A 144,179-nucleotide genomic window follows, 5' to 3' on the forward strand; every position below is an offset into this window, starting at 1 on the left:
GGCTGGAAATCATTTTGCTTCTGATATTTTTGAGGACATTTCTCTACTTTCTTTTAGTTTCCAGTTTTGCTGTTGAAAAATCCAGAACTATTCTGATTCATGACTCTCTTTTGCATAGGCTGTTTTCTTTCCCCTCTAGAAACTTGTAAGATCTTATCCGTGTCCTCTGTGCTGTGAAATGTCTTGAGACTATGCATTGACTTGAGTCTATTTTCATCTATGTTGATGGCCACTCAGTCAGCTATATTTCCTTTAGTTCTAGGAAATTTTGTTGAACCATTTCCTTGATGATTTCTTTGCCTCCACTTTTTCCAGTTCCACCTGATGAATCTTTTTTTAATTGTCAATGTAATGAGCAAAAAAAAGATAAATTTTAAAAGGCTCAATTTTCATTTCTGTGGTTCCTAGTGATGTAGCCTATCTTTTCATACTACCTTTACTATCTTTATTTCCTAGGTTAATTATCTCTTGTATCCTTTGTCCATTACATTCCCTTCCTTTCTAGCAGGTCTATATTTAAAACTGAGGGGAAAAAACCTAGCCTATGTTTAAGTAAAATATTCTTCAACCATTATAAAAGTAAAACCAGAAGAAACAAAGGAAGAAAAGAGCTTAGGTAGTCCCACCCCAAAGACAGCCAGCCACAGTGGATATTTTGGTGTTTTCTTCCATCCTCCTTTTCTTTTCTTTCTATGCATATGATTTTGGACTGTGTTGTTATCTGACAAAGTTGTGATCACCTTGTGTGTACAATTGTGTGCTCTACAATCCTATCTTTACTTTGAAACCTCTAAAGAAGGCACTTTGGAAGGTGTGAGTCACTCAGTCCTTTAAAAATTTTTTTATCAAGGCGTTTTTTCTTATAAAATCCTAATTTTCACTCTGCCCACATAGCACTTTATCTGAAATCAAGGCAGGGAAAAGGCTGCACCTCTGGGGACATGTGTAACTGGAAAATCTTAAAATAGTTCTGTGAGGAAAGGGAGTGAGTTTAAGATAAAAGTTGTGAATCTCTATGTTTCCAAGCTCAGGAATTCCCCACTCTTGGGACAGCTTCCTGATTGTTCTTTCTTTCCCGCACGAACTGTGCCCAGACCCTCTCACTCTCCCCATCTAAGACCCAGGTCCTTGCCTCACCTCTCCTCCCTCACTGCCCGTTCTAGATCCCGGTGGTCCAGGTATCTTCCTGACTCACTCCCTCACTTCCTTGAAGTCTCACTGCCCAGCCACACATCCTCACCCACTCTTGGTCCACACTCCCAATTCCCTCCACCCTGCACAATCATTTCTTTTGTTCCTCATTACACACATTATTGTGATTATTCCTTATGCTGTGTCCCCTCCCCACCCCACTCTCACATTTAGGGATCTTAGTTATTGTTCACTGATGTATCCAAAAATAACTAGGACAGTGCCTGGTACACAGTATGTGTCAAAAAGTATACGTTTTGCTGAGAGAATAAATGATTGCTCAAACCAGCACCCTAGATGCTTTTACCACCCTGGTTTTCTCCCACCTTCATTGTGTCGATTTCCAAACTTGAATTTACCCAACACCCATTTTCTCAGCCTCTGATGCTGTGGCTTCTGCTATTTTCAGGCTGCTGAGAGTTGCTGGAGAAAATCACAGATGTCTGCCAAGCGGATCCACCACAAAAATCATATTGCTGAAGCTCATATGTGCCTTTAATCGTGCCTAACAATCTTTGTATGTATCTCACGTTGCCTCCCTAGCAAATTCCACACTGTGATGTTCTAAAACATCTTTGCTTTTTGAATTCGCAGAGTCAAACTTGTGGCCCAACCATAGCCAGTGTTCAGACTTGAGCAATTGTTTTCGTTTTTGTAATAGGTTCTTTCCAGCTCTTATGTTTTCTCTATTCTTGTTGGCCTCTTCCCCTCACCTACTTCTAACCTAGGCAATCTTGCTGAACTTTAAATCTACTCACAAGCTGCCTTAGATCATTTTGTTTTAACAGAGAGGTTTATAAATTTGTTGTTGTTGATTTTTTTAATGTTCTTAGATGATTTTAAAGCTCTTTGTAGCTTAATTTTGATGGCCATGTCATATTCTAATATATGATAATGTACTTGCCTTTACTAGTGTTGGACATACACATATTATTCCATTTATTTTATCATAAAAACCTAGGCACATAAATCTTTATTTTGCATTTCTGCAAATTCCTTATGGTAGATTCCTAGATTTATTGGAGTCAAAAGGTATAAGCATTTTAAGACTCATGATAAATGTTGCCAAATTTCTTTTCAGAAAAATGGTACTGATTTATGTTCCTACCAGTCACGGTGATCATTTCATTATACCCTCACCAGTACTAGCATTCTTGTTTTATCATTTTTTCCCAAATGGATAGACAAAGAATGTTTCATTTTAACTGCATCTCTTTGGACATTTGTGAATATGACATTTTTCACATATTCAGTAACTATATGTACTTTTCTTTTTGTGAATTGTCTATTAAATATTTTTCCCCATTCATCTGTTGAGGTATTCATGTTCTTGGTCATTTTATCTGTTTACTTGAGAAATTTATGGCAGTAAGTTTGTGTAATGTTTACTAGAAATAATTTTCCAGCTTGATAATTGTCATTTTATTCTTTTTGGTTTTTTCTTTTGCTTCTTTATATGTACACACTGTTTTTAAATCTTGTTAGAGCTATGTATCTTTGCCTTTGGGATCTTTGCATTTGTTTTTAACCTTGGAGAGTCTTCTCTGATCCAGAAATTTGATATTGTCTTCCAGTTTTTATTTTTAATAGTTTGACATTTATAAAAGTTATTCTTCATATACTGGCATGCATTATGATATAAATTTTTTCCCCAACTAGCCAACCACTTGGTCCAGTTTTGGAGTTTTTAACTGGACCAACAAATAATATCCTTTCCCCTTCATGAGTTAGAAACCAATTAAGAGATAAAGGCAATGCAGGCCGATGTTGTCTCCTTTATTTCTGGGTAAAGCTGATTAGAATATGTAATTTAAGATTAAACAGCCAAAATAGTCTGTTATTACACCTCACCCCTGGATTAAGCTGCCTGGGCCACCCGAACCCAGGCCCTGCTAGACCACAGTGAATCCCCAAAGGGCAGGAGCAGGAACTTCCTCAATAAGGGGCCACAGAGCAGAGGACAGAACAGCACTCAGCTTCTCTGCAGCCCAGCAGATCCAAGAGAGGAGGGGTCTGAGCCACTCACACTCTATTTCTTCTTCTAAACTCATCAGTGAGGTGTTTCCCTCCTCCTACCCTAGGGAATAGAAAGTGAGGGCTTGGGAGAGAAGTGGGATGTGGAACTCTAGTTGAAGACCCGTGCACAGAAACACACACTTAGCAACACTTTCCCTCCAACCCTTCCTCCCACCCCCCCCAATAAATATCTAGGACCATTCATCGGAGAATCCCCCACTTCCGTCCTGTGCTGTGTACCATCTTTATCATCATCATATATATTCTATGGGCTATTTCTGGCCTATCTATTCTGTTTCCCTAAACTATACTAGCAGTAGAAACAAACTGAAAACATTATTGTTCCTTTCTGTTGTCTTTTACTTTCTGGGAAAACTAATCCCTCTCCGCCATCCACATTTTTTTTTTCTCAAAATGTATTAGTTGCCCACGCGCCATAATTACTGAGCCTGCGCACCTAGAGCCCGTGCTCCCCAACAAAAGAAGCCACCACAACAAGAAGCACGTGCATTGCAACGAAGAGTAGTCCCTGCTCGCCTCAACTAGAGAAAAGCCCACACACAGCAACAAAGACCCAACGTAGCCAAACATAAATAAATAAAATAAATAAATTTATTTTTAAAAAATGTATTAGTTACTTTTGCTGGCTGTCCTCTAGCTGCACTTTAGAATGATTTTGTTATATTCCAAAAATAACTCTATTGGGATTTTGATTGGAGTTATAGTGTAACTATAAATTAATTTGGTAGGAAATTGACATCTTTATAATATCCAGTTCTCCCATCCAAGAACACAGTATGGTTCTATTTACTAAAGTCTTCTTTTATACTTTGTAGTAAAATCTTGTCATTTATTCATATAAATCTCTCATATTTCTTGTTAAGTTATTCCTAGGTATTTCATCTCTTTTTTGCTATTGGGAGTGCAATCATTTTTTCTGTTATGTTTCCTTACTCATTATAGTTAGTAAATAGAAAATCCGGTAATTTTCAGATATTTATCTTAACGTATATGCATGTATCTTTCATATATTAAGTCTTTCTTCTCACTCTTTTATTCATGTCAATACTTTCTTCCTTGGCTTTCCAGACCGGAGCTTTCCAGTTGGTGCGCTGCGTGCGGTCCACTGCTGTGCCGAGAGGGGGACTCGGGTGCTCTGTAAGACACTGACTGTGCCCAGCAGTCAGGGAGGGTCTGGTGCAGCCACTTGTAACTAGTCACCTACATTCAAGAAGCTCCTTGGAGGCTCGAGAGAGCCCTAAGCAGAGGAGCTCTGATTGTGTGAGATCACTATTAGCAATGAGAAGAACCGGCCACATCCCACACACCTCGCTTTGCAGCAACCTGTTAAACAAGCTCAAGGGTGCCCTCCAGCCAGGAGGCCCCCTCTGTGCCAGCTGCAGAGCACAGCTCTGCCTTGTGGCCCTAGGATCATGGAGCTGCTGGAGGGGTTTGGGTACCAGGTGCCCATGGTGCCCAGATCACAGCCCAAGGGGGCTCAGGGCAGGCACTTCACAGGTGGCAGCTTGGAATCTTGGTCGTGACACAGGAGGTGCTGCCACGTATTTGTGCTGATGGATTCTTTTAGTGACATTTAAGCTACTTGCAAGGTGACTGCTCTAATAACACCTGTCTTTTCCTCACACTAGAGCTTCATCATTACTTTGAAGTACATGATATGAAAAAGCTATATTGTTTTGAAAAATCTATTTGCATCATCACAACAAATTTCAATATCACATTTGTCTATAAAGCAGAAACTAACACACCATTGTAAAGCAACTATGCTCCAATAAAGATGTTAAAAAAAAAGAAAAAAGAATGAAAAACTTAGATTTTCCTGGCAACTATTATAAATTTTTTAAATTAAATTAAATATTTTAAATTAGCAATTTATATGAACAAAGTTTCTCATTCGTGTTGACTAGCAAGAGATGATCATTAAAAAGTCAAAACCAAGAAATGCTGATGACCCCTTATATAATCTTATATTAATCTCATATTAAAGATTTAGGCATATAATCCTATATTAAAGTTACATCCAGAGAAGTAAGCCTAAGTATCTAGGTAAATAATCTGAGAATATTTTACATGGAAGTTTTATATAAATTCAATATTGAATATCTTTTGTAATACATTACACTTTATTTTTATTATCATAATTATATAATATAAAAACACAGTAAAATTTTTTCACCAAGCCACAGAAAATTGCCTCCAAATCCCCTATGGCTTACTCCAATATATCTTATAGATACTATCATTTTCTTCAAGGCCATGTGTGGAAAAGGGCTGAGAATCTCTGTTTTAGAACAGTAAACATATCATCTGCAAACCATGATCATCATGCACTTTCGTTTGTGGTAGACTTGTTATCTCTGCTTTAAGTCATTGCAACAGCAAACACGTCCACACAAAAAAGAAAAAACACACAAAAAGACCAACTGTGGGTTTGATCCAATCACTTCCTGTGCCATCAGGCATCCCAGTTTTCTCCTGAACCATTAATCTCTTCCTCTCCTGGGCACCTTCCCTTCAGCTTAAAAAAACAGGATCAAATTCTCCATCTGAAAAAGGAAGGAATATTCCGTCAGCTTTGCATTCTCAAGCAAGTATTTTAGCTCTCAGCTTCTGTTCATCAACAAACTTTGTCAAAAAATGTTTATGCTGACTTCTCCTCCTTCCTCTGCCCTCATTTACTCCTCAGTTCACAATAGTCTGGCTTCTGCTCTGCCCACCAAAATCATCTCAGATGATCATCTTCTTTGTGCAAAATGCTATGGTCTCTTTTCAGTCCTCATCATCCTTGGCTTCTTTGCTGACCCCCCTCTTTCCCTGTTTTTAAAAGCTATCATTTATTCAGCACTTCTTGTGATTCAGGAATTGTGCTAAGTGCTTTATTTAGATTACTGAATTCAATCTTCACGATAGCCTTATTTTAGATAGGCCTCACTCTACCCATTTTACAGATGAGGAAACTGAGACTCAGAAACATAAGCAAAATTCCCCTAGGTCTCACAGTAAGTAAGGGGCAGTATTGGGCATTCATATGTCCAAAATCTTTTCAATCCCTTGTTGTCTTCTATGATATTTTGTTTGCCTTGTTCTTTATTCTTATCCTGTATCTCTGTGGCTCGTTTCCAAAGTTAGGGAAATTTTTGGGAATTCCCTGGTGGTCCAGTGGTTCGGACTCCAAGCTCCCACTGCCGAGGGCCCGGCTTCAATCCCTGGTCGGGGAGCTAAAATCTCACAAGCCACATGGTGCGGCCAAAAAAAAAAAAAAAAATGAGGGAAATTTTCACTCATTATTCATTCAAATATTTTTTCTGATGTTTCCTCCTTCTACTCTATCTCTGGGACTCTAATGACATGAATGTTAGATCTTTTGGTATGCTCCCACAGGAGAGAGAGGGGCTATTATCTTCCTACCCTCACCATATCTTTTTTTTTTTTTCTCTGTTGTCCAGATTGGATAATTTTCATTGATTTGTCTTCGCATGTACTGACTTTTTCTTCTGTTATATCCATTCCGCTATTCAGTCCATCTGGGGAACTTTTTATTTTGGTTATTGTATCTTTTTATTTCAATATTGTATCTGGTTCTTTTTATATCTTCTATTTCTTTGCTGAGACTTTCTATCTTTCCATTCATTTCAAGACTGCTTACCTTTACCTCTTGGAGTATCTCTATAATAGCTACTTAAAAGTGATAATTCCAAAATCTGTTGGCTGCTGTCACTTATCTTGTCTCCTGTGAGTTGACATTTCCCTGGTTCTTTGTATGATGAGTAATTTTGGATTGTACCTTTGATACTCTGATTGTTGTGTAGTAAGAGTCAGGTTCTTGTTTATATCCTATGGAGAATTTTGATATTTCTGGCTTAGCAGGCAATTGATCTGGTTGGGTTCAGGTCACAAGTTCTGACCTGTCTTCTATGGGTTGCAGTTCTAATGACAGTTCGGTTTTCTGAGTCTTTGCAGGCTATAGGGATCTGTGCCCTGTATGTGCCGTCCAGTGACCAGTGTGGGACCAGCATGGTGGCCTCTCCCATAGTTTAGTTCTCATAGTCTTTGGCAATCTATTTAGGGCCATGTCTATACATGTACAGGCCAAGGGTGAGCCCAGGGATTCATAAACAACTTGATGAGGTTGATTTCCTGAACTCTTCTCTCTCCATGATCATCTTATCTTTTCAGTTCCCTGGGGCTTCCCTTTTCAGTCTGGGTGTTTAGCTACCTGATTATGCTGTCCACTTCCTACAACATGGAGTGTACCTTCCCAGACATGGACTATGCACTCAATATGGTAGGGTCAATTAAGTGCCATGTCCATCCCTGGACCAGTAACAGTCAGCAGGGGGGGTCTCCTTAAGCTGATGGCTTACACCAATTAGGACACTCCTAAGGGACTGAGGATGATTGACATTTGACAAAACTGGGCTCTGTGAAGAACAGAGACATGGCCGTTGGGTAGACAACCAGTAGTGTTTAGCCAGTGCTTCTTTCCTCCTTTTCTTCCCTAAACCACTAAATGTCAGCACCACCCTCCCAATCACTCAAGCTTAAAACCTCAGAGTTTTCTTCCCCTCTTTGCTTCTCCTCCCCATCCTGTAAACATCCAGGCAGATGCTCAGCCTAAATATGCCTCCTCATCAAGGCCTCTCTCTTTAATCCTGTCTAGCCACATTTTAATTTTAATTTAAAAAAAATTTTTGGCCGTACCCCATGGCATATGGGATTTTAGTTCCCTGACCAGGGATCAAACCCACACCCCCTGCATTGGAAGCACAGAGTCTTAACCACTGGACCACCAGAGAAGTCCCCTAACCATGTTTTAAAGCTCTCCTTTCCTGTTTCAGATTTCTCTTCTCTGTGGTTAGCTTCTAAAAGCAGAGAGGAACTGATCATCAAACTCCCCTGGCCTACAGAAGAAAGTCCTCAGCGCTGTGATCAAGGCCTCCCTGCATCTGCCCTAACTTCTATGCCTAGGGTCACACGACACCCCTCTACCCCCCAACACTCCACCAGCTACATTTGACTAAAAGTCAGTCCTTAAACATACCTTGCATTTTGTGCCTTTTGTTCCAGCTGTGTCCTCCTAAAAGACCCTTCTACACAATCACAGGATTCAAGGCTCTGCTAAGACACCATGAAGACTGAGATCACACAGAGTTAGCATTCATCTCCCTTTCCCCCGAGGCTTTATGGACATCTCTACTGTAGCTCTTGATCACGATGCCTTGAGTTGCACTGTTGTCTCCTTCACTAGAGCATGATCCACTTAAGACGTGAGACCCATTCTCATTCTGTTTTGTAGCCTCTGCAGTTCCTGGCCCAGTACCTCAGACACAGTAGATACTGAAGACATGGTTGTTTCATTAGATTCAGTTAAATGGACTTGACTCTATAGCCTCTGGTATAACATTCTTGGGATCAAAGCAATCTAGAAAAATAATTTTCTCCTTCTAATAGGCTTCTGTGGGTGTTTTATTCAGAAAGGCATTTAATAGAAATTATTCTCTCCCCAGCACAGGCTGGGTGCTCACCTCTATGCCACTATAGCTCTCTGTACCCATCATTTTATATCATTCATCATTTTTCAATTACTTGATTTGTATCTGTTCCCCCACCTCACGCTTTCATATCATTCTTTGAAGGCAGGGACTGATCTTTCTTTTTCTCCACTGTATGTCTGACACCTACCACAGTTCCTGGTTTGCAGAAAGCACCCACAAATATTTATTCTTTGAATGGAGTTGAGTAAATAAGAGCTACTGGGAAGAGGTAAACAGAGGTTTATTGCACTGCAAACTGCAGTGATAAGAAATAAATTCAGATATCTAGAGTCAACTGACCAACAGAAAAAAGAAAACACCATATATAGTCTACGTTTATCAAGACAACCTTTGCCTTTTCCTTCTCCCATTCTCTTTCTCCCTCTTTCTTAACTTCTCCAATTCTTTCATTCTCCTTTATTCTCCCTCCTTGTTTGTACATGGGGATGGGGCTGCCAGTTGTCCCCTCATTTCCATTCTCATCTTCTTACATGTGAATAGAGTTTTTAGCTTGTCATAAGGCCACCTAAGTAAAGTTGACATTTCTTAGCCCCCTTTGTGGCTTGGTGTAGCCATTTGACTAAGTTCTGGCCAGTGTGATGTAAGTAGAATGAGGTATGCAACTTTGGGACCATACCCTTGACAGAAAGCAGTGTGTTCTCCCCTTCCATCTCTCCCCTTCCCTACAGCTGAAATGCAGATGTGCTGGCTGGAGCCAGAAGAGTCATGTTGGTCCACAAAGTAGAAGTTGCATGTTAAGTGTAGTAAGAAGATCAAAGAAGCCGGATCCCTAACTCCACATAACCACCAGACCCACCCTGGCTGCTTCTACCCACATTGTTAGGAAAGTGATCTAGAGAAATGTCTATTTTATTAAACTTTGTCTCTAAAATAACACCAATACTTACCTCCTTAATAATATAATGCATGGCCATATTTATGGCCATTTTTCCCAATAGAAAGAAAAAAAAAGGTAAAGATACCTTTGAAAAATCCTACTCCCATAGACCAAAACTCTTGGCTATACACCATGTGACAATACTTCTATCATCTGGAACCTACCTCCAGATGAGAATGATATGGGCTGTCGGTGCACAATATCTCATTTCCAAAGGATAATATGTTACCACAAAGGAATTAATGCAAGCAAAAGACATTTTGCAAAAATTTTATGTCTTGTTCTGTGTCTTGAAAAATTATGGATACTTGCTACTTTGGGATATTTCTATTAAAAAATCAAGTTGAGGGGGCTTCCCTGGTGGCGCAGTGGTTGAGAGTCCGCCTGCCGATGCAGGGGACACGGGTTCGTGCCCTGGTCTGGGAAGATCCCACATGCCGCGGAGCGGCTGGGCCCGTGAGCCATGGCCGCTGGGCCTGCGTGTCCGGAGCCTGTGCTCCGCAGCGGGAGAGGCCACAGCGGTGAGAGGCCTGCGTACCGCAAAAAAAAAAAAAAAAAAAAAAAAAAAAAAAAAAAAAATCAAGTTGACCTTTCAGTGTCTAAATGAGAAAGGAAATGTTATAATTGGATGTCTACTGAGAATCATCTTGGCTATAAGAAAGGGGTTAGACTATACCCATTTGGAGTTTTGGGACAAAAGAAAAACATTACTGATTATTATTTAATGTTACCTTGAGTAGACAGCAAAAGAGATTCTATTGAAAAAGCCCTTTGAAGTATGTCTCTCAGAGTTCTGAATCTTTCATTCACTTCTCAATAAAAATAATTAACTGGGCTTCCCTGGTGGCGCAGTGGTTGAGAGTCCGCCTGGCAATGCAGGGAACACGGGTTCATGCCCCGGTCCGGGAAGATCCCACATGCCACGGAGCGGCTAGGCCCATGAGCCATGGCCGCTGAGCCTGCACGTCCAGAGCCTGTGCTTCGCAACGGGAGAGGCCACAACAGTGAGAGGCCCGCGTACCACAAAACAACAACAACAACAAAAATTAACTACTTAATTTATGGTCTGGCAAAGCGAGGGGAATTATTGGCCCAAAATCCCCCTAAGCCACCTAGAGTAAGTACTGAAATGTGTCCATTTCATTAATTTAGCCACTGAGAGCTTTGATTACTTACTCATATTTATGCAACTTTTCAAACTTATTGATGACAATAACTTCATATTTTGTATTTTTTTAAGTAGTCTCTTAGGATTCTTAGATTTAACCTCATGGTTTCTAATATGCATGAAAAACTTGGGAAGTATATGGTATGATATTACATAATTGCTGCAGTTCACAATGGAAATTGTATCCTAGAATGATCTATTTGACAGTTCACAACGGTCTGGGAACATTTGGGATCTCACCTCTCAGCATTATGACTGTCCTCTCTCTTCAGCAGGAAGCTTGCCTGGTTCAATAGACTTTGTTCATCAAGAAATCTGATGAAGGTTTCATTCTATAGCGTCTAGGGTTTGTGGTTCCTGAAGGACAAAGAGAAGAGACTATTTCCTTTCAAAGCCCTTTTGTTAGTCCTTATTGATAATAGAGCGAATTGAGTGTTAGTTACTGGTCCCTCTTCCTTACAAATCATTCCCTTGTTGAAGGGACAGAGCAAATATTACTGGTAGGTGTGCAGTTTGGAAGGAAGACTATCACTCAAGAGATCTCAAATGAGCAAAGGCCCTTCACAGTGGCTTCCGAGCGTTCATTGCTCTGTTCAAGAACCTAGCACAGGGTCATGTACACAGCAGGTGCTCAACAAATATCTGCTGAATGAATAAACAAATAGATTCAGTGCATAATGCAAGAAAATGTAAGAAATACTTCCTGCCTTCAAAAAGTTTACCAGTCATACATACACATTACTTAAATTAAAATAAACCAATTTCCTAAGAAGCGAAGGATTAGTACAGATTTTAAGCACTGTAGCTTTCCTGGAAGGTCATTCTCTAGGGCCTAGAATGCAAGAGTTGACAGGGCAGGAACTGGGGCTGTGTGTGGAAGGCTCAAGATGGCTGGCTGAGAGCTTGGAGTCCGCTGTGGGTCACAGGGAGCTACTGTGGTTTGCTCCATTGGAGGAGACAGACAGGAGAGGGCAGGAAGACCACTTAGGGGGCAACCGCTATCTGGTCCACATGACCAGGAAAGAGTCTAAATTAGGGCAGTGGCAGGGCAATGGAAAAGAGGAATGACAACATCGAGAAGGACAGCAAACGTCCCCTATGGGAGCCAGGAGGTAAACCTGCAATACCTCTTCCTGGAATTTCAGCTGGTGAGTCATTCAACCGTGGGCTGCTTTGACACAGGGTGGACTAGAATCAGCTCTAGAGTAGACAAAAACTTTTTATAAAACAGCTCTATTAACTTTGTTTACATTTTTTTCAGAAATACACAAGGTCATTTATTTTAAAAAATACACAAAGTATACAGAAACAATAAAAAGTACCCCAAATCCCACTCCCACCCACCGAGATTACTGCTATTATTTTAGTGAATACCTTTCCTCACATTCTTCTATGCACAGATACATACAAAGTATGAAAGAATCTTATTAAGATACAATCATTCCATATATGCTGTTCCTGAATCAATTTTCCTTACCCCCTAACATGTTGTAAACATTTTTCCATGTTGATCAATATTGATTTACATATAACAATGTCAATTTGTTTGTCTATATCACAATGTTCCACTAATGGATATTTAGATTCTCACTCTGTGTGTTACTGTAAACAATCCTGCGATTAACCTTATTATGTATATTATTTTTCAACTGTATGATTATCTCCGTAATGCAAATCTAAGAAGTTGGATTGGCTAGGTCAAAGGTATGTATCATTTTATGTTTTGATACATATTCCCAAACCATATGGGATACAAAACCCTCCAGAAAAGTACATTAATTTATTTATTTACTCAATAACTATTTTTTGAGCACCTACTATGTACCAAATATTGTTCTATATACTGGGAATACAATAGTGAATAAAATGGACAAAGTCCCTGCCCTCATGGAGTATACATTCTAATGCAGGACAATAAGCAATAAACAAACAGTTAAACATATAATATATTGTCAAATAGTGGTAAGTGCTAGGAAAGCAAAATAAAACTGAGTAGGGGGCTGGAGAGTGCCAGGGGGCAGGGGGAGGGAAGAGAGTGTTTTACATAAGATGGCAGGGAAGGGACTATGAGGAAGAGACATGTGATCCGACGTGTGAATGACCATGGGGACAGTGGTGCAGAGAAGGAACAGGAAGGGTAAAACATCTGACGTGGGAACATGCCTGGCGTGTTTCATGGCCAAAAAGCCAGTGTCTCTGGAGCAACTCGAACAAGAGGGAGAGTTGTGGGAGACGCCAGTGGAGAAGTGGCCAGGTCAGAGCAGAGAATTAGGGTTGAGCACTTGTAGAGGTGTTCTAACTCATTATGATATTGGCCGAAGGAATCTGGGATTCTAGTCTGAGACTTTTAAAAGGAGAAGGAGAAAGAAGGAACTGGGTCTGCTTTAGTTGTGTCTTACCACTTCTCAGTCTTCTATTCATTAGACACTGCTTAGTGGACGTCTGCACTCTTTCTCCCTCACCACTGCCCACCCAACCCCGCTTTCCCACTTATAAACGGCATCTTTCCCACTTATAAACAGTTCCGGCAAGGAGGGAACACAGGTAGGACTTCATACCTGGGAGGTGATTTAAGCTTCTCTTATGTTCATTATGTAGTTCTTACCTCACACTACCTCCCAACTTCAATCAGATTTGAAAACTCCTTTTGCCAGCCTCTTAACTACACTGAGAGATTCTCTGCTCCCCTGATTGGAGACCCTCTGTCACCCTAACAAAAACTCAGGCAGCCTCGTGGGCTTATCATGGCTGACTTATACTAACTTTCCCAAGCCCTCCTAACACAGAATTTTTAACATGGAAGGTGGTCTATAAATATTTGCTGGAAAAACAAAAGAATGTATTCACAATTTTTCTCTGAAGGCGTCTTTACTTTGTAGGAGCTCTGTTCTACTACTTTGATTAGCGTCAGTTTCAGAGGATACATTCTGACCATATTCTCCATGTTCTGATGCACTTTGATTACAGCTCCCTGAGCCCTGCCTTTGGGTGTCTCCTTACCATCTGCTGGGAAGGTCCAGGGGATTTAAACGTGCCCAAGGAGAGCACTTACAGACAACGCTTAGGGCAAGCCTCGAGTAAACGCAGGGCTTCACTCTGCTCCAAGATATCTGCCTGCGATGATGATTTCTTCTACAGTGATATTCTAGAAATTGCACAGCAAAAAAAGGACTAAGTTAGAGCAAAACAAATTTTTTTAATTAAAAGCAAAAGGTGATTTGCTGACAATGGAAATTGCAATGTTGGTTAATTTATTGTTCTTCAGTTTAAACAAAATTAATAATAGCGTTTTCTTCTGGTTATAAAAGTACTTTGTACTCATTCTAGACAAAAATTTTAAATATCAAAAAGCATAAAGGAGAAAATAAAAATTACTCATAATCCATTATCCGCAGATAGGCATTGTTGACATTTTGCTGGATTTCCTTCCATTTTAAACATCATTATGATCATACTATACATCTATGGTTTTATATCTCTTTTTCACCTGACAACAAATTCTGAACATTTTCCCCAAAATACGTTTTTTAATATTATTACTAAAAGATGCACAATGTTCCAACTATGCCTTTGTCCTAATTTATATTGTGCCTATTATAATTAGTAGAGACCATTAGTTTTCAACCTATATTATAAACTCTTATAAATAATGTTGCAGTGAACATTCTTGTACATAATCATTGTCTAAATCTCTGTACAATGCCCTAAACTAGACCCTCAGAAGTGTAATTATTTGGTCAAAATATATGGTATTTTTTTAAGGCTTTTGATAAGTATTTCAAAACTACTTTCCAAAAAGTTTATATTAACTTACACTCCCCTCCCACTACTCTCAACCATCCCCCTCATGCCACTGTATTTTAAGGGAGTAGCAAAGATATGCTGGGTTCAAATCCCAGCTCTACTGTCTTAGGAAAGTTATTTAACCTCACTAAAGCTTAGTTTCCCTGTAAATCGGGGATAGTAACAGTATCTAGCTCATAGGGTTGTTGTGAGGATTAAATTAAATAATATAAAATTGCCTAGTACGGTCCCTAGAACATATCATGTAGTCAATGTTAGCAACTATTACCAGTAACCAGTAAAATCACCCTTCCCCAGATCATTCCAGAGTAATATTTGGGTACAAAATCCCCTAAACACAGTCAGAAAAAGTACCAAGCTTCCCTGTTTAACAAGACTGTTTAAGTAGCTGAAGTCACTCAATTATTGTATCCATACACAAAACCTCAGCAATCTAAAAATACTAGCCTATTTGGTTTCCACCTGGAAGCAAAGAGGGTCTTCTGAAAGGTATTTTCTGCCCTTTATACATTATTTTAACAATGGTATGTTTTTCTTTATTATTTCAAGGGAAACATTTATTTAAGGGCCAATGGCTCAAATTTGGATTTGTTTTTTTCCAGCAAGAGAAGGAATCAACATAAACAGCCTTGTAATTCATCATCATAAACATATCTCATAAGCATCAATCCACTACATTTTGGCCAGAGCCTCTCAAAAGAGATCAATGTTTTTTTTTTAAAAAAAGTCCCTGAGCAACTTAACAAAGAAAAAGTTATTCCAATTAATGTGAAAGGTCTGCTGGAATTTTGCTTAGAATTCAGTGAGTTTTTTGTTTGCCTATTCCCAGAATTTTTGCTTGAGATGATCCCAAGATAAATAAAATCACCTGTAGAAAGTTGTTTATTAGATAGATGCCCTAAAATGGTTGCATGAAATTGGTTTAGCTCTATTTAAATCCAAAATAGATCAATTTCACATGCTTTATGAGAATATATTTGCTTAACCTTTTTATAGAGTTAAATATTTACTGGGTGTGGGAACAATAGTTCTCAGCTTCTGGAGAAACCACTCAACACTGTTCTGTGTCCATTGTCTAAAAGGATATTACTACCAGTGGAATAAATATACAGAATGTGCTCTAAGGTCTTTGGAGTTCCTTGACATTGGGTAAACTTATGCCACTGGTTAGGAGAGAAACACTGGGGCATTTCATGCTGTGAAAACAACAGAGGAAATGAAATTGTAGGATATCAGAAAAGGCCCTGGCTGCTACTTTCACCTGGAGTTTCTTCTCTGGAAATCTACTAAACAAAAAGTTTTGGTCTGACACCAAAGATAGCATTCGAGAACAGAAAACTGATTCAACTCTTCCCTTTCTGAAGTACAAATATGCCCAATGCTTTCCTGTCCTATTTTCCTTCTCCCTACTCTGAGATCAGTGTTATCAGACCCTGTAAATTTCCCATGCAGTGGGTCCCAAATAAACAGAGGTATACTATAACAAATAGTTGGGTTTAGACATCTTCCTGTTCAACTGCTTTGGCTAGAAAAGATGGGTAATTCCTCCTGTGAGATAGATTAGAGAAAAATTCTAACTTAGAGTTGTCCAGAACCTGAATGAGAAAAAGGTACCCTTTCCTCCCTGCTGCAGTGGGTATCCCTTAGCTTGACAAGCAAAGCACAGGATAGATTTGCCCTAAACTATCTCTTTGGGCTGCACAATCGTACTGTGTATCCCTAAATTTCATTTTCATAAATGCAATATGTGTTGCTGAATTCTTAACGGTAACACAAGAAAAGCAACAGGACAAATGATAAAATATAACTTCAGACCTCAGCTTTACACTGGAAATCAAAATGTTTTATTGTGGACCTGCATGTGCCCCGCTCTGTGAAAGGCCTGCAGGGGATACAAATGGAAAAGAAAAATCCAGTGAGTTCCTGAAGGATGTTATGGTATAAAGGTCTCTCTGTATATTTGTTATTGCTTGTTATAGATCTGGGGGAAGGGAGAGAGAAGAGTATCATACTACATTCTCAATAATAAGAACTTGTTTAATGTCCTATGCTTCTGTTAAGAGTGACCTCAAGAATCAGACCACATGGATTCAAATCCCAGCACTGTTACTTGCTAGCTATATGACTTTCAGTGACTGACTGAGATGCCCTGTTCCTCAGTTTCCTCATCTATAAAAATGGGGATGATAATAGTAATGACTTATGTTATAGGTCATTACTATTATTCTGTGTCCATCACAGTTCTTCTAGTACCAAGGACAGTATATTATTTTTAAAAAGGAGAACACCATCAGTTGTCATAATCACTCTGAATTTAAACTTCAACTTTGGAACTCTGAGCAGACCCTGTATTTAAAATGGTTATTTGGTTTCTACTTCTAGCCATGGCAGGCAGCTTGTAGCAAGAAAATCCTCCCATGAGAACACCTAGAAGAGTTAAATTAAAAAAAAATTTTAATGTCTGAAAACATTGAAGAGCCACCAAGGCAGCCAGGGCTTGAAGAGTCAAGATTCTTGAAAGAAGGCAAACTCACTGAGATAAGCCTGACATTCTACAATCCCCACTGAGTCATCTGCTGACTCATATTTACAATGGGTAGAGGACAGAGAAGCTGAGCAGAAAGTGGCTATTAAAAAGCAGAAAAGGTCAGCAGAAGTTTTGGCAGATTCACTGGAGAGACAAATATGGGCGCTCAGGGCCACCAAAGGAACCAGGACTTGAGATGCCAAGATTTTGGAGGGAAAGGAAGTGCAGAGAACTGATTTAAATAGAATTATCTGCTTTGGGACTTCCCTGGTGGCACAGTGGTTAAGAATCTGCCTGCCAATACAGGGGACACAGGTTTGAGCCCTGGTCCAGGAAGATCCCACATGCATGGAGCAACTAAGCCTGTGAGTCACAACTACTGAGCCCACGCACTGTAGAGCCCATGCTCCGCAACAAGAGAAGCCACCGCAATGAGAAGCCCGTGCACCGCAACGAAGAGTAGCCCCTGCTCGCCACAACTAGAGAAAGCCTGTGCACAGAAAAGAAGACACAATGCAGCCAAAAATAAATAAATAAATGTAAAAAAACGTTAAAAAATAAGTAAATAGAATTATCTGGTTTTTGCCTCTACATATTTGCCAGTTAGTAAGCAGAACGGGCTAAGAGTTAGAGAGGCAGAACAAAAAGTGGCAGTTAAGAGACTGAGAAACTAAACAGAGCTAATGACAGTACCACAGTGCTGGATAAATAAACATTAGCATTCAGAGCCTACCAAAGCAAAGTGGCCATGGTAAACACCTTCTGCTTTCAGTTGGAACTGATAGGACTACATCCTAGAAATAAGGGTAAATAGATATAGACCAACCTTTGTAAAGGCTTAAAACCCAGCCTCAAGTAAGCTTATTCCCTGATTGGTTTAAGGTATTCTGCTTTTAATCTGTCTGCCAGAGTTAATATCATTGAGAGTCTTTACAATTTTTCATATGCAATGTCTGGCATTCAATCAAAATTACCAGGCATACAAAGAGACAGGGACAAGAGAAAAAATACACAATAGAAACAGACACAGAGATGATCCAGATACTGGAATTATCAGACACAGAATGTAAAATAACCGTGATTGACATGTTCAAGAAAATAGATGACAAGATGGAGAATTTCATCAGAGAACTGAAATCTATGTATTACAAAAAAGCCAAATATAAATTCTAAAACTGAAAAATTCAATAAATGAGTTCAAAAACAGTTTAGACAGATGAAGAATGCATTAGCAACCTGGAAGATTGGTTGGCAGAAAATATCCAGATGGAAGCATCCAAACCAAAAAAGAAGAAAAAAAGGTGGAAAATCGCATAAAAAAGCATGTAAGACATTGTGAAAAGGTTGAACATATATGTAATTGGAGTTCCAGAGCGAAATTGAGTTGAGAGCAATAGGAGCAATACTTGAAAAGGTAATGACTAAGAATTTTTCAAAACTGATTTAAAGGGATCAAGGTATAGGTTCAAGATGTACTACAAACCTCAAGCAGGATAAATACAAACACACACACACACACACACACACACACACACCTAGGAATGTTCATAACCAAGTTTCTGGGAAAACAAAACAAAACAAAAAAGAAAATCCTAAAAGCAGCCAGACTATCTTCCCAAATTACCTTCAAAGAAGCAAGAATTAAACAGCAACTTAGAAACAGAAACAGTGGCAGCCGGAAGACACTGCAATAACATCTTCAAAATGCTGAAAGAAAATAACTGCCAAACAACAATGTATTTCAAATATTAAGCCAAAATAAAGACATTTAAGACAAACGAAAGTTGAGAAAATTTGTTGCCAGCAGACCTGTGCTTTTAAAAAAAAAAAAAAAGTCTAAAAGGAGCTCTTCAGACAGAAGGAACATTATCTCTGATAGAAGACTATACAAATGTGGAGGAATGAAAAATGCTAGAAACTAAACAAATAAATAATGACTATATAAAAATGGCTGTTTGGGGACTTTAAAAAGCTAGTAGTAACCAGCCTACTTTTCAGGGCTTGTATGTTGAGAAAGGTTAATTGTTTTTTAAGAAGCAAAAAAAGGATCATCTTAACTAGGAATATTCCACTTCCTTCCACATTAGGAGCCTTACAGCATCACGATGCTAACCCCGACCCTTCTACTCACTGAAGAATAAGACATGTAATGGGCCCTTGAGGGATTATTTAAAGCTTCATTAGTCACTGTTTAGAAACCAATGTCACAAGAGGAAATAGCAACATGCTAAGGGCAATGCTGCTGTGTTACAGGGCTCCACCCATTGTCTCACTGTGTGTACATTACCCCAATAAGTTGCCCCAACAACCCCACCAGGTAGGTGTTTTTCTCTCTATTTTATAGAAGTTCAGAAAAGTTAATGAATTGCCCCAAATTGCACATTAGAAAGTGACGGGGGCTGGATTTTAACCCAGTACTGCAAACAAAGTCCATGGTCTTTCCACTCTACCAGGCCAGAGGCTAGAAAGGCTCCAGCCAGTAAACTAATGTGAGTGCACATAATAGTTAAAAGAGAAGATCTAAATGTGCGTAGCACACATGTAGAATATTCTTCAAAATAAGAGTGAGAAGATGGAAGGATGGATGGATGGATGGATGGATGGATGGATGGATGGAGTCAGACACAAAAGCTCCTGCCTCAGCAGTAGATGGTTAATCCACTGACAGATTCAATGTTTATATTATAAATCAAGCAAAAATGCTGAAACTTAGAGGAAATTCTCTTTTCAAAAGCTGCAGCAACATGGATGGACCTAGGGATTATCATGCTAAGTGAAGTAAGTCAGACAGTGAAAGACAAATTATCATTTGATATCACTGATATATGGAATCTAAAAAAAAATGAAACAAATGAACTTATATACAAAACAGAAATAGACTCACAGACATAGAAAACAAACTTACAGTTACCAAAGGGGAAAGGGGGGGAGGAATCAATTAGGAGTTTGGGATTAAAATATACATACTACTATATATAAAATAGGTAACCAGGGACTTCCCTGGTGGCGCAGTGGTTAAGAATCCTCCTGCCAATGCAGGGGACATGGGTTCGATCCCTGGTCTGGGAAGATCCTACATGTTGCAGAGCAACTAAGCCTGTGCACCACAACTACTGAGCCTGCACTCTAGAGCCCACGAGCCACAACTACTGAATCCACGAGCCACAACTCCTGAGCCTGCAAGCCACAACTACTGAAGCCCACGCGCTTAGAGTCCGTGCTCCACAACAAGAGAAGCCACTTCAATGAGAAGCATGTGCACCGCAAAGAAGAGTAGCCCCCGCTTGCCACAACTAGAGAAAGCCCGCACGCAGCAACGAAGACCCAACACAGCCAAAAGTAAATTAATTAATTAATTAAAAAAAATAGATAACCAACAGGACCTCCCGTATAGTACAGGGGACTATACCCAGTATCTTATAATAACATATACTGGAAAAGAAACTAAAAAAGAATATATTGTCTCTGAATCACCTTGCTGTACACCTGAAACTAACACAGCATTGTAAATCAACTATTTTTCAATAAAAATTGAGAAAAAACAAGCTGTCAGAATGCATCCAGCAGCTCTCTTAGCAGTTCACTTCACCTGCCATTAGGTGATCTTTCAGAATACAAATAAAACAAAGCAAAAAAATAAATAAATAAAGCTGCAATATATTTGCATGTTAAATAATTCAAACAGTACAGAGGATATTAAATAAAAAGCAGGTTTTCCCCCTACTTCAAAGATTCAATCTCCTTCTCCAGAGGAAATGGTCATTGATTTTCTATGCTCTTAGGAGTGTAGATCTATGTTGATATTGTACCTATATCTATGTGTATGTATATATATATATATACTTTTTTCCTTGCACAAATGGAAGCATATTACACACTGGTGTGAACCTTGATTTTTCACATGACTTTTCACATAATGAAGATTGTTCCTAACAAACGTATAAATCTAATTCAATCTTTTTAATAGCTACATTGAAAAATTCATTGAAAAGATAAATTAGGCTTTATTGAAACAATTCTCTATGAATGGACATTTAGAATGTTTCGAGTCTTTTGATATTAAATATAATACTTTTAATGGAAATCAGTCTTTATGTATACATGCAAATAGTTTACAGGATAAATACTTGGAAGTGGAATTGCTGAGCAAAAGTATACATATATTTTTAATTTTAATCGCTATTGCCAACTAACCTTTCAAGTGTATTGCACTGGATTTTACTCCCTCCAACAGAATATTGAAACCTATTTCCACATACCCATAAGTCATCAAACTTTCTAGTTTTGCAAATTATAGGTTAAAAATCATATCTAGTCACTTTAATTTGCATTTCTTTAATTTTGAGTGCAGCCGAGTATTTGTCATGTTTCTAAGTAATTTGTATTTTTCTTTCTTTAAACTGTCTATTCATAACCTTTGCCCATTTTTTATTGGATTGTTGGCTTTTTTCTTTTTAATATTCATATTCATATACTAAGGAGATCAGCCCTTGATCTGTCATACGCTGTTGCAAAATTTTTTTTGAGGTTATCATTTGTCTTTAAATGTTATCTATGGTATCTTTTTCTTGTAGAAATGTTTGTTCTTTATATAGTCAAAATCATCATTTCTTTTCTTTTTAGTGTCTAAGCATCAGCATCATCATGCATGACGTTGCAATGCCCAGGAGCTGTATCATTTTTGTTTGTTTGTTTAACTGTCTCAAGATGCAGAAAAGTTTGCAACAATATTCATAAAAATCTTTATTCTGGAGCATCAGTAAGCAATAACAACACCTTTCCTGGAATATTTTCTTGAAGACCACTGTTAATACTTTTGAGGTTCTTCAAGACAGCATGATAACACATGGATGTTGCCTGTAGAAACAATGCTATGAATATTTAGGACTCCCCTTCCCCCCTCATTGGGAAGTTGCCACTTAACATTTAAAAGAGTGCAAAGAGGCAGATGTGGAAGAAACTGGTGAGTGTGTGCCTTAATCCAAAAATAATAACTGCACCTCTCCTTGTATAGTGATATCTCATAGCGATGACACTCTACCACTGGTCATTATATAATCTGATTCATATGACAAAGCTAGACAATCAGGGATTACCATCTCCATTTTGCAGATATGAAAATTAGGAAAGGCAGTGGCTTGTCTAAGCTTACATGGTCACCAAGTCGCAGAAGGGGGTAGAACCTAAGTCTTTTGATCATAGATGTAAAGTTACTCTAGACTCTACCGTAGCCTCTCTGGCTCAGCTCACTACTTTTCTCCCTGCTGCTGAAACACCTCACCACCAAAGAAGAAATTGCTCCATGGAACCAGCCTCATCAGCATGTCATGTTTGAGGTTGGTATATGCAGCAAGGAACATTAGGCTCTGCCTCTTAGCTAACAGGTCACCTTTTATGAGCAGAGCTGTATTGGACCCCACACTGTCAGATGGCATGCGAACACCAGCTGATTTATGTTCAAATTCAATAGCCCCTATAGAATAGAACTGCAGGAAATCTGACAGCAGAGTCCTTGCTATATGATGAAGGATGCTAGTGTTTACAATACCTACCTACAGATTCACATTTACAGTTTCAACTGATCACAAGTCTCTTTGGAATCTCACTTCTTCCAAGAATGGGCTGCCACTCTAAATTATGGCACCAAAGATACAGTCCCAAGTCTATTGTTCAGAGCCTATGACTATGAACATGTCTACTCACGGATGAAGGCAGGTAGCCTGAGCTACTACTGATATTTGGTATGATTGCAGGTATCCAGCACTACTGCTAATTTGGATGGTGTAACTTCTTTTAGTTTGGGGAAGCGAGGGGCCATCCTGTGTACTGTAGGATGTTTAGCAACATGTTGCATCAATTCTCCACCCACTAGATGCCAGTAGCAACCCCCTTCCCCCATTACGATAACCAAAAATTTCTCCAGACATTGCCAAATGTGCCCTGGGGAACAAGATCACCTCCAGTTGAGAAACTCTGATACAGAGCCTTAATACATTCTGCCAAATTCCTGAAAAGACCTTTGATTCCCAGTGATGGATCTATTAGGTGAGATCTCAGATTGGCCCACTGCTCAAACTGAAAGGGAAAGGAATGACCAATAGAAAAACTATCTGAATATACTAAAGTACAATTAAAGTTTGCAAACAACTATCGAGTTATCTGCTTAGAAAGGGTGTCTTTACTTATCAACATTTGGGGCAGAATAAGGACTTCAGATGAAGAGGATTAAGTTGATCATTAAGTTGATCATGACTTCAATTCATGATATCACAGGTCCCTTCTTTTATATGTGTGTATACTTATATTTATATATTTTATTTATCTCCATTCCTTATTCTCATGCCCATCACTCCTCAATGGGATCTATCCTAATATGTTTAACACATATCTTTTTGTTTGCAGGTGTCCTTGTATAATGTGTACAATTTTGAATACATTCTTCTCATTAAAGTATACGGAAGTCCACAATCACTTACAATTCTGAAACCTCCCAGCTTTGAACACCAAAGGTGTTTTTCTTAAGCTCACTGAGCAGCAAAATATGACTCATGGGATGTGAGGTTATTTGTAGCCTTCATCCACTTAATGTAACCATTCCTACATTTTGCTGCAGAAATATTGTGTTCAATCATGAGATGTTACCTTTTCACTTTCTAAAATCCAAATTTTTTGTATTCCCAAACAAGTCTGACTCCAAGGGGTTTAACTGTCTATCTCTAGTGTTATATACAGATCTTACTCTTTTTTTTTTTTTTTTTTTTGGCGGTACGCAGGCCTCTCACTGCTGTGGCCTCTCCCTTTGCGGAGCACAGGCTCTGGACATGCAGGCTCAGCGGCCATGGCTCACGGGCCCAGCCACTCTGCGGCATGTGGGATCTTCCTGGACCGGGGCAGGAACCCGCGTCCCCTGCATCGGCAGGCGGACTCTCAACCACTGCGCCACCAGGGAAGCCCTCTGCTTTTATCTTTATGTTTTTACCCAGTATTATGTTTTAAAGATCTACCCATGTTGATGCAGGTACATATAGTCCATTATTTCTAACTGCTGCAGAGTATCCGTGAAGGGGATCCCTCACATTTCACCTACTCATTTACCTACTGGTGGGCAACTAGACTGCCTTCAACTCCCACTACTACGAACAGTGACTTAAAGAACATCTTCATATACAGGCTTTATGGATCTGTATAAGAATCTCTTTGGGATGTACATGCCAAGATAGAATGCTGGGTCATCAGGTATGCATATACGTAACCTGACCAAAGCTAGACGCCAGAATGCCCTCGAGTATAGCTGCATCAGTCTACTTACATTATAGAAAAGATCCTAGAATCCTACATTTCACCAACGTTTGTCAATATCCAATGTACTCATTTTTGCCAGTCTAAAAAGTACAAAGTGATACCTTATTCTTATTTTCTTTGGCATTTTTCAGATTATAATATATCTGAGCATCCCATGATGCTGGTTAGCCTTTGGGGTTTCCTCTTTGTATACTGCCTGTTCATAAGTTCTGCCCATTTTCATTGGGGTTTCTTTTTCTTGCTGACTTGTAGGAGTTCCTTGTATACTCTCCTATTGGTTTTAGACATTGCAAAATATCTTCTCCCAGTCTGTCAGCTATCTGTTAACTTTGTTGATGGTTAACAGGAAATCATAGTACAGAAATTCTTAATTTTTATATAATCAAATTTACGAGTATTTCACTTATGGCTTGGGGCTTTGACGTTTTTAAGAAGTCCTTCCCACTCTTGAGAGACAAAGATAGTCTCCTACATTTTCTTCTACTATTGTAATAACTTTATTTTTCACATTTGTCTTTAACCTACTTCCAAGTGGCTTCACTTCTGTATGTTGTTTTAGGTTGGAGTCCAGTTTTATTTTTCACCTTACAGTGAGAATTTTCTAGTAAACAATCCATGCTTCCCTGATTGTCCTGGGTGCTATTGTATCTTTATACTAAATATGCATATATATGAGTCTGTCTGTAATTTTCTATTTTGTTTCAAAGGTCCATTTGGCTATCCTTTTGCCAAACACTATTTTTATTATTATTGCTCTGAACTATGTCTTTATATCTGGTAGGGCTACTTCCCCATCTTTATTATTCCTTTGCAAGCTTAACTTAGATATTCATGGGCTTTTATTCTCATATATTTTAGAGTAGGCTTATTATTATGTTCTTCAGAAAAGTTATTTGTAATTTGTGTTGTGATTGCATTGAATATGTGAATTAACTAGAAGAGACTTGAGCTATTTACATCTCAAGGTCTTCCACCCAAGGGTATGTGTTTCCCATTTAAATTAAATCACTCTATGTTCTCGATTAAATTTTCTCCAAAGACTATTTTATGCTTCTACTAACCCATGTAATAATCACAACAAACCTATGGTACTTTTATTATCATCATTTTCCAGATGAGGAAACTGAGCCCAGAGAGATAAGTAACTTGCCCAAGAACACACAGCAAGTAACTAACAGAACCTGGATTCAAATAGTTTAGAGTCCATATTCTTAACCACTGTACTGCCTCTCCATCTACAGGCAGTTGCTTTATAGTTTGGCTGCTACTGTGAATGGTATTTTGTTTTTATTACTGTCTATTTATTATCTGGTATATTATTTTTATTATATTTCTAATTGGTTGTTGCAGATGTAGAGAAATTTGGTTGATTTTTGAAAGTTGGTATTTGTATCCAGTGAAGGTGCTGAATTCTCTTATTAGTTCTAGTATTTGATCTGTTGTTTCTGTTGCTAACAGTGACGGTTTTTGTCTTTTATGTTCCAATTTTTAAATCTCTCATTTCTTTTTCTTTCCTTATAGCATTGGCCAAGACTGCCAGTACAATGCTAGATATCATATAGTAGTAATCATGGGCAAAGAATGTCTCTTATAGAAAAGTAATGTTATCCCAGAAGAAGGCTGTTGTTCTATCTTGGCTAAAGGATGTGCAGCACATCAGAGAACTTTCACAAAAGTATAGGCTAGAAACTGTGTCTGGTGGCCAAGAATCCATTCTGAGCAGAGGCCCTACGCTCATTTATGCTGCAGAAATTACTTTTCCATAGGAGATGGCCCTTCCAAGGGAGAAATAGCTCAGTTGTGATAAACTTGACTTCATCTGACTTAAGTACATTTAACTCCATCCTAAACCCCTATGGCAACAACACAGCTCAGCACCTGTCATTTGCTTCACACAATCTGCTATGCAAGTGTTTCTGACAATGCATTGTTCTCTGTTCCCAGGGGTAATTCACAGACTGCAGCATTGGAAGGAGCTTTGGAGATCAACTATTGCTCCCGTTTTACACAGACCTACAAGTCCCTATGGTGGGTACGTCATCACCCTTGAGCAGATGAACTGCTAGGGGGACTGATGCCAAAAACAGAGAGAGTTTGAATCAGACAGGGGGTTAACACAGCTTTCTCCTTTCTCCTAGTTGGCTTCATCACTCCATCTTCAGTAAAGGTTGGCCCTGCCGAGTGTTCATGGTAACATCTCAAGGCTTACCTCATCCTTCCCGACTTCAACAGGGATCCAGAGGAAGCACCCTCTCTTCTCTCCTGTATTCCAAAAGGCTTATCCCTATCCAAGTTCAGTTAGTGTATCTGCACAAAGGTGGGCACTGGCAGCTCCATTGTGAAGTCCTGGGGCTTTAGTGCAGTCAGATCCATCAGAGATGCCGAGTGGGTGACCAAACACACCCCTCCCGTTCACACATACCCAGGGTGACTAATGCTCGTGGTAGAAATGAGTGAACTGAAAAGTCCCACAGGAACCTCAAACCCAACACATCCAAAGTGGAACTTCTCAGTGTCTCCTCCAAACTCACTCCTCTCTTACAGTAACCCCTGTGCAGGAACTGGAACAACCTCCATTCAGCCATTCTCAGCACCTTCCTATCCCTCTCACCTGAGGAGTTACCAAGTCTTGGTCCCTCCCCACCCTAAGGATCCCTCTTGCCCAACCTCCATTCTGAATAGGGCCTTGGCCACGCCCTCCCACTCCTGACCCCTGGGATCCATCCTCCATACTACTGCTGAAAGATCTTCCCATCATGCAAATCCAACCATGTCTCCTGCCTGAAACCCTAGAAGGCTCCCCACCACCCTCAGCAGAATGTACACTCCTTAGCACAGCATCTACTACCCTCACGGCACAGCCCCATCACCCTCACCAACCTCACACCCTGTATAGGACCCCTAGATTGCCACCTCCCTCTACCTTCCTTGACTGTACTTCTGATTCCTGTTCCCTCAGCCTAGAACCTGCATCCCATCCCACTGGAAGCGGTCTAATGCCTACTCACCCTTTAACATTCAGGTCGCAGCCCCCTGCTTCTGGGAGCTTTTGCTGGCCCCTCACTCCCGTTGCTCCTGCTGACTTGCCCTCTCTCTGGCCTCTCCTGCCAAGACCCTGCACATCCATCCCACTAAATTGTAACGATTCTCTCCTGGACACTGTAAAAAACTGGATTCTCTAGGAGAGTAGTTACTGCATAGCCAGTCTGGTTTCATCCCTTTCCGTGTTTAAGAGGGTACCCAGGAACAAAACACATTGAGTCACATTTGGTGTGGGAGCGCCCCCAAAGTGACCTGTTCACTGCTGGGTGCCCCACACCTGGCACAATGTCGGCCTGGCACACCGTGGACTATCTGAATAAAGGAATGATAAATGAATGATTTGCCCACCCCTGTCCAGAACCAGCCCAGAGGTCAGGGCTCATCCTGGATATAGATGGAGAGCGGGTGGCCCTACTCGGCGCTCCGTCGGGCGGGGGCGCTGCAGGGAGGCGGGGCCAAGGGTGGGTACCTGGGGGCGGGGGCCGTCCGAGGGTGGCGGGCCAGGGGTCGGGCTTGCCCGGGGACCCCGCGCCGCGACTCTGCGCGAATTTCTCTTTCGTTTTGGGCCAGGCCGGAGGCGGCGGGGCCGTCCCGGAACGACTGCGGCCGGGTGCACTGGGAGTTAATCCGAAAGCGCCGCAAGCCCCGCGGGCCAGACTCCACGTGTCACCAAGAAGCTGATGTAGAGAGGAGATAGAGAGAGAAAGAAAGCAAGAGACCAGAGTCCCGGGAAAGTCCTGCCGCGCCTCGGGCAATTATAAAAATGTGGCCCCCGCGGGTCGGCCTCCCAACCACCGCCCTCACCTGCCGCGTGCACCCGTCTGCGTCCAGCTGCCCGCTCGGTTCGGTGCCCCCGCAGCGCCGCTCAGCATGTGCCCGCCGCGCAGTGAGTAACCAGCCCGAGACTAGCGCTCGGCGCTTGGCTGGGGAGGGGCGGCGGCCGGGAAGAGGAGGCAGAAACTTGGGACAGGCTCCGCGGAGCCTGGAAGGCAGTCAGCAATCTTAGGGCAGAGAGAACGAAAGGGGGAAAGACATTGCGGGCTTACCCTGCGCTCGGTAGGATATCGTCTCTTTTAACCTTGAAAGAGCCCTGTGAGCTAAGTATTATGCCCACTTCACAGATGAGAAACTGAGGCCCCACGGGATGGTTTCTTGCCCAGGGTCCTAGGCTACAGCTCTAAGAGGGCAGATCCCAGCCGGCTTCAAAGCGAGGCTTTGTCACCCCACTGCTTACAAAACACTGGGTCGCTTCACCACCTGGCCTCACTTTCCCTCCTCCTGAAATGGAGACTTTTTCTGGGTGAGCTCTGTCCACACCCCTGTCTGAACTCACAAGGTGGCCGTGACAGCGAGTAGGCTTCTAATGCTAGCACAGAGCGCTGTCCTCCAAGAACCTGATTCATCTCTCAGTTGTTGAAGGAAGACTGGAAACGGGTGGAGGAAGGCAGGAGGTGCTCAGAAGAAGTGGATGGGTGGAGATGGCCAGAAGAGATGGAAGATGGAGGTAGGCCAGCTTATCCTGCCCCTCCATTTCCTTTCAGGCCTCCTCCTTGTGGCCACCCTGGTCCTCCTCCACCACCTGGACCACTTTAGTTTGGCCAGGAACCTCCCCGCCACCACAGCAGGCCCCGGAATGTTCCAGTGCCTCAACCACTCCCAAAACCTGCTGAGAGCCGTCAGCGACACCCTTCAGAAGGTGAGCTTTTCAATGTCCTGGTTCCCACTTTGCAGCCTCTGTAGTGAAGGGGCATCTCCAAACCCTTGGTCACCTGAAGGAACTGCAGGGAAATTGTGGAAGTTAATTGTGGAAGGAGCTGTCAAGAGAAGAAGAGGGAACTTTACAAATGGCCCAACTATTAGCTAGAGTTGCAGTGAAACTGTGTCTCCAGAGAAAGCAGGAGAGGTGATAAATTATAATGGCATTCGTTTGGGCTGTGTCTACACAGAGGAAAGTGGATACTTACAGTGTTCCTTGTAGCCTGCCAACAGAGATGGAATTGTGTCAGGCCCACACTGTTCCTCTGACACACTTATCAATCCAGGAAACCTCTATTAGGGGCGGCCTCTGTGCTCCAGGGCCTGCGAAGATGAATTAGCCTTGCGTCTAATGCTCCTCTCCAGCTTCCAGTCTGGTGACTCGGCTTGTTGCTGGAGCATCACATTTCAGGGAGCTCGTGACAGTGCACATCCAGGCTTCATTTTCTAGGGAGAGAGTTATCTAATTTTATTTACAGCTTCAGTCATCTTTTTAGCTTTCATGTTTTAATGCAAAAAAATTTTTTTTTCTTCCTTTAAAAGCACTCCAACATCTATTGCTTTTGCTGCAACGACCTAAGACTGATGTTTTAAAAGATGGCCTTTCGCCTTCCTGCTCTCTAGTCAATCTTTCTTGAAGATTTCTAGCTTGTTGCTTTATGAATATCTTAAAGTAAGCTCAATGCTACGAGTCCTTCTTAAAGAACCCTTTTTTCCCCCTTCTAATCTTTCATAACGTGCTGCCAGTTTTTCCTTACAGTTCAATCCATCTTAATTAAAAAGGCAGCTCACCAAGTGAAAACTGCAGAGATAGGTGCTTTGATTCCTAAAGAAAGGTTCGATCTAGGTAAAATGTAGGAGCTCCTGTTTAAATAGATGCTTTATGTGAAAAAGCTGTCTCTTCTACTCTCAGATGCAGCACCAAAGGTGAAAGATTGCAGAACTCAATTTGATTTTTTAATATGATTCCTGCATCAATTTTGCCAGAACAAATCAGCTGGCTACTTGCAGAGGAGATAGAGGTGGCAAATGCATGCGACTCACAGGCCATATCTAGTCCACAGATCTGTAGAGTTTGGCCATGTCTTTTTTATTTCATTTTGATTTTTGAGTTTGATGCCATTGAAAAAGTAGACCTCCCATATAAGTATCCAAATTTCCAGCTTCTCCTGAAAAGATCTGAAAAACTATAGCAGTGGGCCCACATTTTCAAGTCTAATTTTTTTTTGCTCTATTTATTCATTTTTTTTCATTCAACAAGTACTTATTGAGTGCCTACTGTATGCCAGGCACTATTTTATAGATTCTTGAAGGTCATCTTTTTTAACGATGCAATAGTAATAGAGAGAGAGTCGCCGTTTTCATTTTGGAACAAAGGAAAGCAGTTATCACAGAAATAAAACTATTGTGTTATTTGGAGATTTTTTTTTTTCTTATTGAAGTATAATTGCAAATCTAACTTTTTAGAACCTGCTCAGGATAGCAGCTGCCTCGATCTGCTTGACCACGTCCAGGAACAGTGTATTCATTTTCTATTGCTGCTGTAACAGATTACCACAAATTTAGTGGCTTTAAACAACACAAGTTTATTATCTTACAGCCCTGGAGTTCAGAAATCCAAAATGGGTCTCACTGGAGTAAAATTAAGGTGTCAACAGAGCTGTATCCCTTTCTGGAGACTCTAGGGGAGAATCCAATTTTCTTGCCTTTTCCAGCTTCTAAAAGCAGCCCACATTCCTTGGTGGGACCCTTCCATCCTCAGAGCCAACAAATGAGACTTAATCATGCTGCATCACTCTGAGCTTGACTCTCTTGCCTCTCTCTTCTGCTTAAAAGGACCCAGTGATTACACTGGACCCACCCAGACACTCCAGGATAACGTCTCTATTTTAGAGTCAGCTGATTAGCAACCTTAATTTCATCTGCGACCTTAATTCCCCTTTGCCACGTAACATAACCTAGTCTGTGGTTCCAGGGATTGGGAGGTGGATATCTTTGGCAGGGGCATTATTCTGCTTACCACAGACGGGAATTTTACTACTTGTACCCCAGCATGTTCTGTACTCTCAAGCTTTGATTCATGGCTCACACTGTTCCCTCTGCCTGAAACTCCCCCTCCTCTGTAGATGCCCCATCTCTGGGGAAGACTTTGCTTCCCTTTCCACCCCCTTCCCAGAGCTTTCTGACCCTTCTCAGCCCTTATCACTTGCCAGCATGTCTCCTGGTCATTTGGGCACTTGCCTGACTCCACAGCTGAACTTGGAATTCTGGGGGACATAACATAGTCCCCTTCTTTGTCACCTTCCTTTGTACCTAGCATAGTGCCTGGCGCACATCAGGCTTGTTAAATGGAACAATGATCTCGCTCTTCAATCAAAAAGTCATCGACTTCTTAATATCATAATTATAGTCAACATGCCTGTAAGATGACATCTGTGTGTGTGTGTGTGCACGCGTGTGTGTACACCACATATTAAATCTCCGCTTGTCTTGAAGGTTGCATGTTTGTTATGTTCATCATGTAGTGACCTAACAGTCCCCCTTTAGAAGCTATTCTTGAAAAAGATATTCATAAAACACAGCCATGCTGGCAAAAGGAAAAAACGGTTTTCACCAGAAGCAAGTGTCACAGCGTGGTGTAGAGGCTGATTAGCACAGCCTGTTGAAATGATTTATAGTGTTTACGTAATGGAAAAACATATCATCCAGAGAAACATGTCCTAAGCAAAAGGGGAGGAGGGATGGAGAGAGAGTGTAAATGATCTGTTTCCTTTTGTCTTATGAAGACTCTAAAATTCCTACAGCTCAGAGGTGGAGGTCAAGGGCAGCCGGCTCTAGCTTTGGTGCCAGTGCCATGGGGAGCTGGGTGCCTTATTAATCTTGTAAACTGGGTTTCTCTTTATGTTTTACAGGCCAGACAAACCCTAGAATTTTACTCCTGCACTTCTGAAGAGATTGATCATGAAGATATCACCAAAGATAGAACTAGCACAGTGGAGGCCTGCTTACCACTGGAATTAGCCACGGTATAGAGGGTTTTCCTCCCAAAGCTTGTAATACAGTTAAGAGCTGTGCATCAGACCTCGTCTTCTTCCAAAAATGCGCATGCTTCTGGGGTCCATCACCATGGGACTTTAACAGGTCCCATTGTAGAAGTTCAATTTAGAAAAAAAATTTATAAAAACATGGTTTTTCACAACAGTGTGAGATATACTTAACAGTACTGAACCGTACACTTAAAAATAGTTAAGATGGTAAATTTTACATGTATTTTTTACCACAGTAAAAAAAAAAAGATAAGTTTGAGAAGAAAAGTCAGAAAAATTTACATTAATAATTAATGTCTTTGATGTGGTTTTTTTTTTTTGGCTCTAGAATGAGAGTTGCCTGGCTTCCAGAAAGACCTCTTTAATAACTGTAAGTCAGAAAATTGAAGGTTTTAGCTCATATTATGAATTCATGTCATTGATATCTGATTATTTTTTTCTTCTAGAGTGGGAATTGCCTGGCTTCCAGAAAGAGCTCTTTTATGATGGTAAGACACAAAATTCTTTCCTCAAATGCAGCGGCAGGGGAAGGGGGGGTACGTTTTTAGCCCATCTCAATAGTTCCTTCCCCACTTTGTCGTATTATGCAGACCCTGTGCCTTAGCAGTATCTATGAGGACTTGAAGATGTACCACATGGAGTTCCAGGCCATGAATGCAAAGCTTCTGATGGATCCTAAGAGGCAGATCTTTCTGGATCAGAACATGCTAGCAGCTATTGCTGAGCTGATGCAGGTAAGGTCTTCCTCATGCTGAGACCACCAGCCAGGGTCCGTGATGAAGGGGTATACCATCAGCCCTTCCTGGGTTGGGGGAGGCCTGAAATGCCCCCTTCTGAAGCCAGTTACATATTGGGGGAGACAACCTTGAGGGCACCCTCTAGAGAGAGGGCAACATGAGCAGGTCACATTAAGGAAAGCAGCCTCCTGCTTGTTGACCGTGCGGTATGCACCAGGCTCTGGGCAAAGGTGCATACATTTCCTTATGCTGTCCCCTTGGCAGCCACTTGGGGTCTGTGCAAATGAGGAGACCAATCTTAGAGGGTTAGCCACTTATCTGAGGTCACACAGCTTGGAAGCGGCAGAGGCAGGATTTAAACCCCCATCAAAGGGATTCCACTGCACTCATCTTCTCATGCATCTCTAAAGCCTCTGGGATGTACATGCAAGGGGCTGGCATGCATATCTGCAAATACTGCTAGAGAAGACAAGCGGGGCTGGTGCCTGGATATGATGCATGCTGAACCAAACTGTGAATGAAAGAAAAGAATGACCTATCACCTGGGGACAGCCACAGTGTTACTCATAGACAAGAATGTGCTTTGTAACTTTCTGAATCACCATAGCACATGATGCTAACATAAAACACAGAATTATCCACTTAAGAAAGAGCAGGGTGAGTGCCATGTTGGCCAGGGCATGGGATAAAAATACGGCATGAGAAATGATTGTCTGAAAAGGAATTTATTTCATTCATCCTTTTTTAATTTTTTTTGCGGGGGGGCACCAGATTACTTGTTTGAAAGGCAGTGAACATCATGCAAGTATCAAAGAATGTTACCATCTAGAGAGTTGTAGATGATATTTCATTTTCAGGACCAAGAGTCGAATCAGTTCTACCAGTAATCAGACAACTATGCTCAGACCTTTTGTCCCTCTGTGCCTCAGTTTCTTCCTCTGTAAAATGGGATGACTTTACCCACCCTACCTTTCTTTTAGGCTTTTTGTGAGGAAGTACAAGCAAAACTGCTGATCATTGTGCAAATATATAGTCTTGCATTGTGTTATCAAAGGGCTCAAACTGCCAGGTTTATTTATCTCACATGAATAAGTGTCTTTAGTCAACAGGTCTGATACTGACTGAGAGTTTCCAGTCAATAGCAATCCATCACCTCCCCATTCTCAAAAGGAAGCCGCTTCTTAATGTAACATATAAAAATTAATTACATATCACAGCAGATGTCATCTTAACAGAATTGTTCCTTTCTGAAATACAACTCCCACTGATGATTTTCTAAATAGTTTTCAGGGTCTTTTCAGAGCTCACTGAAGATCCATGTGCTTGGATAATGAGCATTTCTTCTCTCAGGTTCTGCCTGCCCATCTGGCTGGGAGTAGATTTGATTTGGTTTAGGAGATGCAGTGAGGGAGTGGGTTGCAGGCTCTGAGACATGCATTGGCTTCACCCATCTTTACGGATGAACGTTTTAATTTTGGAATACTGTCTATGTCATGCTCAATATTTATTCTCCTAGGCCCTGAATTCCCACAGCAAGCCTGTGTCACAGAAACCCTCCATGGAAGAACTGGATTTTTATAAGACTAAAATCAAGCTCTGCATACTTCTTCATGCCTTCAGAATTCGTGTGGTGACCATCGATAGAATGATGAGCTATTTGAGTTCTTCCTAAAAAGCTGAGGTCTCTCCTAAACTTAAAGTCATTTTGATAAATATTGGAACCAAAGAAATTATAATAGGGCATGGGTTAAGAACTGGGGCGGGGGTGGCTTGACCTGTTCCTACTTAAGCTGGTACAGGAATTCTTATGCTTGTTTACATTAGTCATTACTCCAAATTTGCAGGATGTGACTGTTCTATCCACGATCGCTTTGATCAAGTCTATTTCATATTTACTATGGATAAGTTATTTTTAAGTTTTCATGAGCAAATTGATGAGGGGAAATGTCCTCCCAGAACGTGGTTTTTTTTTTTTCCCTTTAATAGAAGAGCAAGAATTTATAAGCTATTTCAGTACCAACGATTTTGTAGGAACAAACACTCAAGCATAATTTATTTTAAAATATTTATTTATATAATTTTGTGTTCATGAAAGCATGTGAACTTATATTTATTTATGTTATATTTATTAAGATATTTATTGTCAAGTGGATTTGAGATATACCTTATGTTGTTTTAAAATAAAATGACTGAATTAAAGTAATTCTCATATTTTTCTAATGTGATTGGAATACTTTGAGTGTTAAAATACACATCACGGGAAAACTGAAAACTCTGATGAAATTTGAACAAAATCACCTTAGAAAGAATGCCATGATATTCTTACTCATTTCCTAGTTCCTTTAATCTCAAATTTTAAAGGGAGCCTCATAAGGCTAGATCTGACTTAATACTGAGGCCGTTGAGTGAGTTAGTTTTTGAGAATATACTTTATTACTTTTGTTCAACATCTGAATCTAAAAATAAAATACATAAAAATGTTTTTCCCTATTAACCACAGCCCCATAACATACTGTACATTAAACAAATACAAAATAATAACCACCAACTGGGAAAAGCATCATTAAGAGGTCTTCTAGTCAAATTATTCTAATTTTTGTGACCCTTTGGGCTCTCAGGGGGAAGTTGTTTCTAAATTACAACTAGAAAAACTCTCCCTTTGCTTTAAATTATATAGAACTTCTGCCTGAACCACATGGATAATTGCCTTCCTTTGGCTTAAGAGATGTGCTTTTTAATTCTTTAAACCATGAGAATTTTAGAAGATTTACCTGATGGAATACCATGTAATTTTCAAACTCTGATAATCACATTCCTCCTTAATATGAAAAGGTCGTAAGAAATGAACGATTCAGAGTCCGTCCTGTCCCCCCTACCTTTCCTCATGTGAATCCTCCCCTCCAGAGCTCAATTCTTATCCCTATAAACAGGGAGGGGAGTGTGTATGGCCACCCCAGGTCCTCACGTGTGGGGAAACTTACACGTTTTTCAGAGTCTCACCCCACTTGATGTACAATTAGATAGAAATCATCAAGCTGGATCCCATCACATACCTTCTTTTCTTTAGGAATTCCTCCCCAAGCTTGGATGACTGGCAGGTGATTCACAGGTAGGAGTTTCTTGCCTTTAAGTATCGGTTTTGGGGTCGGCAGCTTCGACTGTGGCGAGAACTCATGGCTTTGATGAAGCTGGCGCTGTCGAGTTGCTGCCATCCCCGCCCCGACCCTGCCTTCCTCCCCCTCCTCCCCCTCCTCCCCCCGCCCACCCATCGAATGGCGACTTGTCTGTTGTCTGGCCGGTTGTCTGTGCCCAGAAACAAGGAGAGGAAAGCCTGTTGACTGTGCTACAGACTGGGTTTATACAAAGGGCCAAAGTGGCACACAAAGGGTCGCTTTCGTTCTAGAAATTGCCATGACATATGCTTCAAACACATGACTGGGGCTTCCCTGGTAGCGCAGTGGTTGGGAGCCCGCCTGCCGATGCAGGGGACACGGGTTCGTGCCCCGGTCCGGGAGGGTCCCGCGTGCCGCGGAGCAGCTGGACCCGTGAGCCGTGACCGCTGAGCCTGTGCGTCCAGAGCCTGTGCTCCGTGGCGAGAGAGGCCACAGCAGTGAGAGGCCCGCGTACCGCAAAAAAAAAAAACCACAACACAACAAAACAAAACAAAACAAAAACATGACTGGCCCAAGAAACAACTTCACAACTAATTCCATTCTTCACTACATGGCCAGTTTTCTGGCTTTTTTGTTTTAAGCCTGGGTCTGCCATTTATAACTTGTATGATGTGGCCATGTTGCTTTGCCCTCACCCTACCCATTTCCCCTTCTAAGAAGTGAAGATAGGGACTTCCCTGGCAGTCCAGTGGTTAGGACTCCACACTGTCACTGCAGGGGGGCACGGGGTCGATCCCTGGTCAGGGAACTAAGATCCCGCAAGCCACGCGGCCCGTCCAAAAACAACAACAAAGAAAGTGAAGATACTACTAGAACCTTGATCTGATCGATCAGGGGTTAAATGGAGCAACTCCTACAAAGCACTAGCATTGCACCTGGCACATAATCTGTACACAATAGATGTGAGCAATCTTTGACAATGATTATTAGCCTCTGGGTTTGGTGACCGGGCCAAATCGGTTAAAGCCTCTTTGCTACTGTTTTCTTATCTGTGAAATTCAGAAAACTGTAGCCCCTATTTCACAGCACTATTGTGAGGACTGAATCACTCAGTACACTGCTGGCATCTAGTCAGTGCCTAACACCAGTTTTTTTAAATTGTTAGACTGTTTGCTTGAAGACCTCAGTGACGCCCTGTCCCTCCGGGGCACTCAGCTATCCGGGGCGTTCAGCAGAGGAGGCCATCTGGTGCAAGACACGAACAGAGGGTGGGAGCAAAGTAACTTGGTGAGACCGAGGTCCCCCTAAAAACAGGCCCCAGACCTAGCCTACTAGAGACATTTGATAACAAATTACTTTTTAAAAAAGGAAATAAATGTTTAAGTGTTTCTCACACCTAAAAATGACTGAATCAGAGAATTAGCATAAAAAACAGCTGACAGCTGCCCTACTGAGAGCCGAGAGCTTTGGGGAAAGGGGTAAGTTCTGGGGAGTGGTCTGGCCAGACATCCAGAGGTGGGTTTGGGAAAACTCAGGAGATGCACAAGGGCCTTAGACACCCTAAGGAGGAAAGAAAACATGGGAGGAGAGAAAACCAGCTTTGTCTGAAGCCAGCACAGACAGAGACCGTGAGTCCCCCTGGCCACGTCACCCTGGGCCATGCAGTTGCTGTCCTTATTTAAGGACAAAACATTTGGTTTTACCTAGTGTAACTGTGGCTTCCTAGTTTAAGGCAAAGTGCACCTACAATATCGCTGTGGACTGAACGTTTGTGTTCCCTTAAAATTCATGTTGAAGCCCTAATCCCCAGTGTGACGGTATTAGGAGATGGGGCCTTTAGGAGGTTAGGTCATAAGCATGGAGCCCTCATAGTGGGATTAGTGCCCTTATAAGAGACTTGGAGAGATCTCCCCCCAGCCTCCACGTGAGGACACAGTGACAAGGTGGTCTGCTGCAAACCAGGGATAGCTCTCACCAGACACCAAATCCACCAGCACCCTCATCTTGGACCTCCCAACTTCAAGAACTGTGAGAAACACATGTCTGTTGTTTAAGCCGCCCAGTCTGCAGTATTTTGTTGTAGTAGTCTGAGCTGAGAAAACTTTTAAGTAAGTCAGAAAGAGAAAAACAAATACCGTATGCTAACACATATATATGGAATCTAAGAAAAAAGAAAAAAAAAAAAGGTCATGAAGAACCTAGAGGCAAGATGGGAATAAAGACACAGACCTACTAGAGAATGGACTTGAGGATATGGGAAGGGGGAAGGGTAAGCTGTGACAAAGTGAGAGAGTGGCATGGACATATATACACTACCAAACGTAAAATAAATAGCTAGTGGGAAGCAGCCGCATAGCACAGGGAGATCAGCTCGGTGCTTTGTGACCGCCTAGAGGGGTGGGATAGGGAGGGTGGGAGGGAGGGAGACGCAAGAGGGAAGAGATATGGGAACATATGTATATGTATAACTGATTCTCTGTTATAAAGCAGAAAATAACACACCTTTGTAAAGCAATTATACTCCAATAAAGACGTTAAAAAAGAAAAGAAAAATCCCAATGACAATTTTCCAAAAACTGAATTGTATCAACTTTTCGGTTGAAATGTATTTGGTCAGAACAAGTCAAAAACTTTAGTTGCACGTATGTATCTTTGAGTATGATATTAAAATTATGAGTATAAATTATGACATCAATGTAACATCAGAGACAATACACTCACGTAACCTTTTTCAGAAGCAATAGGAACTAATGCTTACTAAGTGCCAGGCATGTTTCTACAAGTGTTTACCACAAATGCACAGAATCCTCCCAAAAACCCTAGGAGGAGGTGCTATTACCTTCCCCTTTTTATAGATGAGGAAACTAAACCAAGGGGCCATAGACACTTACAGGGTAAGTGGCAGATGCTGGGATCTGAACCCAGGCAGCCTGACCCTGGCCTATGCACACAACCCCAGTATCCTTTGCCTCTCGTATTAAGGTCACACAATAACTCATCACAACCATGCAAACAGCATCATAGTTACTTATGCTTCTCCTCTCTCCCTCACTACACTGTGAGAGCTTCAAGTACAGGAAATGTCATGTTATTCAAGTATTTGTGTGCTCAGGCCCCAGCACTCAAAAATGGTAGAGAAAGGCAAATCTTCATGGGTTTCCACACGTTTCTCATTTCTTTTCCTAATCTAGGAATACATAAGAAAGTCTTTAGTCTTTAAAAACCAAATTATTCCCAATTACAAAAAAAAAGTTAAAAATTGTAAAATGCATATGCTTGCTTGGCTCAAAACCATTATACATGCTTAGAATGGGGTAAAATCCAAAATTCATTAACAATTCATTCATTGTTTTTGTTTTTTTGTCCTAAAACAAAGGTTTATTTCTTGCTTGAGGTACATGCTCATTGCTTATCAGTTGGGGCCTCTGCTCTCACGGTTCTCTTCTGGAACACAGGCTGATGGAGCATCAGCTGTCATCTGCTGTCATCATTGCAGAGGGAAAGGAAGGCTGGAAGGTCTCCACAAGCCTGTTGATTTAAATAATTTACATGTCTATGGTTTGGCATTATGTGATCCCTTCAGGAGCAAGGTGCCGCCCAAACATCCATCACTGGTGAACTGGAAAGGGGTTTACCTCCCGTTGCAGACATCGAAGATACAAACTCCTGGACGACAGCTCCCAGAGACCCAAGCAGTCATCTTATCAGCTGGTTCCCACGCTGCCCCCGACAGGAGTGGGTCAGGGGTCCAGGAGGGTGCCTCGATGACCCCTCATCAGCCCTCAGTAACCCCCCAGCAGAGCAGCTCCACTTCTGAACGCTTTACCAATGCAGGTTCCAGGTGAGATTTCCTTTCACAAAAGGCTCCTACAGCTAAAGAAAGAACAGAACTCAGCCAAGCCCCTCCCCGCAGTTAAGTTTTTATAAGTCACAAAACGATCTTTTAGATTTCTCAACTTGCTTGAAAAGAAAACGCTGCTATAAATGCATAGATCAGACCCCCTTCTAAAAATGAAACTCGTGCCAAAGGTTACAGCAAACAGCAAGAATGTACTTCTGCAGAATAAGGATAGCAGTCTAACTACAGGCTGTTTAACCAGAAATTTCCATCACGATTGGAATACATTGGATCTAAATCCTCTGGAGGCTCAAGGCTGGAAGTCCCAGTTTAAAAAGCAGGAAGAACTTCAGAACTCTGCACTCAGAATTCAACCCCAGGGCCTCTGTTTTAGTATCAGCAGCCACAGAGCCATTGACAGAAATGCTCAAGCCCTGGAATGTGGGCTGGAAAAGATGCATTCCCAGGCAGTCTGGAATCCCCACCTTCAGCAAGCAGTGTGCTGCTTCAACCCAAGAAGGACTTCCAGCAACGCAACAGGCTGGGCCAACCAACAGGCTGGGCCAACCGCTGAAAACCACTGTCCTCCTGAGAGCACTCTTAAAATATCGGCAAATACAGTGGCCTCTTTAGAAAATGGAGTGGAAACACACTTCCACATGATGAAGCAGGGAAAAAAGGTTGTCCCCTAAAGCAATCCAAAAAAAGAACAATATGTGCCCCCAATATGCAGAAAAATCCTGTTAACAGATATGCACAAGTAAGGAACTAATTATGAATACACCTGGTTTTACATAAAAACATACCTCCCCATCCACGGGGCGGGGAGAAGACACACTCTAAATCATTCCTGGAGGGAGAAGGGTTAGGGGATGTGCAGGTTCTCCTGAATCTGTGCAAACTCCTGGGTTAGTTTACCCTGGTTTACACTCACTCGGCCTCAGTCCAAGAACTGGGGCTGGGAGCAAAACCAACTAACGCCCAAACAGCCAAGATAACAGTAACCAAGGAATATGATGCTTTAAAAAGTAATGTTTCAGTAAATAATAATACAAAGAAGACATATTAGCACTGTACAAATGCAGATTTATTGTTCTTGCCTTTATCCATAGTAGGAAAAAGGTTGGAAATTGTTAGGAAAGCAGCTTATATACAAAGCACTTCTGAAATTATGCTTTTCTTTGGAAAACAACTTATAAAAAAATAATAAACGTTTAAAAAAAATCAAGTCCTTTAAGTATTTTACACTTCTGAATGTTAAAACTCCATGTGTTTCCTAAAATATAGAATTAAAAAAAAACTCATAAAGTGACATTGATTTGAATTCCACAGAATCCCTGACCATTAGAAATACGTTCTTCCCTATAAAGTCAATTTGTTCTTCACAGGCAAAGCTATCGTTAAAGTGTGTTTCTCTAATTCATTGAGATTGAATTTTACTCTCCAACTAATGTCTACAGGAGACTAATGGTAATTTATAGTTTCTTCAAATAAGTTAACATATCCAAAATGTTAATCACCACATGCATAATTCTGGGAGAGTGACAGTATCTATACATACCAAAAAAACCCCAAGATTTCACCCATTAACAAGAGCCAATATGGCCCATGATTCCCTGGGGCAAGTCCTCTTTGAGAAGAGATGAGAGTTTCCCCTTGGTCCTGGCTAAGGCTATTTCTGAGTGGCATTCCTGTGCTCCCCACCTGCCAACCCTCCCCAAAGTAAATGACCCAGGGGCCAAAGTCAAGAAATGTAGTGTTTGGCCTGGTGATTTCAGAAGGTTGATGAAACCCGCAGGGACTCTGAAGACGGACCCAGCTGAACTTGCCCAGTGAGATGAGGCAATCACCTCTGAGGGTTTGCCCCAACACTGATGGGGAGAGGATTACATTCCTTTCTAATCACCCTAGGGCCAGGTAACATGATTGGTTTAATGGTGTAACAGACCACTAGCCAGACTGGTTAGTAATGTGAGACATGGAAATCACACCTCACATAAAAAGACATATTGTACCTGGAGGCACATAAGTGTCTGACTGCGTGGGAGCTAAAAGAACAGGAACCTCTCTTTATTATTAATGTCATTAGGAAAAAAGCTAAACGAAATTGGTGCCATTTAAGTACTCCAACACTTAACTGCTAAAAATGTTTCAAACACTTGATATATATTTCATAGTTCACAGACTCCAAAAGGAAAACGATCGCATTTCTCACCTGACTGCGGTTGGGTCATTTTAAGCACCCTTTGTAAGTGTATTTGTTTGGGTGGGGAAGCGGGTGGGAGGGTGTGAGTGGGAGGTACAAAAAAAAAAAATCTTGATATTGCAGAGGTTTTTTGTCTTCCTCAAGGTTTCTAAATATTTCATTCCCTTTGCCCCTGAATAATGTGAGCTGTGGGCAGCCTGTGAAAGGAGCTGCTTCCACAGGCTGTGCAGCTCTAGGTTCCGGAGTCCACATCCAATTACCACGGCGAGGGTCTTTGCAGGTAAAAGTTCCTGAAGCTTCCTTTTTCAGCTCATCTTCCAAACTTCATGTTTCCTGTAAGAAACCTAACAAAATAGAGAAATGAATTCAAAGATTCATTGTTGGGGGGGAAAGGGCACATGCTTTTAAAGAAAGTCACTTGTCCATTTCAAAAAAGAATTCCTGGGAGTGGCTGGGTTTTCCTGAGCTGAAGATAAACCAGTACAATTTTTTAAGGTTGTGGTTACAAGATACTAAAACGTCCTGATAAAAAAAAAACAAACTTCAGCCAATTAACCAGTCATTTTGGCTACATGAGGGCATAAAACACCGGTAAATTTTTGGTTTTTTGTTTGTTTGTTTTTAACTCACAGAAGATTTAAAGACCTAAATGTAAGGCCAGAAACTATCAAACTCTTAGAGGAAAACATAGGCAGAACACTCTATGACATAAATCACAGCAAGATCCTTTTTGACCCAGCTCCTAGAGAAATGGAAATAAAGACAAAAATAAACACATGGGACCTAATGAAACTTAAAAGCTTTTGCACAGCAAAGGAAACCATAAACAAGACCAAAAGACAACCCTCAGAATGGGAGAAAATATTTGTAAATGAAGCAACTGACAAAGGATTAATCTCCAAAATTTATAAGCAGCTCATGCAGCTCAATAGCAAAAAAACAAACAACCCAATCCAAAAATGGGCAGAAGACCTAAATAGACATTTCTCCACAGAAGATATACAGACTGCCAACAAACACATGAAAGGATGCTCAACATCTTGGCTCATTAGAGAAATGCAAATCAAAACTACAATGAGATATCATCTCACACCAGTCAGAATGGCCATCATCAAAAAATCTAGAAACAATAAATGCTGGAGAGGGTGTGGAAAAAAAGGAACACTCTTGCACTGCTGGTGGGAATGTGAATTGGTACAGCCGCTATGGAGAACGGTATGGCGGTTCCTTAAAAAACTACAAATAGAACTACCATATGACCCAGCAATCCCACTACTGGGCATATACCCTGAGAAAACCATAATTCAAAAAGAGACATGTACCAAAATGTTCATAGCAGCCCTATTTACAATAGCCCGGAGATGGAAACAACCTAAGTGTCCATCATCAGATGAATGGGTAAAGAAGATGTGGCACATATATACAATGGAATATCACTCAGCCATAAAAAGAAATGAAATTGAGCTATTTGTAATGAGGTGGATGGACCTAGAGTCTGTCATACAGAGTGAAGTAAGTCAGAAAGAGAAAGACAAATACTGTATGCTGACACATATATATGCAATTTAAGAAAAAAAATGTCATGAAGAACATAGGGGTAAGACAGGAATAAAGACACAGACCTACTAGAGAATGGACTTGAGGATATGGGGAGGGGGAAGGGTAAGCTGTGACAAAGCGAAAGAGCGGCATGGACATATATACACTACCAAACGTAAGGTAGATAGCTAGTGGGAAGCAGCCGCATAGCACAGGGAGATCAGCTCGGTGCTTTGTGACCGCCTGGAGGGGTGGGATAGGGAGGGTGGGAGGGAGACGCAAAAGGGAGGGGATATGGGAACATATGTATATGTATAACTGATTAAATTTGTTATAAAGCAAAAAATAAAAAAATAAATTAATTAATTTAAAAGAAAAAAAACAACTTTTGTTTTTAAATAATGCTCAATGTAAAAAGGTAATAAAATATAGACAAATAAACAAACAAAAAGAAAAAAAACAAAGTTCAGCCAATTAACCAGTCACTTTGGCTACATGAGGGCATAAAACACCGGTAAATTTTTGGTTTTTTGTTTGTTTGTTTTTAACTCACAGAAGATTTTTCTCCTATTTAACGAGGGGAATGGACTAAGAAGCTTTTATGATCCCCTCCACTGCTAAAAAATGTCACAAACCCTTGTCATCCAGTCAAGCCTCTAGTGAGGTCAACAGCAGAGAAAAAGAAAACAAAAAATAACAACCCATTTTACAGGATTTGTGAGATAGTCAGATTTCCAAGCCTTCCTTTGATGGAAGAGGCTGTGATTATTTCCTTATCACAGCACAGAGGCCAGACTGTCAAGAGGCAGAAGTGCCTAAATGCAAATAAGCAGATTTCCACATGTGGGCCTCAGTGACTTACATAATTTCAACATACCCAAGAAAAAGTGAAAAATTTGATATTGAAAAACTGGCTCTTCTATCTGCTTGCAGCTTTTGCATCCAAACAATGGTGGGGGAGTTCAGAAAGCTTGCCCATCACACCTGACAGCATCCTGAGAGTTCGCCGCCCCAGACTTTTACTTTTCATATAAGCTTTTGGGGAGCTGACACACTTTTACATTCTTCAAGGAATAAAAAGTCCAAATAGAATTCCAAATAAAAACCTCTCTCTGATTTGCTGAGGCTTCTGAGAAGTAACACCACATTTGTTAATCATGGTAACAATATATAATAACCAAAGTTGTGAATTGGTTTGACCTTGATTCTAACAATGTGCTAATAAGTAAGTCAAGCCACAAAAAAAGAAGTGCTTAAAACAAAGGAAGGAACCCTGTGGTTTTCTGGATTGAGACCAGAAACAACTCCCTTTAGCTCTCTCTTGGGTTCTGCTCTTTCCCTTCCCTTCTTTGCTGCTGGAGGTTTACTAGTGCCACGCAGTGGCCTCCTGGAGCACTGCTTCAGCACCACAGAAAACCTAGAAGGATCAATGAATGCTACCAGTCAGGTCCCTGCCTAAGCCTCACTACCTGCCTGGAGATTTACACGCATTACCTCTTTTCGTTATCACACCAGACCCAGGACACTGGGGTTTTGCATCCATTTGACAGATGGGAACATAGAGGTTTAAAGTCAGGTAAGGAATTTGCTTAGTCATGGATAGATATATCGTACAACACAGGGAATACAGCCAGTAGTTTATAACTATAAATGGAGTATAACCTGTAAAAACTGTGAATCACTATATTGCGCACCTGTGACATATAATATTATATATCAACTATACTTCAATAAAAAAAAAATGTTTGCCTAGTCACAAACCTAGCCAGCACTTGAGATGGGATCTGAACACTTCCTCTGACTGCATACACAAGTCACCTTTACTTAGATTATGGCAGCCCACATGCTTATTGCTACAGCATTTGCACAGTTCTCTAAACCCGAGCTTATAAATACACAAGCAACACATTCTATAATAGAAATTTGCTATTTGCAAAGACACAGCTTGATTTCAAGTAAATGACTAAGATAACTTCCTGCTTACCTTTCAGCACATCTTGGACTTCCACTGAACTGACGCTTTTCAAGCAGTTCCATAAATTCTGAGCTGTGGCATTACCCTGCTCCTTTTCTTGCCACTTCTTCAGCATCCTGAACTTATTGATCGTGACATCTTCTTTCTTCTCCAGGATCGCATCGATATCGCTAATCTTCAACTTCAGGTTGGCAATGGCAATCTTTACCCACTCCTTCCCCAACTTCTCAGCAAGGTTAATCAACTGAGCGTCTGTTAACAAGGTTTTAGTCTTCACTCCATCTAAAAGCACATGAAGAATTCAGTTGTTCCGCTAAACACTTCATTTATAGCCATTTACAATGAAAATGTATTCTTTGGATAAAAAAAGAAACCATGATTCGAAACTTTAATAACTGCTTTTAAAATATATTTAAGTGTCAAAAAAAATCCCTGCTTTCCCAACTATCTTAAGGACCAAAGGGAACAATTTCATACAACATTAAACTGGGGTATAATGCTCACATGATAATTCAATAATTCAGGGAATGAAATTGTTTTATAAAGCAGCACAAATTAGGTTGGAGTAAAAAAAAAATCAGGTACCAAAAATAATTTATGTGGCTCAAAAAGAAAAATATACAGCTTTTGCCCTTGCCCAGCTCTGCAACTTCATCTAAGTGTTAACACCACATACAGAATGCTACCTTTAGTGGTCAATAAAGAGAACAGCAAGAGATATGAATTGCAGTCTCCATTCCACCATCTCCTGGCATTAGGGGAAAGAGCACATTCCACAGAAAAGCCAGAGGATGGTATCTGTAATATCTGTTGCTCACTAAGAAACAGTATCATAATCTTGGAAGGGTATATGTTTGCCAATGGAAACCACTGGCCCCATAAAAAATATCAGCCCTAGCAGTAAGGTGGATTTTCTACATTCCCACTTTTCAGCTGGTTGTGCTACGGTGCAGCAAAGCTCATGGGGTACAGAGTCTCGGTTAAGGATCCTCAAGGCCTTACAAACACTGGAGGTGACACTAGAAGGGAGTAAGAGGGAGGAAGAATCCTTCCTGCCCCTCCTCCAGGACCGTGACGCTTTCACTCATCTACAGCCAACAATCTGTTAAAGTTGAACCTAACGTTTGTATTGGACCCTAATGCACTTCAGTTTCCTCTCTAACGTTCTAGACTGAAGAATGGGTTCTGAAGGATGGCCCCTGCCCCCTAGTGGTCTCCTGATACATGGGATCTGTCAAAAATGTAAGTTCAGGGCTTCCCTGGTGGCGCAGTGGTTGAGAGTCCGCCTGCTGATGCAGGGGACACGGGTTTGTGCCCCTGTCCGGGAAGATCCCACATGCCGCGGAGCGGCTGGGCCCGTGAGCCATGGCCGCTGAGCCTGCGCGTCCGGAGCCTGTGCTCCGCAACGGGAGAGGCCACAACAGTGAGAGGCCCGCGTACCACAAAAAAAAAAAAAAAAAAAAAAAGTAAGTTCTCAGGACCATCTCCAAAGCCCCCAAACTGTTATGCGGCAGGCTGGATGGGAGGGGAGTCTGGGGGAGAACGGATACATGTATATGTATGGCTGAGCCCCTTTGCTGCGCACCTGAAACTTTCACAACATTGTTCATTGGCTGTACTCCAATATAAAATAAAAAAAATTTTTTTAAGTAAATCTTATTAATTTATTCGCTACTACATTGTCAACTCTAAAAAGGTTGGAAATCTTAATCTTTCTAGGTAGTATTTGATCATTTTAATTCTATTTCTAGTTACTTGCTGTTGGAGCTAATTTTAAATAGCCAAATAATTGCAAGAAAAAACTTTTCCTATATATCAATTTAATATAAAATTGTTTCCCATTCAGTTATAAATGAATAAGTTCCGAGGATCTAATACACAGCATGGTGACTATAGTTAATAATACTGTGTTGTACACTTGAAATTTCCTAAGAGAGTGGGTCTTATGCATTCTCACTACCACCAAAAAAGAAAGGCTATGTGAGATAACAGATGTGCTAATTAACTTGATTGGTAAATATTTCACAATATATGCATACATCAAAACATCACATTGTGTACTTTAAGTATACACAATTTTGTCAATTATATCTCGATAAAACTGGAAAAATACTGTATTCCAATTTGGTTAGATTTTAAAATAACTCCAGAGCCTCATTTTGATGTTCATTAAATAGAAACAATAAACTTTTCTCTAGTGACATACAGTAAACTCAGACATATGTCATCCTCACAACCTCCTGCTCTAGCATGTGAAGAATAGCTTATTTTAGTCTATAGAGAGTTTATCTGCTTTTAGAGATTCATACCTTCTTACAATGGTAGAATAAAAGGTATTTTGATGAAAGGGTTAATCTGGGGAGTTACATGAGGCCCCCAAAGCCTTGAGATCTTGTCTCATATAATTTGAGTCTGGGTTTTTTAACTTAAATTTGTGAATTCTGGCTGGACTTGAATTTTGAGGTACATACTCCATCTTCTGGCTCCTTGGAGTATTGTTTTTAAATGTTTAAATCTCTACTGTATTTTCACAACCATCAAGCCTTGGTCTCTGCCATTTAATTGGAAGAAATTAAGTTGACCTTTGTCTCCAATAACTGAGCTGGCGGCTCCTTCCCCCAAAAGTAGCTAATAACGTTGAGGCCGGTGAATGCACACATGGACATTCACTATTTACTCCTTCAATGAATATTCATTGTCTTCTACATAAAAGGCTGCAGGCTCAGTGTTATGGGAAAATGCACAGATGGACAGGCCACGGCCCCTGTCCCTACGGGCTGCAGGAGCTTCCCCTGGCCCTCCATTCTACTTTCACCGAGTGAAGGGGAGGACTGGGCAGTCAAGCTGGAAAAGTAAGCTGAGGCAGACCAAGAAGGACCCTTGTCCAGCCCTAAGGAGCTGGGACACAGGGGGAAAGTTTCTGGGAGGGCACGCACAACTAGGATGTGGCTCCAGGAGGACTGACCCAAAAAGCACATGTGTTGCATGGAAGTCAATGGGGGAGATGAGGGAAAACGACTGATAGCGATGGATTACGTTTTTACAAACCTGAAGCGTCAATCTGCTTCATTCTTTTATCATAGACCACCTCATCGGGTAAGCTGCTACTCATTTTTCGCCGCCTATTACCTTTAAAAAACAACAACAACAACAACAAATTGGCTTTCCCTTAGGGTTCTTATTATCTACCCATCTTCAAACAAGAGTTCTTTTTTAAAAAATCATCACTGAGATAGAAACAAATTGAAAATGGATTCAAAGGTCGTTCTGATGATTAAGAGTTATGGAACACTGAACAGGTCCTTAACGTTACCGTATTTGCACAGCAGAATTAAAATTCTAGGGCTTCCCTGGTGGCACAGTGGTTGAGAATCTGTCTGCTAATGCAGGGGACACGGTTCGAGCCCTGGTCTGGGAGGATCCCACATGCCGCGGAGCAACTAGGCCCGTGAGCCACAACTACTGAGCCTGCGCGTCTGGAGCCTGTGCTCCGCAACAAGAGAGGCTGCGATAGTGAGAGGCCCACGCACCGCGATGAAGAGTGGCCCCCGCTTGCCACAACTAGAGAAAACCCTCGCACAGAAACGAAGACCCAACACAGCAAAAATAAATTAATTAATTAATAAACTTCGACCCCCAACATCTTCTTTAAAAATAAATAAATAAAATAAATAAAATTCTAGTGAATGGAAGGAATAGACGAGTTTAATGTCCAGTACGAGCACTTACCACTTGTGCTGCTTTTCGAAATGTTCGGGTTCTGATCACGCTGAACCCAGTCACCTGTTAAATTACAATAAGCAGCAATTGGAAAAAGTGGTTTTGAAACTGGAAGTAAAGCAACGATTTATGAAAGCACCTGAAACCCTAGGGTCTTGGCAACCTCTCTAAAGTTCAAATATGAGTTTGGGGTTTTAACTTGGTATGTATGCAAATGCACTGGGCTTGAACTCTTGAGATAAATAACAAGTACTCCTTCTAACACGTCTTGTGGGACAAGTGTTTCCCAAACTTCAGTCATCTGCACCCCACTGTCATGATATCTGCCATACCCATCTGCCAGGTGAAATGTCATTCACTCCGTATTTCTTTAAATCTAGAACTACCGTAAATAGAACAGTGGCATCATGTGCCATATGGAGAAGGAAGCCATAAAAATAAACATCTTTAAATTTTAAGTGTATTTGTATGTACTCCACGTAAAAGAATCTCATATATGTATTATCATTCTGTACTTGAGGGGTTCTTTCTGGACACTTCACCTGTGATTCGACACCACCTGTCCCATGTAAAATTCAGTCCCTGCTCTAACCGATGCCTGTGTGTCAGGCAGGCCTTCTGCAGGTTCCTTTAGTGAAGATGCCTAATAGTGATGCGCAATTTCAGTTCATTGTTAGCTTAGGCCGCCAAAATAATGGAGACCAGAACCATCTTACAATGCAGACTATTATTAAGTAAGTTTAAAAAAAGAAGGCTTAAAAAGTGGTCTTTAAAATTGCCAAGAGGCTTAGTCTAGAAGAACATCTGTCATTCAGGTTGCTACATGTTAAATACCTTTATTCCTGTGGCATTTGCTGTGATTAAAAAGTAACATCTTTCAGGTTCATTTATTTGAGCAGATTAATGAATACCAAGCAAAAATACTACAATCCCCAATACACAGTCCCAACTAGGACTCTTCCCAGCTAAGTAACTGTAGTTTGGATAAAAGGGCCTGTTTCAAACTGGCTAACTTAAGGGTATAATATTGAGAACAGGAGTCACACCTACAGAAAAGCTTCCTGCTTAAACTAGCACAGAATTCCAAACTGATTAGACTGGGTTTCGTTTCTGGAGTATAAAGACATGAGGGCAAATATGGACTCCGTGCACCCACTAGTCGACTCTGGGGATTTGGACGGTGGGTGCCTGAGAAGCAGAGCCGGCACTTCTGCCCAGGAGCTGGGGCCTCTGTTTCTCTTAATCGAATGTTTTAATATTACAGTGATGGGACAGACAACTACTCTATTTGCTTTTCCACCCAGGCCACCTGCCCCCCCCAACCCCCAAACAGAGTTTTAATTCAAGATACAAAACACTCACACTCTCTCAGTTTTGCTTTCCATACAATTTCCTCGGAATCCATTTCAACCAAAAGTAATTTAAACTCCACTGGTTGCTCCAAATACACTTCACTATAACTTTTCAATTTTAAAAGTGAACCATCCACAAATTCAATTTCCTTTTAAGAAAAAAACAAACGTGATTTTCTGAAATTTAAAAGTTGCGTTAATTAACAACATAAAATGTCAGATAAGGAATAACGGCGATGAGAAGGGTTAGTGCTTGAACGCTCACTGAAATTTTGACCTTGGAAATTCCACTCCTTCATCATACATCCTCTCACTTTCCTGCTTCTAATCCATCCTTACTCTTACTCCAAACTGCTTCTCTACCTCATTGAAGCTTCTAGTCCCGTGGCCCTAGTTTTCTAAGGTGATACTTTTCAGCCTTTCCTGATTTCAACGTTTCATCTTTCCCAAATGGCACCTGTGCTCACCCATCAGCCACCCTATCCCAGGTGCTTTTAAACTCCTCACCACCTTTTTCCTAGATCACTCTGCAATCTGCAGTTGATTCCGCATTTACAGAACTATGTGCGGTGTTTTATCCACGTGTCCTCAGTGAACACCGCCGTCCCCCAACAAATCCTCGTATCGCTCTTTTATGGATAAAGAATCCCAGAGAGGCGTATGAACTTGCCCAGGTCCACACCTAGGAAGTGGCGGAACTGGAATTTGAATCCACACCTCGTGACTCCAGAGTGTGAGCTCTTAACCACTACACAGACCGCCTCATGCCTTCCACCTCCCCTGCTCCTCTCCAGGCTGGCTAGCAAGGCTGGCGGGAGAAATACATCTTTGAAAAAATATCAGCGACCTGCACTGGGCATCACCATCACAAACCGGTGGTCGTAACCTGTCCCCTCCCTTTCCGTTCCAAGTCACTAGTATTATCTTCACAACCTTCTAAGGGTCAGTCACCAGGGCCTACAAAGCTGAGACAGCGCCCTCCCCTGGCCCTACTCCTCCTAAATCCCTCCACATTCAGCTTCTCCAGAACTATCCTGGGGCCTCCAGCCCAACTGCACATCCCCGCCCCCTCACTTAGACACCTGCGGCCCCGGAAGAGGGCCCCTCTTCCGGGAGAGCTTCAGAAAGCTCATCTCTTCCAGGGAATCCCTCACCCTTCAAACCCAGAACAAACATCACCCATGTGAAAAGCATTCCTGGAGACCCACTGCACTTCGTACCCATCTCTATAGTAACACATTATGTTAAAATTATTTCTTTTCATGAATGGAGTATTTCTCTCACTTTGAGGGAAAAGACTGTGACTTATTTGTTTTTTAATTCTTAGCTCTTTTCTCAAGCTGACTGGTAATAGGCACTTCTGATCAATGTCAGTTAAGCAAATCATTAATGGTATAAAACTAATAAGAACACCTTATATTTACAGTTTGATAACTTTCAGAGTGCTCCCAAACCATTACTTGGTATGATCCTTACAGCAATCCTGGAAGATTATCCCCATTTTATTGGCCAGAAATGTGGTTAACAGAACGCAGACTATTTAAAGCCCTCCAGCTATCAACATCTTTTGTAAGAATGAACTCCTGGGACCCCCTCGGTGTCTTGCTGGGCACATCCATCCATTCAATACGTATTATTCCCTCTCCTAGTGGTTCTTAAACGTGGCAGCACATTATAGTCACCTTGGGAGCTTTAATAAGCCCAATGCCCAGGCCATTCCCAGACCAATTAAGTCAGCATCTCTGGAGGTGGGACCCAGGCCACGGAATGTTTTTAAAGCTCCTCAGGGAATTTCACTATGCAGCAAAGGCCAAGAATCACTGCTCTAAGCACACCCTTCTAATTTAATTCCACTTCCCAGACAAGGCTGCAGTTTGCTTCTTGTGATTGTTTTGATGTACCATCTGCCAGGGCCTGATTAGCTTAGAAGGGCTGAGAATCAGCCTCTCAGATCCCAGTGTGGGGACAGTGGCTTTAGAGGCCAAGGGCAGTCGGGGCCCTGGGCGAGCCCTCCAATGCCCAGGTGTGTGCAGATCGCCCACCTGCTTTGCACATTAGTTTCCTCAGTCATGTTGTTGTAAGGCTCAAATGGTTCAAAGGGTGTGGAGAGACGCTTTGAAACTGGAAAGGAAGGAAGGTTATAGAAGACTGTCTGACCAACCTGACTGCTTCTACAGGGCACGAGGCCCCTAATAATATAATAAAACAGTACAACATGGACCACTGCCATTAGCTCTCTTGCCTCACATTTTAATTTAATGGAATCAAAACGTTTTCAACTTTTCATAAACTATGAAACAAACAAACAAACAAAAGGAGGTGTACAAAAGGAATTTCCATGCAGCCGTCCAGACTAGAGAAGCTGTGGCATATGCTCAGAGCACATAATGAAAATAAGTTTTAAAAATAAACTAAGCCATTTCTGAGAAACCAAGATCACTTACAAATGTCATGGTGTGTACAGTGAATAGTTCAAATCTAACAACAATTCGTCCTAATAAGTACTTTTCAAATGCCTTCCATTAAGAAAAGTCCAATATCCCTTGCTAACACTGTTTGAAGAATTTAATTTAAAATGCAAGAACATTTAAAACCTTTTTAAAGGGAAAGAGATTGGATAGTCTATTTTTCCAATGACTGCAGATAAATCCTGAAATTCAACTGCATTTTTGGAATAAAGAACAAGTTTAGCAAAACAACTGCCTTCTTAGAAACTGGGAAATAAAAAAGGAAAACAAAATGCATTATTTTGAATATCTTCAAAACACCATATCTAAGAAATATATATCCTTGCTACTACTCCAGGGTGGTTTTTAAAATACCTACCTCGGGGGTGATTTCAGCTTCTGGCTCACTGATCAGCCTGTACTTCTTCCCATTCTGCAACAGCTTCTGGCAAACGGGAGGCTTGTCGATTTTCATGAATTTCTTAGAGGAGTGCTTTACAGCCTTGGAAATATCCTAAAGGAGGAAATAGGTTTTGGTTTCGAAATCCATCAGCAACAACTGTCAGAGACCTAAGAGCCAGGCTGTGCATGTGCCAGCTGCATTATCTTCACTTCCTCCTACAGAATGACAGCGGGGGAGTAGCTTTCACAGTGCTCACGAGGGAAAAAAGCCACAGAGGCTGAGTCGCCTTTGATCTGCACTTCCGGCACCCAGATCGCCAAACATCTTCCTGCGAAAGCACTACAGCCAAAAGCAACACTTATACCCTGTGTGGCACCAAAAATCTGCTTCTGAAGAATCTGAGAAAATTAAATTAGCACTAGCATTACACATTTGTATTACTAACTACATGCCCATCGTGTGAACAGAAAGCAACTCTTTTACGGTACGTGGTTCCAGCCTATTCAGAGTTTGTTTCCATCCTTATTTTCACAACTATCCCCTTGACATGGGCCTAGAGGGGACACTGACTTTATATGTAATGTTCGAATGCCCCCAAGAGGTTAATGTAACCTTTGGCCCAAGCTCCCTTGGTAAAGCAGCTGTACAGCCGAACATGAAATTTAGGTTTCCGGAGGCAGAGTTCAGGAAATCTTTTCCTACGTAGGAAAAAAAATCAACCCAAGAAGAAAGGTGTAAAAATGAAACATCAGCCAGGAAGGACATCCTGCCTTATGCATGCCACACTCTCCATTGTTCTGGGGGCATCCTTTTCTACACTTGCTGATACAATCAGCTCCCTACCCCAGCTTCCCAGGAAGTGTGGAATAACGCTCTTTTAATTAACTGATTTTACTTTAAAAAAATATAAAGTTCATCAAACAATAGTACTTATTCCAAATCTATGCTAATTATACATTTTTTTTAACTTTTTATTTTATATTGGAGTATAGCCGATTAACAATGTTGTGAAAGTTTCAGGGGCACAGCAAAGCGACTCAGCCATACATATACATGCATCCATTCTCCCCCAGGCTCCCTCCCATCCAGGCTGCCACATAACACTGAGCAGAGTGCCCTGTGCTATACTAATTATACTTTAGATGTGATTATTTTTATACCATTTTAAAGACTACTTTCCCAACGGAAAGTATTATCTTTAATGAGACTACAGGAAGCGTATTCTACTTGCTTAGGAGGAAACTAAGAACCTACTACTTAATAAAGTTTTTATACTTTAATACATATTGCTAATTAAAATCAGTATAATATTTTTAAAGCATGGAAATATTACAACCTAAAACCACTGGGAGTAGGTAGTTTGATATAAATTCTATAACTCAAATTATAACTCATAAATTAGTACACTTTATTATAGCTCTAATGCTTACTATTTTCCAATTCTGTTAAACCTTAATTTTGAATCTGAAAGTATAATTTTGAGTCACTGCTTTATCTACTATATTCAGTGCTCCATCCACCTCTAAGTCGTTTTAACTGTATTGACAGTGAGTCAGCCTACGAAAAGAGATTCAATTCTCTGTTATAGATACAGTGCAGAAAATGGGCTAAACATCATGGCCTTATTCTGTGTTCTGGAAAACTGGTTCCATTATGAATATCCACACCCCTCCCCTCAGGCCATTCTACCTTAAACATATTGGGTGCTTCATGAACATTTGCTGCTACAAAGCCCAGAATGTTGAACCCAAGGTCAATTTTTATCCAAAAAATTGCTCTGGAATGAGTTACCCTAAGAGATCCATCTTACTGACGGAGTTTTAGGCCAAGGAGAAAACTTCAGTCGCCCTACACTTGACCCAAAGACCTGAAACGTCTCCCCAGTCTATCTAGAGCAGGTGCTTCTCCAACTCTAATGTCCCAGTCACCTGGAAATGTTGACCAGTGCAGGCTCTGAGTCTGCAGGTCTGGGTGGGGCTGAGACTTTGCTTTTTTTTTTTTTTTTTTTTTTTTTTTAGACTTTGCATTTTAACGAACTCCCTGCTAATGTCAGCCAGCCACTGCTGGTCTCCATGTCCCCTGGTCCCCTGGTCCCCAGACCACATGTTGAGCAGCAAGGCGTAGAGAACAGATGGCCTAGGCTGCCCACCAGGCAACCCTCTCCAAGGTCAGGCCTGCCTGTCTGCGCCATCCCCACCTCTGGAGCGCTATTTTCCTATCTGTTATCTTCACGACACTGTTTACATGTATAAACACCTGTACTCCATGGATCTGAGGACTTGGCATGCACCTAGTCACTGACCTGATGACCTCTTTGGGCGAGCACCAAATCAGACCCGCTGTGGGTGACGCTTAAATCAACAGGGACGGGACCCACCCAGATGTCATGTAAAGTCTGAACACAAAGTATTCAACATTTAGTATTCACTTTCATTGATTTACCTTGATGAAGGACTCATTATTGGTTGCTATGTACACTCGAAAAGACAAGGATGGGTTATGGTCGATGGCTTTGTACAGGATCACGGCCCCGTGGTGGAATACTGTTTCTTCGCTTTGAATAACAGGTCCCACAGGAGAAAGAGAGCTCACGTGCCATTTGACATGGGTTGCAGAATGGTCCACAGTATATTCTAACAAGGCCCCAGTACTTTTAACATGTAAGACTTTGAACATCATGTTGGCATCGCAGTCTGTTAACACATGAAGGTGAATCAGTATTCCAGGTATTGTATGGGTTGCACATATACTCTCACACATATGCACATGCACACACTAACTAAACTTTTAGCAAACGAGTACTTACGACCCAAGCAGAGGGAATGTGGAAAATGAATGGAGGTAAGACAGGTTGGGTCACATTTAACATCAAACAAGGGTCCACCGACCACCCAGGGCTTCACAACCAGGTCTGCGTATTTGCTCCAGGACAGGACGCAATACTTGATGTCAACTTTTCTGTTAACCTCAAATATCAGACCAGTCTCCATGCACTGGTAAGTTCCCTCTGTGTCCACCTTCAGTCTGCATTGGATAGATAAGAACACCTGTTTAGTCCTGATGTTTGGTTAGGAGAAGACTTCTGAAAATTTTTTTTTCAATTCATTTTTTTGTTTTTAATTTCACTCAAAAGCACTAAGGGAACTCTATAACATTTTGAAGCAGCACCATTATCAAAGAAAACAATCCAAGTAATTACATAAAATATGTAAAGTTAGTTATGCTTTTTGTGTTTCCCCTGCTTGGGGTTATAATTATGTAGAAAGTTAAATTACTGACGATATGTCTTCTGCATTCACAATTACTTACAAAAACTGTCCCCGGGAAAGGAGCCTGGGGGTCACTAGTTCATTGTGTTTCTGGAGAAAAAGCACATATATAACCTACAAGTAAATGCTGTTTTCTTAAATAAAGCAAATTAAAGAATCATCCTTCATAATTAAAAGATACTTACATTTTCAGCATTACAGTGTTCACAGTGAGATTGGATTTCATTAAATTCTAAATGATAGAGAAAAAGTTTTACTTATAGGAATGTGACTGGCATTTTCAGACAAAAATTGTTTTAATAAATATATAAGATATGACCAGATTACAAAATTCAAAGGTACAGGTCCCTCAGCAATAATGAGAATATTTTGGAAAACATCAGTTCATACCTGAATTAAAATGATCTGTAGGCAATTCTTTACCCTGCCATTCTTCAACTGTAAAAGATATGGTCACACATGTACTGGCGTAAGTCAGTCACAGGGTAAATCACTCAAACCCCCATCTCCAGCTTCACAACCAAAAGGAACTTCAAACATACATTAAACATCTCCGTGAGTGGATTCAGTGCCACATGATGCATCATGCTTGTGAGTCCCGCTGTAGGTCTAAAGGCATGAAAACGAGCTTGAAAGCGACTCTTTAAGTTTCCATGCACCCCATTTTGGCACATTAAGTCTTTAGCTGATCTCCTGGCACAGAAGCAACAGCTCTCAGAATCCTCCTCTCACACCACAGGCACAGGGAGAACGGGATGAATTAGAGAAAACGAGAGGGCAAGGGCACTGCCTCGCTCTTACCCTGATTAGACGCTTCCTCGGTGGAAGACTCTCTTAGCTCCCCATCTGTGGAGACAAGAAGGGACTGAGGCACAGGTGGTCATGAATGAGCTCTTCACTAGTTACTCCTCACATAGGCCAGCGTCTCAGCTGGACGGCCGCAGCCCCCAGTGAAGAGCCCTTCACGGTGGCCAGGAGTAGGGAACTAAGCTGGAGTCATTATCCCCAAGGTAGAGCTTGACAGGCATCAGCCCTTCAGGCTAGTACAGAGTTAGAGATAAGCTTGGAAGTAAGAGAGGAGTTGACATCTGATTTTAGGCATGTTTAAACTGGAACTATCTCGTAAGCGTCTCCAATTTAGCATGTAGACTCCTTCCATTGGCTCCCCACTACTTTCAGCTTCTATCAGCCTCCCCACACTTACTGCCCTCCCATCACTCCGAGCCACTCTCCACACCAAAGCACGCTCCTGCCTCAGGGCCTTTGCACTTACTGTCTCCTAGAACAAATATTCACACTGCTCACTCCCTTACATCCTTGCAGTCTCTGTTCAAATGTCCCCTTATCAGAGAGGCTTTCTTGATGCCCCCACCCTGACCAAAGCAGGGCCTGCCTGACACCTCTCTTCCCCCTTCATTTTCTTCAGGACACTGCCTGCCACCTTGCACACTATACAGTTCAGTGTTTCTGCTTCCTGTCTCTCTCCCCACTAGAATGTAAGCTTCATGAGGACTGTAACCCCAGGGCCTGGTAAATGCTCACTTTCTGAATGACTATAATTCCAGAATACAAAAATGTATTATGAAAGGGAACAGGGGTGAATTTTCCTATTATCTACACCGGCCACTAGTTGCATGAGCTTGGGCACTCTAGTTATGTACTAAATCTCTCTGTCCATTACTTTCCTCATCTGTTAAATGAGGATTAACATAATACCACCCCCAGAAAGATAGAAAATAAAATTACAGGTAGGTATTCTACCTGGCACTCAGCAAGCACTCAGTGAGTGCTAGCTAACTGTTACTATTATTTTGCTAGGGCAATGGGTGGAACTCATTAAAAAATTAAAGAATTCTAAAGTAGACAATAACCCTTCACTTGGGGTAAGACCTAATATGTTGAATGCTTGGTTTTATATTTTAGAGATCTGAACAAGCATTGGAAGGGTGAGCCCATGGGTAAGACAGGCATCTTCACCACATGTGGAAGGTCCTAGGCCACCACCAATGCCCAGAAGGTGCGGACTCTCCCCAGGATGCTGCTCCAGCCCTGGCCACACAAGCTGCCTGCTATCAGGGCATTCATTATACAGGAACCAGGAGTTGCAAGAGAGAACCAGCTTTAAAAAACAGCATTAAGATGAAATAGAAACCAGAGACTAAAAGTATTCAGAATTCTGGACTCAGAATACTACAGATCCAAAGGTTCTTAAATACTGACCCAAGTCCTGCACCACAAAATTCTTCAATCATATTTCCACAGCCACTATGCTAAAAAGCATCATAAAATTCTAAATTATTTAGTGGTTATCATCTATACCCAGGGTCCCCAACCCCTGGTTCCTGTTAGGAACCAGGCCGCACAGCAGGAAGTGAGTGGTGGGAGAGCGAGTGAAGCTTCATCTGGGGCTCCCCATCACCGTCCCCATCACTTGCATTACCACCTGAGCCATATCCACACCCCCCTGACCCGGGTCCATAGAAAAACCGTCTTCCATGAAACTGGTCCCTAGTGCCAAAAAGGTTGGGGACTGCTGATCTACACTGCATTTCATCCACATCCCATGTTTTTGTTTCTACCTATCTGCCTTGGGAGCAGAGAAAAGAAAAGAGGTTAGAGAATCCTAACCACCCAGCAAACTGAGTCTTCCACCAGGTCCTCCCAGCCAAAGCAGAGAAATAATCCTCAGCCCACCCACTTTCACTGCCAAAGACATCCAGGAGTCTAATTTGGCCAAGGGCCAGGGCCAGCAGCTCCCTGACCCACACATGCCCTGTCTGACCGCACTGACCGTGCCCTCCCACCCAAACATGAGCCTATCTCGAGCCTCTCTGACTCAAATGTCTTCCACGTGGTTGCCACCCTGGTGAGGCCCTGGTCCAGGCCTGGCTTCCAGGACCCTGAGGGTCCTGCCTCTGGCTCTGTGTCCCTATGGCCATTTACTCAATTATTAACCAGGGACAACAAAGACCAGATCCCAATACACAGCTTTCTGACTTCATTTCTATCCTAATCCAATCTATTGGAGGCTAGACTTCTGACCGCATTTTGCAGGATGAAATAGTCCTTATAATGTATAAAGGGGATTGGGAGTAGGAGGGCTGGTACACATTCTCTCCTTATGGGTATCAGAATGTGACATCTACTCCACGAGTGTGATACAGAAATAATTACAGGTTCTTATCAATACATAACGTGATTGCAAGGAGTTTACAATTACCTTCACGGGTTCTCCATTGGGAAACCGCAGAGAGAATTAGATTAAAGACAGAAGGACTTCTGAGTGAAGAGACTTCATTAATTTAAAAATATTACAAAGGAGCCCTCTGACTGCCTTGCTATAGTATTTGTGTTTATAAGCAGATTATATTCTAAGAACTGGGGGGAAAAAATCCTGCAGTAAAATAAAATCAGTTAGAATATAAGCTTAGTCATGCAAACATTTTTTTCCTAAGTCTTTCACAAAACTTTAGATCAAAACCAAATTTTATATTTAGAATCTACGTCTTTACAGTGGTTTCATACTCAAGTTGTTCACAAACAGCCAGAAGAGCAAGCCAGAAACTTTAAACCACAAATGTACAACATTTTCAGCAGCAAACAGTTTACTCTGCGATGATAAACTGTGGGCGGCGACCACCTCGGAAGGAAGCCAAGGCCGCTGCGGCGACACTGCAGATTTCAGCCAGTCCCTCAATCTCTTCTCCTTTGGGAACTGTGAGGGCAGAACCACACATGCAGAGTCTTGGCATCAATGCAGACCAGGAACACATCCCTTGTATTCCAAGTCTACTGAGCTCAAATTTTCAAAATACTTATTCCTTTCCCAATGTTGAACCCAATTTTACACAGGAAAAGATCATGAACAAGCAACTTGCAACCTAAAAATCTCAAAGCCTATCCATCTTTCTTCCTTTCAACAACAAAAAAGAAAGTCAGAGGAAGGAAGGATATACTCACTTGTTTTTTCTGGTTTTGGCGTCTCGTTATCTACAAAAAAAAAAAAAAGGTCTAAATCATATTCATACGACAACTAAGAAAAAACACAGGCTAATGGGATTATAGGTAAAATGTTTGCCTCTCACCAATAGCAACCATTTCCTGTCTTTCTTTTTCAGCTCATCCTGTTTTGCTACTTTGCTTGCCAACTAGCAATTATTTACCATGTAAGTACTTTTTCAGTACTTCACAAAAAAGACACTAGTAATTATTATGTCCTCAAGCAATGTAAGTGATCTGGGCATTACTTTAAAATAAGAATAAAGGTGTCTATGTTTAACTAGAATTCTGTAATTAAAGAAACACATACACAGATAACTCACCAGATTCACTTTCAGAACTGCTCTCAGAACTGCTGTCCTCACCTAAAAAAAAAGCATATGCCAGGAGAAGCACACAATGAATAAAAGTAGGAACTATTTTTTTTAATTATACATACAATAAAACAGATCCGAACTCAACTAATTTCTTCCTTTCAACCATTCTCACTAAGTCCCAAACTAGCCTGGTTTACATAAAAGAAGGCTTATCTTTCTTTGGAGCTGGATAAAACATACTTTAATGGCTTAAATATGAGCTCAAATCACACTCTGGCTGCAATAATCACTTTATTTGGCTGTCACCCAAGTCCCACCCACAGCCTGACCTGCTCTCGCTGCTCCCGTCTTGGACCCGCACTCGTACGTCTAGAAGGCTCCATGCAAAAGTTCAATGACACAACAGTGCAGAATACTGTAGTGTAAATGCCATTTCCCTGAAGCATAGGACAAACAGTCTACAGTGTTCAACTACTTCTGGAAAGAGCGGTCCCCAAGAATGCTCCCTCCCCTTTCTCACGCCCACTCAGCGCCTCCATCCACGGCAATCAGGCTTCTGTTCCCACAACTAGTTTGGAATCCGTTCCCTGATGTCCCCAAAGGCCCACTAAGCCCCAGACCCATGACTCCCGCGGGCAGACGAGACCCCTACCACCCCATCCTGCCTGCACAGCCCTCCCGTCTGTCCTGGTTCTCCGCCTGCCTCTCCATGTGCCCTCCATTTGCCTTCTGCTCCTCTCCACACTCCACCCACACTCCCCACTTCCAGCCTTCTTTCCACCTCAAGAGCCCCGAGAGGGCTGGCCACCTACTCCCAAATCTGGATCTGACCTCCACCTCCAGGCGCACCCTGGGCCTCCCCTGGCTAACCAGATGAGTGCCCGGGCAGAATCTGCTCAGCCAAGTGCACCCCCTCCACTCCCTCCCCTCCACTGCCGCCCTGCTTCGCCCCCCATGCAGGCTCAGGATCCCCTGAGCAAATACATGGAAAGCTATTAATATCATTCTCCAATCTTCCCTCCCTACACACAACTACTGACAACCAAAACCAAGGACGGACAATAGTTCCATGGAGAAATGGAAAGATTTGAGAATAAAGATGAGAACGATAATACAGCAGCTACGAGCAGCTTTTTAGAGTGTTCACTATGTGCCAGGCACTGTGCATATACTTACTCATTTACGTGTATTCACTCATTTACATTTATTTACTCACTTTGCATATATATATATATATATATTTACATATATTTATGTAAGGGCTTTATGTATATTTACACATTAACTCTCACTTCCAAACAAGGTAAGCTGAGGTCAGTGAACTGACTTATGCAACACCACAAGCACCAGGGCATTACCCCTCATCCCACCCCCACCCCCACCCCCACCCCCACCCCCGCCAACCAAGTCCGACGCTAAGATTTCAACTTGGGCAGTCTGGCCTGAACTTGCTCTCTTAACCATGTTGTTACACTTGCAAACATGCTTCTTGTTACTTCAGCAGTTCAACACCCAGAAGCTGGAGACTGATTGGATGGGGCGGGGGTGGGGGGGGTGGAGTAGGAGGCAGACTCCTGCATGAGAGGATGCCTGAGGGGAGGGTGAGGCGTTCAAACAGGTGCTGGGAAATCAAAGTGATATGACTTGGCCTGGTCTTCCAGGGCTGGAAGAACAGAGCAGTGGTTCTCAACCTTGGCTACACGCTGATATCACCTAGGGAGCTTTCTAAACACACCCATGCCTGGGACTCTGGGATGGGGCCCGAACAGCAGTATTTTTTCTTTTTTTTTTTTTTTTTTTTTTTGCGGTACACGGGCCTCTCACTGTTGTGGCCTCTCCCGTTGCGGAGCACAGGCTCCGGACGCGCAGGCTCAGTGGCCATGGCTCACGGGCCCAGCCGCTCTGCGGCATGTGGGATCTTCCCAGACCGGGGCATGAACCCGTGTCCCCTGCATCGGCAGGTGGACTCTCAACCACTGCGCCACCAGGGAAGCCCAGCAGTATTTTTTTAAAGGTCCCCAGATAACTTCAGTGTGCAGCCAGGGTTGAGAACCACTGGCCTAGAATCAACCCATTTTAGTCACTTCCTCGTTCCCCAGGCTGTACCCCAGGATGATTACCACTCCTTCCTCCAAGCCCTTACAGATGCCACCCCATTGCCTGGAAACCCCTTCCCCAGACCCCACCTGCAGAGCTCCTAGGCATCCATTAAGAGCCAGCGCAATGTCACTTCTGCTGACAGTCTCCCTCTGCCCCACCAAGGTAGGTGAGCCCTGCCTCTTTCCTGATCCATCCTGTCACATTTACCCCGTTGCCAAGCAGTGCCTGCTTGCTTAGCTGTTGGTCTGTGAGCCCCGGAGGACTGAGGCTGTGTCTCACCACCCTGATTCCCCAGCACCCATCCCTATACAGATGCTCAATGAATGAATGAATGTGTGAACGAACGAATGCTTTGCCCAGCTTTAAAGAAGCAAGCAGCCCCTACCGTGGCCCCTCTTTATTCTGTCCGTTCCCTCGGGCAGTCTTGGACCTCTGCAGGGCTGTCATTCTGCCTGGACCAGTCCCAGGTGAGGCCCACCTGCTGCCCCTGGTCCCTGGGAGAGGGAGTCTGGGGCCAGCCCTTCAGCTCACCTTCCCGCCGGTTCTAGACCTAGGACTCCTGATTCTATTTCTGCCTCCCTGCCCTGGGATCCTGCTCAAGCCCCCAGGACCATTTTTCTGCCTCACGGCACAAATTTGAGAACTAAATAAGATGTCTGCGAAGAGGGACCAGCCCAGGGCCTCGCACACAGTAGGCACTTAATAAGTGTTACTAATAGGTCACATTCACTCCTAAACTCCAGTGACAGGCCAGTCCAAGCCTGCTGCTACAAGCACTAAACCCTTCCCCTATTTGTACAGGTGAAAGCTCTAACAGCTGGCTCCCTGTTCAGGGAAGCTGGTGCACAAACAACCCCCAGCTCTGAGCTTCTCTTCTCCCAGTTTCTCATTCTGATGGGTGCCACCTTCACCACACCCGGCTGTCCTTCAGAACGCCAGCCTAGATGCAGACAAAATCCATACTCCTTCCTTTGATCCACTGCATTCAACTAGAAAAAGCTAAGCTTTTAAAAATAAACTTTACTTTAAAAAAAAAAAATAAAAGGAGAGAAAGGTGAGAAAGGGAACAGAGGGAATGTGAAAGCAGGCAAACTGAAAGAGCAGGTCCCATGCCTTATCTGGTCCAGAGGCCGGTGCATTTTCTCTCCTCTGAGGGTTGGACACTTCGGGGCAGACAGCAGGGGAATGCAGGCCACAGCCCCTTCCACATACTCTCAGCCTAGAGAGAAACAGCGGCTGCACAGCCCGCTTCCTCTCCACTCCCGAGGCCAAGTTCGGGGTCACTCCCGTCTCCCCTCTGGGGCTCGCTGCCCTGCCCTGTACCCCGTTATCAGCTCTGCTCTCAGTTTACAAGAATCACCCTCTGCTTCTCATCCAGCTGAGAAGGCTCCACCCCACTCTGGCCTGAGGTGTCTGTCGCTTCACTCACCTGACACTCTGTGGTACCCACTGGCTGGACCATACTCTGAGGGTACACACTTTTAACTCTCATCTTTTGATTCAGAAACCATCACCAGCAGCGGACTTTCTCCTCCTTTCTCAGACAGCTAGGGGAGAGCTGTCCTTGCACAATCCCATTTTAATCTCCATTTTGGTTATATCTTACAAATCCATAGTTCTCCTCTTTATTTAACGCTAAAACCAAAGGGTACTTCGCATAACTTTAGGTACTGTTCCCCTTTTGTCACTAGGAACATGGAAACCTCATAAAAATAGCCGGTGTCATCATCAAACCTGTACAATATTACCTTGAGGAAAAAGAGAAAATATACTTAATTTTCCAGATATAACAATAAAAACTCTACCATCTGGCAACAAGATTGCCAGTTGGCTCTGTTCTCAGAAATGACAAGGGTAAGAAAACAAATCAGAGGGACAACTTTTGCTACTTGTCTGTCCTGAAGTATATTCTATTCCACATAAACCTAATCACAGGAATAAATCAAGTGTGCAAAAACCACAGTCCCAGCAAACTGTTCGGGAAGCAGGGCCCTGGGCACAGACGTGACTGAGCTTAAGTTTTTCAAGAAAACACGTGGATTTTTTTCTGGACAACAAGTTTTGGATATTTTTCTTCTGATATAACCTGTTTTTTTTTCTATAATGACCTTATTGAGATCGAATTTGCATATTAAACAATTCACTCAAAGTGCACAATTCAATGGTTTTTCCCATATTCACAGAGTTGTACATCTATCGTGACAATCAATTTTACATTTTCATCGCCCCAAAAAACCCCTGTACCTTTTAACTATCCAACCTCCCCATTCCTCCCAGACCTAGACAACCGATACTCTATCTTCTGCCTGAATAGATTTGCCTCTTCTGGACATTTCATATAAATGGAATTACATAATACACAGGCTTTTGTACCTGTCTTTTCTCACTGAGCACGTTTCCAAGGTTCAACCATGTTGTAGTATGTATCAGCACTTTATTCTTTTTTATGGCTGAATAATATTCCATTATATGGTGTTGTGTATTGAATTGTGTTCCCCCCCACAAAAGAAAATTCATATTTGAAGTCCTTAGACTATGACCTTATTTGGAGATAGAGTCTTTATAGAGGTATTTACCTCAGGTAAAATGAGATCATTAGGGTAGGCGCTAATCCAGGATGACTGGTGTCCTTACAAAAAAGGGAAATTCAGACACAGAGACACATCATAGGAAGAACATCATATGATCATGATGATGGCTATCTACAAATCAACAAAAGAGATCTGGAACAGATCTTCCCTCCAAGTCCTCAGAAGGAATCAACCCTGCCGACACCTTGATCTCAAGACTTCTAGCCCCCAGAACTGTGAGACAATACATTTCTGTTGGTTAAGCCCCCCAGTCTGTGGCACTTCGTTACAGCAGTCCTAGCGAAGTAATACAAATGGGTGTACCACATTTTGTTTATGCATTTAAAACTTGATGGACTTTTGGGTTGTTTCCAACTTTTGACTATCATGAATAATGTCGCTGTGAACATTCATGCACAAGTTTCTCTTGGGTATACACAGAGGAGAGAAATTGCTGGATCAAATGGTAATTTGTTTAGCTATTTGAGAATGACCTGTTTTCCGAGATGGCTGTGACAATTTACATTCCCATCAGCGGTATATGAGGGTTTTAATTTCTCTACATCCTTGACAACACTTGCTACTATCTTTTTCATTATAGCCATCCTAGTGGGTGTGAAGTGGTATCTTGCTGTGGTTTTGATTTGTATCTTCCTGAAATGATATTGAGCATCTTTTATGTGCTTATTGGCCATTTGTACATCTTCTCCGGAGAACAGATTTTTTAATCCGAAGGGCCTATGCTAGCCCCCGCCTGCCTCTGCAGACACACTATGGCCCTGCCACCTTTCCCCTCTCTCTCTGATTCCAGTCATCTGACCTTCTTCAGCCTCTGAAAACAAGCACTGTGCACTTTCCCACATCACGGCCTTTACATCTGCAAGTCTTTTGAACTAAGACAACTCTTTTCCCCACCTTTGCCCTGTTACCTCAATTCATCCTTCAGAGTTCAAGTCGACCATCACCTCCTCAGGGAAGCCTCCCAGGACTACCCTAGCCAAGTATCCACCACCTGGCTGGGCTCACAGAGGACCCTCTATTAGGTTAGTGGAGCCAATCTAGAAAATGGCCTGACTGCCCCATCAGATAAATTCTCAGTTTCACTAAGTCCATCTTTATCACCAAACTTTAAAGTCACTGATTTCACTAGGCTAGGTAATCATGAAAGTTTAAAATTCATTCAACTCTTTCAAGTAGAAAGATGAAAGTCCCTACCTTTCATTCAGATTGTTTGAAGTAAAACAGAAAAATAACTTGTAATTTATCTTGCTATGAATTGGTTATTTTGTAAAAATTTCACTTGGGCATTTACCAATATTAATCATATCCCTTACCTGATTTACAGTCCTTTGAAGTATCTAGGTTGGGACTGGGGCAATCTAAATTTTGAGAAAGAAACAAAGTTTAATAGTATAAATACAAGGATAAAATAGAAGATTATGTCCATTTTTGTAAAAGCTGCTAAACCAAAAATAACAGAAGCACCCTATTCCATAAACTGAATCACCTCTTTAGAGCCAAAGCAGCCTTGCATGTGAAATGAATGCCCAGTTACCAATGGTAAACAATGCCATATTCTCAAAGGAAAAAAGATTTAGCCCAAGAAACCATAAGCCTTTTCCAATAGAGAGCAAACAGAAAGCCAACAACCTTTATAATTACATTTGGTTGGATTCCTGGCAATCTCTCAAGTTTGTGCCAAAGGGCATTGTTTCTTTGTCTGATTAACTCAGCAGCTCCCTAAAAACATCCCTGGCGATTAAGTAACTTGACACTAGAAAGGAAAAAAAAGCACCTGGTTTTAGATTTTGTAACTGAAGGGTAGACAGTGGTGTTACTATACCAAAGAACAGTGTCCTTCCCCAGTTAACAGTCAATTCAGGCAAACAACTGTCAACAATTTAGTAAAATGACACAAATAGGTTAGAGGTAAGGATGTAAAGTTGGCCAGATAAGTTGTGACCAGACTAGGGAGGACCTGGAATGCAGTTAGGAAGAACTGGCCTTGGGGGATGGTTCTCCTACAGGGAATGACATGGAGACGCAGAATTACATGACAGCTTCAAGCTGGAATGGGCCTTGGTGTTCCCCAAGATGTTGGTGGACACTGGGGGGTACTGACGTTCAGGATGCATTAGACTCCAGAGAGCCTGACACGGAGGCCACTGCAGAGATCCAGATATGAAGTGATGAGAGCCTAGGCCAGTGTGGGTTCATGGGAATGGATATATTATAGTATAGGAGAAGAAGGGGTAACTGCTGCAGAAGTTACCAACAATGTTAAACAGAGCAAGAGCATTTCTGTGTAGGGAAGGATTGCCCCTTAGCTACCATGTCCCTAGTCTGTATTTATGCCATGCTCAATTAGACTGCTCATGAAACAGACAACTCTTCCATTTCGTTTGTCTGGAACATTTACCCGTGCCAGGCTGGTGAACAACAGGGGCTTAATTACCAGTTGACTAATTCCCCTGGGCGTGGGCAGAGACTACCGTCCCTTCAATTTAATGAACATTGACTTAGTGTCCACCGTGTGATGGGCACTCCGCAGCATTAGGAGAAAATCCATGTCCCAGCAAACAGCCTGTGTGAGGACAAGCAGTGGCCATGCATAGACACATGAAGAAATCAGGACAATACAAAACGAAAGAAGGCCAGTATTCTGCTGGTCCAAGAGAGAAATTGAGACCACTCACTGCAGGTGAGGGATTCAGCACGAGTCCTTGAATTTGGTAGCGCTGAAACAAGCCAGGGAGGTTAAGTGTGCAGGAAGGGAGGGGCATCTCAAGCAGACAGAAACAGGCAAAAGCAAAGAGAGGGACGGGTGAGGTTGAGGTCAGCACCAGGAAGCAGGAAAGCCAGCCAGATCCAACCCTACACTTGACAGATTCATGACAGCCCCATACACTACACATTGCAGCCAAATGTTACAGAAACTTTTTTTAGATTTTAATCAGAATACTTTTATTAGGCAGGTTATTATTCTGTACTGGAAAAATGAAACTCAGGAGGGATATGGAACTTGCAAAAGTAAGACAGTGGCCCAGCGATGAGCTGAGGAGTTTCTAAGCCACTCTGCAGTCAAGTGACACAGGTCAACAACTAAAGTGGCCTCGGAGCCACCTTCCAGAAGGACTCGGAGCCATGCAGCACACGATAAAGAGAAGGAGCCAAAGCAAGAAATACATCCCCACACACTGTTTACAGCCTTTAAGAACAAGCAGCACAGGCCAGAAAGAGGACTCAACTCTCAGCACCCCCCAAACCTAGACCAAGACCTTCCTTTAATAAAGGAGTATTGGGCTTCCCTGGTGGCGCACTGGTTAAGAATCCGCCTGCCAATGCAGGGGACACAGGTTCGAGCCCTGGTCTGGGAAGATCCCACATGCCATGGAGCAACTAAGCCTATGCACCACAACTACTGAGCCTGCACTCTAGAGCCCGCGAGCCACAACTACTGAAGCGCACATGCCTAGAGCCCGAGCTCCGCAACAAGAGAAGCCACTGCAATGAAGAGTAGCCCCCGCTCGCCGCAACTAGACAAAATCGCACGCAGCAACAAAGACCCAACACGGCCAATAATAAATAAATAAATTTATGTTTTAAAATTAAATAAATAAATAAATAAATAAAAGTGTTTATTTGACCCACTTTCAGGGATAGAATTGTGTGTTGTCATTTTCATTAAGTATATAAAATTGACAACACTCAAGTATTAAAGAAAATATCTAGTCATTGTGTATGGAACATTTATAGAATTCAGTTGATAATACTTCTCTAATCTTACTTTATTGAATTTAAAATAAGGTTAAAAAGAACATTAGAGCTAGAGTTTAAAAGGAGAGAGATGTAAGAGCACTTATTTTCTATTCTTAAGTTATAAAAACTACAAAGGCCCAAGTTCTTTACATTTCTTTTTTTTTGGAATATCTGTTGAAAAACAACCTTAAAGAAAATTCTGAAAAATTGTCATTATCGCATCATCCTAACCTATTGATTATTTTAACACATTTCTATAAGTTGGTGAATGCATGAATGTAAACTGCAGCCAATAGATAAAATTAATTAAAAAATCATTTTCTAAAAATGCAAATTTCCACAGTATAGGTTAAGTTTTCGATAACTCAACATTGATTTAAGAGTTCCATACCTTTTTCTTCTGAAGAGGCACTGTGATCATCACTAGAACAAGAAAAGAAAACCAATTTTATAAACGGATACTAATTTTATACAAAATAATTATCAAAGTCTTCAAAATGATCATACTATGTTTCTGCAGTAATGTTGCAGGTGAAAGAACTCTCTCCCTCCTCAAGGTTCTTCCTGCCCCTCTCACTCCCACCTACTGCGGCCTGACTCCAAACCGCGGGACAGACGGGGCTATGGAGCGTGCACTTGAAGCCCAGCTTGCCCGGCTCACACCCCGGCACCCCTGCACAGGGTCCCTGCACGGCATCCCCGTGCCCGCCACGCCCCTTGCTCTGCCGCGTTTCCAGCGATCCATCCTCCTCGCCCCGCCCAGACGCGCTAACCCCAGCCCCTCCTCCTGGTTCCCAGAGCTGCTCCCTGAGTCGCCCTCCCTTGCTCAGGTCTTCTCACCTGCTTCTCGGGCCTCCTCCCTCAGTCCCAGCACGCCTGAGAATTAAGGGCTCGGACAGCTCCCATTCAATTAACCGGTCCTTCCCCCGCCTGGCCTGACGTTCCGTCCTCACCACCGCCTGGACTCCCTCTGCCCTGCTAGTGCCGGTCTCACGGGAGAACTCACGGTCTCCGCTGCCCACTCCCCACCCTCTCCCGGAATCAAAGCCACCTGCCTTCTGCTCTCCCACGTTACCGAAACCACCCAAGCTAGAGCCACCGAGGACTCCTGTCCGACAGACCCAGGGGGCCCTCTCCGTCCTGAGTGACCGCTCTCTCTTTAGATGAAGCACGTGACAGGCTCCCCCTCCCCCCTCCCGTGCCTCAGTGGCCTCTCCCCTCTCCATGTGCTCCATCTCCTGGCTCCAGGCCCCAGCCTCCTGGGTATTAGATCGCTGTGTCCCAGGATCACATCAGTGTACCCTCCTCACACTGCCTCCTGCTCGCCTTCATGCCAAGGTTTCAGATCCTAAATCTTTGCCCCCTTCCAGGCCCCTTCCCAGAGCTCCAGGTGCCTAGGGCCCAAGGGTCAATTCAGCACTTTGAATTGACTACGGTCAGCACTTAACTAATCACTGTCTTCCCCTCTCCAGGAAAACCCGCTCTTCCTGACCTCACCAGGTCACCTAACTAGAACCTCCAAGTCATCACTAGCTCCTTTTTCCCAGAAAGCAGCACAATCCGTGTCCTCCTAACCTCCTCCACCTCCTCCAACACATCTCTCAAATCTGTCCCCTCCTCAATGCAAACTGTTTCCACCTCCATTCAAGCTCTCTCCCCACCCAGCTGGTTGATTATATTCTCATAATTACTGGCTCATTCTCTTGGTTCGTCCCTCGTGTGACCGTCAGCATGACCTAATTATGTCTTTGCCTAGACTCTTCTGTGGCTTCTCACCACTTCCTGGCCAAAGCCTGAGTTCCCTGGCATGGCACACAAGGACCCCCACCCTGCTTCCTCGTCTCCCACCCTGCGTGCTCTCTCAGAGGGAAAGCTCTTCAGTGTCCCAAGCATACCCTGCATAACACACACACACACACACACACCACTCTCTCTGCACCCTCCCCCAAAAAGGGTCACCGCCTGTGGCCTTGCAGGTCAGGTACCCCAACTATGTGTACTCCATGGACACGTACTACAATGTTGGGTTATCCCCTCGAGTTGTGTGTGCATGTACGTGACAGCCCTGCCCTCCCCCTTGATGCCCAAACTGCTCCTCATCCCTTAAGGACAGCATTTCTCAAGGTGTGGACTGAGGACATTAGAACTCTACAGGGTGCCTTCTAAAAATCATTTTTTCTGGGCCCACTGAATCAGAATCTTTGATGAATAAATGAAAAAGCAGGCAGAAAACAACAATGATGTTATTTGCACTTATGGGGGTGTAAAATCTTTCTGCATTTTCTCACTGAATCATCCTAATAAGCCTATGAAGGCCATTTTACAAATGCAGGGACTGAGGCTCAGAGAGGTTCATTAACTTCCTTGAGGTCACACAGCTAACAAACAGAAAAGAAGCACTTGACCCTAGGCCATTATGACTTCAAAGCCCCATAGTTGCCTGGTACCATGTCTCCCTTCACTCCCCACCACTTGACCCCAAACCACAATCCTGGTAGTGAAAGTAAACTGAGGAAGAAAACAGCAAAAGCTGCAGACCAACTGCTTGCCCTTTCCTTTCTCTTTTTCAGTCAAGTTAGTCAGGTGCCTCCAGATTTTGAAATCCTCCTTGAATCAAGACTTTTTCTGGTAAACATTCCCAAGTATTTGGTATTTGGTATTTTCTAGGAAAAACATGTATTTTCATTTTCAGACCTAAGTCCTCTTATTTTTTAATCCTAAACTCCAGCTCAAAAGGTCAGAGAGTGGTGGTAAATCTGAAATTAGGAAATGCTTCAAGACACCAAGAAAGGCTAAAATATGGTTCCCATGAAATACATAGAAGAAAAAGCCAACCACCGCATCTTTTTTCTCCAGACTCATACCTCTTATAATGCAGTCGTTGTGCCTTTTAATTTAAAAATAATTATGAGAACATGTATTGAGAGTTAGCCGTTCTTATTGTACAAAATATGTCTGCTTAAAACACACTCTGTGTCCCCAATGACAAATCGCGTTTTTCTCTTAATTGTCCCTTTCATATTCCCCTTTCTACAGCTGTTTATCTTTACTTCCAGATGTGTGTACATGTGTCTAGATACCAGAACTTCTGCTAAAAACCAGAAAACCTTTATGGAAAACCTTTATTTTCTCCATGTAGTGAGGCTGCGGGTAGAGGGCCAGCTCTCTGTACTAAAACACCCGGACAGTTATGCGGGAGGAGACTTAGCCCCGAGGTGGAGGAGCCCGCCCACAGGGCAGCTCCAGGAGTCACAGCTGGGTGGAGGGAGCAACCCCAGGGGACCCACAGGGGCCCAGCCACTTTACAGAGTAGTGGAATTTGCTACCCTAAAATATGTCTCTTTGGTATATTAATTATTTTAAGTTGGTTATTCTCTAGGAAACAGCAGGCAAAGGGAAAAAACATTGAAAACCAAGCAGGAGTTACCCTCTGTAAGAAACATTTACATTTGTAAGGAAAATCGTTGTCTGCAAGGGTGTCCAAATCTGCATCTTGTCAGTGGAGAAGGCAGTGAGTTAAATGTGCATCACAACCTTACCTGTGTTGACCGTGCTCTTCCTGGAGACCTCCCAGAACTCACTCTCCTCACCCTCAACATCCTCTTTCATCTTTAGCTGAGGACAGTATTTAAGGTGAGGGCTTTGGCCTTTTTCAAGTTTTCCTCGGTATCTCCCGTGTGTCTCTGTTATTATATTTTTGTGTGACTTTCTCCTGTTAATCTGTGTCATGTCACAGTTTAATCCTTACACCACAAGAACCCAGAAGGGTAGAGGAAGATTTTCTTCCTCCCTAGCACACTACATGGATGCTAGCTAGTTCCCCACATCCTCTTCCTTTCTGCTTTTTCCGGGTGGTTTGTTAAAAGGAAAACCACGGCAACCACGGAGAGAGAGTACCCATTCCAAATGTTCCCAGTATAATTTAGGGGCTGAAGATCAGCAGGGAAGGGACTTGGACATTTATTTAATATCACTTAAAATTCCTTACATTTTGATCCAGACTCAAGCATGATGACTAGGTATAATTTCAATGCCGCCCCATGCCTATCAGCTCCCAGGCCCCATCTAATACTGGCCCCTTTCCCTCAGCGGGAGGAGAAAAACCCTGCATCTCAGCATAGTACAATCCAACCTGAGGGAGCCTTTCTCCCACCTCCACTCCCAGCCTGACAGGTGGATAGTAGGTGTCAGAAGGATTTCACTCAAATCTGGCTCAATAAGTAATAATTCTCCACTTAAAGATCTTTAGCAATTCTTCGAGTGAAAATAAAAATGTAATATAATACCTAATTTTTTTTCTTTAACTAATATTTTAAAAATATTTACTGTGTGCCTGAACCCAAGCCAAGGACCCCAAGCCCATCGATGGGCTTCACTGCAACAACCTTTTTAGTGCTTGATACTGAACTAGTGTCATCTCCGTTTCACAGATGAGGAAATAAGGCTCAGAGACCTTAGTTATTAGGTATAATTAAACCACAATGAGCCCCAAATCCTCCTTTTAACTTTTCACCAGAATTAAACCAACTAGTGTTTTACTTCTTTTAGCCCCTATCAACCTTCTGGGAAATAGGCCAGAAGTTGTTAAATGGGTTAAGGAAAGTGGAAAAGAGTTTATGTTAGTCACAAACTAGAGTTAATCTGCATAATCATGAAATAGCTATACTTTCCAGAGAATAATCTCAATGAAAGTAATATTCTCTACAATACAGATCTCTTTTCATCAACTGAAATTAACTCACAGGTGCTGTGCTAAGCGAAGGGGGTATAAAAGTAACACGTGACACATGAACCTTGTCCCCAAGGGGCACACTAATGGAAGAGAAGACAGATCAGGAAATAAATGTATATGATGTGGGAAGAGCAAAATAAAAGCAAATATAAGCTATAGTCTTAGCCCAGAGCAGGCTATGATGAACTGGGAAGGACAGAGCTCTTATGCTAAGAACATGGGCGTGTAACTAAGGCCACTTAAACCATGATGTTAAGGCCAGCCTGCATTTTCAAAGAATGCTACGCCTCAGGTAGGATCTCCTCACTGTTAGACTCAGAAAAAAAACTGAAGCGGAAAGGTGCCTACAAGATCTTCCAGCCTGATGCATTATTTTACAGAGGGGGAGAGAGACTCTAGGAGAGGTGAAGTTAATGAACACCCAAGATCACACAGCAAATTATAAGCAGAAACAATATCACAACTTGTCTCAGGCCTCTTGGTTTACCCATCAATTCATCCATTTAACGAACATGGATGGATTATGTGCCAGGCATAAGTGAACAAAGCAACTGGGTCTGTGCCTTCAAGAACACATCAGCCTGATGGGGAAGACTGTCTTCTTGTATCTGAGACAGGAAGTGCTTCAAGAGCACTTGTCTAAGATTGAAAAACTGGAGAGGGTTTCCTGGGGAAGTGACATTTAAACTGAGCCACAAAGGCCAAGCAAGAATGGACAAGAGAATGTTGCACAGCTTCTGTCTGAGGCAGGAAGGAATTTATCAAGGTCTGGGAACAGGAGGAAAGCAACTGTGTTCAGGGGGAGAGAGGTAGGAGATGAGGAAAGACAGGGAGGTGGAGAAACTCTAACTGTAACCAAACTGATGGCAACCCCAGGATGCTGAGTGGCGATCATTCACTCCACTGAGTAGTCTTCGGATTTCCCCCTTGGGAAGATTTGAAGCTTGAGAGCAAAGGAGGAAGTCAACAATGCAGGGTCTGCTGTCATCAGCATCTTTCATGGAGAACGTCTGATCCTGTGAGACCCCCCTGACATTCTACAGGCTCAGACACTGCCTGTGTTGAGTCCAAAAGGCCCAAGCATTTCCCCAAAGAAAATCTCAGGCCCCCAGACCACAAAAGCCAGACCACCCTGAAAAGAAGTTGTAGTACCAGATGAGAAAAACCCCTCAAGAGGCTAGGTAACTTTAAAACATACTCCAAGGAAACTGCCTTCACTCAGAATCAAGCTCTGGAAGCCAACTACACAGCCTCTTCCACACTGGCCAGGACAGACAGACTTTCTGAGTACCAAGTCCTCTGCGACCAGGCCCTGGGGGAGGGTCAGGGTCGAGCCGCCAGCTGTCAGTACCCCCAGGGGACACTTCCCAAGCCAGGCTGGTTTCCCATTATCACCCAATTTCTTTTATCCTAAGCATCCCAAAGACCACCGACTGCAATTAGCTCGCCCGCCCATGATGGAAGCCACCCCATAGCTGTTTTCTTCTGTGTTCAGGTTTCTGAATGAGAGCACGGCCTTCAATGCTTCAGAAAACACTTAGTACCAGCAAAGATAAAAAATCCACAGGCCTGGCTCTCCAGGCTGGCTCCTTCATCTACCCTCTCCCTTCCTTTTTTCAGTTACACCAGTAGGCAAAACTAATAGTGAAATGGGTAGGTCTTTGGGCATCAAAGGGCTAAAGGACAAAACCTGGAAACTACCGTGTTCGTCAAGAGGAGAATGGATGAAGAAAATGTGATATCATCATATAATGGAAAACTGTAAGCCATGAGAATGAAAAACTGCTTACACACAACCGAGAGAATTAATCTCACAAACATAATGTCACAAAAGAAGCCGGACACAAAAGGGTATATACTGTATGATTCTATTTTTATAAAGTTTACGAACTAGCAAAACTTATCTCTGGTCCCTCTGGGGAGGAGGGACAGGAAAGTAAGAGGAAAACAAGGGGGACTTTTAGGGTGTTATATTCTATTTCTTGACCTGGGTGGTGGTTACACAGATGTGTTCACTTTGTGGTAATTCATCAAGATGTGCACTTAAGATGCTGTGTTTTCTGTATGACTGTATATACATACACACAAAGGAAGGGTTTTCAGTATCTTGGGAAAGGAAAAGTATTATATAGGACTTTAGCTTTACTGGCCACGTTCGTGAATGGAGAATGACCCCAGGTGGAAGCAAGAGGTGACTGCATTGGGGATACAGCCCAAACGGCTGCTGTGGGGTGGCAGGAGTTAGGAGGAACAGTTTCAGGGTTTACTCCTTTCTTTCTCCTTGCAACTAACTGCCAATGAAATCTCTGCATAATGTACTCCAAAGGGAAGTGGAGCCAAGAGGGAAAAGGGCTGGAACTAAGCTGGCTTAAGGGAGACAGGAGGCAGCTGGAACACTTCTAGCAGTGAGGGGACAAGGAGGGAAGGAGGAAGAGGAAGAAGAAGGAAGAGAAAGAAATCATAAGTGCCCAGGGTGGGCAAGAAGGAGAGCTCACCTGACTGGGGATGGATGGGGTGGGGTGACTCCCATCACTCAGCCCAGTAGAAGGGATCCCTTCTCTACTCCCCTCCCTGAGCCCAGGTCTGATGTACACCTAGATTAATGGTTTTATTGCACTGCTTTGCTGTGCTTTGTTTACAAGCCGTTTATAACCTCTGGGAACTAAAGGAACAAGGAGTGTGTATGAGTGTTTATGTGTGCGTGTGTGCAGCCAAGGATTCCACATCCCCAGCATCTAACACATCGTTTGGCATATAGTTCGCACTATTAAAAAAAAAAATGTTCATTGGACAAATAAATGACAGAAAGAATGTGGTAATTAGATATAAAACAGAGACTTCCTTAATATTGAAAAATCAGTAATAACAGCTTAAATGGCCAAAAATGTGGGAATGGCTAAGTGTCAGAGGGGCATACTGTGCAGCTACTAAAAATTACAACAAACTGTAGCAAACATCTGTCGGGTGCTTTACAATTTACTGAGAATTGCACCTCCCCCTTGTTTGACACACAATTATATGGACTTTGTTACCATTAAATGACACATTAACAACGATCTCCCTGAAGAGGCCAGAAAGATCAGAGGTGGTGGACTAACAAGTTTTCATGGAAAGTGGTGGGGAGGGCCCACATTTCAGAGTAATACTAGGAAGGCTGGTAGAGGTTTTGTTAGCTCTAAGTAACTGTACTAATTTCACACACTGTATTTCAATTCACTTCCTCTTTTTTTTTTTTTTGAGGAACAAAACTTTACTTTTAGCCATAATTTGATTCAAAGTTCTCTTTAACAATTATTTACAAGTCTTGCTGTTAACTGACCACCTCTAAAGAAGTGTTTTTGATATTCCAAGCGGACACAGTTTATGTCCTAGTGTAGTTTTATTCATGCTAACTTCAAGAAATTCAACAGCAAAACCCATCCACAACAGACTTTTCTAAGACTGTCTTCCTGACTGCAACAGTGTTTTAAAGAATAGGCGAGGAAAACACACACACACACACACACAAACACACACACACACACAAAAACAAAACCAAGAAATCCCTCCCTCCTTCCTGAGAGAAGCTGGGCCTAATGTTCCATGAATGATCCACGAAAAACTGAAATGAACACTTTAAACCTCCGCATTCTCTTCTTCCTCTAGCTGATCCTGTAGAAACTCTTTTTGTGTCACGGACTGTCCCATTAAGTAAATTCTCTGCAGAGTCTCAATCTTGGCCGAGCGTTTCTGCACTGTTTTGGGTTGGACTTCCTGCAAGTATTTACTGCAATGAGAGGATTACCTAAAGGATATATTTCACAAACAAGCCATCACGTGTCTTCTGCTGAAACACTACATCCAAACACTACAACTAAAAGCCTGCTTTTGCAGATGACAGTGAGTCCTGGAGAACTCGACCACAACATCCCAAACCAGCTCTTAGTAGACATTCCCACGTAAAAAGCGGCTGCTTTTAAAGGGCTGTGGGACGCTGATAACACACAGAGGCATTGGCTGCCTTTACAGTAATAGCAGAAATCCTTCAAGCAATGTTGATCTCGCGCCTACTGTGCTCAAGACATTGTTAGGGCCCCATGGGGGCGTTGAGGGGATGATGGGCACGGGGGTGTCCCACGCATGGGCAAAAAGGGATTAAGGAAATAATCCTGCTCTCAACTCAACTTGAAAGCCGGGTGGCCAAAGCGCCGATGGTGTTCAGTAAAACCTCCCCAGTCTTCCTCCAGGTGCAGAGGGCGCAGGAACTCCAGAGAGCTGAAGCTCGAGAGCTGGGGACACACGAGGCCAGCAGAACCGGGCCTCGGGGGCGGGGAGTCGCCACGGAGGCGGGAAGGGCGCCGGTCCACACACGCGGAGAGCAAAGGGGATGCCGCAGGGAGACTTGCCCTCCTCCTCACCCGCCCGCCGCCAGGTGTACGTGAACAAATCGGGCCCACCTGCCGCCGCCGCCCTGGAGACGGGTAGCGGGCGTGGGGAAGCCGCGGCGACAGGGGGCAGCAGCGCTGCCCGTAGCCCCGCCTCCAGGCCGGGAGCCTTGGGCCTCCGAGCTGCGCGCCACCGCTTTCCGCGCGAGCACCTGCGCGCGACCCCGCCGCCGCCCGCCGGACCCAGGTGCGACCGCCTGGGCCCCCCGCCGGGGGTAGGGGGTCGGAGTCCGGGAAGCACGGCGCGTCGCCTCCCCCATGCTCCGTGCCTGCGCGGGGCAGGCGCCGCCGCCGAAGGACGCTTTGTTTGTGCGGCCCGAGCGGGGATGCCGGGGCGGGAGTGGAGCCCTCCCCCCGCCCGGGAAAGGGCAAAAGCAGAGCCTGCGGGGGAGGGTGCTAAAGACCGCAAAGGCCCTTCTCCACGCGGCGATGTTGGGTCCAGCCGCACCCCACCCCCGCTCTCCCTTTCTCCTTCCGAACCCCACCCCCCCGCCAGCCCCGCGGCTGCGCTCACCTGCTCTCCGCGACCCCCGCGCCTCGGCTCATCGTCGCTCGGCGGCTGGGGGGCGGGGGATACGACAGGCGCGCCCGGGGCTCGACGCTCGAGTGACGCCGGGGCGCCTGCAGGAGGGGTTCGCGTGCCGAGCGCTGCCCTGGGCACCCGGAGGCGGCCGACGCTGCCGGGGGAGTGAAGAGGGCGAGCGAGAGCCACAGGGGGAGGGGACTGGGCGGGAGGGGGCGCCGGGCGCGCTGCTGCAGCCGCAGCCGGAGGCCGCCCGGGCTCCCTAACGGAAACGCACGCTCGCCGGCGGCCCTGCGCGTGCACGCCGGCGTGCACACTCTCACACGTGTGCACACTCTCACACGTGCGCACACCGGCCGCTCGGTAGCTGCTTACCGCCATGCCCGAACTAGGTTTGGTGATACTAACTCCGAGGCTTCTGTGAAAGAGAAGGGCCAGCGCCATTCTGGAGGGGACGGAGAGCTCGTGTCACTCTAATTGGGATTGGATACTCCTGTGTCTGGGGGTTTTCACGAGACAGCCCGCCCCCTACAAGGAATTCCCAGATTCTCTTCTTAGGATCTGTAAGCCCCCTGAAATTCTCTTTCAGATTTTGTACCTAAATACAAGTGTCTGGGATGAGGGACCACAGCTTCCTAAGATAAGACAGCTGTGTGACCCCAACCCCACCCCAGACTGTAAAGATGGATGGATTAAACCAATGGCTCCCAAACTTTGCTGCACATTGAATCACCCAGGGAGTTTTTCAAATCGCGACGCTGAGTAGTATCCCGGATCTATTACGTTAGTGCAGTGGGATCCAGTCATCCGTATTTTTCAAAGATCCAGGTGATTACAATATTGAGGAAAGTGTGGGAACCACTGCTTAGACTGTCGGTGATCCTCACTGTACACTGTTTTCTTTTACCCCGTTTTTCAGCGTGATTGTTTGCTTGTCTGTCTTTCCCATGAGGTGGTGGGTGTCACACAGCATCTAGCCCAGGTCTGACTCCCTGTTAAGTGCTCAGAATGCCTTTACTGCAGGAAGGAGGCAAGGCAGAGTCAGGGATAGGCCCTCTACCTTGTAGACCCCTCTTTGCTCTTTCTGAAATTCTCCACAGGCTGACATACCCTTGACCTCATGGAAATGGCTTCATGTAATGCCTGAAGCTGGGGAAGAAAATGGGTCATTGCAGCTTGAAGGGATATCTGTCTTTTAGATTCTACCAAATGTCTCCGCCCCAGACCACCCCTTACCTGCCTCACTGTGACTCAAAGGTCCAGCGCTGGCAGTGTGGGTGTGTGCAATAAAGTCATAACCCCGATGGATGGAACATCTGTGAGTCCAGCACTATGATAAGGTATTTTATACTCTGGGAAAAAGCTGGCCTGGTGCTATCACTGGGCCTTGGTGTTCTTCTCTTAAACATAAACATGGACAATTTCTCAGAACATCAACCTGAGACAAGGTCCCTCTGTGACCACGACGGATGAAGACAAGAACAAGACTCCTTAATCATGTCTAAACACAGACAAAATATGAACATTGTCCAAGCCACAGTGGACACACAGCTATCCTGGCCAGTTAGAGTGACCGCTGCTTCTTTGCCAGTTAACAGCCTTAGCCTCTCTCTGGTCTGCCCTTCTATGGATAAGATTTATGAAGATACACACTCATAGAATGAACCCTGCTTTCCTAAGCCCTCCCCCAATCAGCTAACAAAAACCCAAATCCTTTAATAATATTTCCTAATACCCTCTCACTGACACACCTCCAGGATGGTGTGCATTTCCCTCACAGCAATGAGTAATAAATTCAACTTTTTAAACTATAGGTTTATTCCTAGTGGTCTTCGGCAAGGGAGCATTAAAAATAACTTAGTCGACACAATAACAGCATAAGGTAAACATTACACCCTCTTCAAGTATAAGCTAACCAGGATTTGTACAGATCCTATGACTCAAACTCACACAAGGCTGCCTGGCGGTCAGTGGAGAGCCAGGGTTCATGTTCACCTGGGTTTGTGGGGAGCCAGGCTTGTATGTTGCTTCCTCACAGGAACTGTGGCTTCCACATGAGCCTGAATTCCAGTCTTTTTCAGTTCAGTCTTTTTCTAGCTATGGGAATTTGAGGAAGTCATTTAACTTTCTTGACTTCAGCTTCCTTGCAAAAGACAAAAAAAAAAAGAAAAGAAAAGAAAAGAAAAGGCAGGGCTTCCCTGGTGGCGCAGTGGCTGAGAGTCCGCCTGCTGATGCAGGGGACACGGGTTCGTGCCCCGGTCTGAGAAGATCCCACATGACGCGGAGCTGCTGGGCCCGTGAGCCATGGCTGCTGAGCCTGCTCGTCCGGAGCCTGTGCTCCGCAACGGGAGAGGCCACAACAGTGAGAGGCCCGCGTACCGCAAAAACAAACAAACAAAAAAAAGTGGGTCTAGGAACTGGTATTCTTTTATCGAGATAGACAACATTTTCCTAGTCACACATAATTACAAAAGTTTTTTTTCTTGTGCCAAGAACTTTTAAGACATAATGTCTTAGCAACTTTCAAATATACAGTACAGTATTATTAACTCTAAGGATATATATACTATTGGTATATTTTTCATAAGTTCCCCAGGTAGCCTGACACAGCACCTGTTGGCAGACCCTGGTTTGGGAAGTTACCTTGCAGCTGCCAGATCTGAGGTACCCTTTTCCAAATGCCATTGTCTCCACTTGACTCTTGCCTCACTCTTCTCTCCTTCCGGATTCTCCTTGGGCTTCCAGGAGGCCCTGTGATATGACAAGCAAATGAACTAAAGCCTGAAAAACCATGTGAGTGGACTTGGAATAGCATCCTGCAGCCTCACCTGAGTCCTGGGACGACTGCAGCCCTGGTGGACAGCTTGCCTGCAATCTCATCACAGACCTTGAGCCACAACCGCCCAGCTAAGCTACTTACATATCCCTGACCCACACAAACTATGAAATAATAAATATTTGTTGTTTTAAGCTGTTATATTTGGCGGTAATTTGTTATGCAGCCAATAATAACTCATACAAAAGGAAATAAGATCCTAGAGTTAGTGCGCTGGAATCACATCATTTGCACTTTTAGGTAAATTCAACCATACTCACTCTGCAAAAGAGGGAGAGGGAACAAGTTACAGTGTCAACGATTCTGCCTGCTACTCCAGTGAAATAAGAGGATGCGATGAAAGAGGGAGATCTGGTTTCATCAGTCAGTCTCTGACCCAGTCCTGGGCATCTCTCATGGAGGAGCAAGTCTTAATGCACATTTTAAAATATCCATGTTTTGTACAAAGTGGGAAGAATAAGTTAATTCACTGACTTGGGATCTATATATAACATAGTCAAAATGACCCTTGAAATCCCTTACATCATCAGGGCCTGAGCCCAGGACATCCCCAAACCAAGAAGAGTACTGACTTTAGACCAGTGTAAGAGGAAGCCCAACCCTGGGACCCTGGCTTCAGAAGACCCTTCCATGGCCCTCCTCCAATCACACCTCCCACGGGCTAAGGAGTCCATGAGGCCCAAGGGATGTGCCCTTCCAGAGCCTGTGCTCTACCTCCCACTTCTAGACCAGTCTCAGCGGATGAGAGTCCCCCACATCCCTGTCCAAATGGCCCTGAGCTCACTTCCAGGGCCAGCATAGGCCTTTCCCCAGGTCCAGCTTTCTAAGGGTGGGGGATAGCACTAAAGAGCCCACTCCAGGGCACAGGGAGACCAGGTGCAGCTGTTTAAAGGGATGTGGATAGATTGTGTGTGCAAGCCGAGTGGCCTACACACGCACACAGAGCCCCTCGCCACACAGGCCAGCAGCGGAAAACCAAGAGGGAAGCCCACGGACTCCAAACTGGCTCTCCAAATGCTGCCTCGTGCTGGTGTACGACTCTTGAGAAGTCTCACTTGACCTGTCCTTCCTGTAAAATGAATCAAATGAATATTTGACAGGAATATTTGTCAAGGCAGGAAGACAAAATATATTTCATTAAACAGTGCGTTCACTCGATTTATAACTTTTACATGTTTAAACATATTACATATGGATGTCCATTTGTACTCTAGCTCAGGGTCCCGCAAATGATTGGGATGCCCTGGCCCAGAGCTAACTTCTTCATCTTTATTTTGTTTCACTTTTTAGGTTTCGACTCTTTTTTGCCTGAGAGAGTGGAGTCCAAGGCATTATTTGAGTGGGAGAGGAGAGCAATGGGATAAGGTGATTATTTTTCCATCTCCTTCTCCTTTTATTTAAATATATTGGTGTATGATTTTGCCCAGCACATTTGGTTAAATGCACAAAGATGGTGTGTCTTCTTTCTCGGAGGCCCAAATGGGGCTTGTTCTTGGGGATCTCTCTAGGTAAGGTCAATGATTAGATTTTTGTGTGTGGTGGTTATTGCTTAATCCTTTGCTGGGATAATTACTCACCTCAGTTGGGAGTGTCTCTTCCAGACCATTTTCCCTGCATCTTCATATATATCATAAAAAAACGTTGTGTGTGTATGTTTGCTTCAAAAATTGTATGATATATGCACTATTTTTCAATTTGTTTGTTCTTATGCTACAATATATCTCAAAGGTCCATGCATCTTAGTAACAAATTTTACTATTTATTTATTATTAACACTATTATTTATTTATTAACACTATTCTGTTAAAAAAAACTTTAAATTATCTGATTTTGATATTAAATGTACTATATGAAATTTGTATGTGTCATGCATGTTTTTAGATTTAAAATGTAAGTTTATTTATTTTAATTTTTGGAGAAGAGGTGTTAGTGGAGAGAGATTTGAAGAGAGGATTTCCTGAAGACATCTAGGAGAATTCCTTAGATACTGCAATACCAGGGTGAGAATTGCTTATGTAAGCTGTGATTAAGAGAAGACCAGCCATTTTCTGACTTAATTATGGCAAAAACTACTCAGTTTTCTCTCCATGCCTGTTTTCTCTGTATCATAGACTCTTGTTTTCTGTTTCCATCTTGGAAAGGCAGGTGCAGACAAGAAACCAACAGTAAGATGTTCTTTGGATGCTGACATTAGCCAGGGGAAATCTTTATTCACGTGTTCAAGCAACTCTTGGTTTTCTTCCTAAAGGCCATTTGATATATTCTCTTGAGTTCTGAGCTACCTTGGAGCTTGCATTGTTTGTTTTCTAGAACAAGGGCATCCAATTTTTTTGTTTAAGGTACTTTAGATGGCATCCTAGGGCTTGCTATGTATCTGTTTCTCCAACTGACAAAACGTGCCATCCTCCAGGCTCCACAGGGAAAGAGGGTGTTGCCCACTGTTCTGCTGTCAGTCAGAGCTCACCACGGTGCATGTTCATTACAGCAAAACACACCACCACTGACAACAGGGAACTTTGCCCAGAACTGACAGACTCCCAGCACTGAAGCTAAATCATTTATCTAGAAGAATCTAGAAGAATCTTTTATCTAATTGTAATGGCCTGAATGTTCCCCCCCTTCCCAGCCCCCAAATTTATATGTTGAAGCCCTAACCCCCCAATGTGGTGGCATTAGGAAGTGAGGCCTTTAGGAGGTAATTAGGTTTAGACGAGCTCATGATAGTGAGCCCTCCAAAATGAGATTCATATCCTATAAGAAGAGAAAAAGACACCAGAGCTCTCTTTCTCCACCATGTGAGGAAATAGCAAGAAGGCAGCCTAGTTGTGACCCAGGAGGCAGGCCCTCTCACCAAAGACCAAATCTGCCGGCCTCCAGAACTGTGGGAAAGAAATGTCTGTTTAAGCCACCCAGGCTATGGTATTTTGTTATGGCAGCTCGAGATGACTTAGACACTAGTCTTTAGGCTTCTATGGCTGACACCTGTTACCATAATTTTAGGGAGGGCCACTCTGCTTCTGCCTTTATCCAGCTGAACTTCCTCTTTGTCTCAGTTACTTAAAGAGACAGGGAGTGTATGAGGAAGAGATTCCAAGAAAGTGAATTTAGTCAGGAAGTTGGCATTGCTGCCCTCCTACACCCGTTATGCTCCCACTGTAATCGCGCCTTTGAAGACGTAACTACCTCAAAGAATCATTTCCACATCTAGTTTCACAGTACATCACTGTATCTTCAATTAACTCTAGGACTGTTACAGAACAATAAAATGTCACAACACAACTTTTTTTTAACTTTTTTTTTTTTTTTGGCTGCGTTGGGTCGTCGTTGCTGTGCGTGGGCTTTCTCTAGTTGCAGCGAGGGGGGTCTACTCTTCGTTGCAGTGCGCGGGCTTCTCCTTGCGGTGGCTTCTCTTGCTGCCGAGCACAAGCTCTAGGCACAGAGGCTTCAGTAGTTGCAGCACGTGGACTCAGTAGTTGTGGCGCACGGGCTTAATTGCTCCACAGCCCGTGGGATCTTCCCGGACCAGGGCTCGAACCCGTGTCCCCTGAATTGGCAGGCGGATTCTTAACCACTGCGCCACCAGGGAAGTCCCTCAACACAATTTTGATTCACCTTAATTTTTTTTCTTTTTTTTTGCGGTACGCGGGCCTCTCAGTGTTGTGGCCTCTCCCGTTGCAGAGCACAGGCTCCGGACGTGCAGGCTCAGTGGCCATGGCTCACGGGCCCAGCTGCTCCACAGCATGCGGGATCCTCCCGGACCGGGGCATGAACCCGCGTCCCCTGCATCGGCAGGCGGACTCCCAACCACTGCGCCACCAGGGAAGCCCGATTCACCTTAATTTTGAAAGTTAAACATCATCCAGGCTTTTTTCTAGAAGACAATAGAATAATTGTCGTCCTAGAAAAATTGCAAGTTTTCCTTTTCATGTGTTTCAGTACTGTTTTACGTATAAACCCTGTTCCCCCATGACAGAATCTGTAATATTAGTCAGGGTATTAGTTAAACTGAGAACAAATTTAGAAAAGGCTTGCTGCACAAAGTGGGGTCCACAGGCCAGCAGCGGGGGCATCACCTGGAAACTTGTAAGAAACACAGAATCTCAGGCCCACCCAGACCTGCTGAGTCCCACTCTACCTTTTAACACAATCTCCTGGTGATTTGTAGGCACCTTACAGTTTAGAGAGCAGTGATTTTAAAGTTACTGGGTAGTTCACAGACGCTCCTTCAGGAGGACCAGATTTGAGATGTTAACATCTGGAACAAAATCCAAGTCACTCCTCAGAGGAGCTCAGTGAGGACAGCAGCCTGGGGACCCAGGTCACAGCCCACCCCCCAGCTTAGGTGAGGCCAGGAAAAGGAACAGAAAGGAGGCATGTGCCTCTGAGGTGAAGGGATTCTTCAAAACAAAGGCAAGGGGGTTCAGCTGCTGGGTGGCCAAAAAGAATGACAGACCTCCCCTCCCTATGTATTTCTTTTTGGAGAAATGGTGGAGACCAGCTCTGCCATTACCTGCCCAGACAACTTTAGCAAGTGCAAGGACATTTCATAGCCTGATTTCCTCATCTCTAATATTACTTTAAAGTGATAGTTTCTATTGACACAGAACTTTACAGTTTGCAAAGCATTCCCATGCATATATTTTCATTTGAGCCAACAGGACAACTCCGTATGACAGATAAAGTAACGTTACCTCCATTTCACATATTGGAAAAGAGAGGCACAGAGCGACCTGAGAGTGCTAAGACCCCAGATCTTCAAGCTCTCGTACTGTGACCCCGGAACCACAGCCACATGAGTTCATGTGAAAGTAAATTGAAAACTGTAATGTGTTATTCCAATAAAAGGTGTTCCTTAGCACTCTAGTAACATTCCACAAAACTCGTCTAACTGAATTGACTCATCCACCAAGATGCTGGTCCCAGGATCAGCCTGTGTTGTGTTTCTCCCCTTGTGTTGTGGTAAAACTATTACCAGGAAAAGCTACTAATTAATATTAGTGATGATGTGCAAATGAATGAGCAATAAAGGAAACCCTAGCAACCCAGATGGAAGGAAATGATCACACTAAAGTTGTTACATTGTTTAGAGTCTTCTGCAGAAAGTAACTGAGAAAATCTTAAATGTTTCTTTTGAACTACTTTGAAGAACTAAAATGACCATTTCAGTTATTTGTTATTTATCCTCATACTTTCCACATTCTTCTACAAGCTCCTATGACCAATTCTAGGAGGTTCAAAGGCAGCTAAAGGACCAGGATAATGTTAAGACCAGAATTCAAGTCTTCTGTTCTTAAAATCAATGTTTATTTTGGGTTTTTCAAATAATGAGTCTGTTTTTTTTCTCTAGAAAGACACAATAGTTTCCTTTCATCTGTCTCTTAACAATAGGTCACACCCTACAGTTCTTTTATCATCTGTTATGAATTTCACTAACTCTAGTTCTTTCTTTGTCATTGATCTTACTTTTAAGTGAAAGGATTTTCAGCAGGGTTTTAAATTGGGTGAGGTCTCAAGGTCAAATGTCTTTGGCAAAGCCTGCGCTAGGAAATAGCTTTTCAGTTAAAGCAGTAGAGAAAGGAATATGAGGTTTTTTTCCTATTATTGTTATAATCCCTGCTCTGCAAATAGATGATGAAAAATACGTATGAACACCATCCTATCTAAACTGAAATGTCTTTATTCACATTCATTTCCTTGCCTTTTTTGTGGGGAGAGGGCTCCTTTTCTATTTTGAATATGTATGTAGTCATAAAAACTGCCATTTGTGGTGTGCCTACTATATACTAAAGATTATACCAAGCATTTAAAATAGATTATCTTGGAAATTCCCTGGTGGCTCAGTGATTAGGACTCCATGCTTTCACTGCCAAGGGCACGGGTTCAATCCCTGGTTGGGGACCTAATAACCCACAAGCCGCGTGGCACTGCAAAAAAATAAATAAATAAATAAAAGATACCATCTTAAATCCCCTTTGGTACTATCAAAAATATTATCAGGCTTCCCTGGTGGTGCAGTGGTTGAGAGTCCGCCTGCCGATGCAGGGGACACGGGTTCGTGCCCCGGTCCGGGAAGATCCCACATGCCGCGGAGCGGCTGGGCCCGTGAGCCATGGCCGCGGAGCCTGTGCTCCGCAGCGGGAGAAGCCACAACAATGAGAGGCCCGCGAACCAAAAAAAAAAAAAAAAAAAACCAATATTATCAACACTCTGCAGTTGATTATACAGTTCAATAATTACAATAATAGTAATCACTAATTTTCACTGCTCTTTGCAATATAATTGGCAATAGCGCTGAGCTCTTTCATGTGTATTGTCTTGCTTAGTCCTCACATCTGCCTTATGAGGTAGCTACTATTATCATTCCCATTTTACAGATAAGGAGACTGAGGGACAGATAGGTTAAGAAACTTGCCCATGGTCACTCAGTTAATAAGTTTTGGAGTGGACATCCATCCCGATGCGGGTTTATTGCCAACGCCTTTTTGTTTCCAGGAGCAGGTTACTGCTGAGTTCTGCTAATTTCTTCATAAACACAGTTGCCTTTGAAAGGCCTCTGAAGGCCTTGCTCAGTATAGACTCTAGCATTAGACAGATCTGGCTTCAAATCCCAGTGAATTTAGTCTGGCCATAACCGTCAGGACAGTTGCTTCCAATTCTGTCACCAAGTCTACTTTCCAGCCAGTGGAGAGGGAAGAAAGAACAAAAGTCCACATCCCTTCCTTTTACAAGCAAACATGAATTCTGCCCCCTTCCCATGGGTCTGAACTTCATCTCATGGCTAGATCCAAGGAAGGCTGGGGAATACAGACATTATACTGGCAGCCATGTGCTCATCTAGAATTTATAGATTTTACTAATAAAGAAAGAAGGGTAGAATGAATATTAGGACAACCAGGAGTCTTTTCCTCCTCAAGCTTCACCACTCTGTGACCTTGGACAAGTTACTTATCTTCTCTGAGCCTCAGTTTTGTCCTTTGTAAAATGAGGGTAGTAGTATCATAAGCACATGGTTAGGATTTAGCTAGTGCGTGTAAGGTAACTAGTTCAGTGTCTGGCACAAAGCAAGTATTCAATAAATGTTAACTACTATTAATATTGAAAAGGGTTGTATAATTGAAGCACCAGATTGAAGCTACAATGATGTATGATGACTCTAAAACTTGAACGCTATTGTCAGCATCCCACAAGGATTGTTTGCTGGGTATTGTATAATTGCTGAGCTTTCTCCTATCTATATTTCAAGGAATTCTGGAGGTAAATGGAGTATTAAAAATGAGATATTTTCAGATTCTCAGACAACTGGGGTTTAATTTCCCCAGGTAGAAATGGTGATCCCACTAGAGTGTATGTGTGTCACCCTATATTATCTAGATATATTTAGATACAATATCTAGATATTAACCTAGAGCAGTGACACTCAGCCCTAATTTTGCAGAATTTCTGGTGGTCTCCAATTATTTCTAAAGGTACAACAAATTCTTCAAAGTAAACTTAACTAAAATAATTTTTATGCACACAATATACACAATATTCTGACATTATTTTTTGCAACATTTATTGAGCTCTGACCATGTACCAAGCACCCTGATAGGCACTGGAGATACAAGTGAAGGTAGACATGGGCTCTGCCTTCCTGAAGTGAACAGTCTCTCAGGGGAGATAGACTTTAATCACATAATTGTGCAAGTCAATGTTAAAATTGCAGCTCTGGTTATGAATGGGAGGTACATGGTGCTCTGAAGATGTACAATAGGGGGAAATGGCTATACAGAGAGATGGGGAAGGTTTTGCAAAGGAAAGTCATGCCCTTTCACCATCTGAAGCATGAGGAGCAGTTGAAGAGCTTAGAGGACATGTTCTGATGCTCTGGAGTCAATCACGTTTTGTGGGGTCTGAAGAATATAACATTTCTTTCAGAAAAAGAATATAAATGTAGCCTACTTTTGGGGCTTCCCTGGTGGCCCAGTGGTTGAGAGTCCGCCTACCGATGCAGGGGACACGGGTTCGTGCCCCGGTCCGGGAAGATCCCACATGCCGCAGAGTGGCTGGGCGCGTGAGCCATGGCAGCTGAGCCTGCGCTTCCGGAGCCTGTGCTCCGCAACAGGAGAGGTCACAACAGTGAGGGGCCTGCGTACCGCAAAAAAAAAAAAAAAAAAATGTAGCCTACTTTTGCAAATTTTACAAAAACACATGACCATGGAAACACCTTAAGGGCCCTGTGCAATTAAGGAGCTCTAAGGCTTAAGCTTCATCAGCTGCAGGTAACCCCCTTGGGATGGGATAGACTCACTTCATAGACTGAAATGGGCATAGTAAGGCCTTTGAGTTGGGGATTTAAGAGGCAGTCTTAGGACCCTTTCCCTGCTACTTTCCACTCTGTGAACTTGTGCAAGTAACTCTCCAGTCTGGTTATCCTTGGTTGTCATACTGGGATTTAAAAAGCTTTTAATAACATAGTATGTGTAAGCACTCGGACAGAAGTGTGATCACTGGTAGTATAGTTATTAAAGCATCTGAGAGACCTCTTTGTCCTTCTGTGAAATGCAGGTTTATTCCAAGGCGGGAGGCTGTCTCTCTGAATGGTGGTTCAAGGACAACCCCCCTACCCCATTCACAGCATGAGGTGGCTGTCCTGAAGCCAGAGACGGGCTCTCACCAACCAAAGCCTCAGGCATGTGGTGAAGGCTAACACTGATGGCTTTTGAATGAGCAAGGGAAGTTTCTAGGCCCTGACAGGGGAGACAGTACTCTAGTTCCCTCTTAGAGTTAGAAGTCAGTGAGAACTCTGTAGTAACCTCAATTTTTAGATTTTTTAAAAATAAATTTATTTATTTATTTTTGGCTGTGTTGGGTCTTTGTTGCTGAACACGGGCTTTCTCTAGTTGCGGCAAGCGGGGGCTACTCTTTGTTGCAGTGCTTGGGCTTCTCACTACGGTGGCTTATCTTGTTGCGGAGCACGGGCTCTAGGCACGCGGGCTTCAGTAGTTGTGCCTCGAGGGCTCTAGAGTGCAGGCTCAGTAGTTATGGTGCACAGGCTTACTTGCTCCGTGGCATGTGGGATCTTCCCAGACCAGGGCTCGAACCCGTATCCCCTGCATTGGCAGGTGGATTCTTAACCGCTGCATCACCAGGGAAGTCCCTGGAGCTGACTTTCTGAAAGGTGTATTCATGGGCAGAGAGATGCCTCCATCCACCATCCTCAGGATGTGCAACCCAAGGCAGAACATAGCATGGGTGACCCACCATCTCAATTGGCCTGAAACTCTCTCAGTTTTAACACAGAAAGTGCCATGTCCTGAGGAAACTCCTCAGGCAAAACGGGACAGTTGGTCACCCTCCCCCAGCAGAGGGCACCTTGTAAGCCCTCACCATTCTGCTGCCTTCTGGTGAGAGTGGGTGTGACAGGCATTATTATTGTCCACCCACTTTGGGTTCCTCTCTATTTCCTCACAGGAGGGAGGATTACACTTCTCTGTTCCTTTGATGTCATATGACTTGCTCAGTCCAATAAAACATGAATGGAAGAGACGCTTGTGACCTCTGGGTAGAAGCATTTAAGAACTAGTATGGGGAGGGCAGGAGAGAGATAAATTAGGAATTTGTGATTAACTGATACACACTACTATATATAAAGTAGGTAACCAACAAGGACCTACTGTATAGCACAGGGAACTATACTCAATATTTTGTAATAACCTATAAGGAAAAAGAATCTGAAAAAGAATATATATACATATATATGTATGTATGTATAACTGAATCATTTTGCTGTACACTTGAAACTAACATGACATTGTAAATTAACTATACTTCAACTAAAAAAAATAATAATGAAATTAAAAATTTTAAAAAAACAGTATATAATGCTTCATATTTCCTTCCTCCTGCCGTGGCACTGGCAACATCTAGATGGTGGAGGCTCTGTCAGCCTGAATCCCTGAGTAAGGACCACACAGAGAAGAGCCCCCCACCAACCCTCAACATTATGTAACAAAAGTGTATAATAAACTATTGTTCTTTTAAGTCACTGAGATTTGGATATCTTTTGCTACTGCAGCATAACCCAGTCCACCCTGACTGATACAGGAAGTAAAACCAAGACCCTATGTAGAGTTTATAGTAGTAATATGGTTTTAATGATTTTCCTGTGGAAGATGATAAAAAAAACCTTTGTACATATCTCAGTACGATGCTGACTGGAGGAAAAAACAGCGTCATTTTCCCAAACTATCCAGCAGGAGAAAGGCCCTGGAATAACCTGAAGGCCTGGTGAGTAAAACTCCTTGGGCCTCAGATTACACTCACAGGTGTTGGCCTCTTGACTTCCCAGAACTGGACAGGTGCACGGTGCCCAGGCCCTTCAAAGCGAAGGAGGCTCTGCCACTAAAGATGAAAAAATGTAATGTGCGACTCTGATAGTAACAGGGTTAAATTATATATTACATATATATATATATATATATATATATATATATATATACACACACATACATACATACATATACATATATTTAAACAAGTTTATGGAGGTGTCATTTACATACCATAAAATAATTTTAAGTTTATGATTTTTAGTAAATTTACCAGGTTGTGCAACCATCACATTTTCATCCATTAGAACATTTCCATCACCCCAGAAAGATCCTTCCTACCCATTCGTAGTTCATCCCTATTCCCACCTCCAGCCTCAGGCAACCACTAATCTACTCTCTGACTCTATAAGTTTGCCCTTTCTTGACACTTTATATAAATGGCATCATACAATATGTAGCCTTTGTGCCTGGATTCTTTCACTTTGCATAATGTTTTTGAGGGTAATCCACACTGTAGAATATATCGGTGTATATATCAGTATCAATATATATGTTTTTACATATATATCAATATATATCAGTATGAGTGTGTATATAGATATAGATATAGCGTGTGTGTGTGTGTGTGTGTGTGTGTGTGTGAAGAGACAGGGTATGATGGAGAAATCTTAGGCCTCAGAGACTATCAAATTTGTGTTGAAAGTACAAATAAAAACAAACAAAAATATATGTTGAATCCCAGTCCCTGGAAACTCTCAGAATATCAGTTCAGTTGCTCCTCACTCCCTTAAGAGAGTAACAAAGTCTCTTTATCTGAGTACAGATACTGCCAAGCATTTTCCAGCATTTTCATCCTCAAGGTTTATACTGAAAAGTGACTACACATCAGAAACAGTATCTCCCTGTCTAGTGATACAGAGACAGGGAAGAGCACCAGAAACCTCACAAAGGCCATCTCCTCCTTGCCACTCAACTTCTCCTCAGCCCTGCAGACGGAGCAACCGCAGGTGTGCAGCTGGCATCGTCCCTTTTCCTTCCTCAGGCTAGTCTTTCCAGCGGTGCTAATGAGCCCTGGAATAAACTGCTCAAGAACAGGCAGCAGGAAGGCAGGAGAAAAAAGGGACAGGATAGTTCATAAATCAGACAAAGAAGTAGCAGATACAGCCCAAGCAGGCTTAAAGGGAAAAATCCTGGGTATAGGGATTTGTACTCAAGATACAGATACCTATATACCTGTACATAAAGCTTTTTATACCTTATATACGTATGCAGTGTATATATTTTTAAGCACCATAAACTTTGTATACCCTGACTGCTTCCATAGTGCACCAAATATTTGCTCTGTTAAAAGATAATAAAAACGTAAGTAAGAAGACATCACAATTATTTTTTTTTGGTGGCGCCGCATGGCATGCGGGATATTAGTTCCCCAACCAGGGATTGAACCCACACCCCCCTGCAGTGGAAGCATGGAGTCCTAACCACTGGTCCTCCAAGGAAGTCCCAAGAAATCACAATATTGCAAAAAGCATTTACGCCCAGACCTGAGGAAAACTACTAGGGGAGATGTTTCCGAGACGCCCTATTCCATGGCCTCTACAGGAAAAGAAACTTTAAAAAGAATGGGTAGGGCTTCCCTGGTGGCACAGTGGTTGAGAGTCCACCTGCCGATGCAGGGGACACGGGTTCGTGCCCCAGTCTGGGAAGATCCCACATGCCACAGAGCAGCTAGGCCTGTGAGCCATAGCCGCTGAGCCTGCGCGTCCGGAGCCTGTGCTCTGCAACGGGAGAGGCCACAACTGTGAGAGGCCCGTGTACTGCAAAAAAAAAAAAAAAAAAAAAAAGTGGGTATATGTATATGTATAACTGATTCACTTTGCTGTACACCTGAAATTAACATAACATTGTAAATCAACTATACTCCAATAAAAAAAAATTTTAAATGCCCTATTCCAGGGGTTCCCACCCTAGCTGTGCATTAGAATCACCCAGGGATTAAAATATACGATGCCCAGGCCATGCCCCAACTGTATTAGTTTTCTGTGACTGTGCAACAAATCACCACAAACATGGTGGCTTAAAACAACAGAAATTTATTCTCTCACTGTTCTAGAGTCTGGAAGTTTGAAATCAAGGTGTCAGCAGGGCCGCTCTTCCTTTGAAGGCTCGGGGGTGGGGGGGATGGTGGATTTTCCTGTCTCTTCCAGCTTCTGGTAGCTCCAGATGTTCCTGGGCTTGTGGTTGCATAGTTGCCTCCATCTTCACCTGTCCTTTTCCTCTTCTGCATGTGTCTCTCCTCTGGGTGTCTCTTATAAGGATACTTGTTGGAAATATGGCCCACTGGGATAATCCAGGATGATATCATCTCAATATGCTTAATTACATCTGCAAAGAACCATTTTCCAAATAAAGTTACATTCACAGTTTCTAGGAAGTGAACATACCTTTTTGGGAGTAACCATTCAACCCACTAATAGTTGCTACAGACTGGATGTTTATGTCCCCCCAGAATGCACTTGCTGAAACCTAATTCCCAGTGGGATGGTATGTGGAGGTGGGGCCTTTGGGGGGTAGTTAGGTCATAAGGGTGGAGCCCTCATGAATAGGATTGGTGCCCTTATAAAAGAGGCTCCAGAGAGCTCCCTCACGTTTTCCACCATGTAAGGACTCAGCAAGAAGACAGGCTGTCTATAAACCAAAAAGTGGGTTTTTACCAGATGCCAAATTTTCTGCACCTTGATCTTGGACTTTCTGGCCTCCAGAACTGTGAGAAATAAGTTTCCATTCTTTATAAGTCACCCAGTCTATGGTATTCTGTTATAGCAGCCCAAAAAGACTAAGACAGAAATCAACCAAATAAATCAGGCTCTTTAGGAAGTGACCCTGGGCATTAGTATTTTTTAAAGCTCTCTGGGTAATTCCAACATACAACCAAGTTTAAGAATCACTAATCTATTTGAACTGCCATCTCCTCCTGCCCAGCAAAGGTCCTGGGGTAGAAGCAGATAAAAAGCCCAAAGAGGAGCCCAGAGGATGTTCCTGGCCCCCAACACACATCTGAAGCTAAGCAAGATTGAGTGGACTGTCCAATCTCAAAGGGAGAAGAGGGGGATAGTTGAAGAGACGAAATTTCCATGGAATAATATAAAAAATGCCCAATGGGATGGGAGAAGCTTCTAGGTGTTTTTGGTTTTGTTTTGTTTTGTTTTGTTTTTGCGGTACGTGGGCCTCTCACTGTTGTGGCCTCTCCCGTTGCGGAGCACAGGCTCCAGACGCGCAGGCTCAGTGGCCATGGCTCACGGGCCGAGCCGCTCCACGGCATGTGGGATCCTCCCGGACCGGGGCACGAACCCGTGTCCCCTGCATCGACAGGGGGACTCTCAACCACTGTGCCACCAGGGAAGCCCAGCTTCTAGTTTTTAAGGTTTAGAATCTGTTTATAGAAGGAAGTGTTGCTAATGGTTAAGGGCAAGGCCGTGAAGTCAGATAGGCCTGGTTTCAAATATTGGTTCTGTCATTCTCTTGCTGTGTGACCTTGGGCGTGCTACATAACCTCTCTGCACTTTAGTTCTCTCATCTCTCAAAATAGGGATGAGACGTCAGCTACACTCCTATCAGTTACAGAAATAAAGGTTACCAATGGGAATTAGAAATGATGGCCCCAACTCCCAGAGAGCTGGCCAACTGGATTCAGAAAAAAATGGAAAACTATGAGAAACAAGTTAAATACATAATCCCTTGGTTATTTTTATCTGTAATTACTAAAATGAAAGTAAAAGGAGCATTGAGGCAGATCCTGGCACTGGGCCATGCTTGGGTTTGGTGGGTCAGAGCTATGGTTGCTACCCTCAGGGCTACTACCAAAGGGACAAATGATGCTGGCACAACAGATAATACCTCTACAACCTCTGGTCACCAAGGAAGTAGTCCAGGTGGTGAAGGAAAGCAGGTATTAAGGGTGTGAAAAACCAAGAAACTATTAAACCAAAGGATACAGTGTGAAGGAGCTACCTCATTTTGTAGATCAATATCATCAGCTTCCTGAACTTTTACTAAAATGGGTAATGAGTGTGACTTAACTTAGAACTGGTCTACTTGGCTTTGAATGCTGCAGAGTACAAGAGCATGTTTGATTGATACAGGACCTACAGCTTACTATTGAACAATCAGAAATCAGAGATGGCTATATATGATCCAAACACACAGTAGGTTGTTCCTGAAGGGACAGCTAGCCTGAGGGACTGGATAAAAGACACTGTAAGGTTTCTTTTCCCTGAGAATGTTAGCTGATGGCTCCCCTCCCTAAATGCTGAGTGGAACTCCCCACATGAGGCAGCCCATATGCTGCATATGCAGTCCATGCTGGATTGGCTTTACGATGACCAGGATGTGCACCTATGTAATATGCTCCTTAACTTAGATCATAGCAAATGCTGTGATTAAGGGAGCCCCTTTTGCACAGACACCCCATGTAAACCTACTGCTGCAAAATCAAGCAACAGTTCAAGAGACCATATCAGAATTGTTATCTCAGTTTACCCTTAGTCTAAGAAAATTGGATCCATTCACAAAAGCATAGGGGGGAAAGAGGGATAGTCAAGGTGATAGGGACAGAGTAAAGGGACAAAGTAGATAATTAAATAGTTAATCCCACTAGGGGATTGTAAGTAAAAAAAAAAAAAAAAGACGTATGGGAGACCCCTGTAAGTTAATCACTATAGATAATCACTCAAGAAAGCAGGTTTGCTTAACCACAAAACCAAGCAGGCTTGCTTAACAACAAAACCATGCAACAGAAGCATGAGACATGCCCCAAAACAATAAAAAATAAAACATCCTGCCCAGTGAGCTCGGTAAGTTAATGATTCCTAGGACATGCTCTTCTAGGCACATTAAAAACAAAAATGTAAGGAAAAGGTGACATTATACTAAAACCTGAGATAACTTACTACTTTTAGCATACGTTACTGCCTTTTTGCTCATTTCCATCATGCCGTGACAGTCCTGGCTTGACCTTGTAGGGACAAGAGAACTCCCCTGCCCAACCTGGAGTGGGAGTTGATGATGGAAGCATGACGTCTATTCAAGAATGAGAAAGAAGGTGGTCTTTTCTCCCTCCTTTTTTTCCCTTTAATTATAAAACTGTAGCCCACTAAGTTCTCAGGGTGAGGCACCCTCTTGCCTACCCGCTTATAAGCCTCACAGGCATCCTATGTTAATCAATCACTTCTTATCTACCACTTTGCCTCTTGCTAAATTCTTTCTGCTCTAAAACATAAAAGAGCAAAGCTCCTCAAAGTCTCGCAGAACACCACCTAGTGGTTTCAAAGGAGCTAGTCCCACCAGGATGGAAATATTCATATAGTTATTAAGAAATGGGCAGAGGGGCTTCCCTGGTGGCGCAGTGGTTGAGAGTCCGCCTGCCAGTGCAGGGGACATGAGTTCGTGCCCCGGTCCGGGAAGATCCCACATGCCGCAGAGCGGCTGGGCCCGTGAGCCATGGCCGCTGAGCCTGCGCGTCCAGAGCCTGTGCTCCGCAACGGGAGAGGCCACAACAGTGAGAGGCCCGTGTACCGCAAAAAAAAAAAAAAAAAAGAAATGGGCAGAATATGGAGGACATTGATGGGGTCAAAACATCTTAATGAGGCACTACTGGAGGTTGAGTGGACTGATGGAGCTCCTGCTGGTACCCCAACATTAAAGGGCCTTAAACAAATCCACTCTATTTACTCTAGTCTGGAGGAATTTTTAAAGCCAGAAGGCAAAGATGGCAATGAAAAACCTGACCTTGTATCACAGGGGGCGAAGGTCAGCAAATTAATTGGGATGAAGATTGACAAAAGGGCCAAGGTCCCTTGGCCTGATCCCTAGCTGGGGACCAAAGACCATGTGCATATGTGTGGGTAAAGTGACCAGAGGGTGGACAAAAACTATTCTGGGTGATTTCAAAACCTAAAGAAGGCCACAGTTAGCTTGGGAGCATGTGAAGCTGCAACCGTGATGGGATTAAGGTGAAAGTTTGGATGAAAATTGGAACATTTGAACAGACTTCATGTGAAGTGGTTGTGTTTCCTCCACCTGAATGTTATTACTGAGATGGATATTATGTCTGATTGGGGAACACTTCCTATATCTTGTATTGTGAAACTGAAGGCATGTAAGTTTGCCTTTTGGCTCTCGTGGATTGGACATACTCAGTGAGAACCTATAGATTTGCTTGCCCCTACACAGGTTGTTAATTTGATGCAGTGTTGGATGCCTAGTGGACAAAAAGAGATTTGCACTTTAATTAATGACACATTAGAAGTTGGAGTGCTGGTGCCAACATATTCTCTGTGCATTAGCCCTGTGTGGCCCATGAAAAAGGTGATGGCTCGTGGAGACTACCAGTAGATTATCAAGGCTTGAATAAAGTAGTATCGCCTACAACATTAGGTGTCCCTGCTATGGTTGCAACAGTATAAAAATACAAGGGAGAGGAGATTGGTACTCAGTGATTGATCTTGCAAATGCTTTTTTCCTTCAACACAGAGATTGATACTCAGTGATTGATCTTGCAAATGCTTTTTTCTTCAACACAATCTAAGAAAAGAGCCAACCACAGTTTGCTTTCACTTGGGAAGGGTCCCAATTTACATTTATTGTACAGCCCCAGGGTTATTTGAATTCACCAGCTGACTGCCATAAGTTGGTTCGATAATATGCTACATTGATGATATCATGATAATATCAGGAACTGAGGAACAAGCAAGCACATTTTAAATGCAGTGGCAACACACGTGACCAACAGAGGATAGCTGACAAATCCAGCAAAGATCCCAGAGCCCACCCAAACAGTAAAATTCTTAGGAATAACCTGGGCAGAAGCCACCCCTGACATTCCACGGCAACTAAAATAAACAGGTGTCATACCTACCCCTGGCACTAAGTAAGGAGCACAGCATCTTTAGGGTCTGGATTTGGAGAATGCATATTCCACATCTGGGAGTATTGCTAACTCCTATCATAAAACTACATGAAAGAAAGCAGAATTTGAAAAGTAGCTATAACAACAGCAAAAAACAATGGCTCAATCAAAATTGGGCCATTATGATTCATACTCCGATAAGATTTTGGAAGTATCTTCGACTCATATGTAACACAGACTGGAGTTTATGGCAACAGCCCATGAACCCTGCCCAGTGGTGACCTCTGGGATTTAGGGCCAGAAAATTTTCAGATGCAGCAGTATGGTACAAGTCATTTGAGAGGCAATTATTGGCTTGCTATTATTGGGTATTAATTGAAGCTGCCTCTGTGACTGAAGGACGTAAAATAATCCTGAAACCTGAAACACTATAGCATTATGTCTTGGGTGATGTTGGAGAAACTCTCCAATAAGGAAGCCAGTGCCCAGAAGAGCTCCATAATAAAATGGAAGTGGTTTATTCAGGGACATGCTTCTGGAGAAAGGCAAGGAGGTTTTCATCATATTCACAAGCAGGTAGCCTCATTTCCTCTGGGGCCGACTTTGGAACCATCTGAGGAGCTACTGTATCCTATTGACACATGGGTGGTATTTTATGAATAACTCTCAAGTAACCTACAAAAAGCTGATTGGCTTATGGATGGCAGTTCTAAAGCGGATGGGCAGCTTCCTCTTTCGAAGGCTGCACACTGTGACCAACTAATGGAAAAACTATAATTGAAAAAGTTGAGAACAAATCAGCTCAGTGAGCTGGACTACATGTGTTTTCCCTGCAGTGAACAACAATTAGAGACCCAAAATCTGGGTGTATTCCTCCTCTTGGGCAGTGGCCAGTGGCTTGGCCACAGGGTCAGGCAGATGGGCAATGGAAAACTGGATTATTAAGTGGATGTCCATATGGGGTATGGTCCTATGGAAATCACTATGGGAATTTAAGGGGAGCATTAAATAGGACATGTCAATGCCCAGGAGGACAACCTCTTTCCCAGATCGGACCGTGATTGGAACCAGCAAGTGGTTGCCGGTGCAACCACTCAAGCTGGTGCCCTCACTCAAGGTGTTCAACTGGGTCCATGAAATAAGAGGCTCTGGGAGGAGCGAAAGCAATGTTGAGAGGGCTGATTATTGACATAATCTTCCTTCACCCACAGAGGCACAAAATGCCAACCAGAACTGTCCTGTCTGCCAACAAGACAGGGAGTACAGTTGGCTGTGCGGCAGGTTCCCAAGCATAGCTGGCAAGTAGACTATAGTGGGCCACTGCCGGTAGCCCCAGGAGGCTATAAATGGGTCCTGACAGAAATAGACACTTACTTCACATTGGGCTTTGCATACCCAGTGGTAGATGTAAATGCTCAAAACACTACAAAAGGAGAAGAGCAGAAGATACTGTACCAGTCTGGACCAAGAAATGAGTTACATTTCTTCAGACCAAGGAACACACTTTACAGCCCATAGTGTCCAAGAGTGGGCAAAGAGATACCACATCAAATGGACAAATCATGTTTTTTATCATCCTCAGAGGAGAGATTTGATAGAGAATTGGCATGGGCAATTGAAACATTTACTGCAAAAACTGGGGGAGATAAAGGCATGTAGGGCTGGTTTACATACCTTCCTGAGTGTGTGCTCACACTCAACATGAAGGGGGCCAAGGAGGGCTCCTCACTCAATAGATTCCCTCTGCTTTTCTAGGGGAGTTGAGGGAGGGTGTGCAGAGGATGCTAATACTACTATACAAGTATTCCCCACATCACCTTAACTTTCTTTTTTCCTAACTGATGCAGTGGTTCTGGGACCAAGGCTGCAACTATGGGTCCTAGAAGCAGGATGAAGCGGGGATGATCTCTAAGCAAGAAATTGTAACTACACCCTTTAAATCTTTATGCCTAAGGGCCTCATGGGTTGCATTGTGTCTTTATTCTATCTGGCAAAATTCAAGTTGACAGTGAGTTCAGCTGTGTTGCCCAGTGGTAGAGATAGCCTACTAGTTTTGTATCTATGTGACCATACTCTATATGAACAGGGGTGGACTAAGGGGGAGGCACTTGCTAGACTGGTACTACTGCCAGAAATCTGGACCAGCACTGTGGCTGAACCTAACATCCCTTAAAAAGGTGGAAAAGTTTGTGTCAAAAATCAATGACAGGGGCTTCCCTGGTGGCGCAGTGGTTGAGAGTCCGCCTGCCGATGCAGGGGACGCGGGTTCATGCCCCGGTCCAGGAAGATCCCACATGCCGCGGAGCGGCTGGGCCCGTGAGCCATGGCCGCTGAGCCTGCGCGTCCGGAGCCTGTGCTCCGCAACGGGAGAGGCCGCAACAGTGAGAGGCCCGCGTACCGCAAAAAAAAAAAAAAAGAAAAAAATCAATGACAAATGGAGAGAAGGAGAAATAGTAGCTGGGTATAAAGGAAAGAATAAATGGATTATGCAATAAGGGAAATTCAATATTGCATTGTTGCCTTCAGGGAGGCTTGGAGCAACAGAAGGATATTGTTTATTAACACGATTATATCAGATACCTGAAAGGGTAAAGCCATATGTTTGCCAAGACCCCTTCAGCTTTTGGAATCTGACAAGGTCAAGTGGAAATCTGCAAACCTGAGTGGTATTGCTCTGGGAGAATTTTTAGTCATATGATATAATGATGAATTGAACCAACTCTCCATGACTGAGTGGAACTCTAGTATATTCCAGTATCTTTTGGCTCTTTTATTTCAGGTTAAATCTACTACAGAGGATGTCATTAAGTTAGGAATTTCCAGGAAATATTTCCTACTGGGCCATTAGACCATGTATTGTATAGCTTCTGGCATGCTGTGTAACAATAAAACTTGATGATCAAATGCTTATAAAGGTCTCCAGTTATAACAGTCAAATATAGCAGTGGCGTGACAAACAAGCCACACTGTACCATGCACAGATACATATTCCCCTGGTTTTTGTGGATGGGAAGCTACAAAACAGACTAGAGAAAGACAATGAGTTATCAATGGGAATAAAGCAGTGGGCATCAGACAACGGATCCGAGTTCCCCTGGGAAACACCCCACTCCCCAGATGAAGAAGGCTATGAGATGCCTAATGGCATAATCAGACTAAGCTGTGTCTAGGCGTGACTACCATTCATCCAACCCTAGTATGGGGGACCCATCATTCTTGAGTATAAACATGTATCCTATCTGCACTTAGGCCATTAGTACACAATGACAGCAACATACATGGTGGATTCAACAACACTGACCCGCAAGACAGAAAAGGGTCTTAGGGGAGACAGGTACCAGTCTAGGCAGCATGCGGCAAGCCAGTTTGCTTTTTTTTTTTTTTCTCCTTATCTCTCTCTTTTTCTTTTTTTTTTAACATTTAAAAATTTTTTCATTTTATGTTGGAGTATAGTTGATTTACAATGTTGTGTTAGTTTCAGGTATACAGCAATATATACATACACACACTACTATATATAAAATAGATAATCAGCAAGGACCTACTGTATAGCACAGGGAACTCTACTTAATACTCTATAATAACCTATACGGGGAAAAGAGTCTGAAAAAGAATAGATGTGTGTATATGTATAACTGAATCACTTTGCTGTAAGCCAATTTGCTTCTAATGAGGAGCGGCATTCCGAGGATGACAATAGAGTTTTCTTATTACTAGCAGGAAAGTAACCTATGCCCATGGTGTAGTACACAGGGACAAAGGCCATCCAAGTCACTGAAAATTAAAATACACTTTTATTGAATGCTAACGGCAACTTCAAAATAAAAATTCCACTTTTTATTGGGCAAGTAGCTGAAGAAAGGTACCCTATAAAATTAGAAAACCAATTAAACTCACTTATTGTTTTTAGAGTCTGTGCCAAGAACATGCTTATAAATTCTTAAATGTATTTGTGTGCAGTTTGATTTTCTAAGGGTCGCAGTTTTATGTCAGCAACACTGAAGTTCCACGTGAATCAGAGAAGATTCCTTTCAGAAAATATAAAATGCCCAGTCTCCTATATTTCAACTCCAACTCTGAAAACTCTCTTTTGTGGGCCTAAGAATATAAAAGGTTCATCTTAAAGTAGGTTTAGATGCCTGTTCCTGTCCCCCTGCTTCAGAAGACCCCAGCCAATCTCACCCCCCTCATTTCCTGAAGCTGCTGCTTAAACTACAGAATTTTATTGGGTTGGAAGGAGGACAGAAGTGTTCCAAACCATGCAGCAAATGGTAAACGATGAAATATTGATAGCGCCAAAAAGAATCTGAGGGAATCACAGAGGCTTACATTACTCAAAAGCCTTGTGGGTTTTATAAAGTTGCTTAGCCCTATGTCCAAGGATAATAAAACATAAATACACTGCACAGACTCCAATTATGAAAGATACTGTCTTTCAAGCAATAAAGAAAAAATTAAATTCTGGGTCTTAAAAATATTTATTGTCATTTTCATCTGTTGGGAACTATAGGCAGATAAAACATGTAGATATGAAAATAAATGCCCCCAAATACCCCGAACCGCACTCTCTAAGACAAAGCCTCCAACACCTTATCGTTATTTAGACACTTATCAGCTTCTCATAAAAGAAAAAGGTAGATTTGAAACTTTTGGAAAACATGTTATTTTGAAAGAGCTTTAAAATACATTCTTGGGGGATTTTAAGTAGCTAGTTGAGAATAAAATACTGTCACGTTTAGCTTCTGGTAGAGGATGTTTGAGAAGTATTTTTATTTCTTTTTTTTTTTTGGCTGTGTTGGGTCTTCGTTGCTGCGCGTGGGCTTTCTCTAGGGTAATCGAACCCACATCCCCTGCACTGGCAGGCGGATTCTTAACCACTGCGACGCCAGGGAAGTCCCTCACTGTTATGGCCTCTCCCGTTGCGGACCACAGGCTCCGGACGCGCAGGCTCAGCGGCCATGGCTCACGGGCCCAGCCGCTCCACAGCATGTGGGATCCTCCCGGACCGGGGCACGAACCCGCGTCCCCTGCATCGGCAGGCAGACTCTCAACCACTGCGCCACCAGGGAAGCCCCCTTTATTTCTTTAGAAGTTTCAAAGCCAGATAATTTGGGGTAATTGCTTAAGCATCTGGAAATACCAACTCACTATTTTGGTTGGATCTCAGGGAGATACAAATGTAGATTGGAGAGGCACATCAACTCTTCCATTATTTATGTATCCATTGCTTACAAGGATAGAAAAAGTCACAGGCAAAAATGAAAGTAGTTTGATTTACAGGGATAGATGGAGGGTTTATGGATAATATTTTTCTTTTCCTGTGATTTATGTTACTGTTGCTACTATAATCATGATTTCACAACCACATTTTCACAAATGTTTCCTGCACAAATGCTTCTTCTAGAGACAAAAAGATTCAGTGTTGTACAAAAACAATTGTGGGGCAAGCAGGTTTGCTCAGATTTGTGTGGATTCCCCTTAGAGACCAAGCTGAGAGGTCAGAATTTTGAGGGATCATAGGTTAAAAATAAAGACTCCCAGCAAAAGTACCTGATAACCTTATACATAAGTAATAATTTGAAGGAGCATATGAACCGTAGGCTCACAAATCTAGCTATAGGTCAGCATCACCTACAGAGTTTTTAAAATACAGCTGCTCCTATTCCTAGGCCTTTTGACTCAGTAATTCTAGGAAAGGGGCCAGACATCTGTATTTCTTCAGTCTCCATAGATTGCAGTCAGAAAGGAGAACCTCTGTCCTGTACAGAATAGACAAGCTCCTAAAAGTAGGGTGGTGACTTACTTTTCATTTTATATCCAAACCCATGTTTTGACTTTTTTTTAACATGTGGATGTATTATTGTTGTTATTATAAATCAGTTTAATTTGCAATCATATATCAGAGAAATTTGTCCTTGCTAAATGTCCCATGAACATCTCTCTTCTCTGCTCCTGCCAGAACAGCTGGTGGATGCCTTGTCAGCTTTATCGCTTTTTAAAAAATTAATTAATTAATTAATTAATTTCTGGGGGGCTGTGTTGGGTCTTCGTTGCTGCCCGCGGGCTTTCTCTAGTTGCGGCGAGTGGGGGCTACTCTTCCTTGCGGTGCACGGGCTTCTCATCACGGTGGCTTCTCTTGTTGTGGAGACCGGGCTCTAGATGCGTGGGCTTCAGTAGTTGTGGCACACGGGCTTAGTTGCTCCGCGGCATGTGGGATCTTCCCGGACCAGGGATCGAACCCACGTCCCCTGCATTGGCAGGCGGCTTCTTAACCGCTGTGCCACCAGGGAAGTCCCAGCTTGATCCCTTTGATACCTAAATGCAATATCCCTTGAACACTGGTCCTCAAACCAGGCTAATCATCTGAGAAGCTTTTCAATATATAGATTTCCAGGCCCCTATCCCAGGGAGATCTAATTCAGGACATCTAGGGTAGCATCAGGAATATATATATATATATTTTTTTGTGTGTGTGTGTGTGCGGTACGCGGGCCTCTCACTGTTGGGGCCCCTCCCGTTGCGGAGCACAGGCTCCGGACGTGCAGGCTCAGCGGCCATGGCTCACGGGCCCAGCCGCTCCGCGGCACGTGGGATCCTCCTGGACCGGGGTCCGAACCCGCATCCCCTGCATCGGCAGGCGGACTCTCAACCACTGCACCACCAGGGAAGCCCCAGGAATCTATATTTTTAAAAGGCTACCCAGGGAGTTCTATCAGGTGTAGGATCTGCTGCCTCAGGAGGGCTGGCAAATGAAGCAGTTCCCCGTCCAGGGCTGACACCTTCGAGCCTGGGAACTCAGGACAGGCTTGGCCATAGTTGGTCAGGGGAAGGAGAGGGCATGCTGGAGGACGCTCCATGTCTTGTGGGAGGCAAAAAGGGGGAAGGATAGCCACAGAGCAGCTCCCCTCCCACCTCTTTTGCCAGGCTCCAGCCAAAACCTTGAGCTGAAAGGATTTTGACTACATCTTTTATCCGTTCACAGACACTCAAGTTATAAAATACAGTAAACTCAGTTGCCTTTCAACCTGTTTGATCTTTGGGACTTTTTTTTGGTTTTTTTGTTTTTGAAGTATCAATGATTTACAATGGTGTGTTAGTTTCTGGTGTACAGAAAAGTCACACAGATATATACAGAGATGTATCTATCTAGATAGATAGATATGCTTTTTCAGGTCGTTGGGACATTTTTTGAATAAAGAGTGTATGACGGGGGGGTGGTGAGATGAATTGTGAGATTGGGATTGACATGTATACACTGATGTGTATAAAATGGATGACTAATAAGAACCTGCTGTATAAAAAAATATATAAAATAAAATTCAAAAATTGAAAAAAAAAAAAAAACAAGATTGTATGACAAAAGCCATGACCTTAAAATGAGAAGCAGAGCATACTAAGTGGTAAGTTCTCAAGGGCAAGGGGCAGGGTTCATCCTCCAGTTTCCCAGTCCCAGTGGCGTCTCCTGAGGGCCTAGCAGATGCCCAGTGGGGGTCATCTGTTCACTAAAAGTCCAGCAGGTCTCCTGGTTTTTATCTCTAGCTTTTCTTCTGTGTGTGCTGGGACAAATCATCCCTTCAGGGCCTCAGGTTTTTTTCTGGTTTATCAACAAGAATGTTTTTTGAAAAACTTTGAGGGTAGGGCTTGTTGCTAGAAACTGGAAAACGTTCTTAAATATGACAGAATCAGTTCTAAACATTATCAAGGTAGAGTCTAGAATAAAAATAAAGCAGGATAGTTTTTCAAACTCTTAGAGAACTTGTGGAAATGGGGCATGGATGATATTTATTTAAAGAGGTAGTGAATCTGTTCACAATTGTAATGTGATATAAACATAAGTCACAAGACAGTATCAAAATTTAGGAGCATTTCTTTAAGCCAATATTTTAAAGACATGTTTACTAATTCAGAAATATTTACATCTGCATGGATACACTGAAGATTCACAGAATAATATGTAATTTGAAGGGAACACTTAAACAACATTTACTTTTTCTTCTGAAATAGAGCTCTCTCCCGCCTTTTTAAGCCATATTTTGGTTCCCAGTAACATTTTTTCTTTCAAATCCACTCACTTGGTCTAATTTTTTTACGTGTCTTTCTCCACTAGCTTTCAAATAAATTATTCACCCTTTCTAAAAATGTTTTAAACATCAACCCAGCCAAAGCTGATGTAAGTGAACCCAAGGGGACTGACAACACATAAAATGAAAGGTTTTTTCTTACATGGGGCTACAGAAAAACATGGAAAAATTGATAGAAGAATAGCCTTAGCTCTCCATTTTCAAGGAGGGGAAATGAGTGCAAGACAAGTTGAAGCATGATGATATCTTCCTACATTTTTCCTTTTCCACCTGGAGACAATAATTAATATATTACAGATGCCTATTGTGAATGGGCAAGTGGCTAACTTGCAAAAGTTAACTGTTAAATAGAAGAAAGTTAGGGTACTTTGTCAAAAAAAAAAGAGGAAATATTGCAACAAGCTACAGTAAATATTTAGTGTGATTGAGTTAACATATAGGATTTAATTTTAAAACCTTAAAAAAAACAAAAGTATTAGCAGGCATAAATTTCAAAAAAAAAGTTTTGTTTTGTGGCAAATGACCAAAGATACAAATAATGAACTGTGACTTTTCTCAAGTTCACAAAGCAAGAATAAAATTTTCCAAACTCTGACATTCACCCTAAGATAAAGGCAGAAATGGGCACTGCTTTGGCCAAACAGGAGATTGTGTACTGAGTGAGTTCTCACCTGTATTTACTAAAATGCTCCAGGAGAATCAAGAAAAAACCTTTTACTATTGTTTATCTCACCACAACTGGGTGCAAAGGAGCCAGAAAAACAGTAGAAAACACAGTGGAGAAGAGAAGAAACAGGACAGAGCTTCTTTATAGAAGCAAGTGTGGACAAAGCAATGAGCTGGGATCTGTTCCCACATGACATGTTTATATCTTCATTAAATCAGTGACTCTAGCCAAAGAAATGCCTCCAGGGAGTAGGAATCAGGATTCTGTTTAATGCTTTAGCTTGAAATGAGCAATTAAAGAAATAAAGTTGATACAGGAGGAAAGCCTGTCTTAGTTTTCTACCTGCAGACGCCAGATCCCTGGTTTCAACGTGAGAAAGGAACTTAGAATTCACGGAATCCAACTCCTCTTCCTCTTCTTTTTTTTTGTTTTTTTGTTTTTGCGGTACGCGGGCCTCTCACTGTTGTGGCCTCTTCCGTTGCGGAGCACAGGCTCCAGACGCTCAGGCTCAGCGGCCATGGCTCACGGGCCTAGCCGCTCTGCGGCACGTGGGATGCTCCCAGACCGGGGCACGAACCCGCATCCCCCTGTATCGGCAGGCGGACTCCCAACCACTGCGCCACCAGGGAAGCCCCCACTTCCTCCTCTTAATTTTCAGTTTCTAAACTTCCTCTCTCCTCTCAGTGCCTCAGTCTAGTCACTTGCTAACCCTCTTTGTAACAAAGGTCCCACGCTGATGTAAGACATTCATAATAGGGATACAGAATATTTAAGAACTCTCTGTACCATCTTTGCGGTTTCTTTGTGAATCCAAAACTGTTCTAAAATTAAAAGTTTATTTTAAAAAATTCTATTTATATGGTACATATACTAGTGGTTTTGAAGTCAGAAAGATCAGCTTATTATCTAGTTTCTGCTTCTTAACCTTGTAACCCTGGACAATTCCTGCCTTCATTTCCCTCAACTCTAAGTGTTGTAGAATCTGAAGGGGATCCAAATACGTCATCCCCAAATACGCCACTTTGGCACAGTATTATTTTGATTATTTTAAGTTAAAGGCAATTGAGAAACAGGAGATGCAGGAAGAGCTAGCTCTCTGCCCTTTCCCTTTCTGCCCAAACCAGGGCATATATTTCCTTTCATAAAGGTGACATAAATTTCCATTTGTAAAAGTGTTCCTCTCTCCCAAAGCGGAAGAAAACTAACTTAATCACTGTAGAGGGCACCGGGAGTCACAGAGTCAGCATAACAAATCTTACTGAACAACCCTATCTACCACCCAGTTCCTAGTCAACTTCCCACAGTTTACCCCCTGCCCCAGGAGCTCCAACCCTCATTTCCTTTATCTAATCACTTCTTCACAATTCATCACCCTTTGTTAAAATGATATATAAGGCCCCAAATCTAACCATGTCTTTGGGTTTTCACTTCTTTTCTGTGAAGTCCCCATGCACGTAAATATATTAATAAAATCTGTCTGCCTTTTCTCCTGCTATTCTGTCTTTTTTCAGGTTGGTTTGTTTGTTTGTTTTTAGGCAGCACTGTGTGGCATGCAGGATCTTAGTTCCCCGACCAGGGATCTAACCTATGCCCTCTGCATTGGGAGCGTGGAATCTTAACCACTGGACCGCCAAGGAATTCCTCTTTTTTCAGTTTAAATCACAGGCCCTAGCTACAGTACCTAAGAGGGTAGAAAAACAGTTTCTGCTCCTTTACAAGATCAAGTGAGAGCATACAAACTGCATGTGGGATGATAGATAAGAGCATAGGATTATTCCCTACTTGTTTGATTATTCCCTTCAGATTATTCCCTATTTGTTTGTAATAAATACCTTCTTTAGAATTCCATTTCCTCATCTACAATCTAGATGGAATAATAGTACCTTTATCTCAAAGAGATGTTATAAGCAATAGATGAGATGATACTGACGTGAAATGCCCAACGCTGTTCAGAACACGTGAGCCGTTATTATACAGAGTCCCTCGGCATAGGTGACCTCCTATCCGAGATGATTCCTTTCCCTCTGCTCCCTTGGTAGAGGCACCACACGGGCAATATCTCGTCCCCAGCTTTGTTAGTTTAAAAAGCACATTTTATCCATCCAATTAGGTGTGATCAGGGCCAGGGAAACTGAGTCACCTCAGCCAAACTTTCAAGAGATTAGTTCACCAACCATCAAGCTAATGCATATTAAGTTTCTTGGGAAGTATAATGGTCAAAGAGACCGTGTCTGGCTGTGAGTCTGGTTCCTCCCAGTTGGAACATCCTCGGGGAAACCATCTCAGGTTCAGAAGGCTGCTCAAGAAGGATTGGGGTATACTCGATAGTCTGTTATAACCTGTATGGGAAAAGAATCCTGGAAAAGACAGGATATATGTATATGTATAACTGATTCATTATACTGTACACCTGAAAACACAACAATGTAAATCAACTATACTCCAATAAAATTTTTTTTGAAAAAGGATTGGGGGCTTCCCTGGTGGCGCAGTGGTTGGGAGTCCACCTGCCAATGCAGGGGACACGGGCTCGTGCCCCGGTCTAGGAGAATCCCACGTGCCGAGGAGCGGCTGGGCCTGTGGGCCATGGCCTCTGAGCCTGCGCGTCCGGAGCCTGTGCTCCGCAACGGGAGAGGCCACAGCAGTGAGAGGCCCGCGTACCGCCAAAAAAAAAAAAAAAAAAAGATTGGGTTGGAGTGCAAAGAACGTTATAATCTCTACAGACTGTGTAGTGAGCTCTTGGTAATTTATGTTTCTAGTCCAGTATTAGGAGCTGAATTGTGCCCTCTCAAAATTCATGTGTTGAAGTCCTAACCCTCAGTAGGTGACTGTATTTGAAAGTGAAGCCTTTAAAGAGGTAATTAAGGTAAAATGAAGTCATTACAGCTGCTCTATTCCAGTACGACTCGTGTCCTTATTGAGAAGAGGAGGTTAGGACACAGACAAGCACAGAGGGAAGACCATGTGAGGACACAGAGAGAATGAAGACATTTGCAGGCCAAGGAGAGAGGCCTCAGAAGTAACCAACCCTGCTGATACCTTGACGTTGGACTTGTAGCTTCCAGAACAATGAGAAAATAAATTTCTGTTGTTTAAGCCACCCAGTCTACAATACATTGTCATGGCAGCCCTAGCAAATAACACCCCCACCTACAGAGAAATGCTTGGTGAGCCTGAGACAAATTCTTCCTACTACCCAGTTCTCTTTTTCAGTTCTCCTTCTCTGTAATCACAGCACATACTGAGGTATGTTACAATTCTTTTGTGTAAATAAGTTTTTTGTATAAACTTATTTGTATAAATAAATTTATTTGTAGAAATATATACAAGCAGATAATCAGAATCCTTTGTTGAAATTTTAAAAAAAGTTCTAGTATGGAGTTTGCCAAAGTAGGTTTCTTTACCAAAAAAAAAGATTCTGTGATAAAACATATTTGGCAGATACCTACCATTATAGCTTCTCTTCGCCATGTACATTAACATATTAACAGTTCTGAGAAGTGCTACAATAAAGAATGTGTTTCAACAAGATTTAAATTAGTATTTGCAGAAATTATTTGGCCATGGAACTCTTTCTTTCTAGTAGGTTTCTATTTACAATTCACTTTGAGGAATCTTGCTTTGGTCTAAATGCTTCTCACTTACCCATCATCACTTAAATGTATTATTTCCTCAGAAGTTAGTTAATGTCATCGTTTTTATTCCTATGGTTTTTGTTTTTTCACGGGGTGACATTTCTTGGCTGTCTTCCCAAATGCCCAAACTTCTGGTTTTTTACTCACACACTATGGAAGAATAAAATTCTCCTGGTAAAACAAGGCAAAAGGAAATACGGAAGCCATTTGAGTTAATATCTTTATCTTGTCATGTCAGTTAATTATAAAATTTCAACAGGAACCCAGAGACGACAAGATGCTCCCACCTGATAAAATGAACTTTTAAAAGGGCCATTTTCTGAGGCTTTCGGAGGATCTCTAATTGCAGCTAATATCATCAAGAGCCAGATAGATAACTAGCTGGGAACCCATCTGTTACCTGTGCGATGCCTGAAGGGGCCTTTCTGGAAATTAAAATTTATCTTCTTTCTAGCCATCTTCATTTGAGTTTTATCTTGATTATAAGAGAAAAGTCAACTCAATGAGTTAAAAGTTATTTATAATTGATTTTTGTCGTACTCCTTGGCCAAATGACCAACCAATTATTCCTTTTTTAGTCTATTCTTCACCTTAATCTCTCTTAAGATCCTAATTGTCATTTCAGATTCTGCACCTTGGGAGACAGCAGCTTCTGAAAAAAACAAATGACCAGCTTGAGAGTGAATATAAAAATTCATTTCCTAAAATGAGTGAGCAACTTACAAACCTGCTAACTGTCTCTGTGGAACTGCAAATAAAACTAGAAAAGCTGCCCGGAAGTTTAGAATTGAGAGAGAAAATGATGACTATCCCATGTAACATCCACCCGCTCCCATTTTTCTATGAATAGAAGAGGAGACTTGGGACAGGAACGCAAGGGAGGCTGTGTGGTACCCAGCAAGAGCAGGCACAGTTCCAGAGACCTGGCTTCCAACTCGGGCCAGACAACTTACCAGCTGGGTGACCCTAGGCCATTCAGTCAAGCCCTCCACAAGGCTGCTTCTCCTCCATAAAATGCAATCATTGCTGCTGTGCCCTCCTTATGGGTGGTTCCAAGGTGTTAAGCAGTGAAGACATGAGTGAGTCGGTGTTGGACAAAGGTTGGTGGCTGAATGTTCTCCTAGCTTAGCAGCTACTGGAGAAAGAAAGCCCCAAGGCGCCAGGAAGTGATAGTGGGACAGTCTGGAGACATTTTAAGGAGAAGAGTGAAAGGTGTCTCTTTGTAATGGGCAGAAAATTCTCTAAAAGTCATTTATTCAAGACAATTCTACAAGATGAGACAATGCCATCTCTGCATTTCACCTCCCCCTCCTACCTCCTGACACATCTTCAGTTTCCTTGCTGTGGTGAATGCATATATACAACCACAGTCTTTTGAATAGGTCAGTGAAGTGAGACACACCACAGTAAGGAAACGGACGATGTGTCAGGAGATAGGAAGGGGGAGGTGAAATGCAGAGATGGCATGGCTCATCTTGTGGAATTATACTCCAGTAAAGATCTATTAAAAAATAAAAAATAGTAATAATTTAAAAAAAGGCTGTGGTTGTTCTCCATTGCCTTTGAGGTCAAGATTGAAATCCTTAGCACAGCACAGAAGGCACTTCAGAACTTGATCCTATCCTGTCTTTCCTGCAACTTCCCTGTACCAATCTTCGAGCTTCAACCTCCCCCTCCCCCACCCCTGCCCCTCACAGCAATACAAATAAAGCATTTGTCATTATGACAAGGGGAGGGTCCCAGAGGAGGCCTGACTTCTCCACCCCATACTGGAACCCTCGCAGGCCGTGCAGGCCTCCAGGAGCCCTGTTTACATAAGGACCAAATAACCCTGAGAGAAACAAGGAAAAAGAAGCATTGGAGTTAATATTAATCCCAGAAACCCTGGCATTTAAGCTACCCCCACGTAAATGGTGCCTAAGGAAAAGAGATGCTATGGAGGTGCTTTACTGGAGAGCTAGGCATTGTCTAGAGGACAGCCCTCAGGTTATGTGATTCTAATCTTTCATTGCCTTTGAGCTATTTTACAACTTTTTCAGTTGTAAGTAATTGATAGCAATGCAAGATGATTCACATAGATGTGAGAATTCTGTCCTGTCTGGTAGAGGTCCAATTGATTTCCCTAGCCCCTGTGGAAAAATCAGTTTGCTTCCATTTACACATTCATTTCAGTATTTCTGATTTATAAATATGTCTCTTCTTCAAAATACAATGTTTACCTGGTTCCTTCATTGATTAGTCAAATAAAATCTTTAGGGCTTCCCTCGTGGCGCAGTGGCTAAGAAGCCGCCTGCCAATGCAGGGGACACGGGTTTGAGCCCTGGTCCGGGAAGATCCCACATGCTGTGGAGCAACTAAGCCCGTGAGCCACAACTACTGAGCCCGCGTGCCACAACTACTGAAGCCCGCACGCCTAGAGCCCGTGCTCCGCAACAAGAGAAGCCACTGCAATGAGAAGCCTGCGCACTGCAATGAAGACCCAACGCAGCCAAAAATAAATAAATAAATACTTTAAAAAAATAAATAAATAAAATCTTTAACATATATATGTACATTAACAATGTATATGTACATTTGTATAAATATTATATATTATATTTATGTTTAAATATAATATAATGTATATATACATAGATAAATGATAGTTAAAATCACGTCACACACACACACACACATGTAAGATTTATGTGTGTGTACATGGCGTGTGTGGTGTGATTTTAATTTTAATTATCTTTTAGTAGAGGGTGAGATGCTGTTTGATCCTATCCACATTTCATCCAAGTCGACCCAGAGAGAAATTGTCTGGTAATCTTCAGGGAGTTGCAGGAGGGCCGAGGGATTAGTGTGACTATTTCAGGATTTAAGAAAAGAGCCGTGAAACATTTAGTAGAGGAGGCCTTCTTCACTAGAGAGACAGCACCAGCAGCTGGACAGACACCTCTTGTCAACATCAACAGCTGAGGCTCCCCAGGTAAGTCAGAAGTGGGGCTGCGACAGCCCTCAGGTTCTGTGATGCAGCAGCAGTGGGTTAGGAAGAGCCATATCTACGCTGACACTGAAGGACTTTGATGGACATCAGCCCCAGCCATGGACAGGGGGGAAACAGAGCACAGAGGAAGGCACGAGCCCGGGAGCTCAGTGGGCCTCAGACCTACAGGTTTTTCTTGTCATCATATTGTTAATGTTACCCGTATTCTTTGCACAGCCTCCTTAAGGCAGTTGAGGAGGGAATCAAGGGTTAGGTCACACTGTGCTATGTTCAAGGGGTTCTCGTGATCCTAGTACTCATTATACAGGACCATGGGATAACAGGTTATGTAGGAAAGCAAATATCTTGCAATATAAAAAATACCCTCTTGAGCTGCCCATTTCTTTAAATCACCCCTCGTTCAAACATCCCTCCCGAAACAGTCTAGTATCCGTACCAGCCATCAATCAAAGATTGAGGTCAGTCTGTCATCAGCTGTCAGAAACTGTAAAGGTATCTGCCATTTTCAGGTGGCACCCGTGACTAGAAAGACTACAATGAAATCAATTGCAAAATAAAATTGCACGCCTTCTCAAAGATGAAGGTTCGTGAAGCAATGAGTCTGACATTGGAGAACTGTTTGAATCATGCACAAAGAAACATAACAGAGAAAGAGAGAAAGAGAAAACTGACCAGACAGATTTGGCAGACATCGTAGGTGACTCATTCAACATCTCCCAACCCCTTCTTTTCTTGCCTGCTTTTACTTTACAGGCTGGAAAAGCTGAAATAACCTCTCTCTCCTCTCTCTCTCTCTCTCTCTCTCTCTCTCTCTCTCTCTCTCTCTCTCTCTCTCTCTCTCTCGCCTGCAGCCAACAAGAACCAGACTACACAGGTTCAAATCTGACTTTGCCTCTTCCTAGCTGCAAGACCCTCAGCAAGTCACTGAACTCTCTTTCCCTCCATTTGTTCATCTGTAAGATGTACCTGCTTCATGGAGTTGTTCTGAGGATTAAATGAATTAATATATGTGAAGCCCTAAAAATAGTTCCTGGCAAAGAGCAAGTGTCCAGTAAGTGTGACCAGGAGTTTAACTGATCTAGAAGTAGGGTCACACGGATGCACCCCTCTTGAGGTGTACATGAGGAGACGTGATTAGCAACCCCACAGACTGCAGGCACATTTTGGAGGAGGGGTGTTTCACTGAAGGAAGCTCTGGATGCTGGGCTGCCCAAAACACTAGAGGTCCACTAGCCCTGCTAAGTCACCAGGGACAGCCCAGGGCGAATGTCATAAACTGTCCACTTGCCAGCGGCCCAAGGAGAAGGTGTGTAACTCCTGGACTATTAAATTCCAGAGCCATCGCCACTGCGCCTTTAGCCCAAAGCCAACCCAGCATGGAAAGTTCTTTTCTTCCTCTCCTGATATTCCTCTAACATTTTCTTACACTTAATTTTCTTGAGTTCCTCAGGGGCAGAGACCTTGGCTCTTTCACCTTTGTCTCCCCACTGCCAGGTATAACTTAGTAAATGGGTGCTGAGTGTATGAAGTAAGGCGTACCATGTTACTGGCACACTGAAGAAATGGGACTTCTGGAACGCTGTCCTAAAGCAACTTAATTTTGCCTACCGTGTCTCTATAGATTTCTCTGGTGGCACTAGTTCTCCCTGTGCCCTTGTATAAAAAGTCAAGCAGGTCCTATGACTTCTCTGTCCACTTCTTTAAGTCACAAACCCAGGCTCAGGTTCAGTATTTAACATGTGTAGGCCAGGATACAATGCAAGACTTCAAATGTGATTTAAAGTCAAATTGTTCCCCTTGGGCATGTGGCTGCCCAGGAGCAGCTGCCGACAGGAAGCCTCCGTTTGGGGAAAAAGCTGTGCTTGTCCTTTCTCTTGCTTCTGCCTTGCTGATATCCTTCCTCCAGGTTGCCTGCTGTGGTTTCTGATCTCTCCAGGGTCTGAGGGTCACAAGAAAGTTCTGAACTGACTGGCTGTGTTATCTGCTGGCTCCAAGCTTTCTGAGTCTGGCAGGGCTTTAAAGTCAATGCTTCCTTTCTTGAGTATTTTGTGGGTTCTTCGGAGAGCTCTGCCCCCCAGGCCCCCCCCGCCACCAAAAGAAAACATAGATTAGCCACCTTGCAGTTACCTTGCCCTGGGTGACTTCAACTCTATTCCACTGGTGCTTGACCTAAGGTATTTATTAGCCCCTAGGCATCCAACCCCACCTTCGCCTCCTCTCAGCTCTGCTTGCCCCTCGGTGGATCTCTGGGATAGGACCAAAGATGACCCCGTGCCAGCTCTCTCTCTCATGTTGTGACCTACATTTGGTGCACAGGAAACACATGTTCCTAGTCTGCTAAAGTCTGTAAGTGACACCTGACTCCAACCTAACCCCCACTTCTTTGCATACCACCAAAGTTGGTGGCCAGCCCACCCCTCATCATTGAGGTACACTTCTCAGGCCAGAGTTGTCCCCAGATCACTGTGACCCAACTGTGGAGACCCTCATCTAGCTCTCCTGAGACCCCTTGCATTGGATTTGAGATAGGAGCAATTCTTGCCCCTTGGCTGGGATCAGACACTCAGCAAACCAACAATACGTTTCCAAAAATCCACTCCCCACCTCTCTCTTGTCTTTACTCCCTTCAATATTTTATGTGTCTTTGATGCCAGGGAAGAAGTCAAGAGTCTGAAAGCACTTTTCTGCTACAGCCTTTGGAAGCTTGCACATTGGAATGCGGTATCTATTATATCTGTGGCGGCTCAACAGTTGCACATACATCTAAAGGACTGAAGCATAAATGCTATTAAAATTAAAGTAAAAGTAATTTGCCTGCTCAGTGAAGTGAACACTGGTTGAGGAGCTGTCATGACTGAATGCCCCCAGATGACTCACATGTGTGCCCTGACAACTTCAGGGGTGCGGAAGGGGCCTCACAAACATGAGGTCAAGCTTTCTGTAGACAGAAGATCAGAAAACTTTCCTCCTAGGGGGGTCTTTAATGGCCAAGGCTCAGTGAGAACAGCTGGGGTGAGGTGACAGGCTCCACCCCGCAGCCTTCCTTGGCCCTACGGGCAGACAACTTGGGGAGCTGCTGACAGAGTGTTTTCCAGCAGCCCTGTGGCCCATATGACCCATAGTGAATGGAAGTGAAAAGTCCAAAGTAAACTGCCCTCAGGAGATCAGGAATTGAGGGAGTTGTAGACAGCTGGGGCTGGCTTTAGGACTATCACACCAGAGGTCAACTTTCCCTCTGCCTGTGGCAAAAGAGACAGAAATGGTTCTTATGAAGTTCTGGACTCACAGGGTAGGGGGCATGCCAGATGGGTAGCCAACAGACTTGGTTGACATTGTAGGGAAGACACAGTGGTTTGGGACAATGTGGGCAGTGAATGCCTGATGGAACTTCATTTAGAGGATCACTCCACTGAGAGTTGGGAAAAGCCAAGGGGATTTAGAGACAGACTTTGATAATTCTGCAGACCATTGGGCAGTGGAAGTCAATACTGCTGTTAGGGTTCAGAGCATGCTACCCCCAAATATGGCACCTTGGCATACTGAATATTTTGATCTGAAGGAGTCTGAGAAAACGGCAGAAGCACGAAGCTTACCCTGACCTTGTTCCCCACCCTGCCCCAACCCCTGTCACCCTTCTTCCCTGAAACAGGTCATAAAACCCTCACGTGAGAGGTGTCTTCCTTATGTCTGGAAAAAAGGGGACAACCTAATCTCCAAAGGCAAAGGGATGCCAAGAAGAATCCTAACAAACAGGCCTTGCTAAGTTTCCCCCAGTTTACTACTATTACCTCATACTCTTTAACCAATCATATTCTACAGGACTGCCCACTCCGTCAAACCCACCATAAAATACAGGTCTAACTGTTTTGGGGGTCCTTATTTCCTTATGAAGGATCCCGTGTCCTGTAAAACTTTTTTTTTTTCCTTTTGGCCGTGTGGCACGCGGGGTCCTAGTTCCCTGACCAGGGATCGAACCTGCATCCCCTGAATTAGAAGTATGGAGCCTTAACCGGTGGACCACCAGGGAAGTCCCCTGTAAAACGTATATTAATAAATTTGTATGCTTTTCTCCTATTAATCTGCCTTTGTCAGTTTAATTTTCAGTCCCAGCCAACGCTGGGTTTGAGGAAAATTTTCCTCCCTTATACTGCTTAGGATTTCTTTCTCCCTAACACTACATGTAGTAGCTCAAGATCCTGAAAAATAAAACCCATAGGAAGATCCAGGGCCAGGCTTTTCCCAGGATCCTTGCCCCTCTTCCAGGCTCGGTAAGTGAATGAAATCACTGGGAAGGAAACCAAGAGGCTCTCTTTATTTCTGAGCCTGATCTTGGCTTCTTCCCACCTAAGCCACCAACCAAAAACGCCACCCCAAACTCCCCATCCAACAGCGGTCTCCCATGATCCTCTGCCAGGAAGTCTCCAAAGAGTTCACCCAAAAAGCCTCACTAGCTTTTGTAATATTTTCACTTGTCCAAATAAAATTCCAAACACTCCCTCTTCCTCTTCTGGGGAGGAGGGAGGAAGGAAGGATACATCTAGCAGTACCTCAGAGCCCAAATCAGCTATTCTCTCGTCACCCCACCCTAACAGATAGCATGGTTCCCAAGATCTTACTTGTGAAGGTTGAGGCAAAGGGGAGCAGGGAGGGCAGGGACTTCAGAGGACTAGACCAAGAAGACCAAGAACTGATGGGAGTGAAGGTTCAGGCTGGAGAAACCCTGAAGACCCAGGAGTTCCAGACATACCGAGTATGGGCAAATGGCATGGGGGTCAGGAGGCAGCAGAGGGACACTGTGGACTTGGACCAGAAGTTGTCACTCAACCTTCAGGTTAGAAGGCCCAGTTTGCCCATGGATTAGGGCCAGGGCAGTGCGTGAAACAGTCCAGACTAATGTACAATCCTGCCAAGCTAAATTCTGCCACGCTACCAAGTTGCTGTATATGATACCAAGAGATTCTTCACCCCGAGTGAAGAACCACATCCCGGTTTGGATGACTCACCCAGAAACAAAGCAAAGAACAGGACTATGGGGTTGCATGAGGTCCCAGCAAGCAATGTAGAGTAGAAACTCTTTCATCTGCTTGAATGGAGGGGAACCAGGAGGACTTTATATGGAAAGAGCCTTAGATAACTGCATGTCCAACTCAGACATTTTTGTGACAAATGTTTCAAAAGAGACGTACCTTTAGCTTTTATGGGAAGGAACCATATCTATTTTTTTCTTTTGTTATAACATAAATCTTACCAAAAAAAAAGAAAATTAAATGACGTGAGGGTAGTAAGTGATAGTGTAACCCCTAAGCATTTGATTTCAGATTAAATTTCAAGTTTACCAATATTTATACTAGGATTTTACCTCTTCAAATATATTTCCAATGAAAATCCCAAACTTTTGGCTTCTATGTTAGGATACGGGGTTTTTTTTATACAATTTTTTAAAGTTACACTCCATTTACAGTCACTACAAAATATTGGCTATATTCCCCGTGTTGTACAACACATCCTTGTAGCCTACCTTACACCCAATATTTGCTAACTCCCACTCCCCTATCCCTGCTAATAACCACTAGTTTGTTCTCTATATCTGTAAGTCTGCTTCTTTTCTGTTATATTCACTAGTTCGTTGTATTTTTTAGATTCCACATATAAGTGATATCATATAGTGTTTGTCTTTCTCTGACTTATTTCACTTAGCATAGTGTCCTATCATTTAGATAATATTAGGGTATGTTTCTTAATCCCCCCTTTCTTAGGGGGCCAAAATTATCCAGCTGTTTGAAATCTCACAATCATGCCTTAGACTGTTTATTTCGTTAGCACGTCCTTCATAAGCTTGAGCCACTTGCTAGGAAGAAAGAGGGAAGCTCTGAAATTAGACTTTCCTGTTCAGAGGGTTTGTAATTCACAGTAAGAAAATAGCAAGGGCCTAACAACTAAGTTATTTCATAATCAAAATACTTAAAATTTTAACTCATTGTGTGTGAGTGTGTTTGTGTGTGTGTGCACACATGTGTGTGCATGTGCACACACGCACCTATCACCTGAGACTTGGTATCCCCTGGGATTTCAACTGCAAATTTTGAGCACGTTGAGCGGTGTATTAGCTATTCTCTGCAGCCAGTTCTGGTAGGAAATTGAGCTCCTTTCATTCAAATGAAAAGTGAATCCAGTGCTCTTTAATGGGATTTATATTCAATTAGTCAACAAATGGAAGGAAGTGAACCAGTGAACACAGTCTGGATAACAGAATTAAGCTAATTTTCTCAACCTGATACTATTTTTTCCTCTTAGAACATAGTACATAGTGTAGAAAATTCTAAAGTTTCCTTTAATCTTCACAGTTCTTTCCAGTTTTGTGCCTGAAAACAGATACCCCTATATGATTGTATTACCAAATATGATACTTCTTTCTTAAATGAGAAGAGACCTTAATGTAAGTAACTCATTAACCTCTAGCCACAAGTGTATACCTTTCTTCATCTGCATAGAGCTCTGTCCCCAAAAGGCCATTTTATTGTTCAAGGTGACCTATGGTAGTCTCCATGGGCTCACATAGATATTTCTTCTTCCAGTAAATGAGGCTTCACAGTTTAAATGAACTTCTACAAAACATACAAGGTCACATAAGTAATAAAATTTAGATAAATCGTCACAAAAACCCTCACGTAAAAACAAAACAACTTTATCCTACTCCTGCACAGTTGAGCCATATGACAGTGAAACAGTGACTTCCATGGACAGTCCACTTCTGCAGATGGGCTCTTATTGAAGTTTCAGAAGTTGGAGATTTAAAATGAATTCAGGAAGGCTGGCTTTTGAAAATAACAACAAATACTGAGTAAAGATATTTCCCACCAAATACAATGCTGACTAAATATGTTTGTTCAAATAATCGTCCTTCCCAGGTTTGCCTTGTGAAATGTCATAGCCTTGATCATTTGGTTTTATGGAAACAATGGCAACATCAGTGGCAGCTAAAATTACAGAGGTGCTTTGGGACTTCCCTGGTGGCACAGTGGTTAAGAATCCACCTGCCAATGCAGGGGACACGGGTTCAATCCCTGATCCAGGAAGATCCCACATGCCGCAGAGCAAAAAAGCCCGTGCGCCACAACTATTGAGCCTGCGTGCCGCAACTACTGAAGCCCACGTGCCTAGGGCCCATGCTCCGCAACAAGAGAAGCCACCGCAGTGAGAAGACTGTGCACCACAACAAAGAGCAGACCCTGCTCGCTGCAACTAGAGAAAGCCCTTGTGTAGCAACAAAGACCCAATGCAGCCAAAAATAAATAAAATAAAATAAATAAAATTTTTTAAAAGATAAAAAATAAATAAAATTACAGAGGTGCTTAGGCCTCTGGCAGGCAAGGGTAAAGCCTGATTTTTCTCCAAGTCTTCCTCCTAGGATAGTGCATCAACCAACCAGCATTTGCTGTTAGGTTTACGTGTTTGGAGGAAGTGGGTGTGTCACTCAGCCCCATAGGGTGCCATTTTCCTTGGTGATTTACAGTGGTCCAGGGTCTTGCCCTCAGCCTCGGTGTGTCAGACACTCAGTCTTGGGAGGATCACAGGTTTGACTGATGTCTGACTCATGTTCACAGAGGCTGATGTACACGTTCATTTAGTAATTTCCAGCGAGAAATAGAACTCTACGGTGGACCAGATGTGCATGTCAGCTCAAGCAGCCCGTTCTTCCCCAGAGGCAAGAGAAGTCAGTGTAGCTGGTGGTTATCTGGTCAGCATGGCTTCAGAACAAGAGATGGGATTTGAGGGCTTGGTCCCAGCAGATTTGAGTGACCCACTGGACCAGCTCTACAATAGTTATTCTTGATCCTGCACACTGGCTAGGCACTCCCTTCCCTGGATGGTGTTTGAGTGGGCACCAGTAACAGTTGCTTCAGGGACTGTTCTTTCTCTAATCTCCATGACCAACCAACCCCCTCCTAATGGTGCTTTCTTTCTTTAAAGAATTTAGTACATTTGATCAAGTTATCTGCAGTTTGGCTACTGGCAGCCAGTCTGTGTTTTTAAGGTCAATTTGCACATCTCTGTTCTGAGTCCTTTTGGACTCAGAGGGTAATGTATTTCCCCTTTATCTGAGAGTAGTGAGGGAGGGGCACTCTTTTCATAGGTACCTTCACTTAAAACCTATATATAACACCAAAGGAAAGCAGAGAAAGATCTCCAGAGATTGTGTATTTAACAGGAAAGTGTGTTATCCTAAGGAGGATTGTTCAAGGTTGGATTGTCATTGACCTGGTGGAGAGGAGACAGAAGTCATGCCAGATGTGTAGGTAGTAGTGGGGGATGGTGGGCAAGGGGCTGGTGTGGCAGTAGAGATCCTATATGAGCAAAGATAAGGAGGTTAGGCGTGTCGACCTTTGCTGACAGTCTGTAGGGCTGGGACCATCTTTCTCAATTGTATCTCCAGCACCTAGCTGGGTCTGACACATAGTAGTTGCTCCATAAATATGCAGGAAGAGCAGAGATCGAAGAAACAAATGTGGGACTTCCCTGGTGGTGCAGTGGTTAAGAATCCACTTGCCAATGCAGGGGACACGGGTTCAATCCCTTGTCCAGGAAGATCCCACATGCCGCGGAGCAACTAAGCCCATGTGCCACAACTACTAAGCCTGTGCTCTAGAGCCCACGAGCCACAACTACTGAGCCCACGTGCCACAACTACTGAAGCTTGTGCACCTAGAGCCCGTGCTCCGCACCAAGAGAAGCCACTGCAATGAGAAGCCAGGGCACCGCAATGAAGAGTAGCCCCAACTCACTGCAACTAGAGAAAACCCACACGCAGCAATGAAGACCCAAAGAGAGAAAGGAAGAAAGGAAGAAATGTATTTAGAGTAAAGGATTCATCTGGAAGAATTTCATCTTGGGGAGTCCTGCATCAGTGGAAAGAATAATAAAGCTACAATCAGAAGATCTGAGGTATGTGATCCAATGTGTGACTTGGAGCAAGTCAGTTTAGCTCTTTGAGCTTGGTTTCCTCATCTGTAAAACAAGGATGATAATGTTGCAGGAAAGGGGACCCCTTCCAGGGCAGCGGGCTCTTGTCCAACACTCAGAAATGAATTGTCTGAGGAAACACCCATGCTGACAAAGTAAGAGACTTTATTGGGAAGGGGAACCCGGGAAGAGAGCAGCAGGGTAAGGGAGCCCAGGAGAACTGCTCTGCCACATGCCTCGCAGTCTCAGGTTTTATGGTGATGGGGTTAGTTTCTGGGTTGTCTCTGCCCAATTGTTCTGACTCAGGGTCCTTCCTGGTGGCACGCGCATTGCTCAACCAAGATGGATTCCAGCGAGAAGGATTCTGGGAGGTTGGTAGGACATATGGACTGGCATCTCCTCTCTCCTTTTGACCTTTTCCCAATTCTTCCAGTTGGTGGTAGCTTGTTAGTTCTGCGTTCCTTACCGGGACCTCCTGTTGTAAGATAACTCATGCAAGTGGTTACTATTGGGCCTGGCCGCGGCGGGCAGTTTCGGTCAGTGGTTCCCCTAACAACAATGCTTACCACATTTACTTCACAGGATTAATGTGTAAAGCAAGTACAATTGTGAGCGGGAAAGCTGCTTTGGAAAGCACAGTACTCACAGAGGGCGGTAGTAGCGAGGTCAAATCTCTTAACTCCTTTGACCGTCCAAGAAAAAGCCACTAAGGAAGAGTTGAGAGTCTGTCTCTGCCGAATTCCCCATCTGTTATGCAAGATCATGGGTAAGCCTGCTGATGACGCTGGGGGTGGAATTGAGGGGGCTGGAACAAGAAGAGGGGTTTCTCACCCAAGGTTGGCAGACTCGCCAAAATTAAGAGAGTAAGCAGAGCTGAGAGTCAAGTGAAAACCTGGGTTCAATTTAAAAGAAAAAGAAAGGGAGGAGATTCTAAACAGGACAACAAAAGTGAGGCATCAAAAGCAGAGGATGAAGCCAAGAATCTGAGAGCCACAGAGAGGAGATAAAAGCAGAGTCTTAAATATAAGCACATGCCTAGAAAAGAATGACCACCTGGCACTGCTTTTTTGCTTTTTTAACAGCTATATTGAAATACAATTCATATACCACATAATTCAACCATTTAAGAGTACAATTCAATTTAATATTTTCACAGTTATACACTTATCACCACAATCAATTTTAGAATATTTCATTATCCTAAAAAGATAATGTATACCCACAGTCATCGTTCCCCACCCTCACCCTTAGGCAACTAGTAACCTACTTTCTGTCTTCATAGACTTGCCTTGCATTTCAAATAAATGGACTCATACAATACATGGTCCTTTATGAATGGCTTCTTTCACTTCGTGTGTTTTCAAGGTTCAACCAATACAGTAGCATGTATCAGTACTTCATTTCTTTTTATGGCTGGATACCATATTTTGGTTATCCATTCACCAGTTATGAACAGAATTCTATACCTGGCCAAATCATCATTAAGGCTGAGGGCACAATAATGACTCTTTCGGGATTTGCAACACGCTGGTATTTTCAACCCTGTTAAGATACACCTAAGGCATACGCTGAAGAAAAAGACTGGAATTCTAATCAATTGTGAACCACATATTTTACTCATTTCATATCCAAGTACAAAAAAGAAAAAAAAGACAGTCCATATTATTCACTTTAAAATATCAATGCCTCAGGAATTCCCTGGTGGTCCAGTGGTTAGGATGCTGCGCTTCCACTGCAGAGGGCACGGGTTCAATCCCTGGTCAGGGAGCTAGGATCCCGCATGCTGAGCAGCGTGGCCAAAAAATAAATAAATAAAAATTTAAAAATAAAATAAAATATCAATGCCTCTGCTTCCTCTTGGGGGAACGTGTCATAGAGTGAAGGCTCACTGAGGAGGTGCAAGGGAGTACTTACATGTACAATGTTATTTTCATTGGTAGCCATGAGAGAATCAAATGTCCTATTAATTCTCCTTAAAAGAAAACTGTGGGACTTCCCTGGTGGCGCAGTGGTTGAGAATCCGCCTGCCAATGCAGGGGACACGGGTTTGAGCTCTGGTCCGGGAAGATCCCACATGCCGCAGAGCACCTAAGCCCGTGTGCCACAACTACTGAGCCTGCGCTCTAGAGCCCACGAGCCACAACTACTGAAGCCCGTGTGCCTAGAGCCCATGCTCCACAACCAGAGAAGCCACAGCAGTGAGAAGACTGCGTACCGCAACGAAGAGTAGCCCCTGCTCACTGCAACTAGAGGAAGCCCATGCACAGCAACGAAAACCCAACGCAGCCAAAAATAAATAAATAAAATAAATTAAAAAAACAAAAAACTGTGGACCAGTCCATGCAGTAAGGGACTCTTTCTTTCTTACATGACACTGACAGAGCCAGTGACTGAAGCTGTTTTTCCAGTTGTGAGAGTTGCATTGAGGCCTCATCCTGGGACCTGAATACCTGATGACCAGCCATTGAAGCCAGAGCTTCCCTGGGATAAAAGGTCTGGAGCTTCCACTGCATAAAAGTTACAGACTCATCCCCACATCGAATCTTCTACCATTTCCTCATTAGCCACAAGAGCTCACAGCCCCAGATGCCAGGCCATAGATGCTTGTGCGAGAGGGTCTAGAATTAACCCAAGGTTGCTTCCCCTCTGGTTGGGAGCCCCAATCAATGAGATGAGGGAGGTCATGCATAGCCTGAGTCAAAGCCTGCTCAGTAGGAGGACCACAGACAACAGAACTGGTCCCACCTTCTCCAGATGTGGAGGAAAGCTGGAAGCAAATGAGTAGCATAGGAAGACATGTCTCTTCCAGCAAATGTTCACCTTTGGTTGAAAACTAGTCATATCTGATCATTTCCAGCCTTCAGCCTGGGATTCTCCCCTTAGCTCTTTAAGATTTTCTTTTCTGAAAGACATAGAAAATAGGACCTCTAAACAGATATTCTTATCTGAATTGTGTGCCTTTTGTAATTTGTGATTTTCTGGGTTTATAAGTAGCACATTCCATGCATATTTGAAGGAAAAGCAAAGTAAAAAGTAAAAAGAAGAGTAACTTTCCTTTCAGATTTAATCACTTCCTCTGCTGTTTTCTCATCCTGGAAGTTTCTCTCTCTCTTTTTTTTTTTTTTTTTTTTTTTTCAGTACGCGGGCCTCTCACTGCTGTGGCCTCTCCTGTTGCGGAGCACAGGCTCTGGACGCGCAGGCCCAGCAGCCACGGGTCACGGGCCCAGCCGCTCCACAGCATGTGGGATCCTCCCAGACCGGGGCATGAACCTGCGTCCCCGGCATCGGCAGGTGGACTCCCAACCACTGCGCCACCAGGGAAGCCCAGTTTCTCTTTTATACATTTGGATTTCCTGGATTTGAACATCATGACTTCCCTCTTCTCTGGGTCTTTTTTGTCTCTATTCAACTGTGGGAAAATGCCTCATTTGTCTACTTGGCCTAATTTAGTATCAGCCATGTGCATAGCATTTCCAAATGTGGTGGTTGTGTCTTTTAGGCATAAACAATCTTCCTGCTCCCATTGCAGCCCTTTTCCTATCTGCTTTCTACTGGGTCTTGGGTGCAACATGCGCTTAACTCTCTGAGGCTACAAATTAGAGGTGGTTTAAGGCTTCCTAATGGCTTGAAGTAATACTTACAGAAGGGAACATTTTTGCTTTGAGTTCTCAAGATATGCCCCTCTTTTGTCTTAAAAATATATTTTAAAATGTCCAGTGGTTTTTCTCCATGTAGAGGGGCTGTTCCTATGTGTCCAGTATGTATTAGGAGGTGTGATAAGTTCTAGCAGCAATTGTGTGGCTTCCTGGTCAAATCCCACAGGCCTAGTAAGGGAAACGCTCTGAGATTTTCTAGAGTTCTGCTTTTCCAGATTAGTCTGCTTACAAGTGGTTGGTAGGTGGGGCCTGACAGCTGGAGGCCATGAGCGGCAGTGCTACCCTGGGCAGAAGTTCCTTTTCTGGGTTTGTTGGAGAGCCCAAGGCCCATGGGAGCATCTAACTCTTCCTTGGCCACCACCGCCCTCATTAGGAACCCGCTTCATATCTGGAGACACCATCTGCTCCCACTGGGAGCTGAGACCTGGGAGTGAGTGCTGCAGGAGGGCTTCTCACCGTGCAGGGCTCTGGTGCTTGTGGAATTGAGGTTTCACACCCACCTCAGGTCCTCCCCTCACCATTTCTGACTTCCCTGTGGATGCTTATCCCTCCAGCTTCTCCTCTTCCAAGATAAGCAGTTTCAGAAGGGACCTGCTTGAGCTCCCTTCCACTCACTCCCTGTGGTAGACATGTCACTATTTGCTGCCCAGTGTCTGTGCTCTTTCCTCCTTGCCTACAGAACCCTGATTTTGTTCCCCAGGGCCATTGTGTGCAACCCAACGTGGACCACGCTTCACCTAAGCTAGTGGTTCTCCAGGAAGGTTAGCCCACACCAGAGAATGTTTAGGAAAGTGTGTATTGGGGTGTGAATGTAAATGTCTGAATGGTTAAGGGGGGTGACAGAGAATGGGGGCTAGACTGCTGGATGCCCTGCAATGTGAGAGAGTTCTGTGGCACAAAGACCAGGCTGGCATATCCTTCTTTTTTTTTAATTTTTTAAATTAATTAATTAATTGATTGATTGATTTTTGGCTGTGTTGGGTCTTCGTTGCTGCGTGTGGGCTTTCTCTAGTTGCAGTGAGCAGGGGCTTCTCATTGTGGTGGCTTCTCTTGGTGTGGAGCACGGGCTCTAGGCGCGTGGGCTTCAGTAGTTACGGCACACAGGCTCAGTAGTTGCAGTGCATGGGCTTAGTAGCGCACGGGCTTAGTTGCCTTGTGGCATGTGGGATCTTCCCAGACCAGGGCTCGAACCCGTGTCCCTTGCATTGGCAGGCGGATTCTTAACCACTGGGCCACCAAGGATGTCCCCCTGCATATCCTTCTGATGCCCACTGGAAATTCATATAGATGAAAAACTGTATCCTCTGTGCCCAAGAGTCTAATTCCATTTTACACATAAATACAAATTATCTGTTTTGTAGCTTTAACAAACAGTGACATTTTCCAGGAGAGCAGTTATTGAAAAAATTGAGGGAAGGTTGTGCTATGCTTTATTATGTTTGTGCTATGTTTTGAAATTCACCAGGAGCTGTTCACTATTACAGAAAATTACATCACTGTTGGGCGTCACTCCTTCTATGTGAGTCGACAGTGCCACACCCCAGCATTACTCTGCCTTGGTAACTGTCACATGTAATTGTGACAGAGGGAATTTGAGTCCCTGTTAATAGACTTGGAAATCAAATAGTATTAAATAAGGGGAGATGCACGACACAGGAATCTGACTTAAGTTATTGTCACTTTCAAAATGATTTCATGTTTGTCATCCCATATTTGAAATGTTTTGTTTGTTTAACATAATGATAAGAAATCTATGCTGTGGGAATAATGATGTTTATTTATTTGGGGGTTGCCTATTGTTTTTCAACCTTATTTTGATCCTCTTGCCAGAATTGTACGAAACACCTTCTCTGTAGCCTCTTTTTTTCTTTTTTTGGAGTTATTAGGAGAGTTTATTTACTTATTCATTTCTTTATTTTTGAGGTATAGTTGATTTACTCTACAGACTGTTTTATCATGATTTTTTTCCTAGAATATCTTTTATTCCAGTGCTTATTGAAACACAATTTTGTAGGTCTTCAAGGCTAAGCACCAATCTTGAGGTATGAAGTTTGATAGGAGGTGGGTTTTCTGTGATACCTCCCCATTTGATGTCCCATGTCATAAAGAAAGAATTATTATTTTTGTTTGTTTGTTTGTTTTGTTGGTTTGGAGTTTTCTTTTTGTGGTACGGGGGCCTCTCACCACTGCGGCCTCTCCCGTTGTGGAGCACAGGCTCCGGACGCGCAGGCCCAGCGGCCACAGCCCACGGGCCCAGCCGCTCCGCGGCATGTGGGATCTTCCCGGACCGGGGCACGAACCCGTGTCCCCTGCATCGGCAGGTGGACTCCCAACCACTGCGCCACCAGGGAAGCCCAAGAAAGAATTATTTTTGATGCTGCACTTAGCAGTAAGGCTCAACTCACTTGAGAGAATATCATAGTCTACATCATCTCCACTTCAACACTCTGTAATTTGTCTGGACAATTAAGGTTTTTCCTTCCTCTTTCTTTTATCATATTCAAACAAGTCTGGTTTGTTACTACTTAAACTTGCACTGGATCTTACTGTAGTGGACACTTGAACCTCTGCTCTTCATCTTCCTGTACTTCTTGTATGGAATATCTTCTGATCTTCTTTCTCTTTTCTTCTCAACTATCCCTTTGAAATAGGTGCAACATCCAACTCTGACATTCTGTCTTCTAGTGGAGTCATACCAAGTCAATTATGCATTGAAATGTATAATATTGTATTATAAATTACTTTCCTTATTCCTCTATTACAATTAGGGCATTATTTTGAAATTACAGCTATAACTGAGTTATATGATTTATTATCCATTGCCTTTCAGGATGGAGTATTACAAAATTCTTGTTTGTTTGGTTTTTTTTAAGGGAGGGGATAGAAGGAGGGATTTGTTCTGATAAGAGTGGGTCTAAGGCAGAAACGAAAGTCCTGTTCCTCATTGTGCAGCCTCCCTGGAGCCATGAGGTTGGAAGTGGGGGAGAGGGGGCGGGCAGAGGGGCGGGTGTGACCCATTTCTAGTCCATGAGATCTATGCAGATGTCTGCTGGGCAGAGGATAGTGGGTAAACTTTGTGTTCTCTGGATGAAGAGGGACATATGTGGCTAACATGCCTCCCCTCCCTTTTTGCCGCCTGGAATGCTGATGCATAGCTGGAATTGCAGCTTGTGACGAGTCAAGGGTGAAACCAATATACTGAGGATGGCAGACTGGAAAGAGGAAGCATCTGAGTGCCCAGATGATCTTTTTGACCTACTGAACCAAACCAAATAAACGCCTCCTTATGGATATTTAGTCATGGGGGAAAAGTCATCATTTAAGCCATTGTAAACTGAGTTTCCTGTTACCTGCTTAACATAAACTATCTGCTCCTTTGCCTACACTGATCCTGCATTGACTGGTCCCACCTGTAGCTGCCACCCCCAGTGACTCTGCAGCACTGTAAATCAGTAGTGATTTGGTAATCACTATTCTAAAAAAACCTTTGAATGATATCTCTTCCAGTATTCATGACTATGCTAGTGGAAAGTGCCCATATTCTCTCCAGAATGCTGTGTTTTGAATGCTTATTCAACCTTATGAATAAACGATAGGTGGGAATTCGATCCAGTGATTACTGCTCTTTGACACCTTCTTATTAGAAGGCAGCTGGGCAGTCCTTGCATAGCCCAGAACCCTAAGATGGCTGAACCCGAATGTTCTGTAGAACAGCGTGTCACCAGCGTTCTGTTGTCAGGTAACACCAGTAGCATAGATGAAATAAAAGCAAATCTATTAACTCTGCTACTGCAACCACTTCAAGCTAATTATTTAAGTGATGCAGTTTTGCCTTAATTATGGAACATTATTCAGTTAAATTACATTTGACTACCCATAACTTTTGTTCAAGGAGCACTCCATATACAGACACCTCTAATCAGAGTACAAAGCACTTAAATACTTAACCTGGTTAAATGGAAGTGAAAACCATAATGCATGGCATTCTTCTTGCTAAGGGAAATCTTCAGCCATTATGTCGCAAGACCAGGCTTTAGAAATAATGAATAGGGACTTCCCTGGTGGCTCAGTGGTTAAGAATCCACCTGCCAATGCAGGGGACACGGGTTCAAGCCCTGGTCCTAGAAGATCCCACATGCCGTGGAACAACTAAGCCCGTGCGCCACAACTACTGAGTGTCCGCTCTAGAGCCCACGAGCCACAACTACTGAGCCCGTGAGCCACAACTACTGAAGCCCGCGTGCCTAGAGCCCGTGCCCTGCAACAAGAGAAGCCACCGCAATGAGAAGCCTGTGCACCACAACGAAGAGTAGCCCCCACTCGCCGCAACTAGAGAAATCCCGCGTGCAGCAACGAAGACCAAACACAGCCAAAAATAAATAAATAAATAAATTTATAGAAATAATGAGTACCTACCAGCATGCACTTACAGTATTTTGAGGAACATAGGAAGAGCACCCAAAGTATATTTGTTGTCCAAAATCCAAAGAAAGAAACAAAAGAACCAAAAACTTTGAAAACCTTCTCCTGAAAGAGAAAATGATAGAAATTATAGCACAATTGATTTAATCCTTAAACATCCACAGAAAACACAATAGGGACTTTAAGAGACAGTTTGCCATAGAACCTGAAAGTTATTTTGTCCCGAAAATAGATCACTTGCCATAATTTTACGGAAAAGTTTTAGTGGGCACACAGTAACTGTTCTTTCATTCAGTGCCTGGTTTGCACCAGGTCTTGTGCGTTGACACTGACCAACCTCAGTAGCGGGAGAGACACCATCCCTGCTGCCCCTGAATTGGCAGCAGTCCAGGGGCTGGCAGTCCAGCAGTCTTTGTGCCACTTTTCTTTTTTCTTTTCTTTCTTTCTTTATTTATTTTTGGCTGTGTTTGGTCTTCATTGCTGCGCACTGGCTTTCTCTAGTTGCGGCGTGCAGGGGCTACTATTTGTTGAGGTGCACAGGCCTTTCACTGCAGTGGCTTCTCTTGTTGTGGAGCCCGGGCTCTAGGCGCGCGGGCTTCAGTAGTTGTGGCTCATGGGCTCTAGAGCGCAGGCTCAGTATTTGTGGCTCACGGGCTTAGTTGCTCCGCAGCAAGTGGTATCTTCCCGGACCGGGGCTCAAACCCGTGTCCCCTGCATTGGCAGGTGGATTCTTAACCACTGCGCCACCAGGGAAGCCCCTGTGTCATTTTTGTATTGTTAAACCTTATGTGTCTGGCAGCAGAGACTGGATGGAGAACAAGCAAGACTAGAAGCCAGGAGTCCAGCCAACAGGTGCAGAGGGGAGGCCAGGAGGAGGAGACAATGAGATGGCTTGGAGAGAGATTGAGGAAGCAGACTTGAAAGGACCTGGTGAATTATTGGATATTGGGTTGGGATGATTATGATTCATTCAGTGGATCTGAGTTGGTGGCCAGGAAGCTAAATGTCTTTAAGAAACACAAGCCAAGGGACTTCCCTGGTGGTCCAGTGGGTAAGACTCTGTGCTCCCAATACAGGGGGCCCGGGTTCAATCCCCAGTCAAGGAACTAGATCCCGCACGCATGCCGCAACTAAGAAGCCCACATGCTGAAACAAAGATCCCGCGTGCCGCATCTAAAACCCGGTGCAGCCAAAATAAGCAAATGAATAAAAATAAATATTAAAAAAAAAAGAAAGAAAGAAATACAAGCCAAGAGTTTTGGAAGAACATAATATTTCCCCTATCTTCACTTCATGATTGAGGAACTGGAGACCTAAAACTGGTGAATGATGTTCTCTAGGTCACTTAGCCTGAAGATGCAGCTTCTCTCTTGTCTAGTTGGTACTTCAGACTTCTTTCTGTTTGGGTGTTCTGCCTTTCGTTCCCCTCCAACAAACCTCTGGGCAGACCTGCCACACAGGCCACTAGATTGAGCAGGCTTTGAAGGAAACCACCCACGGCCTCTGCGCTGAGGGACAAAGAGGTTAACAATGTCGGCTGAGGATTTGTCCTCATGTTAGGTTCTGAGCTAGATTGTTTTATATTATCTCACTTAATACAGTACTATCATCCCTGTTCTGATGAGAAAAACTGAGATTCAGAGAGGTTAAGTGATGTGTCTGAAGTCACATGGTTAGGAGTTGGTAGGGTCCAAATTCGGGTCCACCTGGTCCCAAAGGACATGCACAGCTTTACACCTTTGTCTGGTGTCTCCTCTGAGCAATAGCCATAGTGGGGTGTGAAGAACAGGGCTACCCCCTTTTTTTCACCGTCATAAAACGGCAAGATAGCATGTGGCTGAGCCCAGTTCAACCAAAGCCCATCTTAAGCCTGTGTGTGACTATGATTGCTCACTGTTGATGGATACGTCAATTAACACATCTGCTGAAATTTAATACTTTAGTCAATCCTTGGCAAGCCTTGTAGATCTGACCTTCCACCCAATTAAAGAAAGTGTGGAGGCCTTTTCCACTGTCAGATACAAATGAAATCCAGCTGTCTATGACTTCAACCCCAGATGTTTTAAATGTTAAGTTTCCTGCCCAGTGTATCTTTCCATTAACCATTTCTTCTTAAACGGCAGGTTGCAACCCATTAGTGATCCTGAAATCAATTTAGTGAATCACACAGTGCTTTAAAATACTGGAATAGAATTCTATTCTCTAGAATAGACCAGAACAGAAAATATCAGAATGTATCCCACTGAGTAAAGGGTGTTATTTTGTGAAACTTGTATGTCAGTTGTGTTTGTATGCAACGATTAAAAAGTATATTTCTTACTCTGAGTTGTGGTTAAAAAAAAAGAAAGGAAAATCACTGCTTTGGAGGGCTCTGTCGTCCTTTCTTTATGGTTACTGAAAGAGCAGCTGTCTCTGTCCATGAGAGAAAGTTAACTTACAAACAAATGGAAAGGAAAAAAGTGGAAGGCAGAGTCTTCAAGCAGGCAGGAAAATAAGAGCTCTCCATAAAGGGAGATGTTCTTGTCAACAAGTCATCCAAGGCCAGAGTCCTCAGAGAGACTCTTCCATGTACAGTAAATGATTTTGTTGTATCAGCTTTACTTTCCCACGTCTCAAGATTGCTTTGGGATCTTTCTTTGTGGATACTCAACAGTTTGGCTTTCTGGATGCTGCAACATGAAACAAAAACATGTGTGTGCTTCTTTTTTAACTTTGTATGATGGAAAATTTTTAGTTTTAAAAAGAGTTTAGTGAAACCCCACGTACCATCACTCAGCTTCAACAATGATCAGGTTGTAGCCAATCTGGTTTCAACTATACCTTACCCACTTCCCAGATAGTCTATCATTTCATCCATAAATATTTCAGTGTCCATTCAGAGGTGGTTTTTGAACATTTATATCTACCCGGTCCTCCAAATCCAATCCTCACACGCTGCAGCCTAAGGGAACTGCACTCCCTGAGACATGAGGTTTTGGCTAAAACACAAGAACAGGCAGTCAGGCCCCATAAAAAGTATGTCAGGTGGCTTGTGTTCCCTCATAACCAAAGACCCCCAAAAAGAAATCTGATTACATATCCCAAGACATCTTCCAAAGTAATTTTAAAAAGGAACAGAATGGCTTTATGAAAAGTAGGACAGGGTAGACAAGCTAAGAGAGCATAGTCATCAGAACTGACAACCAAAGACTGTCTGGTCCAACACTCCCATGTTGCAGATGAAGCAACTGAAGCCAGAAGGATCAAGGGGCTTGGGATAAAGTGCCAGAGGACAGCTCTTTGGATCTTCAGTCCACATAATCTCAATAGTACATGAGTACATTGCTCATTCAAAGTAGGAGAGGGAAGGTTATTGAAGGGGTGGCCTGCCAGTTGGGAAGGAGAACTGACTGCAGCCACGGGATGTCTTCTCATTCCTATTCTAGATCTTCATTTTTCCTGAGTCAAACCCCCGTTCCTTTAACTGCCTGTAGGTCGATTCCACTTTCAAAGAAAACTCAACGTTCCAAAGCTTCCTCAGATTATCTTCTTCTGCAAACAACTGATTCCTTCGTTGTCATTTCTCTGACTCTGCCCTGACTCAGGGTCAAGCCCAAACCTCCTTGGCCAGCCTTCCTTGGCCCACTGTCCCATGGCCTCCACCCTTCTGTCTCCACACAGCCTACATGTTGCCAGACTGGTTTTCTCTCTGTCTTCAGTGCCCCAGGCTGGTTCCCCCTTCAGGCCTTGCAAGGATGCTCTCTTGTATAGACCCCCTTGCCCTCTCGCCCCACACCTTATCTGTCCTTCTTGGCCTCACTCAACTCTCTGAGCTTTGGGAAGCCTGTGCTCTCAGACAGTCACGCTTCTCTCTCTCCTCTTGTCTGGGTGCCTGCAGTATTTCAAAGGTTTCGTTCACACTGGGCCTTTTTAATATTGCCTTTTAACTATCTTACCCAGGTTCACCTAGTGACCTCGTCTGCTCCCTCCTCTCCTTGAGGTTCATAACTGAGTATTCTCCTTTTGTGGACTCTCATAGTGAATTAAATAGAGGCAACTTGTCAGTCAAGGCAGCAGGGCACTGTGGAACGAGCTTTGGAATCGGAGCTCCCCAGCTCCACTGCTCAGTAACCACGTGAAGGTGAGCAAGTTAATTGACCTTCCTGAGCCCCATTCTCCTCTTGTAATGGGCAGAGAATACTATCTACTCAGCGGGTATGCTTACCCAGATGATATTTAGAATCTGTACGGATATGTTTGGAAGCTATGGAATAGTTTTGTGCCACATCACTTAGGGAACAGAAGCACAGATTTAATTCTATCATTACTATTTTCTCAAAAGCAACCCCAGGATAAAATTGTGCCATAGCATGGACACATATACACTACCAAACATAAAATAGATAGCTAGTGGGAAGCAGCCGCATAGCACAGGGAGATCAGCTCGGTGCTTTGGGACCACCTAGAGGGGTGGGATAGGGAGGGTGGGAGGGAGGGAGATGCAAGAGGGAAGAGATATGGGAACGTATGTACATGTATAACTGATTCACTTTGTTATAAAGCAGAAACTGACACACCATTGTAAAGCAATTATACTCTAATAAAGATGTGTAAAAAAAGGTTACACAGATGCAGTGAAGAAGATAGCATAAATTGGCAAAAAAAATTTTTCAAAAATATCATGTTCCTTTTGCAAGAATCATGAAAATGTTCATATGCTTCAACCTGTAATTCATCTTATTGAAATGTTTCCATAAAGTTGGAGTCCTAAATAAATAAAAAGCAATACACCAGAAAAAAAAAATATTGTGCCATAAGACAAGCCCATGGAAGTTTAAGTCAAACACTGCTAATTCTAAACGGGTACAACAGATCCCTCTGCCCCATGTGGTTTGTGGGATCTTAGTTCCCCCACCAGGGACTGAACCCCCACCGAGGCAGTGAAAGCGCCGAGCCCTAACCACTGGACGGCCAGGGAATTCCCCAACAGATATTATTATTATTAGTAATTATGACAGATTGGGCAGGAAGTGCGGAGTGTGTTAGGGAGACATTAGTCCAGGTAATTAACAAGGAGCTGCTGCAACAGGTCAACCTGAGCCCTTAGTGGTATAATCTAATAAAATTGAATTGTTGCTGCTCAGGTCAACTTGGACATGAGTCAGAGGCTGTCCTCCGTCTTGTAACTTTAAACTTGAAAATGGGACGCTAAGACCACTGCATTGGAAGAGAGGAATAAAGACGAAGTAGCCCCTTCTTCCGCTAACAGCAAACTGCACGGAAGTCTGGGAGGGAAACGGCGGGCGCACGTGCACGCTTGGTGTGCACGCTTGGTGTGCCCGGACTGCGGGCAGCTTGTAGCTCAGGTCCCAAGTTTCCTTTGACTGCGGTGATATTGTTTGTATCTGCTGAGATGCTGGTGATTGTGCTGCCGGGCCAGTAAAAAGCCTCTGCTGGAGAACTCAGCCTGCTGCCCTCCGGGGCCGACTCCCTCGGGTGGAGGTGATTTAGAGGGGTGAGCAGGGACATGGTCCTGTGGAGAACAGCAAGCCTGTCCAAGAACCCAGGCTCCCTCTGCTTTTTCTGTCGGCTTCTGTAAACGGCCCCAAGGCTGATTGTTTGCCCAGCTCCCCACCCCACCTCCCCCTTCTGTCTGCCTTCTGTTTGTATGGACTTTGGCCCTCCCACATGTTGGAGCCAAAACAGCAGAGGAAGATGGGCTGGCTGGCTCCCCAAGGGCAGTCTGGGCCCAAAGTCCTCAGCTCCTCCACCAGGCCTATAGTCTCTCTTTTTCTTTTTTCTTTAAGTAATTTATTTATTTATTTATTTATTTATTTGGCTGTGTTGGGTCTTTGTTGCTACACGCGGGCTTTTTTCCCTAGTTGTGGCGAACAGGGGCTACTCTTCATTGTGGTGCACGGGCTTCTCATTGGGTGGCTTCTCTTGTTGCAGAGCACTGGCTCTAGGCGCGTGGGTTTCAGTAGTTGTGGCACTCGGCCTCAGTAGTTGTGGCTCACGGACTCTAGAGAGCAGGCTCAGTAGTTGTGGCGCATGGGCTTAGTTGCTCCACAGCATGTGGGGTCTTCCTGGACCAGGGCTCAAACCCACGTCCCCTGCATTGGCAGGCGGATTCTTAACCACTGCGCCACCAGGGAAGCCCCAGGCCTATAGTCTCTGACAGCGGAGATCATGTTACTTCTGTGCACACAGTAGATGCCCAATACATATTTCCCAGCAGGGCAATAGGTAGTCCTGCTGTGAGATTAAGAGAATGTGTGTTGGAGTCCACCACACTTTCATTCAAACTTTGGCTTTGCCGTTTCCTGGGTCTCAGACCTTGGCATTGTTATTTAATATCTCTAAGTGCCAGTTCATGGTACTGACAGGTCCGTAAAAGGCAGTAAATAAATGACCAATTAAAATTCCCTGAACTGGGGCTTCCCTGGTGGTGCAGTGGTTGAGAGTCCGCCTGCCGATGCAGGGGACACGGGTTCGTGCCCTGGTCCGGGAAGATCCCACATGCCACAGAGCGGCTGGGCCCGTGAGCCATGGCCACTGAGCCTGTGCGTCCAGAGCCTGTGCTCCGCAACGGGAGAGGCCACAACAGTGAGAGGCCCGCGTACAGAAAAAAAAAAAAAAAAAAAAAAAATTCCCTGAAGTGGTAAGTGTAATGAGGAAAGATGCAGGGGATCAGAGCTAGAGAGAAGGGAGCACTGTTTTAGGTGGTGTGATCTTGGAAGGCCTCACTGAGGAGGTGACCGGTAGCATACTCCTGGGAGGATAAGGGAGCCATTGGAACACTGTGTCACTGCCAAAACTGCCACAGTTGCACTCACTACTCCAGATCAACACTGTGATAGGTTTTGGCGCTTTGATCAGAGTGACATTAATATTTCTAGTTTTTAAGCAGCCCTGAATTTAAAAGGCGCCCATCCTTGTTGTTGTCATTTCTCGCCTCAGCTCTAGCTACTGAACAAAGCCACCTCCCTTATCCCGCTTCTCTTTTGTTCTAGGCACATCATTCAAATTTTATAATCCCTCCTTCCCTTTTCTGTTCCAAAACCACTTTGATCGTTTTGTCCTTTTCCTCTCTTAAGTGTTCTGTGGCCCTTTTCTGCAGAAGATGCACATTTTCAGAAAAGCTCTCATCTCTGTGTCCTCTGAGACTATCACAGAACAGCTAAAAGTGCTGAGTGCATGAGGGAGGCAAGAGCAGCAGAGGGGCGTGGGGTGAGGGGAGGGAAGGTCAGAGAGAGCTGAGCCGACAGAACTGCCCAAGGCAGGAGTGGTGGCTCCGGGGCCAGCAGGGCTCTGCGAAGGACTTGGAAACCAAGAGGCCATCACCTGGATGCCCAGAGCTGACTGTGTGTTAGAGCCTCAGCAATGAAGCTGTCGTACGCTCCTGCCACCCCGGGCTGACCTTTCCGGGTTCCGAGGGGCTGTGGTGTACCTGGGCCTCAGAGATGGCAGAGGGACAGCCCAGGCATGCAAGGAGTTTATCAACTTTTCTTGACAGTGACAACCCAAAGTAGGGCCACGTCAAAGCTCTAGGGACATTCAATGCAGCAGCATTTGCAAAGGTCATCTGCATACCTTCATTGCAATCTTTGCCACGTCTTACACCACTTGTACAATTTCTTATCTAATATTCTACTTTAAACTGACTCCCTGTTCTTCATTTACTTTCAAGGAAATCTTTATGTCAAGTCAAAAAAAAAGGAAACTAGTAATGGGCAAAAAAATAAACACAATGAAAATGAAACAATGATATCAATGTTAGTCCAGATACTGTTGCCTGCCAAAAGCTCTATACTTAAGATTATGTGTTTCATTAAGCTCTCTCTGCTAAAATGAAAAAAGAAAGGAAAGTAGATTAGCAAGAGGTGTTAAAGCTATAGTAGCACTTATGTTTTGACTTTATCAGGATTGATAGAGAATTGAAAAGGAAAAAATGTTTTCAATACTAACTCAATGTTATGAAATTCTGTGTCCACGTAATGCATTAACATTTAAGGAAATCGGACAGTAGGTTTGGGACCAGCCTCTGCTCTTGCTGCCACCTGCACTGTGGTCTCATGTGGGCTCTGGCAGTGACCAAGCACTGGCCCCACCAAGCAAAGCTTCCCAACCCAGGGAACCTGCTGTGAGCCCCTCACTGGAAGGACCCTGATGACCACACAATAGTTAGAATTTATTGAGCTTTTACTATGTGCCAAGGTCTTAACATAAAGTGTCTGATTTTAAGTCTCACATTAAACCTCCAACACATGTATTATTATTTGCATTTTAGAAATGGAGAAGCTAAGTTATGTCACGATTTAACCCCAGGGCCATCTTACTCCAAAGTCCTTGCCCTGTCCACTCTCCTCCATTCTCTCCCTCCTTGGGAGACATAAGCTCTTGGAGTTCTTTGTAAAACCACTGATTCTGCTCAGCGGAGTGCTTTTCAAACTGTGTGTTTAAACCTTTCCTTCAGTTTTCTACTGTTGTGTAACTAACTATAGGAGAACATAGTGAAATGAAACAGCATTTGATTTTGAACACAGTTCTGAAGTCCGTGATAAGGCAAGCAGGATGCTCTTGCCCTTGCACCATGTGGTATCTGCTGGAGATAGAACACCCAAGATGGCATCTTCAAGTCCACTAGGATGGCTCAGATGGCTGGGGGCTGGCCAGAACTGCTGGACTAGGGGCATATGTCAGTGCCTCAGGGCTCCTTGTTGGCTGGTTCCTTGGCTCTCTGCCACATGGTCTCTTCAGCAGCGTAGAAGGTCTTCTTAGGTGGTGCCTGAGGCTCCCAGAGCCCGCCTGTCGAGGGGGAAGTGGAAGCTGCCATCCTCTTGAAGGTTGGGGCAGCACCACTTCTGCCGCATCCTTTGATTAAAGCAGTCACAGGCCCAGCCCAGATTCAAGACCAGGATAAATAAACTGCACCTCTTGTTGAGAAAGTGAAAGGATTTCTGGCTGTCTTTTTCATCTACCACCTTTAGAGGCTAAATCATACACAGCGTTTTAGTGAGTGAAACTGATAAAGGGAAGGAGGTGTATTGGTTTGAAGTGGGGACGTGGCAGGAGGATGCAGAGCCTTGTCCACACTGCTGCTTCCCCGGACTTTAGATGAAACTGAGTTCTCTAGGAAAGACAATGTTTAAAGACTGGCCTGGATGACAACAGAAGAACAAAACCCAAACCCCTTGCCATGGCTTACAAGGCCCGCCATGATCCTGCCTCTGTCTGCCTCTCTCATCTTGCCTGGAGTCATGGTCCCAGGCCACCCGATGTCTGCGCTCTGACCTCTGCCCACAGGGGCTCTGCCTGAGATAACCCCATTGCCTGGAATTCTTACCCCTCAGGTCGTCACATGATGGACTCTGTCCTGCCATTCAGATCAGGGAGAACGTCCTTAGCTAAGACAGCCCTCCCCAAACCCCAAGCACTTTCTATTGCATTAACTTATCTCCCTTATAATACTTAATATCTAGAATGTATCTTATTAAAAAGCTCCCCTGGAATCTAAAGAGGAGTACAAATGAACTTATCTACAAAATAGAAATAGAGGTACAGATGTGGAAGATAAACTTATGGTTACAGTGGTGGGGGTAACTGGTGGGGGAGGGATAAATTGGGAGATTGGGACTGACATATACACAGTACCATATATAAAACACATAACTAATAAGGACCTGCTGTATAGCACAGGGAACCTACTCAATGCTCTGTAATGGCCTATATGGGGAAAGAACCTAAAAAAGAGTGGATATATGTATATATATATATGTATAACTGATTCACTTTGCTGTACACCTGAAACTGACACAACATTGTAAATCAACTATACTCCAATAAAAAAAGAAAAAAAAAATGCTCCCCAAGGGTAGGGTCTCCACCTCTCTTGTTCACAGCTGTCATTCCTGGCACCCAGCACAGTGCCTCCCACTTACTAGGCACTCAATAAATATTCACTGAACAGCAGGGTGATTAACTGAATGAATGAATAACATTCCGTGAAAGGCTATGTTGCCCTATCTTCTCTCCTCAGTGTGTTCCCAGGGCATTCCAGAAGAGGACAGATCCTCTGAGGCCGTGTGACTAATGGTTCCTGTGCAGGAAACAATAATATTAATACAACTAATATAAACAGCCTTGACAGGGGCTCAGTCACTCATTCCCCCTCCCTCCAACCCCCGCAGGTCTCTCAGGCCTCTTCAAGTGCTTTTCCAAATCAAGTGGTCCCAAAGTGAGGCCAGGTCTATAGAAAGCTCTGACTGATAAATTCACACAGATCGTGAGCAAAACATTTCCCTGTAGTACTATGCGAATACCTGCCAATAATTGCTCCAGGATGTGGCCTTTGTGTAGTTCTATGGCCCTGGGCCTATGATGCTCAGAGATGGACAAGGATGGTACTTCTCCATTCTTTTCCCCATGACTGGTGCCCAGTGAGTATCCCATCTGCGCCCTGGTTATTTCAACTTCACTGTGCCCAATGGTGATGTCTATGTCCGAGTGTCCCCTGCAGCCACTCTTTCAGAGTATCCAGCTGGTGAAGCCAAGCCTTAAAGGGACCCTGTCAGCCCAAAGCTCAGAGCTGTGAAATGAGAGCTTTGTCCCTGAGACCATATTGAGAAATGAGAGAAAGGAGGGTTCATTCTTAGACAGTTCCATCCCTTTGGACAGAGCTAAGAAAAAGGGCATCTTCCACTGCTGACCAGAAGAATGTATGAGTTACAAAGACTAACCTCAGTCCTACAGCTCTAAAGAAGGCCTCTGTTTAGAATATGGTTCTCATGACAAACAGCTTTTGTGCTATCGCAAAGTATTTAGGCAGTTCATTCTCAGAGAGTTCTGAAAAATTCACTTGGGACTGCCACTTGAACATAAAGATTTCCCTGTTCTCACCCTGTGGAAGACTTTTTTTCTTACAGATCTCAAAAGATACTATGATCAGTATTAGGAATTCCAGAAAAAGAAGAAACATCTCCTGCTTTTAATTTATTCATGAATGTAACTTTTGCTCCCCTGGGCTACACCAGCTGTGGAGGAAAATCACAGATGTGGGTTCTAATCACAGCAAGAGTTAGTTTCCAGTCCCTACCCCCATTTGTTACTGGTACTCTCACTCTTCCTGCTTCCATAACTGTCACCCTGGGGCTGCCGCCAGCCCCTACCATGCCACCCGTGGGTCCCAGAGGACACACACCATCCTCAGCTGCTATCAATGATGCTCCCACACAGGCGAATGCCAGCCCCACCCCCCACCCCCAGGGTAACATGTCTTTCAGCCAAACTCTGGCCTTTTGGTCTTATTTACTCCCCTTTGTAATTCCCTGGTTTGGGCTGCAGAAGAGGGGAGTTAAGTTGAGACATTCCTTCTCCAACACTGAAACCAAGTCTAGAAAACAGGGCCATATCTCTGTCTCTTGCTTCAACAGAGTTCTCCACTTTCCTCAGTCTCCTAAAGACCCCATGGCCCGAGGCAGCCATTATTTATTTTTCGTCATCTCAGTGCTGACTGTAAATTCCAATTCCCACTTACCTGTTTATGCTAAAGAGTCTTTGTGCAGGTAGGAATTCTGGTGGCTGCTTTGCAGACCCCTAAAAGCATACGGAGCTGCACTACCTCGACCTCTCTAAGCAGAGAATAATTAACCTAAATTCAGTCACACTGAAAACTAACTATTGGGAACGTGACAAAAGAAAGATTTTCTTCTCTCAGACGCACTGTCTATGGATCGGGAGATTTGTCTAGAGAATTAACACTCTATGCTTCAGGGACAAATGGAGGCTAACAGGCATCCTATGAAGATCCACAGTTTTCGCACTTCTTCATTTCATACAGCCTCCAACCCCTCCCCCAAACTCAGTAGCTCTGCCTGAATGCTTTAGAAAAGATCTCCAAGGTCATCAGTTTCATGACTTAGCTCAGAATGGGTTGGGAAGTGGTGCCCCAGAGACAGTAGGTATTGGTTTGTAATATGCTACCTTGATCTTATGCAGCTGTCCTTTAAGGCAGTGGTTCTAAAACTGAGAGCCAAGGATCTTTTGGCTTGGAGCATTAATCTCCACAGTATGTACTTTAGGGGCATGAATTAATAATTAAGTTGTGATCAATTTACTTGCGATAGCCCTTCTTGGTGTCTCATCAGGAACACCACCACCCATCAGGAGAGCCCTTTTGTATCCACAAATAGGAGATTTGGGGAAGGGAGGGAGAAAAGAAAAAGGAGTAGTCCATAGACAGACAAACTGTTTAGAGAGATCTGTGACCCACAGTGCTACACTAAATGCTCAGGCTTCATTTAGAGAATGCTCTAGAGTCATTACTGGGCCTGAGCCCTACACAATTCACCATGGGCAATTTCCCCAACCTCGTTTAAAAATGTGGAAATAGAAAGCTGTCATTTG

At 43.3% G+C, this 144,179-nt stretch overlaps 2 protein-coding genes and 1 long non-coding RNA gene across 6 annotated transcripts; 1 reads left to right on the top strand and 2 right to left on the bottom strand.

The window, feature by feature from the left end:
• Positions 1 to 5,016: 5,016 nt before the first annotated feature.
• On the bottom strand, positions 5,017 to 28,384 carry LOC308617626. 4 transcript variants are annotated; one of them, XR_014015893.1, is made up of 6 exons: positions 28,308 to 28,384; positions 13,881 to 13,973; positions 11,956 to 12,028; positions 11,069 to 11,185; positions 8,270 to 8,565; positions 5,017 to 5,774 (listed from the first exon to the last, which is right to left on the bottom strand). It is a non-coding gene; the product is annotated as an uncharacterized lncRNA (long non-coding RNA). The 4 variants fall into 4 exon arrangements; XR_014015894.1 differs by having other exon boundaries at positions 8,270 to 8,343; positions 13,829 to 13,973; XR_014015895.1 differs by having other exon boundaries at positions 8,270 to 8,346; positions 13,829 to 13,973.
• IL12A (interleukin 12A) lies at positions 28,187 to 34,902 on the top strand. The gene is given in 9 exon segments (XM_081234842.1): positions 28,187 to 28,278; positions 28,280 to 28,360; positions 28,362 to 28,389; positions 29,045 to 29,199; positions 32,171 to 32,284; positions 32,634 to 32,675; positions 32,752 to 32,793; positions 32,896 to 33,039; positions 34,559 to 34,902. Coding segments are annotated over 9 exon segments (774 nt in total). The 5' UTR covers positions 28,187 to 28,266; the 3' UTR covers positions 34,715 to 34,902.
• Positions 34,903 to 41,062: 6,160 nt separating this feature from the next.
• On the bottom strand, positions 41,063 to 97,469 carry LOC308617934 (uncharacterized protein; the record flags this gene model as incomplete). The annotated part of the gene is made up of 23 exons (XM_081235344.1): positions 41,063 to 42,543; positions 45,723 to 45,995; positions 48,762 to 48,842; positions 49,443 to 49,496; positions 50,796 to 50,934; positions 53,612 to 53,746; positions 56,078 to 56,328; positions 56,442 to 56,659; positions 56,945 to 56,994; positions 57,090 to 57,136; positions 57,295 to 57,342; positions 57,706 to 57,750; positions 60,865 to 60,894; positions 61,227 to 61,268; positions 67,225 to 67,269; positions 70,041 to 70,072; positions 79,320 to 79,619; positions 79,704 to 79,773; positions 80,565 to 80,644; positions 81,972 to 82,079; positions 92,470 to 92,547; positions 94,583 to 94,862; positions 97,427 to 97,469. The coding sequence occupies 23 exons, from the start codon at positions 97,467 to 97,469 to the stop codon at positions 42,524 to 42,526; spliced, it is 2,469 nt and encodes an 822-aa protein (XP_081091470.1). The 3' UTR covers positions 41,063 to 42,523.
• Positions 97,470 to 144,179: the final 46,710 nt, after the last annotated feature.

Source organism: Mesoplodon bidens, assembly GCF_964165515.1.
Source record: "Mesoplodon bidens genome assembly, chromosome: 5".
NCBI classification, from domain to species: domain Eukaryota; kingdom Metazoa; phylum Chordata; class Mammalia; order Artiodactyla; family Ziphiidae; genus Mesoplodon; species Mesoplodon bidens.